This window comes from Dromiciops gliroides, chromosome 4, assembly GCF_019393635.1.
Source record: "Dromiciops gliroides isolate mDroGli1 chromosome 4, mDroGli1.pri, whole genome shotgun sequence".
Taxonomy (NCBI): Eukaryota; Metazoa; Chordata; class Mammalia; order Microbiotheria; family Microbiotheriidae; genus Dromiciops; species Dromiciops gliroides.
Genome location: NC_057864.1, coordinates 197,927,390 through 198,068,888, shown reverse-complemented (window position 1 = coordinate 198,068,888; position 141,499 = coordinate 197,927,390). Strand labels below are relative to the sequence as shown.

At 45.3% G+C, this 141,499-nt stretch overlaps 5 protein-coding genes across 7 annotated transcripts in view; 2 read left to right on the top strand and 3 right to left on the bottom strand.

Annotated features, from left to right (window-relative positions):
* ITGB4 (integrin subunit beta 4) overlaps positions 1-30,881 on the top strand; it is a 44,443-nt gene extending 13,562 nt beyond the window's left edge. The window contains exons 10-41 of one of the 3 annotated variants that reach the window (XM_044004257.1): positions 1-87; positions 754-918; positions 1,141-1,217; positions 1,440-1,642; positions 5,880-5,983; positions 6,262-6,360; positions 6,541-6,670; positions 7,128-7,250; positions 7,632-7,738; positions 10,859-10,892; positions 11,169-11,351; positions 11,677-11,780; positions 13,276-13,334; positions 13,634-13,657; positions 14,615-14,763; positions 15,718-15,897; positions 16,245-16,393; positions 19,832-20,027; positions 20,816-20,976; positions 21,421-21,601; positions 21,852-21,989; positions 23,119-23,301; positions 23,391-23,522; positions 25,264-25,464; positions 26,407-26,637; positions 26,839-26,994; positions 27,534-27,683; positions 28,828-29,016; positions 29,210-29,362; positions 29,688-29,852; positions 29,949-30,071; positions 30,237-30,881. The exon at positions 1-87 is cut by the window's left edge and continues 36 nt beyond it. In XM_044004257.1, the coding sequence (XP_043860192.1) occupies positions 1-87; positions 754-918; positions 1,141-1,217; positions 1,440-1,642; positions 5,880-5,983; positions 6,262-6,360; positions 6,541-6,670; positions 7,128-7,250; positions 7,632-7,738; positions 10,859-10,892; positions 11,169-11,351; positions 11,677-11,780; positions 13,276-13,334; positions 13,634-13,657; positions 14,615-14,763; positions 15,718-15,897; positions 16,245-16,393; positions 19,832-20,027; positions 20,816-20,976; positions 21,421-21,601; positions 21,852-21,989; positions 23,119-23,301; positions 23,391-23,522; positions 25,264-25,464; positions 26,407-26,637; positions 26,839-26,994; positions 27,534-27,683; positions 28,828-29,016; positions 29,210-29,362; positions 29,688-29,852; positions 29,949-30,071; positions 30,237-30,376 (4,476 nt within the window). In that variant the 3' untranslated portion in view covers positions 30,377-30,881. Of the gene's footprint in view, positions 88-753; positions 919-1,140; positions 1,218-1,439; positions 1,643-5,879; positions 5,984-6,261; positions 6,361-6,540; positions 6,671-7,127; positions 7,251-7,631; positions 7,739-10,858; positions 10,893-11,168; positions 11,352-11,676; positions 11,781-13,275; positions 13,335-13,633; positions 13,658-14,614; positions 14,764-15,717; positions 15,898-16,244; positions 16,394-19,831; positions 20,028-20,815; positions 20,977-21,420; positions 21,602-21,851; positions 21,990-23,118; positions 23,302-23,390; positions 23,523-25,263; positions 25,465-26,406; positions 26,638-26,838; positions 26,995-27,533; positions 27,684-28,827; positions 29,017-29,209; positions 29,366-29,687; positions 29,853-29,948; positions 30,072-30,236 lie in introns of all 3 variants that reach the window. The other 2 variants (XM_044004258.1, XM_044004259.1) reach the window with 2 other exon arrangements.
* Positions 30,882-31,025: 144 nt separating this feature from the next.
* On the bottom strand, positions 31,026-35,943 carry GALK1 (galactokinase 1). Its single transcript, XM_044004260.1, has 8 exons — positions 35,588-35,943; positions 33,344-33,533; positions 32,971-33,093; positions 32,571-32,706; positions 32,034-32,215; positions 31,592-31,742; positions 31,315-31,477; positions 31,026-31,228 (listed from the first exon to the last, which is right to left on the bottom strand). The coding sequence occupies exons 1-8, from the start codon at positions 35,753-35,755 to the stop codon at positions 31,157-31,159; spliced, it is 1,185 nt and encodes a 394-aa protein (XP_043860195.1). The 5' UTR covers positions 35,756-35,943; the 3' UTR covers positions 31,026-31,156.
* A 24,260-nt stretch (positions 35,944-60,203) lies between these two features.
* LOC122753038 (histone H3.3A) lies at positions 60,204-62,093 on the bottom strand. The gene is made up of 4 exons (XM_044000113.1): positions 61,935-62,093; positions 61,298-61,435; positions 60,947-61,100; positions 60,204-60,848 (listed from the first exon to the last, which is right to left on the bottom strand). Exons 2-4 carry the CDS (start codon positions 61,423-61,425, stop codon positions 60,720-60,722), a joined length of 411 nt encoding a protein of 136 aa, XP_043856048.1. The 5' UTR covers positions 61,426-61,435; positions 61,935-62,093; the 3' UTR covers positions 60,204-60,719.
* Positions 62,094-75,407: 13,314 nt separating this feature from the next.
* UNK (unk zinc finger) lies at positions 75,408-117,521 on the top strand. Its single transcript, XM_043963802.1, is given in 22 exon segments — positions 75,408-75,542; positions 98,282-98,400; positions 98,403-98,423; positions 98,426-98,468; positions 98,470-98,487; positions 99,314-99,324; positions 99,327-99,489; positions 99,724-99,854; positions 100,513-100,521; positions 100,524-100,621; positions 100,623-100,645; positions 102,314-102,434; positions 105,422-105,522; positions 106,165-106,306; positions 106,846-107,046; positions 108,939-109,004; positions 109,355-109,529; positions 110,471-110,572; positions 111,103-111,291; positions 112,791-112,972; positions 113,384-113,641; positions 115,355-117,521. Coding segments are annotated over 22 exon segments (2,439 nt in total). The 5' UTR covers positions 75,408-75,438; the 3' UTR covers positions 115,517-117,521.
* A 2,685-nt stretch (positions 117,522-120,206) lies between these two features.
* On the bottom strand, positions 120,207-140,879 carry UNC13D (unc-13 homolog D). The gene is given in 30 exon segments (XM_044003293.1): positions 120,207-121,466; positions 121,686-121,882; positions 122,597-122,720; positions 124,900-125,020; positions 125,514-125,597; positions 125,955-126,026; positions 126,132-126,237; positions 128,157-128,236; positions 129,027-129,095; positions 129,306-129,512; positions 129,724-129,822; positions 130,429-130,572; positions 131,167-131,287; positions 131,644-131,774; positions 132,111-132,162; positions 132,942-133,039; positions 133,142-133,216; positions 133,454-133,544; positions 133,848-133,972; positions 134,134-134,251; positions 134,474-134,577; positions 134,748-134,840; positions 135,021-135,125; positions 135,791-135,860; positions 136,104-136,172; positions 139,002-139,046; positions 140,088-140,254; positions 140,256-140,276; positions 140,661-140,720; positions 140,829-140,879. Coding segments are annotated over 30 exon segments (3,009 nt in total). The 3' UTR covers positions 120,207-121,356.
* Positions 140,880-141,499: the final 620 nt, after the last annotated feature.

Below are 141,499 nucleotides of genomic sequence, written 5' to 3'. Positions count from 1 at the left end.
GCCCCCCGGGGCCTGCGGACAGAAGTCACCTCCAAAAGATACATGAAGACAAAGGCCGGGTCTTTCCAAATCAAGCGTGGAGAAGTGGTATGTTTCCATTTGGGCTGACCTGTGAGAGACCTGCTGGCCACAGGGGTGGGGTGGGGATTTATTATAGGCTCAGGCCCTGATAAGGTTGGGGCATGGATTTATTATAGACTTAGGCCCTGATAAGGAATTGGCTGTCACGGGTTTCCTGAATAGAATCAAATTATCTTCCAAGACTGAGGATAGAACAAGTGGTCCTTCCCCCCAATCCCCAACTTCAGAGAACCATGAGCTATAGGGTTTAGACAAAATGGACTATCTCTATTTAGAAATTTTTTCCCCAAATTGCATGTAAAATACAAATGTCGACATCAATTTTTTAAAAACTTTGTGTTCCAAATTTTCTTCCTTCCTCCTTCCCAAGAATTTAAGCAGTTCAATAAAAGCTATACATGAGCAGTCATGCAAAACATTTCCACATTAGCCAGGTTGTAAAAGAAAACAGACAAAAAAAAAACTTCCTTTAAAGGAACTAACAAAAAAAATTATGCTTCAATCTGTATAAAATGGACTCTCTCTAACAGGCCAGGATAAGAATATCCTGGGGGCTCCCTTTTCTCTAGAAAAAGCTCAAACAGTCCATGAGTCCCCAGGGTTTCCAGAGTACCTGCCCCCATTGACCTCTGGGGGAAAGAGACCTTGGCTGATGGGACTCTGTTATTACAGGGAACTTACCAGGTACAGCTGCGGGCCTTGGAGCAACTGGATGGGCGACATGTGTGCGAGCTATCTGCTGACGATCAGGCAGGGGAAATCCATCTAAAGCCCTCTTTCTCTGATGGGCTCAAAATCAATGCTGGTATCATCTGTGACAAGTGCCTCTGTGAGCTGGTAGGTAGTGAGCACTGTCCAAACAGAATGATATTTGGAAAAATGACCCATGGAACTGAGGGCTGGCAGGGGACGGGATTCACTGACCACTCTTGACATGAGGTATGGGGATGTTGCCTGCTGCCATCCTGGCCCTGGGCTTGGTTCCTGCAAGAGAAATGTCATGCAGGGCAGGCAGGCGGCCAGGTTCCATGAAAGGTTGACACCTCAATCTTGTTACAGCAAAATGAGCCTCTGTCAGACAGATGTAACTTCAACGGGAACTTCACATGCGGGCACTGTATGTGCAAGGAGGGCTGGTGAGTATCAGGGGGTGGGGCAACTGGGGACCCAGGTTGCCAGAGTCACCCTTCCCTTGATGAAATAGAAGATAGGAAGGGCAAAGAGTCTGTGACTCCAAGAGGTCTTATTGCTGGAAGTCAACGTATTCAGACAAGGGAGGGAAGGAAGGGGGTGAGGGCTGGAAGAGAGCAGAAGGGGACTCCTCCTCCTAAAGTTGCCCTTTCCCTGGTCCCTCCCAGGAGTGGCAAGACTTGCAACTGCTCTACTGGCTCCCAGAGTGACACGAAGCCGTGCATACGGGACGGGGAGGACAAGGTTTGCTCAGGACGAGGAGAATGTCAGTGTGGGCGCTGTGTGTGCTATGGAGATGGCCGCTATGACGGACACTTCTGCGAGTATGACAATTTCCAGTGTCCTAGAACCTCAGGCTTCCTGTGCAATGGTAAGTGGGGCTCCAGGGTGAGACTGGGGAGCAGGACAAGAGAAAGGGATCTCTCTGGAGCCAGCACTACCTCATCTAGAATCTGAATCACTCATGCTTCTTCTTCCTTTCCCCTTCTTTCCTTTTCTCCTTCCCTCCATTCCTTCAATCACTATGTCAACAAGCATTATTAAACGCTCCTACTATGTGTCAGGCACTTTGCTAGGATTTGGGGCTGCAAAGATGAAAGTGAAACAGTCTCAGCCCTGAGGGAATTGTGAGTTTGGAGTTTGGATATAGTTAGCTGCTAATAAATAATACTATAATTTCTTCAGTCATCCTGATGATGAAATATTCCCATGTGTCTGGTGTAGAGGCAACACTTAGGTTCTCAAATATAATACTCTCCTGTGTACCACCAAAGTTTAATATTGACTCAAAATATTTATTTATTTATTTATTTTTGGGTGAGGCAATTGGGGTTAAGTGACTTGCCCAGGGTCACACAGCTAGTAAGTGTCAAGTGTCTGAGGCCAAATTTGAACTCAGGTACTCCTGAATCCAGGGCCGGTGCTCTATACACTGCGCCACCTAGCTGCCCCCAAAATATTTATTTTTAAAATCAAGGACAATTGGCGTCATGGGTTCACTTTTGTCCCTTCCCCCCTTGCTATTTCAGGGAGATATTTATACCCAAAATTCTTGGAATTCGGTCGTCTCAGAACTCCCAGATCAGATCAAAAAATCTTTACCTTCCATATCCACGGAGCAGAAGGTGGCTTCAGTGTTCTATAGTACATTTGGGTAAAAAAAAATCTCTAGCTACAGTGTTTCCCCTTATTATTCATTCCTCTATAACTAACACTGAGAATGCAACGTCAGCTTATCTTTATCTAGATAAATCCATTATAAAACTTTAAACTGAACATTTTTAAGAAAAATATAGAAAAGAGCTGAAAACCCCCAAAAGGGTAGGTAACTAATGCAATGCTGGTTTGTTAGACAGTAATAAGGCAGGGCAGGAAGGAGAAGAGGTGAAGAGTTTTACCAGGTCCCCAGTAGCACCAAAGAGCACAGTTTGGGCAAATACCAGGTTCTGTCCAGAGAGAGCATTCCTTAAGCCAATTCAGTGAGCCAGACAAAGTTCTAATTTCTCAGAACTATAGACAATTCTGTAGTTAATCTGCCCTTCACTTCCTTTTTCTTTTTCTTTTTCTTTCTTTCTTTTTTTCTTTTTTATTGAGGCAATTGGGGTTAAGTGACTTGCCCAGGGTCACACAGCTAGTAAGTGTTAAGTGTCTGAGGCCGGATTTGAACTCAGGTACTCCTGAATCCAAGGCCGGTGCTTTACCACTGCGCCATCTAGCTGCCCCTGCCCTTCACTTCCAATCAAATCCCCCTGCTGGCCTGTATCCACATCTCCATCCACCTCTCCACAATAACTCAAAGTTTCCCAGGCTCCCCTCTCCTGTATGATTCCCACATTTCTCTATTTTTCAGTCTACTTCCAGTTGGGAAAACTATACTTCCCAGCAGCCCCTGCTCATGACAGAGGGTTTATATTCATATACATATAACACATACATATATAGTTTTGACATATTACAGTATACAATTATAATAATTTTTGTTCCTTTTTTAACTTTACATTATTTCCTATGGACATTTCTCACAGCTGTATATTTTTCAGATTTGTCATTTTTCATGCATCAGTGTATCCCAGTATAGTATTCCCCAGCCACTGGACTTAACTTTTTTTCTGGTCATTTGTCATAAATATGATAACTATAAACATCTTTGTGCAAATAGATTTTTCCTTCCTTTGCCTTCTTTCTTTCACTGGTTCTTCCTCCAGTGCAGAGGTAACATCTAGCCTCTCAAAACTTATGCCAGCAGTATACTACTAGTTCTTACCAAGCAGAGAAGGTTTTGAGTATAGACCTGGTGAGAGATTTTGTGATTGCTGTCCAAGGACCAACCTAGTTAAGTCCAGAGATGTTCATTATTTGGAGTGCTTTCTTTTTTCATTCACAGAAATTCGTGAAGAACATTGGAATCTGCTATTTTAGGGCACACACATACACATATATGAAAATCAAGAATCTTTAAAGTGTTGAGATATAGACTTGTATCTGCCATTTAAGTTGCTAGGAAAGGGGCAGCTAGGTGGCACAATGGTTAGAGCACTGGCCCTGGAATCAGGAGGACCTGAGTTCAAATCTGGCCTCAGACACTTGACACTTACTAGCTGTGGGACCCTGGGCAAGTCACTTAACCCCAATTGCCTCACCCCAAAAAAATAAATAAATAAGTTGCTAGGAAAATTACACTTCCTAGAAGCTCACATGTCCACTACAGGGCTACAAAAATATAAAGTACTATTTCCACTACTACCACTTCCACCATCCCAGCTATAGGACCATGTGGTCAGATGCTGTGACTCTTTTGGTGGCTTTGTTGCAGAGTCAGATTGCTTTTGAGAAGGAATATGTCACTTTGCATGACCACCAACAGTATGTGCATGTGCCTGTTTCCTTATAGCCCTGTCAGCCTTAGGTTTTATATATTTGTGTGTGCATATGTGTACACTTTTTTCCCCAATTTTTGCCAATTTAATGGGTGTTGTTTTCATTTGCATCTCCATAACTAGCATTGATGCTGAACACTTTCTCAAGTGTGTATTTACTATTTGTACTTGCTTTTCTGTGAAGTGTTTGTTTATACCCTTTCTATGCAATTCAACAAAATATATTTATCAAATACTTACTATGTTCAAGGGGTCATCTAAGTACTACAATCTTAGTTGTACCAACTATGGCCTTTGACCACTGGTACAAATTCTAGACTTTCTTTTAGGAAGTTTTGCCTCAAGTGTACCAGACTGGGAATTAGGAGATCTGAGTTTACTCCTCGCTCTATCACTAACTACTGTATGACCTTGGGCAAGTCAGTTTCCTCTTCTATAAAAGTATTGGACCAGGGGTTATTAACCTGGGGTCTGTTAACTTGTTGGTTTTTTTTTTCTTTTGGGGGGGGACGGGCAGGCAATGGGGGTTAAGTGACTTGCCCAGGGTCACACAGCTAGTAAGCGTCAAGTGTCTGAGGTCGGATTTGAACTCAGGTACTCCTGACTCCAGGGCCGGTGCTCTATCCACTGCACCACCTAGCTGCCCTGGGTTTTTTTAAAAAATACATTTTTATAACTGTATTTCACTATTGGTTTCCTTTGTAATCCTATTTATTTTGTTTTAAGCATTTAAAAATTATTCTGAAAAGAGTTTCACCAGATTGTCAAAGGGGTCTATGACCAAAAAAATGTTAAGGACCCCTGGAATCAGTGGTTTTGAAGGACTCTTCCAGCTATAACATTCTGTGGTTCTTAGTCTCACCTCCTTTGTGGAGCCTCCTCTCATTACTCCAACCAATAACAATCTTTCCCTTCTCTGAATTCTTCTTGCACACATTTTAACATACAGGTCTTACTTTCCCTCCAATATTGAAAGCTCTTTAAGACAGACAACTCTGACAGCAATTAGAAATTTCATCTAGAGCAGGGCTTCTTAAACTTTTTCCACTCGACTTCTTTTTGCCCAAGAAAATTTTCCAGGGTACATAGGCATATAAAATAGGTATACATAACCTTTTACTGTGGCCATACTTTTTACAAGCCTCACATTCAGTTATACAACCCCATATGGGGTCATGACCCACAGCTGAAGAAGCTAACATCTAGAGCAAAAATCATTAAGGGGATTAGGTAGCAGCACAGAGGATAGACGTTCTGGTATTGGGAGGGAGGGATAGGGCATATCCGCAATACAGAGTACAATATAACCTCTCATGCTGTCCCAGGGGATAGAAAAGAAAGTTGCCCCCGAAGGGGGGGGGGGAATGTTGAGGCATTGGGATTCTGGGAATGGCGTAGAAAACCATGAAGTATGGGGAAGATTGTTTCCAGACTTCTATGAGGAAGAACTAACCACCTTGGAAGGAAGCATTCTTCCCCATCCTCCCAACTGGTGCCTTAGTCATCCTGTCCTATCTATGACTTTACGTAGGCATCCTCTGCATCTCTCCCATAGCCTTTAGCAGAGAACTGCCTGGACATGATAGATGAATAGATGAATTTATAGCCCTTCTTCTTGGCCCTTAACTGTCCCATAGCTAGCAAGGTTTGACTCCCCTTGCTTTCCTCATTGGGCAGGAGACCTAAACTAGAAATGTGAGTTCTACTTTCCTTTCTTCCTATTCCCTACAGACCGAGGCCGCTGCTCCATGGGCCAGTGTATATGTGAAAGGGGCTGGACAGGAAAGAGCTGTGAGTGTCCCCTTAGCAATGCCACCTGCATCGACAGCAATGGGGTAAGACTAGTAACTGGATGGGCACAGTCACTATGGCCATATTGATGGGATGAACAGAAGATATTTCTTGGGGATGGGATGGGGATTGTGAGTCTCCTAGAAGTTGGGGCAAAACACCAGAGGACTGTGCCAACTTTTGTCACCCTCTGGAGAGAGATTGGAAGGGCAAGGCATAGAGGTTTGTAAGGTCCTCTTACCAAAAGATGACTGGGTCTTGGCCAACTAGGGCCTCTCTGGTTGTTGTGTGAGTGTCAGGGTAATGGATCTTCTCTTTACAGGGCATATGTAATGGGCGAGGCCGCTGTGAGTGTGGACGCTGCCACTGTGACCAAGTCTCCCTCTATACTGATACCACCTGTGAGATCAGCTACTCTGCAGTGAGCACAGATTGGGACTGGGCAGAGGGAAGGAGTGGGTATGGGAAACAGAGAAACACAGGAGTAGGGTCGGAGGGTAGGAAGGAGGAGAGGATCAGAGGGCCTCTCCTAAAGGTGTTTCTGGGGTTCAAGGAGTCTTTTTACCCGACCAACACCAAATCTGACTGTTTCCCCATTCAGGCATTCCTAGGGGTATGTGAGGACCTGCGTTCCTGTGTCCAATGCCAAGCCTGGGGCACGGGTGTAAAGAAGGGGCAGAAGTGTGCTACCTGTAACTTCCAGGTGAAGATGGTGGAGGAGCTGAAGAAAGGTAATAGAGAAGCTGTGAACATTACCTAGGGAGGTTGGGAGAGGGAGGGATAGTGGCACAAAATATCCCAGGCAAAGGCAAGCTCTTCCCTACAGGGCAGGAAAATTCTTAGAATGGCCTTAGGCAAAGCTAGGTGCCCAGGTAAGTGCTGGAGGACCCAAAGGTCCTTCTTATTAGAGTGGAATGCCTTTCTTAGAGCATGCCCAGCACATCCCCACTGGGCAGTTTCTAGAGACTCAGTCCACTCTTGCCCTTCTCATCCACTCAGGAAAGCTTAACCAAGTCAGAACCCCCCTCTAGACCTACACCTTTGCCCCATTGCTCTCTGGGAGAGCACCTACCTCCTTACCTCATCCTTCTCCCGTCCCTGGAGAAGGAATTATGATGCAGGAGGCTGGGGGCAGTGTGTGTAGTTAGGAACTCTGCCTAATGGGGTACCATGTTGTGGTGAATACAGCGGAAGAGGTGTTGGAATACTGTTCCTTCCGTGATGAGGATGACGACTGCACATACAGCTATACTGTAGAAGGGAATGAAGCCATTGGGCCCAACAGCACCGTCCTTGTACATAAGAAGAAGGGTGAGTGCTATTCAGACCCGTGGAGAGAAATTACTTAGATCTGGGGCCAAGAGAGAAAAAGGAAGGGAGGGAACTCCTACCCCAAGTGGGAAGGGTAGCAGGATGGGAGAGAGTACCCTGCCCTAAGGAGCAAGGTCTATCCAGTTACCCAAAAAGAACTTGATTTCCTTTTGCTCTTCCCCAAGAACATACTCTTGCTCTCTTGATCAACCTGAGAAAATCACTTACTTTCCTCTTTGTGCCTCAGTTTCCTTATCTGTAAAATAAGAGAATTGGGCTAGATGGTTTCCAAGGTCTCTAATATTCCACAATTCTCCATTTCATGACTGTCCTTCCCAATCCTCTCCATCCAACAACTTTTTGTCTCTACCTCTGTCCTAGACTGTCCTCCTGGAAGCTTCTGGTGGCTCATCCCACTGCTCATCTTCCTCCTGTTGCTCTTGGCCCTGCTGTTTCTGCTCTGCTGGAAGTACTGCGCCTGCTGCAAGGTAAGCCCCCCCCCCCATCCCTAGCTCCCCTAACCTTCCTGACCCACTCTGTTGAGCCATACTCACTCAGGTCCAGCTTTACCATGTCTGTCCATGCAGTCCCAAAAAAATCACCAACTAACATTCATTGGGTGCCTTGTAGCTGCCTAGCATTGTGCCAGGTTGTATGGGGGTATGGAAAACATAGGCTCTGCCTTCTAAGAAATTAGAGTCAGACTGGTTACAGAAGATAGGCATACATGACACTATTTTTTTAAGTATTTAAGTTAATTTTTTTTAAGTGAGGCAATTGGGGTTAAGTGACTTGCCCAGGGTCACACAGCTAGTAAGTGTTAAGTGTCTGAGGCCAGATTTGAACTCAGGTACTCCCGACTCCAGGGCCGGTGCTCTATATACTGCGCCACCCAGCTGCCCCACATGACACTATTTTTTAAAATGGCAGGGGCAGCTAGGTGGTGCAGTGGATAGAACACCAGCCCTGGATTCAGGAAGACCTGAGTTCAAATCCAGATTCAGACACTTGACACTGACTAGCTGTGTGACCCTGGGCAAGTCACTTAACCCTCATTGTCCCGCAAAAAAAAAAAAATGGCAGGTGTAAAAGAGATATCTCTTTGATGTAACATGAAGAAAAGAGGTGGAACAGTTTGTGTAGTGGGAGAACAACCAATAGACAAGCCACATATTCCATTAGTACTCATGAAATGTCAAGAGAGGGAACAGCTAGGTGGCCCAGTGGATAAAGCACCAACCCTGGATTCAGGAGGACCTGAATTCTAATCTGGCCTCAGACACTTGACACTTACTAGCTGTATGACCTTAACCCTCATTGCCCCGCCAAAAAAAATAAAATAAAAGGTGATTGGCAACTTTGGAGAAAACCATTTCAGTTGAGTTATGAAATTAAAGAGACCAAATCTTTAAGCACTAAGAGAAAGTGGAGGCAGTGAGTGAAGACCATATTTTTCTTGGAGTTTGGTTGAGAAAGAGAGAAGCTATAGAATGGTAGCTTGAGGGGATAATGGGCAAGAGTTTTTCTGTCTGTTTTTGTCGTTGTTGTTAAAACTGAAGAGACTTGGGCATGTTTGCAAGCAGTGGGGAGGGAACCAGTAGATAGGGAAAGACTGAAGATTAGAGAATGAATGAGGATGACTGTGGGGGCATTCTGCTCAAGAAGATAAGAAAGGACTGAATCAAGCTTGTATGGGTTGGCCTGTTGAAGAGAAAGACCACTTCCATCGGACTGGAATCAAGGAGGACAGAATGTAGGGATGACGTCAAGAGGTTATGTGAGATGTAGGTGAGAAGAGAGAGCTCACAAGGAAGAGTTTGATTTTCTCATTAAAGTATGAGGCAAAGTCAGCTGACAAGGTAGAGAAAGGGGAAGTGGGGGAGGCTTGAGCAAAGAGGGGAAAGGTTTAAAACAGCAGCTGTGGGGAGTTAAAGAATCAGTTAGGGAGGGGTTAAAATATTTCCTTACCATAATGAGGACCCAGTTGAGATTAGATAAAATCAATTTGTAGCTGACCCCAGTCAGCTGGGTTGCATGACTTCCTCCAGCACTGTTCAGCTCAAGGAAGAAGAGATAAGGGGGAAGGGAGGATGGTGGGGAATGATCCAGGGTTGTCAAGGAAAGAGAGGTGATAAGAAAAGGAGCAAAAGGATTCGAGAATAAAATGTTCAGGACGCGATGGTTCGGATGGGTTGCAATCTGCTCCATTGAAAGCTGTGTCCACAGAGATCCATCCATCTGTCAATCAGGAAACATTTATTAGGTGCCTACTATGTGTCAGACACTAGGCACTAAGAATACAAGGATCTTGTATTCTTGTATCCAGGGAAGACAATAGGTACATATTGTGGATAGGACACTAGGCCTGGAATCATGAAGACTTGAATTTAAATCTGGCCTCAGACACTTAGGCCAGAAAACGTCAAGGGGAAGGAGAGAGGGTTCTTTCTCTCTCTCTCTCTCTCTCTCTCTCTCTCTCTCTCTTTTTTGAGGCAACTGGGGTTAAATGACTTGCCCAGGGTCACACAGCTAGTAAGTGTTAAGTGTCTGAGGCCAGATTTGAACTCGGGTCCTCCTGATTCCAGGGCCAGTGCTCTATCCACTGTGCCACCTAGCTGGAGGGTTCTCTTTTTAAAATGTTTTATTGATATTTTTTACATTGCTGTCATTTCCCAAGGACTACTCCCAACTCCCAGTAGAACCCTCTCTTGTAACAATGAGGTACAGTTAACAAAATAAACACATCAGCCACATCTGAAAATGTATGCCCCATTCCATACCTGTAATACACCACCTTTCTATCAGGAAGAGGCATGCTTTAGGGGGTAGCTAGGTGGTGCAATGGATAAAGCACTGACCTTGGATTCAGGAGGACCTGAGTTCAAATCCAGCCTCAGACACTTGACACTTACTAGCTGTGTGACCCTGGGCAAGTCACTTAACCCTCATTGCCCTACAAATAAAAAAGAAGAGGCATGCTTCACCCTCAGCCTCCTGAAAGCATGACTAGTGACTGTATTGATCATAGTTCTGAAGTCTTTCAGGATTGTTGCAGTAGTATAGGGCTGAACTCGTTAATTAAAGGGTGGAATCTTGGAAGGGAAGAAAGGGAAGCCAGAAAAGGAGTGATAACCTGGAAGGACTGGAGCTCACTATAATAGGATCGGCACCAGGCCAGGGCTAAAGTGAAGTGGAGAAGACCTTTATAGATATTTTTCTGTCCACCTCTGCCATTGTAATTTCCAATGCCTTACTCCCTTTGCCCTACCCCAGCTCTCAGCCCCTGCCACCATCTAGTGCTGCTGGGTGTCTCAGGAGAGGAGTAGCTGCTTTGCCCCTGAGACATGAACTGGGCCCTAAAAGAAGCAGGGAACCCAGGGGCAGTTAGGTGGCACAATGGATAGAGCGCCAGCCCTGGAGCCAGAAAGACCTGAGTTCAAATCTGGCCTCAGACACTTAACACTTACTAGCTGTGTGACCCTGGGAAAGTCACTTAACCCCAATTGCCTCACAAAAAAAAACAAACAAAAAGAAGCAGGGAACCCAGAGCTAGGAGCAGCTCAGGGGGCTAAGCCCCCTTCTCTTTCTGTCCTTTTTGTTTTTCACAGGCCTGCCTGGCCGGGCTCCCCTGCTGCAACAAAGGTATTGACTGGGCAGTGGTATGGGGAGGGAGGAACAGTGGGGCTCTGGCTGAACCCTTCTACTTCCCAGAGGGCAGTGGTAGAGGAGGGGTACAGTGAGCAGTGACTCCCAGATGGGATGATGAATTAATCTCAGGATGATAGAAGCTGACTAGTGGCTTCATGGGGTCTTTCCTGGCCGGGTATCCTTGGGTATAAGGAGGAGAGGATATTGGCACTGCACTCTGTGAGCATCATAAGGTGGCACTGGTACTAAATCCCCCTGCTCCTCCTGCAGGCCACATGGTGGGCTTTAAGGAAGATCACTATGTGCTGAGGGAGAACCTCATGGCCTCAGACCACCTGGATACACCGATGGTACGCAGTGGGAACCTGAAAGGGCGTGACATAGTCAGGTGGAAGATCAACAACGTACAATCCCCAGGCATCACTACTCACGCTGTCAATACCAAAGAGCTGGGTAAGATGCATGACTAGGGGTGCCACCCTGGGCAACAGTGCTGTGTATACTGCTTGCTTTGAATATGGGGGCCCAAGGGACACTTATCTTAGTTCCTTATCAGGGCATCTGACAGGGTTCCAAGAGCCAAGAACAACCAACTATGGGGCCAACTTCCATTTTCTTCTCACCATACCAGTACTTTTGGACACTCAAAATTCCATGCCCACAATATACCAGGCTTGCTATTCGACCAGGCTACCTATCCATGACAAAGGTCTGTGGGTTCTGAGTAGTGATAACTCTGTGAAACGGTGCCAACACAACCTGTCCTTTCTCCACACAGTCCCATATAAGCTATCCCTGCGTCTCGCCCGCCTCTGCACTGAAAACCTGCTGAAACCTGATACTCGGGAGTGCAACCAGCTGCGCCAGGAAGTAGAGGAGAATGTAAGGCTGAGGGCAGGGCCTGGTGGAGGGGAAAGAATGGAGAATCTCTGGGCTAGGGTGAATATGGTGGGAGATCAAAGGAGAATGAGAAGAGTATGTGGAAAGGAGTTAACTCAAGGGTAGGACTCTTCTGGAGAGCAGAAGAGCTAGCGCCTGTGAGGGAATCTACCATGTGCATTTTCCCCCAAAATAAAGCAGCAATGGTCTAAGTCCCTGGAAACTTTGCTCCATGGCCTGGGTATGTTTCCTTACCCCAGGGGGATTCTGATTAGGAAGTTCATTCTTGGTTCTGAATTAATTCATCATTTATTCAAGGCAGCTAGGTGATGCAGTGGATAGAGTACTGGCTCTAGCATCAGGAGCACCTGAGTTCAAATCTAATCTCAGATACTTACCAGCTATGTGACCCCGGGCAAGTCACTTAATTCCAATTGCCTCAAAAAAAAAAAAATCAGCATTTATAATTGCTGATTTTTTTTTTTTATCAGCACTAGGGATACAAAGAAAAAGCAAAAACTGTCCCTGCCTTCAAGAAGCTTACATTCTAAAAGGAGAGACAACATGAAGAGATGTACATGAATTTAAGTAGATACATAAAAAGCATTTGAAGGGCGGCTAGGTGGCACAGTGGATAGAGCACTGGCCCTGGATTCAGGAGGACCTGAGTTCAAATTCGGCCTCAGACATTTGACACTTACTGGCTGTGTGAACCTAGGCAAGTCACTTACCTCCAATTGCCTCACCCCTCCCTCAAAAAAAAAGTAGTTGAGGGGAATCAGGAAAGGCCTACTGTCAGGCATGATGGTGAACACTTGCAGTTCCTTCTGCCAGAGAGGCTGAGGCTGGTGGATTGCTTGAGTTCTAGACTTCTGAGCTAAATCGGGGCAAAAGGCAATTAGGTTTCTGCACTAAATTCAGCACCAGTAGCATGCGCCCCTGGGAGCAGAGGGGTTGCCTAAGGAGAGACTTACTGGGTCAGGTCAGAAATCAATGGAGCAGTTTAAAGTTTCCATACTGATCAGTATTAAAATGATACCTATACAGAGCAGCTAGATGTCGCAGTGGATAGAGTACTGGCCCTGGATTCAGGAGGACCTGAGTTCAAATCTTAACACTTAACACTTACTAGCTGTGTGACCCTGGGCAAGTCACTTAATCCCAATTGCCTCACCAAAAAATATATATATATATGATACCTATATGAGTGGCTGTTGCCCTTCCAGCCTGGATAAGATAGGGAGACCAAGTCTCAAAAGAAAAAAAGAAGGGAAGGAAAATGAGGGGAAGAGAAGAGAGGGAAGGGGCAAGGCCTCCTTCTGCTAAGAGTCAAAGGAAGCCATGGATCCTAAGAGGAAGAGGCAGAGTGAGGGCATTTTGGGCATGGGGAATAGTGACCACAAAGGCAGTTGTGGGAACAGAGTCCTAGGTGGTCTTTACCGTGCCAGCCTGTCCCAAGGAGACAACCTCACTCCCCCTCTCCTCTGCTCTCTTCCAGCTGAATGAAGTTTACAGACAGATCCCTGGGGTTCACAAGCTTCAGCAAACCAAGTTCCGGTGAGTACATGACATGTGAGCAACTTGGCATACCCTAGGGAGATAGTGCCTACTCTGAGCCCATTGGTTGCCCATAGCATCCTGGTCCAAGACTCCCTGGATGGCATTTCAATTGAGTAAAGTGGTTCGTCCCATTGGTCCTCAGGCATCCCTATACTAACTCTGAAACCTGGTAGCTGCTAGCACTGGAAGACACCAAGAGTCCTAAATAACCCTGCCCAACCCCTGCCCCCACCTCTAGCCCTTCCCAAGCATCTAACAACAGCACAGCTCACTCATTTCTTCTGTTTCTCCCACAGGCAACAGCCCAATGCTGGAAAAAAGTGAGTGGTGGCTCTGGGACTACCACACTAAGACATTTGTCCCTTTATCCTGCTTCTCTCTCTTTTTACCTGCCTTAACATTTTCTCTCCTTTGCGGGGAGAGGGGTTAAGGGAAGAAAAGAGTGATGCATCTATGTCCTTCAGTGGAGAACTTGCATTCCACTAATCCCATGCCAACTGAAGGGCCCTGTGCCTGGCACCATTATCCTCATGCCCTCCCCAAAAAGCATATGGCATCTGAGTTCCCATAAGTCTTCGTTTTCTGAGTCTCAGGCCCTGGGCACCCCTGTATGTCAGTATATTTCTGATTATGGGAAATGCCAAGGGTTCTACCAAGAAGGAATTTTATGATGACAGGGAGGGTGTCTCCTTGGCAGCCTTCTCAGGTGGGTGCTCAGCTACCCCAAAAAACCCAGGTTAGTACCCTTCCCTCCTACATTTTCTCCTTCCTTTTTTCTTTTCTTCCTTCTCTTTTTTCTTTTGTTTCTTTCATTTCCTTTCTCTTCCTTCCTTCCTTTCTTTTTTTCTTCCTTCCTTTCTGATAGGTTAGCAAGAAAAATAACCAATGTCCCACCCATGACCTCCCACTGTTTCCAGTTGGTGGCTTATATTCATGTTTGGTAGACAGCCAGAAAAGCAGAGGAGAGAAAGGGACAGAAAAGAAGACAGGATAGAATTGGGAGTTGGTGGTGGGGCCAGGAAGATAAAGAACTGCAGGAGGGAAGAAGGCACAAATGAAGACCAAAACAAAAGAAAGTAGGAGCCCTCAGGATCTGCCCTTGCATTCACAGTCATCCAACAACCCTTTATGAAGCCCCTTCTAGCTAAGATACACTGTGCTAGGACTGAGCGCTGATGGCAAAGAATAAGAAAGTCACCTGCCCTCTAGTAGATGGAGATAAGATGTGTACATGGAATCTGGACGTTGATGAGCCTCTTTTTTTCCCCTGGAGTTAGGCAGGACCACACAATTGTGGACACAGTGCTGATGGCCCCCCGCTCTGCCAAGATGTCTCTGCAGAAGCTGACAGAGAAGCAATTGTCACAGGGGGCATTCCATGAGCTCAAGGTGTCCCCTGGCTACTACACCCTCACCAGTGATCATGGTAGGTGGCATGGCCCATTGGAGCCTTGTACTGATCACACTCTATTCTCTGACTTGGGTGTAATGATAGGAGAACTGGATTGGCAGTCAAATGTCCCGAATTCAAATCCTGACTCTGACACTTGCTAGCTGTTGACTTGGGCAACTCTTGAGGATGGTTCCTTCATCTATAAAATCAGGGGGTTAGGGGCAGCTAGATGGCGCAGTGGATAGAGCACCGGCCCTGGAGTCAGGAGTACCTGAGTTCAGATCCGGCCTCAGACACTTAACACTTACTAGCTGTGTGACCCTGGGCAAGTCACTTAACCCCAATTGCCTCACTAAAAAGAAAACAAAAAAAAAAAAATCAGGGGGTTGGAATGAATGATCTCTAAGGCAATTAGATGAAGCAGTGCATAAGAGTATTAGACTTGGAGTCAGAGAGACCTGAGTTCAAATCCAACCTCACACACTTACTACCTCTGTGACCTTGAGCAAGACCTCTGTCTCCTTCAGTTTCCTCAACTGTAAAAATGGGGATGATAATAATAGGTATTGTTGTGAGAATATATAAGATAGGGGCAGCTAGGTGGCACAGTGGATAAAGCACCAGCCCTAGATTCAGGAGGACCTAAGTTCAAATCTAGCCTCAGACACTTGACACTTACTAGCTGTGTGACCTTTGGCAAGTCACTTAACCCTCATTGCTCTGTGGGGGAGAGGAAGAGGGAGAGAATATATAAGATAATTCAGGGTGTCCCAAAAGTCTTAGTAGACAGTGGGATCCAAGGAGGGGAAACTATATTTGTAAAAAAAAATTTGCAAATACTATATAAATGCTGGTTATTATTTTATCATCATCATTATCTAAGGTCTTGCCCCACTCTAAATCCTATAATATGATCTTTGCCTTTCTTTCTCCACTTTGCTCCTCTAATTCAATGTGTCTTCCTCCTTCCCAACTCTCTCCATCCAGATGCCCGGGGCATGGTGGAGTTTCAGGAAGGAGTAGAGCTGGTAGACGTTCGGGTCCCTCTTTTCATCCATCCCGATAATGACGATGATGAGCACCTGGTGGTAGAGGCCATTGATGTACCTGTGGGCACTGCCACCATTGGGCGTCGCCTGGTCAACATAACGATCATTAAGGAACAAGGTCAGAATTGACATTCAAACAATAAAAATGTTCTGCGTTGGGGCCGCTAGGTGGCGAAGTGGATAAAGCACCAGCCCTGGATTCAGGAGGACCTGAGTTCAAATATGAATTTGACACTTTCTAGCTGTGTGACCCTGAGGAAGTCACTTAACCCCCATTGCTTGCCATCTTAAAAAAAAAATGTTCTGTATTGTCTTGTTTTTGTCGATATGGTTTCAGGAATTGGGTTAGGAGATGCAAATAAGGGATTTGCTCCTATGACCCAAGAAAGGGAAAAAGAAGATTAAAACCTCCCCCTCCAACCCTTGCTGCCCCCTGCCCATACCATCTGCCATGGTTTCTTGCAGCCAGTGGGATCGTGTCATTTGATCAGCCAGAGTATTCCTTCAGCCATGTGGACCAGGTAGCCCGGATTCCTGTTACCAGACGCATCATGGACAGCGGCAAGTCTCAAGTCTCCTACCGTACGCAAGACAATACAGCCCGTGCCAACCGGGTAAGAGAAGACATTGTTCAGAAGACAGTGGGGCATGTACCCAGAGGAGGCAATATGATGCCCCTTTTCCTGAATGTGTGTGGAGGGGGGGGGGAAGGAGCAGTAGCTTGGGTCCTTGGGAATTTTCGTTAGTGATTTGGTCTCTTTTGAGGATATGCCCAAATGGCTTTGGATAGATAATCCTCACACCTCTACCCTCATCTCCCTGGCCTCCTTCTTGGTACCAAAGCCTCTCCAAGAAATATCAGAAATGACACACAGAGTAAGCTATATGCTCCATTCAGTGCTCTGTGGTATTGGCAACGAGGTATGTTTTGTGGAAGCTTTTCTCCATGACGGCATCTTCACAGATCGGATAGTGCAGTTGATAGATTGCTAGGCTGGGAGTCAGGAAGAGCTGAGTTCACTTACTAGTGCCTTAGACACTAGTTCTGTGACTTTGTACAAGTCACTTTAGCACTGTCTGCCTCATTTTTTGATTTGATAGGTTCTTTTTATTTTTTTTTGGTGAGGCAATTGGGGTTAAGCGACTTGCCCAGGGTCACACAGCTAATAAGTGTCATGTGTCTGAGGCTGGATTTGAACTCAGGTCCTCCTGACTCCAGGGTCGGTGCTCTATCCACTGTACCACCTAGCTGCCCCTTGCCTCAGTTTTCTCAAGCGTAAAACAGGGATGATAATAGCAACTGCCCCCCCCAGGGTTGTTATGAGGATCAAATGAGTTAATATTTGTAAAGTGCTTACCACAATGCCTAGCACACAGTAGTCACTGTATGAATGCTAGCTATTCTTATTATATCCTTTTTTAAATAATTGAATATATTTTTCTGATAAAAGTATTTTATTTTTTTCCAATTACATGTAAAGATAGTTCTCAACATTTGTTTAATCCAGTTTTCTAATTTCAGATTTTTCTCCCTTCCTCCCTCCCTCCCCCCTCCCCTAGACAGCAGGTAATCTGATTGATATAGGTTTATATATATATATATATATATATGTGTGTGTGTGTGTGTGTGTGTGTGTATACACACACATACATATATATGTATATATATATATATATATAACATTAAACATGTTTCTGCATTAGTCATGTTATAAGAGAAGAATCAGAGCAATGAGGAAAAACCTCAAAATAGAGAAACAACAGCACCAAAAACAAAAGAAATAGTATGGTTCATTCAGCATCTATACTCCACAGTTCTTTTTTTTTTTTCTGGATTTGGAGATCCTCTTCCATCACGAGTTCCCTGGAACTCTTCTGTACCATTGCATTGGTGAGAAGAATCTAGTCCATCACAGTTGATCAACACACAATGTTGATGATACTGTGTACAATGTTCTTCTGGTTCTTCTCATCTCACTCATCATCAGTTCATGCAAGTCCTTCCAGGTTTCTCTGAACTCCTCCTGCTCATTGTTTCTTACAGCACAATAGAATTCCATTACATTCATATACCACAACTTGTTCAGCCATTCCCCAATTGATGGGCAGCCCCTCAATTTCCAATTCCTTGCCACCACAAAAAGAGCAGCTATAAATATTTTTGTACATGTGGGTCCTTTTCCCTTTTTTATGATCTCTTTGGGAAAAAGACCCAAAAGTGGTATTGCTGGGTCAAAGGGTATGCACAGCTTTATAGCCCTTTGAGCATAGTTCTAGATTGCTCTCCAGAATGGTTGGATCAGTTCACAGCTCCACCAACAATGCATTAGTGTTCCAATTTTCCCACAGCTTCTCCAACATTTATTATTTTCCTTTTTTGTCATATTAGCCAATCTCATAGGTGTCAGGTGGCACCTCAGAGTTGTTTTAATTTGCATCTCTCTAATCAATAGTGATTTAGAGCATTTTTTCATATGGGAATAGATAGCTTTGATTTCTTCATCAGAAAACTGCCTGTCCATATCCTTTGACCATTTCTCAATTGGGGAATAACTTGGATTCTGTTATTATATCCTAAGCATTTCTAACTCTCCTTAAATATATTATGCAGTTCCCTCAATGGATGTAAATGCTTTAAGCAAGTATAAGTCCAGTTTGGGTTTTACAATCTCTTAGAATTCTTGATATTTACTCTGATGCCTTTTCCATCTTGGGGGAATGTTGGGCATAAGCTCATAGGCCCAACCTTATGGTCTAGGAATCCTTTAACTTAACCTAAAAAATATTTCTAGTGGTATAAGCAGCAGAGAACAGACTGACCAAGTATGACTTCTCATGTTTGTACCCTGGACAAAGCTCTGATGGCCCTGCCCTAGTTACAGCTCTGCCTCAGGCTTCAGGGCATGATAAACATTTCCCTGCCCCAGGAGAAGAGCAATGCCAAGTGTCTGACATCATTTGGACTTCTCTGGACAGGTCGATGATTGTTCTGCCCTACCCCACCCCTCACCGCAGGCTGAGGACCCCAGAAGGAAGGAGCAAGGACAAAACCTCTCAGTACTACACACATGCAACCACAACTCACCCAGCCACATTCCTGAAACAAACTAAGGAACAAGCAGCACACATGAGGAACTCATTACCACCAGAGATTCTTGTTGTTTAGTGGATTAGTTGGGGTTTTCTTGGCAGAGACACTGGAGTGGTTTGCCATTTCCTTCTCCCCCTTATTTTATAGAAGAGGAAACTGAGGCAAACAGGGTTGTGACTTGCCCAGGGTCACTCAGCTAGTAAGTGTCTGAGGTCACATTTGAACTCAGAGCCTTCTGACTCCAGGGCCAGCACTGTTCCACCAGAAGTAGTACGAACTGAAAATACAAGGGCCAAAAGGCAGAGAGAGGGAGTATGGGATTGGGTGTGCCAATACCAGAGTACTGAATGGAGCATATAGCTTACCATGTGTGTCATTTCTGGTATTTCTTGGAGAGGCTTTGGTACCAAGAAGGAGGCCAGGGAGATGAGAGTAGAGGTGAGGATTATGCCATATGTATATACATGTACATGCATATATATATACTCTATCTTTTGAACCAGACCTGTGATTTCATTGGTAGGGGGGAATACTGCATATGGAAACTCTACCAATGCAGAAGGCATTGAAAGGTTAAGTTACTTATGAAAAGTCACACAGACAGAGATTGGACTTGAACTTAGATCTTCCTGACTTCAAGCCCAGGTCTCTCTCTACTATACCACACTTCCAGTTATGTTTTCAAATACCTATGTAAGCTAATTCCCACTGCCAATGGGAATCTCACCTATAACCATCATTAAAGAACAAGGTTAGGATTGACATTTAGGGGGAAGTTGAGCACCTTGGCAAAATAAAAGAGGAGAGATGGGGGACTTTTTATAACTGTGACTGGAACTGTATCTTTGGACTCAGACATGTCTTGGTGTCTCGGTGTGATTTTGTGACTCCTCCTGCTCCCCACGTGCCCACATTCCTGATCCTAGCTTTTCTCTATATGTCTAACCCTGCTTTTCCCCAGGACTACATCCCTGAGGAAGGGGACCTACTCTTCCAACCAGGGGAGACAAGGAAGGAACTGCAAGTGAAGTTGCTGGATCTACAGGAAATGGACTCCCTGCTTTTGGGTCATCAATCCCGACGTTTCCACATCCACCTAACCAACCCCAAGTATGGCGCCCGGCTGGGCGATCCACACTCTGCCACAGTCCTCATCGGTAATTGATGTGATGGGAAGACAAAGGGGGAAGGTCTGGGGAAGCCCCTGCCTGGGTGTAGGAGTAATTTCAGGATTCTACCTCCCAAATTCCCATGAATAGCCTGTTGAAAATGCCTGAAATGGGGGCAGCTAGGTGGCGCAGTGGATAGAGCACCGGCCCTGGAGTCAGGAGGACCTGAGTTCAAATCCAGCCTCAGACACTTAACACTTACTAGCTGTGTGACTCTGGGCAAGTCACTTAACCCCAATTGCCTCACTAAAAAAAAAAAAAGAAAATGCCTGAAATGCCACCATTAGAGCTTTGGGCCTCTTTAAAAACTTCTAGAAGGAGCAACACATTAAGCCAATTTTCAATTCTGAATACCCTCATGCCCCATGACTAAGGGGGTTTCAGACCCTAAAGAAAGTTGAAGAAACATTAAGCATCCTGAGTGACAGGTGAGAAAGCCACCAGAGCTGGGGGGGGGGGGGAAGGAGCCAAAATATTTGCTTATTACCAAATTTGCCAAGGGCCATCTTGAAATCTTAGGTGCCCTGCAGGTGGGTAGGAATCTGGAGACCCTGTCTGACATGGTAATAACCCTAGAAACATTTCTCAGAACCTCCCCTTACTGAAGAGTGAGATCCCAAACCTCAGGCAGCCCCTTTGGACCTCAGAGAAATCAGTCCTAACTGGCTCATTAGGATCATCTGTTGAGTGTCAAGCTCCCACTAGTGGCACAAAAGTGACCAGCTTCTGTGTTTGTGCTTTGAGCTTAAACAAGGATGTCCCTTTCTTCCCATTAGGCACAGAGAGTTTGGATAAGGAGTTTGTTGGCCAGACTACTTCAGCATATTCCCTCCGGGCTGATCCAGGTGCCCCTCAGAACCCCAATGCCAAGGCCGTTGGTTCACGTAGGATCCATTTCAATTGGCTACCACCTCCTGGCAAGCCATCTGGGTACAGGGTAAGAGGGCAGACTCCACCACCTAGTGGCCCCTTGGGTAATTACTGGCTAACAATTCTGGCTTAAAATCTGTGGGCCTGTTTTCTTCAACTATAAAATAAAGAGGTTGGATTAGATGATCTCTAATCTGTGGTCCTGTGACTATCTTAATTTGCTTCCAACTGAGTTGTTGAAGGCATAGCATATCTGCCCACATTTTTAAAGCCCTGCCCTGTTGTCTTCTCAATCAGGATTGTGAATTCCTTGAGGGCATAGACCCTTTCTTTGTATGCCCATCACTTAGCCCAGGGGCTAGCACATAGTAGGTATTTAATAAATGTTTGACTGACTGATGGACTGTCCTTGGCTATGTTCTTAAATATGGCTTATCATACATAAGCCACTATGTATGATAACCCAAAGGGAAGGTCCTTTTCCTTCTGACATCTTTTCCTGTGGGTACAGGTAAAATACTGGATACAGGGTGACTCTGAATCAGAGGCTCGGTTCCTTAATTGCAAAGTACCCTCAGTGGAGCTCACCAACCTATACCCATACTGTGACTATGAGATGAAGGTCTGTGCATACGGGCCAATGGGTGAAGGGCCTTATAGCCCCATGGTATCCTGCCGTACCAATGAGGAAGGTAAGTCTTTCTCAGACCCTCTGCCCCAAGGTTGCTCCTTCTTCATCTCTCTTGTCCCAAAGCAAGATAAATCCCTCCTGCCCTCATCCCCATGGCTCCCAGAGGTAGCCTTCCTACCCCAGCCCTCAGAAATTCCTGCTCTCCTAACCTCATTCACCACATTCTCATGACTCCTGACCCCTAAGGACTCCCACCCCTCTTCCCACCACTGACTGTCTTTCTCTTGTCTCCCCACTCTGATCAACCACAGTCCCCAGTGAACCTGGACGCCTGGCTTTCAATGTTGTTTCCTCCACTGTCACCCAGCTGAGCTGGGCTGAGCCAGCTGAGACCAATGGGGAGATCACAGCCTATGAGGTCTGCTACGGACTGGTCAACGAGGACAACAGTAAGGGCTCTGTGACCCCCCTCCCACCCCACAAAACTTGTGGTGTCAGCTCCCACTACCCACAATCCTTTAGGAAGAATGGTGGTAATGGGCAACACATCTGGGCATTTGGAGGAGAGAGAAGCCAGGGGGGTAACGGCTGTACCTTCAACAGAATATAATAACAGCAGCATATCTAACTTTGAGCTTTTTAGTCCTGACCAACTGATAACCCAGAAATTATAGGGGTGAGAGGACGGAATACATTCCCTGATCTTTTTCTTATAAGTTTACAATACATTGGCTTTGCTTGGGCACACAGCTGACAGTCAGGTACTGTTAGACTGAACCACACTGAGGCAAAGAAGGGTGGGATTCACAGAGGGAGAGGAAAGGCTCTAAGGAAGCTAGTATATAATTTTATAGGTGCTATGAATAATGTATCAAGTAAAAATTGAGTATGATTATAATCAAGTGTACCATATATGTAAATATATTTTTGGATCTTTAATTCTATCCTCACATTCCTGGTAGATAAACGCAATAGATAAATTGATAGATAGATAGATAAATAGATAGACAGACAGACAGACAGACAGATAGCTAGATAGATAGATAGATAGATGATAGCTTGATCGTAGATAGATTGATAGATAAATAGATAGATGATAGATGATAGATAAAAGATGATAGATTGATAGATGGTAGATAGATAGATAGATAGATAGATAGATAGATAGATAGATAGATAGATAGATAGATAGATAGATAGATAGATAGATAGATGATAGCTTGATGATAGATAGGTAGATTAGATACATACATATACACAGACAGAACAAGCATTTATTAAATGTTTCCTATGTATCTGGCACTATGCTAAGCACTGGAGATACACATAGAAGCAAACAAGACAATCCCTGCCCTCAAGAAGCTTACATTTTGAGGAAAGGCAGCACACACAGGGAGGGGTGTGTGAAGGAAAGGGAAGAGGGTATTTTTGCAAAGTCCGGAATTATTTACCCCATTGTTGTATAAGGGGAAATGGAAACCCAAAGAACTGAAATTACTTTCTTGAGGTCACCCAGTGAGTCCATGCTAAGTTCACAACAAGATGTCATGAAGCATGACGTGCTCTCCCTTGCCCCAGAACCCATCGGGCCCATGAAGAAAGTGCTGGTGGATACACCCAAGAAGCGGACACTGTTGATTGAGAACCTTCGAGAGTCACAGCCCTACCGATACACAGTAAAGGCCCGCAATGGGGCAGGCTGGGGGCCAGAGAGAGAAGCCATTATCAATCTTGCCACCCAACCAAAACGGCCCATGTCCAGTGAGTATCTAGGCCAGATGGGGTGGCCAAGAGGAGGAAAGGAATAGCAGTATAAAGCCCAGCTCACTTCCTCCCCTTCCCATCTCTAGTCCCCATCATCCCAGACATCCCCATCGTAGATGCCCAGGGAGGGGAAGACTATGACAGCTTCCTCATGTACAGCGATGATGTCTTGCGCTCCCCGGCTAGCAGCCAGAGACCCAGCGTCTCTGATGACACAGGTACGTTGAGTTTGGAAGGCAAAGGTTGGGAGAAGTTCCTGGTTGGGGATGGCTCTTGGACAAAAGGAGGGCAGGATTGATGCCAGAGGGAGGGAGTTGAGAGGACAGCGCCCACTTTTTGTCACTCTTCCAACCCATCATAAATTGTCATGGGACCAAGTAAATGGATATTGGGCTATGCATATTTGAAAATATATGGGGAGGGGCAGCTAGGTGGCGCAGTGGATAAAGCACTGGCCTTGGATTCAGGAGTACCTGAGTTCAAATTCGGCCTCAGACACTTGATACTTACTAGCTGTGTGACCTTGGGCAAGTCACTTAACCCCCATTGACCCACCAAAAAAAAAGAAAAAGAAAAAGAAAATATATGGGGAATGGGGAAACACACAATGTAGCTGTTACCCTCAGAATCAGCAGTAACCATAGCAGGAGTGTCTGAGATAGGCAGAGCAAAAAAATCACTCTGACTTAGCTGGCAGGAAAACTGGTAGGCGTCCCAACTTGCCTCTCCTTCTAAATGACCAAGACACATCTCTCTAGACTATTAATTAGGCAGGAGGGGTCTGGGAGCCTCAGGGCTGGAGACAGTCATTCTCCTACAGCACTTGAGACAGCTCTCAATGAGCCCCTTCCCCCTTTCTCCCCTCCTTTCCTCCCATATACACCTCTTTCTCTTCTTTTTTATCTTTTCCTCATTTTTCTTGTCCCTTCTTTCCTCTGCCTGCCAAGTGTGTCAAAAACAGGGTCCACTCCTGGCACTACCACTAATTCCTAGTGTGACTTTTTTTTTGGGGGGGGGCAGGGCAATGAGGGTTAAGTGACTTGCCCAGAGTCACACAGCTAGTAGGTGTCAAGTGTCTGAGGCTGGATTTGAATTCAGGTCCTCCTGAATCCAGGGCCAGTGCTTTATCCACTGTACCACCTAGTTGCCCCCCTAGGGTGACTTCTTTTTTTTTTTTTTAATTTTTTTTTGGTTTTTTTTTGGTGGGGCAATGAGGGTTAAGTGACTTGCCCAGAGTCACACAGCTATTAAGTGTCAAGTGTCTGAGGCTGGATTTGAACTCAGGTACTCCTGAATTCAGGGCCGGTGCTTTATCCACTGCGCCATTTAGCTGCCCCCCTAGGGTGACTTCTAAATGGAATCGCTTCATCCCTCTAGGGAGGGATCCATTACCTGTGGCATCTCTCCTGCCCAACCTCATGGGTTGCTATGAAAATCATGGGAAATAATAGATTTGAAAGGATGGGGAGGGATTTGAGCCAAATAAGGCCGCTGACCTGTTTTAAGAGGCTGAAGTTCAATGGTGAAGAGCCCTAGTTTGGGATATGAATGTAAGTCCCTGCTCTAATAACTAGCTGTGTGACCCTGGCTATGTAATTTTCCCTCCCTAGACCTGTTTCTTTAATTTTACAATGACCACATTCCAGGATTCTGGTCCCAGACTAAGGGAAACACTCTCTCAATCCAACCTGCTTTTACAAACTCTTGTAAAGTTACTTTGTTGCTATTCTCCACTTTCTTCCTGTGACTTTCTCTCTTCTTATCAACAACTAGATGTAGAAACCCCTTGTCCTTTCCTCAGTGTCCAGGTTGTTCCAAATAATGGACAACCATTCAGTCACCACAGGCGGCTAGTTCTGGCCTAACCTTGTCAAGCAGTTACAGGTTGCCACTCCTATTTAGCCAAACCTACATCCACCCCAGGGGGCAGTGCCAACCTGCCCCTTTATTGTTCCCAAGGCTCCTGCTGGAAGTTCGAGCCACTGCCAGGAGAGAACCTGAATTTCCGGCAGATCACGTGGCAGCTGCCCCCAGAATTCATCCCCCGCCCGTCCAGCAGCAGTGGGCTCTCCTCTGAGGCTGAGGGGTTCATCCTGCCCCAAGATGATAGCAACCCAGGAGGCAGCCTCCCCCGAAGGGGGACACCCCAGCCCCGAGCAGGTGACAGAGGAAGCTCCTGCCCTGCTATCCAAGAGTCAGGCACACATGGCTTTTGCTCCTTAAACAACTTCCCTACCCCCTCGTCCCCTCACACTGTACCCTGATAGACAAGCTGGCATGGCCGGCGATGCCCCCACATACACACCAAAGATAGTGGCCACTCTATGTAGCCTGGCAGGAGAGTGGCAACAGTGTTGAAGGTGATGGAGCAGAGCTGGTGTTGGGTGAGGCCAAAAATGTTGACCTTGGAAGATCTCTGGATCAGCCTAATTCCTGGAGCTATCAAGGCAGAAGCTGCCATGTCTTCCCTGGAAGTTGCTGCTTTGAGAAGCAGGAAGTTCCCCCAACCCCTTTCTAGTCTGGAGAAGGAGCAGGAGGAGAATGAAACCCTTCCTTCCAGGGCTCCACCAAGTGGTTCAGAAGCCTACAGGAAGCAGGCACAATGGGGGTGGAATTTATCTAAGGCCTGATGCAAATTAGAGCCCTGTAGGCACAATGGAGAGTTCACATCCCGTTAAACAATTTGGCCAATTTGAAGGGCCTCACCTTCAGGGAAATTGGGTTTGAGCCAAAAACTCCTAGGAATCAGATCTCTCCTTTCCCTACTCTTCCCCTCACACCCAGATTGCAATAGTAATCAGATCTAAATCAAGCTTAGCATTGGGGTGAGGTCTTTAACCTGAAAGTTCACCAGAATGAAAGGTTGGGCTATGCCTGGGACATAAGCTGCCCTCTCCAATGGCAGCAGTGCGCAGTAGAAAGACTCCCTGACTTGGAGTCAGGCTCTCCTAGGTGGCTTTGGGAAAGACCTCTGGGTTTCAGTTTCCCGGTCAGTAAAATGAGGGGGTTGGACCAGATGACTTCTGATGTCTTGTCTATGTCCTGACCTTAGGAGCCTGGTTCTCTTATCTGTTCCTCCCCCCTCCCCCACTCCCCATGCAGAGCACTTACTGAATGGGAGGCTGGACTTCGTTTTCCCAGGCAGTGCTAACTCACTGCACAGGATGACCACCGCATCATCTGCCTATGGCACCCACCTGAGTCCCCACCCACAACACCGAGTACTAAGCACTTCCTCCACTCTCACCCAAGATTACCATTCCCTGACTCGCACAGAACATTCAGCGACCCTACCTAGGGACTACTCTACCCTCGCATCCATCTCTTCCTATGGTGAGCGACCAATGACTGACAGGGCTATGAGGGGATGGAGGGAGGGGGCTTTCTGCCGGCTAGATCCATTTTCAGGTGGTACTCATTCATGTGCCTCCCTGTTCTTCCATTAACCTTGTCTTTCTAGATTTCCACAGGGTTGTTCCAGCAGCCAGCTGATGCTGCCCCAACCTCTCACTCTCTCCATTTTATCCATCTTAGGCCTCCCTCCCATTCAGGAAGATGGGGGGAGCAGGTATACTGGGACTCGGGCTACTCTGCCCAAGGACCAAGTTCAGGGGAAGGGTTTCCACTCCTACAGTGCCTTCCAGGACTCTGTAATCCTGGCCAGACCAGCGACACACACCTGGGGCCCAGGTAGAGCCTGTGGCGATCTGCTCCATATTACAGTGGCTGTCCTGTCCTCATCTACACATCTTCCCATTCCAACAACCTCCACCTCATTATTTATCTTCCATTCCATTGGCAGATTCCACGCTGGGCCCACTAGAGCCGCTAACCATTCACCTCCCTGTTTGTGCTTCGAGTTTAATGACACTGATAGCTCTTTCCTGGGGAGGGAATGGGGGTGGGATACTTTGCTGCATAAGGGGGAGAGAAGAAAGGTGGTTGTTCAGTTATGGGAAAATAGATGAGGGGCAGCCTAGTTGATGGGGCTCTGGGCAAAGACAAGGACAAAATTCCTTTTGAGGGCATATTTCTGGGTGAAAGGGCCACCCTGGGCTAGTTACTAGTGTAAGATCTAGTTACTTGCTTTCAGGACCCTCACCCACCATGGCAGGAGGAAGGGAGACAGGCCCTCTACAGAAGTCAACTCCAAATTTAACTCTCTTCTTCAATCATGCTGCAGCCCTCTGCCCCCTCTCCTTTCTACCCTCCATCCTTCCTTCCTACAGATTCCCGCCTGCCCTCTGGGGTACCTGACACCCCTACCCGTCTGGTATTCTCGGCCCTGGGACCCACATCTCTGAAAGTGAGCTGGCAGGAGCCACAATGTGATAGAGCCCTACAAAGCTACAGCATGGAGTACCAACTGTTGAGTGGAGGTAAGGAGCACCCCCATGGGACCTTATCAGGCCAGGTTGTGAGGCTGATCTGTATGATGGTGCCTAGGGAGGAGAAGGGGTTAAACGTAATAGCTCCTACTTCAGATCAAAGGGCTGGCTAGCTGGGCCATAGGTTGTCAGGCTATGACCTTCTGGAGTGTTCCTACTCAAGTTCAAAAAGGGACTGGGCTCAGGTACAGAAATATTCAAGACACTATTCCTTGGTAGTAAAATTACCACCAGAAGGTGGAAGTATACTAGTTCTCAGAGGATGACACCAGCTCAGGAATGCCACAGAATTCTTGAGTTGATAACTATTGAGATTCTCTAATTCTAAGAATCTTACAGTATAGCCCTGAAGCATGTGTGCCAAAAGATAGAGCTATCTGCACATTATTTCTCAATCCCGGTCTCATGACATTTTAATGTAGTCAACCCACAAAGAGACACAAATGGTCAGGTGAGAGTGGACAGTCTTACTTTTTTTTTTCACCACCAAATGCCAGAGTGAAGCATATACATTTATTGGAAGAATGAAATGAATTCTCCATTTGCAGATTTCAGGAAAAGGTCTCTAAATAGCATCCTTCCTTCTTCTTACCTCTACCAGTTCCTGGTCTTCCTTCCTCCCTTCCCCTTTTCTGGTTCTATTCTTTTCCTTTTCTTCTCATTTTGCATTTCGAAAGCCTTCCCAGGGTCTAATCCCACCCCAATCATTTTAACCCACCAGCTCACAAATAGAAATCTGGGGAGCAGCTAGATGGCACAGTGGATAAAGCACTGGCCCTGAATGGATTCAGGAGGACCTGAGTTCAAATCTGGCCTCAGACTCTTGACACTTACTAGCTGTGTGACCCTGGGGAAGTCACTTAACCCTCATTGCCCTGCAAAAAAAAAAAAAAAGAATATAGTATATAGGATGCAGAATAGGAGAGATTTCTCACTGGGAGTTCTGAATACAACCTGTATGGGTAAAAAAAGAATCTTTACAAATAGAAATCTGGTCCAGGGAGGACCTTGGGTTCCATCTTTGAAACAGTATGTCACAAAGTGAACAGGACTGGGAGAAAAAGCATTCCACCGCTTGGTCTTGTGCCCCGAGGTATAGTGGTGACTGACTCCCTTTTGTTCATCCCTCCCCAAGGTGAGCTTCACAGACTCCACATTCCTGACCCTCACCAGACCTCTGTAGTGGTTGAAGACCTCCTGCCTAACCACTCTTATGTCTTCCGTGTGCGGGCACAGAGCCAGGAGGGCTGGGGTCCAGAGCGTGAGGGTATCATCACCATTGAGTCCCAAGTGCACCCCCAAAGCCCACTCTGTCCTCTGCCAGGTAAGGCCCACCTTCCTGTCCCCTCCACTCAGTTTTTGCTTGGGAAGCTAAATTGGCATTGACTGAGCATTATGTGAGAAGGGCTCCTCTCATTTCCATACTCTTCTCCCCACTTTCTTAAACAGCATAGTACCTGGCACAAAGCAGACATTTAATGTTTGTTGATTGAATCTCCCCCCCCCCATTTCCTCAGGTTCAGCCTTCACCCTGAGCACTCCCAGTGCTCCAGGCCCCTTGGTATTCACAGCCCTAAGTCCGGACTCGCTGCAGATGAGCTGGGAACGACCACGCCGGCCCAATGGGGACATTCTGGGGTACCTGGTGACCTGTGAGATGGCCCAAGGAGGTAGTTGCTCATGGCTCCGAAAGCCAAGCACCTCAAATTATCTAGACATATAGTCTCTACAAGAAAAAAGGGAGGGGGGCCAGCTAGGTAGCACAGTGGATAAAGCACCAGCCCTAGATTCAGGAGGACCTGAGTTCAAATCTGACCTCAAATACTTGACACTTACTAGCTGTGTGACCCTGGGCAAGTCACTTGAGGGTTCTCATTGCCCTGAAAAAAAAAGAGGGCCCCTAGCAAGTGGCAATAGGAGAGGGGAGGGCAGGGAGGGGCCATCTGGGAAGTGAAGGCACTCCCAACTTTATTCTTGATTCACATCTCCCTTCAGGTCCATCCACTACCTTCCAGGTGGATGGTGACAGCCTGGAGAACAGACTGACAGTGCCAGGTCTGAGTGAGAATGTGCCTTACAAATTCAAAGTCCAGGCAAAGACAACCCAAGGTTTTGGGCCAGAGCGTGAGGGCATCATCACCATTGAATCTCAAGACGGAGGTAAGTCAAGGCTTCCACAGCCTGGCCCCTGTTCTTTTAAGCCCCTGACCAACCTCCTAACACTTCCATGTCCTTCCCTGGCTCTCCCCGGTCCAGGTCCCTTTCCACAGCTGGGAGGTCACGTTGGGATTCAGCAAGAGATATCCCAGTTTCCCAGAGAGTACAGCAGCAGCATCACCACTGCGACCCACTCCAGTATCACAAAGCCCTTCTTAGCAGGTGAGACTTGGGATTTGTGGGAGGGGGCTGGGGCTGGTCCTATCCAGAAGGGAGCAAGCAGCATGACTCAATAATTACACTTTATGGAGATGAAGTGAGCTACAAGTGAGAGGCTCCTCTGACAGGTCTAGAGCTCTTTCCTTCAATTCTGCTTGTCCCCTGCAGATGGCCTAGCCCTGGGGGCCCAGCAGCTAGAAGCTGGCAGCTCCCTCACTCGCCATGTGACTCAAGAATTTGTGAGCCGAACATTGACATCTAGTGGGACCTTAACCAAGCAAGTGGAACGCCAATTCTTCCAGACCTGAGTCTCGGACATCAGCACACCTTCCCCCCACAACCTTCTTTCTTTCTCCTAATTCAGCCTATGTTGCTTCCTAGAAGCAGAGGGATGGGGGGGGGGGGGGGGAATCGTTACTCTTTGCCAACCCAACCCTGATTATCCCCAAAAGGCCATAGTGGGGGGCAGCTAGGTGGCACAGTGGATAAAGCACTGGCCTTGGATTCAGGAGGACCTGAGTTCAAATCTAGCCTCAGACACTTGACACTTAACTAGCTGTGTGACCCTGGGCATGTCACTTAACCTCATTGCCCTACAAAAAACCAAAACAAAAAAAAGGCCATGGTGGGGGACAGCCTCCCTTGGGGGGACGTGGGGGGACAAGAGTGCAGCTGGTGGTAATGCTATCCCAGAGGCCTGTCCTGTCCTCTTAGCTCCAAACCCAATTTGTAACCAAAGAGCTGAGGCAGGTCAGAGTATGGAGCGGGGGAGGGGGCCTCTAATCTTCATCTTGCCACTTAATAATAAATGTTTTTGCTACCAATTGGTTCTTCCATCTTCATGCCTCCAGGACCCCACATTATGCCAGCCCCCTGAGCAGAGGGGGCCTCTATCATCTTTGATAGCATGCTCTCTCCTGTCCTGGAATTGATTTCTCAGCATGCAACACTCAAAGCTGCTGAAATCTATTTGTGATTTAATGGCTCATAACACAGACAGCTTCCCCCATCATCATCCACTGCCCACCCAGGGGAAGGCCCTCTCGGGTATGAGATGTCTAGCTTGTACTTCTCTCGACAATGACTCTTCACAAAGGTTGCACCTTGGCCCCATCTGCTGCTTTCGAGAGGTAGAAGGTGGCAGTCCCTTTGTATTGTTCCTGTGAAAGAAAAAGGGCCTGAATATGAGAGCTCAGGACCCCCATATCTCTATCCCCCCACACACACACCCCCTTTGGCTACCTACCTGGATATGCTGCATGGCTCTTGTCGCTGCCCCTGCCTCCAGGAGAGTGACTGTACAGCCGCCAAAGCCGCCTCCAGTCATGCGACTGCCGTACACTCCGGGTACCTCAAGGGCCAGCGTCACCAACTGATTCAGCTCAGGACAGCTCACTTCGAAGTCATCCCTGGACAAGTCACAAGGCTATATAAGGTTGGGGGAAGGAGCCAGGAAGAGCCCAGTCTCAGAGGACATCTGGTGTGCTAGGTACACTGGATCTGGGGAGGCACCCCGAGCCTACCTCAGGGAGTTGTGGCTTTCCACCATAAGTTGGCCAAAAACTTTGTAGTTATTTGTGCTCAGAGCAGCTGCGGCCTCCGATGTGCGCTGAATTTCACTAACAACGTGCCGTGCCCGCCGGTATTCCTCCTTGGTCAGCAGCTCCTTCCCAGCTAAGAGGAAAAAGGTCTCAGCAATATCTGACATGCTAGGGTGGGAGTGGGGTCCCCTGAGGAAGAAGAGTTTCCAAAGGGTAGAAGATAACCAGCCCTGCTCCTCCCCCCCACCCCCATATCTCAGTGGAGATGATAGCAAGGATTTCTGGGTAGGTCTCAGGATTACTATGTTTGGTGATAAGTGAAGGTCAAAAGGGCAGCTCACGCTAAGGATGCCTGGATGGTGTCACACATACACAAAGCCCATCACCATGCTCATCTCCTGGACAGTATCACCAGCCCCCTTACCCTCTAGGTCTTTCATGTCTACTTCTCTCAAACTCTTCTTGCCCAGTGCCTTGGCAGCTGATTGACACTGATGTCGACGTATAGGGTATTCAGAGGAACCGAGTGAGTGACGAACATTGGAGTTGGTAATGAGCAAGGCTACCCCTGGGTCTGACAAGGGCACCGGGTGTGTTTCTAGGGACCTGGGGAGAGAAAAAAGACCAAGAGTCCACATCTCATGTCATCTAATGGGTACCAACCACCCCTAGAGGCACAGGAAAAGGACACCCTTGTGCCCTCTCTGGGCTGGGTGAGAACACCAGGATGAGAGAAGCAGCAAGGAAGCCAGGAATACAGAGTGTAAAAGAGGAACAAAGAGGGGGGCGGCTAGGTGGCAGAGTGGATAAAGCACCGGCCCTGGATTCAGGAGTACCTGAGTTCAAATCCAGCCTCAGACACTTGACACTTACTAGCTGTGTGACCCTAGGCAAGTCACTTAACCCCCATTGCCCCACCAAAACAAAACAAAACAAAAAAAAGAGGAACAAAGTTCCTGACCTGCAGTCAATGAGCAGTGCGTGGCCCTTCTGCCCGAACAGTGAGATGAGCTGGTCCATGATGCCACAGGGCACCCCCGCGAAACTGTGTTCTGCCCGCTGACACACGTGGGCAGGCATGGCTGCTGCCCCAGAGGCTATGGCACATAGGTGGAGTATAGTGGGGGAACTAGGGCTAAGTAGGATACAAGGGAGCAGGGAAGGAGGTTTGCCCTCGGGAACCCTTGGTCCAGGGTGAAAGGGTAGTAATAAGGGTTTAAGGGAAAGAGTTAGCCCCAAGGTGGGGCACCCAGGCAAGATTCCCACCTCCCTCCCTTAAGCCAAGGTGAGAATAAAGTTTCTCCAGTAATTAGGGGTTTCTATCGGGAAAGGGCAAGGAAGTAGGGGCCTGGGCAAGTTACCTGGGCAAAGCTGCTGCAAGAAGGTATAAGTTGCCACTTCCAGGGATGCAGAACTGGACAGTCCACCCCCTAGAGGCACTGAGCTGGCCACCACTGCATTGAAACCAGGGAGGGGACCAGATGCTAGGGAAAAAATTAGGGAGAAAGAATTAGGGGGCTGTGAGATGAGATCACCTGGGTCAAAGAGGTCGGACCTAATTAGGTAGAAGTAGTAGCTGGCATGTAAAAGAACTACAGTGACCTACATCTCTAGAGGGTTACCCTGCCTAGATGTCAACTCCTCTATTATGAGCTGTGTATCTTCCAGCAGTTCCCAGAGAATATAGTAATTGTCCAGAAGGACTCCTCTCTCTCCTTCCTCACAGTCACATACCTGGGTAATACTGTATCACCCCCTTCACATAGTTGGCCCAATGAGGCAACCCAGGTTCCAGAGGCTGCTCTGCAGTGGGTACTGGGAACTCTACCAGCTTTGGCTCATCAGCATGCTCTGAAGTTGTCACAAGAGAGATGAGGCCATCCAACCGTGGAATTCCTACCATCACTGTCACCAGCTCCAGAGCCTGGCAAGGGAGGAAGAATAGAGAGGCTTAGCCTATGGTATCTATTAGGACCTTCATGAATGTTTAAAAATTGGGCGAGTGCCAAGGACAGACAATCCTGGGAGTCCAGGCCTTGGACTCCCCCCTCCCAACAAACTGTTCTTCATTCCCTGGACTCTGTGAGAAATAATTATTAATAATCAATATCTTGGGGGACCCAGCGATCTCCCCTTTTTTCTTAAGGAAAGCTCTCCTCCCATCAAATCTGAACCCCAAGCTTACAAAGAAATTGGATGAAGAGTTACTGATAAAATTCAACCACACCTAGGTGGCAAAGTATTTGGGGGGAGGGACAGGTCTTACATTCTTTCTCTGATGTCATCCCTGGATTTAAAATGAACCCACTTCCAATCATGTCAACCAATCAGATTTGAATTAACTAATTGATTTGATTGCTGTGTGTTGGACCTCCTACAGCTGTAAGGGCACCCCAAGGGTGAGGAGGGGGTCTTTGGTCTGAGATGCCAATAGATCTTTTATTAATATCCTGCCAGCCATATTAATAAAATGGCTAAATTATCCAGAAACTTTGTCTGTTAAATGTTTAATCAAGACAACTCTGAAATGGGAAGGGGGGGGGGGGAAGGGGGGGGCAGCTAGGTGGCAAAGTGGATAAAGCATCCAGCTTCTAGCTGTGTGACCCTAGGCAAGTTACTTAACCCTCATTGCCCCACCAAAAAAAAAAAAAAAAGAGTACGACTATGTTAAACAACTCTGAAATGGGAACTGGTGGGGGGAAGAAGGGGCTGGTCCCCAGAAAAACTGTTAGCACTGAACTGGCAGTGGGGGCTCTAACCTCCCCACCCCCCATCCCTCCTGGGTCTTCGGGGATAAGGCCAACTGCTACAATAAACACAGGTCTGGACTCTGCCCCAGGAATCAGGGGCTCCCAGTACAATATGGTAAAAGGGAAGAGGTCAGAGGAAGAGCAGCAGCAAAGAGGCCCAGATCGCTTGAATGGGGAGGGTAACCTTGGACCTAAACTAATCTGCCTTTTAAAACAGCAGTGTGGGATAGCAAAAAGGGCTTTGGATTGGGAAGACTTCCCAGGTTGGGCCATAGCTACTTATGTGACCTCTGGGCCTCAGATAAAAGAAAGGATTAGTATGAGAAGCTCTCTGGAGACCCTTTCAGCTTCCAAATCTGATATATTTGACTTTTTTCAGGTAAAAGAAAGGCCTCAAACTAGAATCTCTCTCAAATCCTTTTCAGCTTTAAATTTGTGTGGTTTATCTTATTGTAGAGTCAGGGACCTCAGGGTGTCTGCAGAGGAGTTAGGAATTCCACCCTACCCCCTCCAAAATGAGCCCGATTTTTGGAAATGCCACCTGCCCTGGGCAGGTAAATCCAATGGAATTGACTGAAAGCGCCAAGGAGGTGCGGCAGCGCCAGTGGCCACAGCGGCAGCAGCAGCCAGGGTACGTTCTCCCAGCAAACTTTTATTTCCCCAGAGAATCCCTCTTCTTCCTTCCCAGTGACACGGGGAAAAGCCACAATCCTAAACCAGCTGGGTTACTCACCCAGCTGGCCTTTACCCCCAAAACCCCAGGAGTCCCCAAAGGCACCAGAACTGGATGCAAGGGGAATCCTCTCCCGCCATGCACAAGGAGCTGCTGTTTCCTTGCACATGGGGCGCATTCCCTTGCACAAGGAGCGAGTGTTTCCTTGCACACGGGGCGCATTCCCTTGCACAAGGAGCGAGTGTTTCCTTGCACAAGGAGCACATTCCCTTGCGACAGGGGCTGGGTGCGGCAGTTTCCCTTAAGAAACTTTAACTGGGGGCGGCTAGGTGGCTCAGTGGATAAAGCACCGGCCTTGGATTCAGGAGTACCTGAGTTCAAATCCGGCCTCAGACACTTGACTTACTAGCTGTGTGACCCTGGGCAAGTCACTTAACCCCCATTGCCCAGCAAAAAAAAAAAAAAAGAAACTTTAACTGGAGGAGAAGGGGGTCAGGGTCGTAGAGGTCTGTGAGATCCACCCAAGCACCCACCCCCGAGCCACGGGACCCTCACCATGGGCAGCACCAGGCCATCATTGTAGTCCGTATGCTCCCCGATCAGGTTGACCCGCCCAGGGGCAGACACGGCCAGGGTGGGTTCACAGCCAAACTCCTTCTGGAAGACCTTCCGCGCCTCTTCCAACAGCGCACAGACCTCAGGTTCCCGGGAAGTAGCGGCCATGGTACTCTCTCTAGCGCACCGAGCTCCAAAGTGAAGGTGTAGCCAAAGCCACCTCAATCACGCCAGCATGCTCGGGGGGGCGGAGCCTCGAGCGGGAAGCTCCCACTCGGGGCGCATCAGCCCCTCCCAGGACGTTCCTGTGTCCGAACCTTTCGAAGCTCCGGTATTCTACCCCGCAGGCGCCTCAAGCTCCTCCCCTAATCGAATTCCGCCTCGAAGCTCTCCTGGGGGGCAGGGGACGGACGTGCAGGCGGGCGCGTGCGTGCAAGACTTCGGCGAGGCTGTCAGGCTCGGGGTGTGCTTCTGCAACCTCGGCCATGGGCCCGTAACTTAGATTCTGAACTAGAAAGGACCTCGGAAACCATTTAAGTCCAATTTCCTGATTTCTCGGAGGAGGAAGCCGAGGCCCAGGAGGCTAAAGCCCCGACCTTGACCCGTTTTTGCCCTGAAAATCGCTCCTCCCCTAGTCTTGCCTTTTGCAAACATAGCCCGGCGGTGGTGGCGGGTAGGTCTAGTCTAGTTTCCTTTGCGGAGAGAAGTGGTTGACAGTTACCGAAGAAAAGCAACTCAGTTAAAGATGAGGACAATTGTCCATGGAGATGAGTCATCTCTAATAGTATATCTTTGATATACAGGGTGTACTAAAAGCCATCCTATATAACAATACAAGATGTGTTGTCTGGGCAGCTTGGTGGCGCAGTGGATAGAGCACCGGCCCTGGAGTCAGGAGTACCTGAGTTCAAATCCGACCTCAGACACTTAACATTTACTAGCTGTGTGACCCTGGGCAAGTCACTTAACCCCAATTGCCTCGCCAAAAAAGAAAAAAAAAAGATGTGTTGTATATCCTATCCCCAAGTCATCCTATATACTAACACAAGAATAAAAGATAGATGATTGTATATTGTTATGGGGGAAATGGTGGTGGGTGAGTGTACCTAGGAATTCCTCTTTAAAGAATTACACCCTCTAGCACGCATCTAATTAGAATAAAACATTTTATTTGGGCTCTAGAGAAAGGAAACCAAGAGAGAAATTCTTGGACTTCCAATGGGGAGATAACAAGGCACAGAGACGAGATTCTCTGAGATACTTATCTCCTGAGCAAGAGACAGGCAAATACTTTTATTTGGGACAGATGGTGGAGGGACTGATGGGGTGATCATCTGACCGTGGAAAGTTCCTTTTGGAGTGGAGGAAGGGTGGTGGTCCTGGAGTTAACTAAATCCCCATAGGGTGTGGCTTATCTCCTTAGGTATGTCAGTCCTTTGGTTTAGCTTCTCAAAGAGAAGGTTCTCTGAGTTGCTCCAGAAAACTCCTGAAGTATCCCAGGCCCATAACATATATCCCTGAGTCTTACTGCGATTTGAAGCTTAAAGCTGCGCTAAGACTATTGGTACTATATAGATATAAATAGATGATAGATGATAGAGATAACTACAAATTTACGGAGAACTGACTGATCCCCACCCCACTCCCCCCTTCCCAGACAAATGAATTGCCTGGGGCTAACCAATTTTTATCAATTCCAGACTCTTGATGGATTTATGGACCTCCTCCACCTCTCCCCAAGCAAACTATCCCCTCCCAATGGTTCCCAGCCTTACTCCCTGGACTTTATGTTATTATGTAAAAAGAGTCCACCGGGGCGGCTAGGTGGCACAGTGGATAGAGCACTGGGGCATGTGTGTGTACATACACATATATGCACATGAATATATACATATATACATATAGTTCCTATATGTATATGTAGGAAGTATATTTATAGATCTATACAGGAATGTACAGGACATAAAGGAATTTAATATAGAGATAAATCCATAGTAATATACATTCCTATATGTATATATAGGAAATATAGCTGTATGTAGGAAATATATATGAATACAAGAATGATAATGATATGGTGGGAAAATGGGTACGGGTTGGGGTTCTTAGGAATTCCTCTTTAAACTTAGTTAGAACAAGGTGATAGTTTATTTAGGAGCAAGGGAAGGGAAGGGTGGGGGGAGGGAAACCATGAAAGAAATCCTTAGACTTTTCATGGGGAGATTTGGCATAAAGCACATGGCTCAGAGGTACCAAATCTCCCCGAACAGGAGACCGGAAGGTACTTTTATAGATGACTGATGGGGGTGGACCATCTGCCCGTGAAAAGTTCCTTTAGTGAGAAAGGACCATCCCCACTGGTGGTAGCTGGGGGAATTGGGTGAGCAGTGGAGGACCATCCCCCACTGGTAGTGACTAAAGGAATTGGGTGAGGGGTGGCTATGGATCCCTCTTCAGGACACAAAGGCCGAAGCCACACCCAAACTTATCTCCCCAGGATAAGGGAGACCGGAATGAAGGGTAGGAATCCCAAACTAGCTCAGTCGGATTTGGTTCCTCTAGGCGTTATCTGTCTTCTGGTTTAGTTTCTCAAGGAGAAGATTCCTCGGTGTGCCCCAGAGAAATTCTGGGGTGCTCTGCGCCCCATGACAATAATATATATAAAAATGTTGGTTTTATTATTGTTGTTGTTGTTAAATATTGACTTCAGGTAGGATTTCTCTGCTTCCCTGCAATGGGTCTCTCTCTCTCTCTCTCTCTCTCTCTCTCTCTCTCTCTCTCTCTCTCTCTCTCTCTCTCTCTCTCTCTCTCTCTCCCTCTCCCCCTGGATAATAGGTCAGGGCTTGCTCAGGCTCTCAGGGGGTTCACTACTGGAAATCCATCTTTAGCTTTGAAGCCTCATTCCAAAGGAATAATGGTGAAGCATGCCACCCATTTCTTGACAGAGAGGGAAAGGATTCAAGATTCAAGCAGCTAGGTGGTTCAGTGGATAAAGCACTAGCCCTGGATTCCGAAGGACCCAGTTCAAATCTGGCCTCAGGCACTTGACATTTACTAGCTGTGTGACCCTGGGCAAATCACTTAACCCCCATTGCCCTGCAAAAAAAAAAAAACAAAAACAAACAAACAACAAAAAAGAGTCCACCTACATTAAGTAGTTTCTATTTAGAGTTCATAGGGGCTATACTTAATTCTGGAGCAGTTTTATAGTGTCTTTTGTCAAAGGTTCATTTACATTAAGTAGTTATATGTGACTCTGAGCCAGTCTTTTGGTTCCCTTTTGTTCTATTACCCCATAAAAACCCTGTCCTCAGTTCCCATCTTTGGGTATTCCTAGCTTCTAGCTAAAGTTCCTCTGCCCCAATTAAAGACCTTATTTCTCCTATATTGGTAGTTTCCTTAATTTACAGGTTATATATGTGTGTGTATGTGTGTGTGTGTATGTACACACATATATACATATATACATACACATACACACACATACACATAAAAACACAAATTATAGGCACACATTTATATACAGTACAAATGTGTGTGTATAGCTATAGTTCCTATATGCACATACAGGATCCATATAGATGGATATATATATATATATATAGGAGATATAGGAACTTCATATAGATACATAATGTGAGAAAATGGGTAAGTTGTCTCCTCTCAATGGGGATATAACAAGTCAATCATACTCCTCCTGACCTGTTTTTAGGTCAAAGGTCTCAGATCCTCTCCTCCCCCTCTGGCTAACAAAATCATATGGTTCAAGGAGCCCTGGTCTCAATAAAGTCTGCTCTGGAGTTGTGTCTATATAAGGAAGAATAAGGTCCACTCCTGAGTTATGCCCATATAAGGAAGAACTGAATAGGGATAGGCATTCTGATTAGCTAGTTTTTGGTGTAGATTGTAACCCTTGAGTAATCTGACCAATGATGAAAAAGGGGAGGGTCCATTCGCATTAGGGACTAGGGTTTAAAACAGGGCCTATGAGCCCCCTTTCTTTGCACCCAATAGCTGCACACTAGGGTGCCTCCTTCTCACAAGAAGGAAATAAAAGAGCCTTTGTCACATTGTCACATCCCTGCTGAGTTCTAAGAATTATTGAGAAGAGGATTGTTTTCCCTCACACATAACTACAGGAATCTGCATTCCTATGTGTATATACAAGACATATATGCAAATACAAAACTTATTATTTATGTGTGTATTAGCTATTATTATTATTAAATACAAAAACAAAGAGGGACCCTGCCCTTAAGAAGCTTTCTAATGGGAGAGACCATACATACAAAGAGAGTGGTGGCCAGAGAGGGGACCTTAGTCAAAAAGTTAAAGTTATACTAAGCAGAGCAAAAGAGGAGTAGATTGGGTCACCCCATCCAGGAACAATGACAGAGTGGTGGGTTGTTGGGGTTTTTTTAATTTAATTTTTATTTTCAGTTTCAAGTTTTCTCTCCTACCCCTCCCCCACTCATTGAGAAGATTAAAAAGATACAATACCCATTGTACATATGAAATCATGCAAAACATATTTCCACATTAGAATGGCAGAGTTGTTTTTATCATTGGCTCCAAAGCTGAGGTTAAAAAGGAACAAGCATTTTTGTTTCTTTCATTCTTTTTTTGTTACATTTTTAATTCCAAGGAACAAGCATTTATTAAGTTCCTACTGTATGCCAGACACTGTACTAAGTGCTTTACAAATATTGTCTCTATTATTATCCTCACTCTACTGTCAGGAAAGTGAGGCCAATTTTGTTTTGTTTTTTTTCATTTTTTTTTTTTTTTAGTGAGGCAATTGGGGTTAACTGACTTGCCCAAGGTCACACAGGTAGTGTCTGAGGCCAAATTTGAACTCAGGTACTCCTGACTCCAGGGCCAGTGCTCTATCCACTGCACCACTTAGCTGCCCCTGAGGCCAGTTTTGACAGTCTTCACACTATACACTGCACCACCTAGGGGCCTGCCTCGCAACCTTAGCCCTGCCCTTTCCAGTCTTCTTTCTTAGACCTTGCCTTCCCATGTACTCTGTGATACAGTAACACTGGCCTCCACTGATGTTTCTCACACAAGACACTCCATTCTCTGACTCCGATGTTTTTCCTTGGCTGACTCCCATGCATGGAAAGCTCTCTCTCCTCATCTCTGCCTCCTGGTTTCCCTGACTTCCTTCATGTTCCAGCTCAAATCGTACCTTCTCCAGGAAGCCTTTCCAAATCCCCTTTAATGCTAGTGCTAGGCCATGACCCTTATAAGGAATCAAGAATTCTGGCCAGGAGCAGGGCTAGCTAGGACTGATATCTCCTTCCTTCCCTGAAGGGACTGAAGTCCTACCAAGTTTCGTGCACAAAAGATCTGCCCCTCCCTATGCTCTATCCTTGCTATAGGGCTGCTCTGTAGTGACTACCCTCCAAACCTCTACCCCAGACAGAACCTGTGAGACTCAGGTCAGAAAGGCATGAGGAGGGACAGCTAGATGGTGCAGCGGATAGAGCACCAGCTCTGGAGTCAGGAGGTCCTGAGTTCAAATCTGACCTCAGACATTTAACACTTACTAGCTGTGGGGTTTGGTTTGATTTTTAGGCAATTGGGGTTAAGTGACTTGCCCAGGGTCACACAGCTAGGCCTGGGCAAGTCACTTTACCCCAATTGCCTCACCAAAAAAAAAAAGAAAAGAAAAAGAAAGGCATGAGGAGACCGCTCCTTTACAGCTATATCCCAGGAGTCTAGCAAATATTGACACAAGCTGTGCCATGAGTCACCCACTCCTATTTCTTTGTTTAAAAATGCATTTATTTGTATTCTGAACTTAACAATCATCAAGTAAAATGAGTCTTTCCTTATACATAATAGAACAGAAAAAGAAGATCAGGCATGAAACTGTGAGCCTTTATTGTCTGTGCTCCTTTCTGGCCTTCCTGCTTTAAAATAAATATATTTCTTCCATTATAAAGCATTTATTTCCACCACGCACACCCATTTAAAAAAATAATAATAGGGGCAGCTAGGTGGTGCAGTGGATAGAGCACTGGCCCTGGAGTCAGGAGGACCTGAGTTCAAATCTGGCCTCAGACACTTAACACTTACTAGCTGTGTGACCCTGGGCAAGTCACTTAACCCCAATTGCCTCACTAAAAAAAACCAAAAAGCAAAAAAAAAATAATAATAATAACAGGGGCAGCTAGGTGGTGTAGTGGATAAAGCACCACCCCTGGATTCAGAAGGATCTGAGTTCAAATCCAGCCTCAGTCACTTGACACCTACTAGCTGTGTGACCCTGGGCAAGTCACTTAACCTTCATTGTCCCGCCCCCCAATAATAATAATAAAAACAAATTCCTGGGGCAGCTAGGTGGCACAGTGGATAGAGCACCAGCCCTGGAGTCAGGAATACCTGAGTTCAAATCCAGCCTCAAACACTTAACACTTACTAGCTGTATGACTCTGGGCAAGTCACTTAACCCCAATTGCCTCACTAGAAAAAAAAAAGAAGAAGAAAAAAATAAAAACAAATTCCTGTATGGGCCACATCCAAAAGAATGGGCATCTCATTCTGTATATTTAGTCCCAGGAGTTGGCTGGAATTTTTCATCATCTGTACTCAAGAATCATGGTTGATCATCATTGATCAGGGTTCAAAATTGTTCCTTTTTAAAATTGTTCTTCTGGGGGCAGCTAGATGGCGCAGTGGATAAAGCACTGGCCTTGGATTCAGGAGTACCCGGGTTCAAATCTGGCCTCAAACACTTGACACTTACTAGCTGTGTGACCCTAGGCAAGTCACTTAACCCCCATTGCCATGCAAAAAAAAAAAATTGTTCTTCTGGTTCTGCTCACATCATTCTGCTTCAGTTCATACAAGTATTCCCAGGTTTCTTTGAAACTGTCCCTTCATTTCTTACACCACATTAGTATTCCATGATACATTCATATACCACAATTTGCTCAGCCATTCTTCAATTAATAAGTACCCCTTCCATTTCTGGTTCTTTGCCAATACAAAAAAATTGCTACAAGTATTTTTGTATATTTCTCTTCATTTTTTAAAAGGTGCCTCAATGAGTCTTTTCTTTCTTTTCCTTTATTTTTTTCTTCCCTAGCTCGTCTCCCCACCCTCACTGAGGAGGAAAAAAAGAAAGAAAAACAAAGTGCTTCTAACAAATATGCATAATCAAGTAAAACAAATATCTACTCTGGTTGTATCTGAAAATGTTTTATGACTTATTCTCTATCTTTTGGGGGGGAGGGCAATGAGGGTTAAGTGACTTGCCCAGGGTCACACAGCTAGTAAATGTCAAGTGCCTGAGGCCAGATTTGAATTGGGTCCTTCGGAATCCAGGGCTAGTGCTTTATCCACTGAACCACCTAGCTGCTTGAATCTTGAATCCATTCCCTCTCTGTCAAGAAATGGGTGGCATGCTTCACCATTATTCCTTTGGAATGAGGCTTCAAAGCTAAAGACAGATTTCCAGTAGTGAACCTCCTGAGAGCCTGAGCAAGCCCTGACCTATTAGCCAGGGGGAGAGGGAGAGAGAGAGAGAGACCCATTGCAGGGAAGCAGAGAAATCCTACCTGAAGTCAATATTTAACAACAACAACAATAATAAAACCAACATTTTTATATATATTATCATTCTTGTACTCATATATATTTCCTACATACAGCTATATTTCCTATATATACATATAGGAATGTATATTACTATGGATTTATCTCTATATTAAATTCCTTTATGTCCTGTACATTCCTGTATAGATCTATAAATACACTTCCTACATATACATATAGGAACTATATGTACATATATTCATGTGCATATATGTGTATGTACACACACATATACATGATGTCACAAAAATCTTAGTGCAGCTTTAAGCTTAAAATTATACTAAGACTTTTGGGATACACACTATATCAGGGGTATACAATATCCCTTTGTATCATTGGCTCTATAGTCACCCAACATTGTTAGCCACCCATAGTGGGGAGAGATTTTCTCCAAAGCTTGTTGGGGAAATGTCCGAGGACCTGAAGCAAGGTCTACTTCAACCTAATAGTTTCCTTAATAACATAAGAAAGTCTTCTGCTAGAGAAGGAATTGGAGAAAGGGAAGGAACCTAGTTAACATTTGTTATCTTTCTACTTGCTGGTCATATCCTTCCCTGGGACCCAGCTGTCTTGATTAACGACTCTCTCTCCCAGACTATTATTTTTTTCTTTTTTCTTTTTTTTCCGCTGGGCAATGAGGGTTAAGTGACTTGCCCAGGCTCACACAGCTAGTTATTGTCAAGTGTCTGAGGCTGGATTTGAACTCAGGTCCTCCTGAATCCAGGGCTGGTGCTTTAACCGCTGCTCCACCTAGCTTCCCCACCCCCCAGACTATTATTATTATTTTTTTTTTTTAGTGAGGCAATTGGGGTTAAGTGACTTGCCCAGGGTCACACAGCTAGTAAGTGTTAAGTGTCTGAGGCCGGATTTGAACTCAGGTACTCCTGACTCCAGGGCCAGTGCTCTATCCACTGCTCCACCTAGCCACCCCCCCAGACTATTATTTCTGAAAAGCTCCAGCTATGCCACACTTCACTGCTTACTTTCTGTTCAGGCCACCTTCCTCCTCTCTAACCCCTTGACTGCAACAGCTAAGCAGTACATTGAGTAAAGGGCTGAGTCTAGAATCAGGGAGGTGTGAGTTCAAATCCAGCCTCAGACACTTACTAGCTGGGTGACCCTTGGCACTTCACCCTGTTTGCCTCAGTTTCCTTATCTGTAAAATGAGCCAGAGAAGGAAATGGCAAACCATTCCAGTACCTATGCCAAGAAAACCTTAAATGGGTTCACAAAGAGTCAGACACTACTGAAATGACTGAACAACAACGAGCTTGTGAAGGGCTTTGAATGAGAATTGTATAATATATGTGATTCAGGAGGTAGTGGGGAACCATTGGATTTTATTGAATAGGGGAGAGATATGGTTAGCTACTAGCTTTAGGAAAGTAACCATGGTCCCGTTGGTGTAGGACTCACCCCTTATTGGTAGAGATCAAATGCCCTACACCTGTACAAGAAACATGGTGGAACTGGTGAGGAGCTGAGTTTGGCGGGAATAGAACATCAGTCTCTTGAAAATCTCCAGGAGACTTTTCTCTGGTCTCTTCAATTCTGCCCTTTCCCTAGGACATTGATCTCCACCAATAAGCAGTAAGTCCCATACTAATGGGCTTTGAGCCTGGAGTAAATGGAATATGGATAATCATCAGTCAGAACACATTTCTTAAGTGCCTTCTAGGTGCTAGGTCATCCTCTGCAATGCAGGTCACTGCTAGTTGTCTTGACTTTTGTCACTGGACCTTGATGATTCTGAAAGAGAGTGAGGCTTACCACTTTGTGCAACTCTGCCTTACTTAAATCCAGTTCATGTGCAGGTCAAGACATCACCCTGTGGGGGAAGCTGGGTGTCACAGTGGATGGAGCACGGGTCCTGGAGTCAGGAGTACCTGAGTTCAGGTCTGGCCTCAGACACTTGATACTTACTGGCTGTGTGGCCCTGGGCAAGTCACTTAACCCCAATTGCCTCACTAAAAAAAAAAAAAAAAAAGTAAGACATCACTCTGTGATGTCACTGGTACTCTTCAAAACCGCATCTCCCAGTAAAATCTACTTCAGATTGTTTACTGAGTGTGTAGTTGTAGCTTTCGCCACCAGATGGTGCTCCAGCTACCCCTGAAAAATCTACCTGCTGTTTCCCAATTTGGGTGTGGCTACTATAGTCGGCCCCCCAGCTGCAACAGAGGTTCTCTAGTTGGAGAATCTGAGTTTACTTCATGGATCCGCTACTTGGGCCTAAGTATGTGACATTGCAAAAATCACTTCCCCTCTCCTGCCTTTGATTTCCTCATCTGTAAAATGAGGTTAAGAACGATTCCCCATTCATGTCCCTCCCTTCTTTGCAGAGGTAGGGGACTATGGAACTGTGGAACTCTGCATAAAATGCTGTTTGGTTAGTTTTGATGAACTTTTCTTTTGTGTCACAGAACCACCACCAACTCAAAAAAACAAAACAAAAACAAAAAAACAACCCAAACCCAGAGAGCTCACACAGGTTATATGCAATGGTTTGGGTTTTGGGGGGTTTTTGCAGGGCAATGAGGGTTAAGTGACTTGCCCAAGGTCACACAGCTAGTAAGTGGAAAACTTCTGAGACCAGATTTCAACTCACATTCTCCCGAATTCAGGGCTGGTCCTATTTTGCCACCTAGCTGTCCCATCACACAGATTATCACAACCACATTTAACTGGAAGAAATAAAATAAGAAGAAAGAGCTAAGAGTGGTTATAAGCAAAAGGCATCTTTATTCCATCAGAGGAAGGAAATTAGACACATGGGCCAGGGCCTTCACTGATACAAAGAGACTGGCTTTAGTGTCGGCAAATATTAATATAAATACCAATGGTTACGCAGTGATCTGTAACCCTGACAATGAGGGGGTAACAACAACATTGAGACAAATTTGATTCATAGTAGGGCTTCATGACTGGAAAGTAGGTTTCTGCATGTATTTGTCCAACCTCAGGGACCACCTAGTGCTTATGTGAAACAATTCTGAGATTTTGCTGTGGCCGAGTTCATCCAGAGGCTGAACACAAAGGATTGTTGTTACACCAAGCTCAGAACACAGCTTACTTGCTGACTCTTAGTTCCAGGAAACAGGGTGTTTCCTAAAGAGAGGGGTGGTCTTGGTATGGAGATCCTGACACTTTTTAATTCTTTCTTTCTTTCTTTCTTTTATGAGGCAATTGGGGTTAAGTGACTTGCCCAGGGTCACACAACTAGTAAGTGTTAAGTGTCTGAGGCTGGATTTGAACTCAGGTACTCCTGACTCCAGGGCTGGTGCTCTATCCACTGCGCCATCTAGCTGCCCCCTTTAATTCTTTTTTTTTTTTTTTTTTTTTTTTTGCGGGGCAATTGGGGTTAAGTGACTTGCCCAGGGTCACACAGCTAGTAAGTGTTAAGTGTCTGAGGTCGGATTTGAACTCAGATCCTCCTGAATCCAGGGCCGGTGCTCTATCCTTAATTCTTTATTTAAAAGGATGGCCCTCTGAAGGAGAGAAGAGGGTTATATTGGGAAATATAGGCCAATCCCCAATAGATAGTCACATGATATGTACAATTTTCCAGAATAATTGAAAATTATAAATGTCCACATGAAAACAGATTCCAAATCACTACAAATTAAAACAACACTGATGGGGCAGCTAGGTGGCGCAGTGGATAAAGCACTGGCCCTGGATTCAGGAGGACCTGAGTTCAAATTCGGCCTCAGACACTTGACACTAGCTGTGAGACCCTGGGCAAGTCACTTAACTTCCGTTGCCCCCCCCAAAAAAAAAACAAACAAACAAAAACAAAACAACACTGAGATTTCACCTGACTCTGGGCAATCTGGCAAAGATGAAAGATGATGGGGTAGAGGAAGCAAATGGCAGCAGTAATTCAGGGTTGGGATTTGACAAGATATAAGGCTATAGAGGTAGTCAGGAAGTGACTTTTTTTTTTTTATTTTAGTGAGGCAATTGGGGTTAAGTGACTTGCCCAGGGTCACACAGCTAGTAAGTGTTAAGTGTCTGAGGCCGGATTTGAACCCAGATACTCCAGGGCCAGTGCTCTATCCACTGCACCATCTAGCTACCCCCAGGAAGTGACTTCTAAAACCCATCTGCCAAATAAACCACCACTTCCTCTGGCCACTGCTGGGTGGCCTGGCGAAACCACTCTCCAACTTTCCTTTTTCTATCCTTCCGAACAGACTCATCTTAAATGTTGGATTTTTCTTTTCATTCTGATGAGAATATTGCAGCACATACCCAGCCCCACCCAAAACCCATTTCTTTATCTTTGGTATCCAGTTCCTGTATCCCAGAGTTTGACCCTAAAGGGAGCTTGTCTTTCTCTTGTCTGTTTCTCTTTCTTGTTTCTAGTCACACATTGATCCTTGTACTTTGATTTTACTTGGACAGAATTGTTTTGTTTTGTTTTGTTTTTTGTTTTTTTTTAGTGAGGCAATTGGGGTTAAGTGACTTGCCCAGGGTCACACAGCTAGTAAGTGTTAAGTGTCTGAGGCCAGATTTGAACCCACATACTCCTGACTCCAGGGCCGGTGCTCTATCCACTGCATCACCTAGCTGCCCCTTGGACAGAATGTTTTAAATAGTTTTTGATGCTACTCCTATTGGCCTCATTCTTAAGTAACTCGGGCAGGGGGAGGAGTCTTATTTTAATCTTTGAACTTCCTTCTAATTTCTTGAACAGCTAGATTAAGGGCTTTTTGTGGAAGTTTCTGTTTTCTTAGGTTCACTGGCCCCAGTGCACACTATTGCAGTGCTGTGAAAAGTGGTCTGAATTTAGGAGTCTTGGAATATCATTTTTTATCTTGGCTCTGTTGTGTGAGACTTCGGACAAGTGACCTTTCTTCCCTTGGCTCCAATTTCCTGTTCTATAAAATGAAGATGGGGTTAGAATAGATGATCACTAAGGATCCTAGTATTGCCACTCACTACCTGATCTTTACCATTCTGGACCTCAGTTTCCCCATCTGTAAAAATAAAGGACTTGGACTAACTAGCCTGTGAGGTACCTTATAAGCCTAGACCTATGTTTCTGTGATCTTAGGACTTTTTCAGCTGTAATATTTTGTGATTCCTGCTTTCCTTCAAAGTTCTATGGATTCTTTTCTAAGTGAGGAGGGAGTATGGTAGCTGATTCCAGAGTTTATCAACTGAATCTGTTGTTTAGTTATTTTCAGTCATGTCTGACTCTTTGTGACTTCTTTTGTTTTGAGAGGGGCGGTTCTTGGCAAAGATATCGGAGTGGTTTGCCATTTCTTCTTCCAGCTCATTTACAGATGAGGAACTAAGGCAAACAGGGCTAAGTGACTTGCCCAGGCTCACATAGCTAGTAGGTGTCTGAGGCCAGATTTGAGCTCGGTTACTCCTGACTCCAGGCCCTGCACTCTATCCATTGCCCCACGTAGCTGTCCCACTAAACCTGATCCCTTTTTAGAAGGCACATTTTCCGGGGGCAGCTAGGTGGCACAGTGGATAAAACACTGGCCCTGGAGTCAGGAGGACCTGAGTTCAAAACCAACCTCAGACACTTAACACTTACTAGCTGTGTGACCCTAGGCAAGTCACTTAACCCCAATTGCCTCACCAAAAAAAAAAAAGAAGGCACATTTTCTGGAGTCTTAGACCATTGACATGGCATCATAAATTGATTTTTTAGACAGACCCTTCCTCCAGTCCCTTGCTAGGAACAAATTTCATATTTGGGATCATAGATTTAGAGATGAAAGAAGGGATCTGAAAAATAGTTTAGTCCACTACTCTCCCCATATTACAGATTAGGAAAGTGAGATCAGAGAAACCAAATGACTTGTCCAACTGCTGTGGGCCAGGTGGCTATTGCAGCTGGAGCAGATCAAGTTAATTCCCACACTTCCACACCAACTAGTACACAACTTCAGTACTGTCTTTTACTTCTCACTAACGTTCATCCCATATATCCAACCTGTTATCAAGTCATTTCTACCTTTACATTTCTTATATACATCCACTTCTCTCTATTCAAATAGCTGCCACCCTTATTACCTCATTATTCTTATATTATAATTATATATATATAATATATTATTATTGCAGACCCTTATCACCACATCCTTTAGAATTGCACACAGTAGCACAAGTAGAATTGGCACAGTAGCTTGCTGGTTGATCCTCCTGCCCCAAGCCTCTTTCTTTCTTTCTTTTTTTTGGTGGGGCAACGAGGCTTAAGTGACTTGCCCAGGGTCACACAGCTAGTGTCAAGTGTCTGAGGTCACATTTGAACTCAGGTTCTCCTGAATCCAGGGTTGGTGCTTTATCCACTGTGCCACCTAGCTACCCCATCAAGTCTCTTTCTAATCCAATCCATCTGCCAGGCAGCTGTCAAAATGATCTTCCTAAAGCACCAGATTACTCATCAATGGTTCCCTCTTACCCCCGGGATCTAATATAAAATCATCAGTTTGGCTTATAAAGCCCTTCAAAGAGCTCGGAGTCAAGATGGCTTTATGACCTTCTCATATAAACAAGTCACTTAACCTCAGGGAGTGGATTCAATGACGTCTAAGGTCCCTTTCCTACCTTAACACGTAATTTATTCTGTGATTGGTTGATTGGTTGATTAATAGGTAGGGAGGAGTCTCCAGATAAGATTGTAATCTCTTTAAAAGCAAAACATCTTTGGGTGTTTCCACCCCCCCCCACCCCCCCCCCCCCACCCCCCCCCCCGTTGCCCAGAACCAGTAACTACTGATTAAGTGGTTCCCTGGAACTGAATTTGTCACAGTGCAAAATGAGGGTTGTAAATGATCTTTCCCTTCTTTCTTTCTTTTTTTTTCAGGGTAATGAGGGTTAAGTGACTTGCCCAGGGCCACACAGCTAGTGTCAAGTGTCTGAGGCTGGCTTTGAACTCAGGTCCTCCTGAATCCAAGGCCAATGCTTTATCCACTGCGCCACCTAGCTGTCCCTGTAAATGATCTTTGATAGGTTCAGAAGCAGCCACGAGTGAATTCTGGAGGGTGAGTGTCAGAAAGCCTTTTTGTCACTCTGCAATGTATTTGCAGACAACTAACTAACATAGCCAGAATATGTCTAAAGCCAGCATAGCCCTTCCTGCCTCACCATACCCCTACCTCTTTACCGAAGGACCATGAGATCCCTACCGAGTAAGGAGTGATTCTGGTGAGGCAGCTACATGGCCCAATGGATAAAACACAGGCCCTGGATTCAGGAGGACCTGAGTTCAAATCTGGCCTCAGACACTTGACACTTACTAGCTGTGTGACCCTGGGCAAGTCACTTAACCCCCACTGTCTCACCAGAAAAGAAGAAGAAGTGATTCTGGTGATAGTTGAATGAATAAATAAATGAATTGGAGTTTGGGGGCAGTAGCCTACAAAGGTCGGGGAGGGGGCTGGGTTATGAAGGACTTTGGATGCCAAAGAAAGGATTTTGTATTTATCCTGAAGGGGACAGGGAGCCACTGGACTTTATTGAGTTGGGGGATGAGATGATCAGACAGACCCGTGTGCTAAGAAAACCACCAACAGCAGAATGGACGTTGAATTGGAATGGGGAGAGATTTGAGGCAGGCAGACCCACCAGTAGTTATTGCAGTGTTCAAGCATAAAGTGATGAAGGTCTGCACCAGGGTGGTAGCAGTATCAAAGGAAAAGATCACATATTTCAGAGATGTTGCAAAGGTGATATCAACAAGTCTTAGAAATAGGTTGGATATTGGAGGGAGAGGCAGTGAGGAATCAGGGATCACACTGAGGTTGGAAAGTTGGGGAACTGGAAGGGGAAATTAATTCTGCAGTGAAGTCATTTCGCCAATGGGCCAACCAATGGGCCAATAACTACAAGTTTGGGGGCACCTTGAAAAGGTACTTGTGCTATTGAGAAGAAAAGAAAGGTAATCCCAGAGGGAGTGTCACACTCCAACCTCTTCCCTTCCCCTAAAAAATCAAAAGCCTTTGATCATGTTACTGGAGAAACTGGACAAATAATTAGAGGCAATGCATCCAGAGGAAAAATCAAGGACAAAAATAGATATCCACAGACCTAGACAGGACACAGAAAGATAGCCACTTGGGGGAAGAAGCCGCTTTAGCAAGTGATTCATCCTCATCACTAACATTTATATAATGCTTTAAGGTTTGCAATGTAAGTGCAAAGCACTCCATAAATAATATCCTTACAACAACCCTTGGGAGGTAAGTACTATTATCCCTATCTTACAGACGAGGAAACTGAGGCAGAGGTTTAAGTATTCTCTCCAGGGTCACACAGCTAGTAAATATCTGAGGATGGATTTGAACTCAAGGTTCAGTGCTCTGTACATTGTGCTGCCTAGCTGTGTGGCATATGTGGCAAAGAAAATGCTGGCGTCAGTCTCTAGAAAAGCGTCAGATTCTTAGAACCTAGCAGAAAGCTACAGCTAAGAAGAATTTTATTAGGCTTCCACAAAGGGAGAACATGTCTTCCAGTGACAGGACTTGCAAAGTATCCCTTTGTCACATGTGAACCTTTTGCATGTGCCTCAGGACCTTTGTGTACTTTTAAGTCTGAGTCATCTCTCCCAGGGACCTTGCATAAGCAAGAGAAAAATAAATGCACGCCTGATTAGGGGTGAATGGTTTTGCACCAACTGTCATTTGTACTTCGTTCTTTTTCTTTTATTTTTTTGCGGGGCAACAGGGGTTAAGTGACTTACCCAGGGTCACACAGCTAGTAAGTGTCAAATGTCTGAGGTCGCATTTGAACTCAGGTCTTCCTGAATCCAGGGCCAGTGCTTTATCCACTGTGCCACCTAGCTGCCCCCTTGTCCTTCATTCTTTGAAGAGGACCATGACATCCGGGTGATGTCATGAGCTGCAGTGAATTGGATTTAAGTGAGGAAGGGCTGTGCAAGGTCACCAACCTCTCCAGAGTCATCTAGGTCCAGTGGCAAGATATAAATCAGGATGACTAGAACAGTTATACCATCTTAGTAAATACTCTTTCTAAAATCTAATTGATGGGGCAGCTAGATGGCGCAGTGGATAGAGCACCGGACCTGGAGTCAGGAGTACCTGAGTTCAAATCCGACCTCAGACACTTAACACTTACTAGCTGTGTGACCCTAGGCAAGTCACTTAACCCCAATTGCCTCACTAAAAAAAAAAAAATCTAATTGATGTCTACTGACTAGCTAAAGTTAACAGGAAGCACACAGTTAGGGGCAATTTAGCCCCTTGAGGGTTCCTCTTAGAATCCTGAGAGTAGTAGTACTGTAGTAGCACTGAGAAATCAGCCTACCAACATGAGTGGGAGTTGGGGAAGTGACTTCAGAAGGAGTATTACGTAAGTATAAACAAAATAAAACCAAGGCAGTTTTGGTTTTGGGAAAGCACTAGCAGCTGAGTCAGACAGTTTCATGTAGGTGGCACCTGAGCTGAGCCTTGGAGAAAATTAAGCATTCTAAGATATGGAGGTGAGAAAAGGAACAGTCGGTGCAAAGGTATAATGGAGTTGTATGTAAGAAAAAGCAAGAAAGCTAGTTTGGCCAGATTACAGAGTGGGCAAAGGGGAGCAATGTGCAATAATGCTGGAAAGGTGGGTTGGGAATAGCTTTAAATGCCAAACAGACTTGGAAGTACCTTGAGGTGGAAGGTTATTGTTTGTCCTTCATTCTTGAACAGAACCATGACATAGGGGTGATGTCATAACTTTCAGTAAATTGGATTTAAGTGAAGGAGGTGGGGTGCAAGGTCACCAACCTCACTCTCTCCTCCAGAGCCATCTGGGTACAGTGGCGAGATATGTCAGGATCATTGGCAATGGCCCCAGATGTTTAAGGCCAGTTGGGGCTAAGTGACTTGCCTAGGGTCACACAGCCAGTAAATGACTGAGGTGAGATTTGAACTTAGATCCTCCCAACTTCAGAACCACTTCTGTATCCACTTTACCACCTAGCTGCCCCAAGTCTGGGGAAGGTAATCCCAGAGGGAATATTATACTCCATTCTCCACTCCTACTGCCCTCTAAAAACATTCATCAAGTTTTTGGAGAGACTGAACCAATAGCAAGCAATGCTTCCAATAAACATCAAAAATGTTTATATTTTATCTTGAACATAATAGGGAGCCCTTGGAGTTTATTGAGTAAGGGTGTGACCTGGTCAGTAATGGTCAGGCCTGTGCTGCAGGAAAATCATTATGACAGCTGAGTAGTTAACTGGAGTGGGGAGAGACTTGAGCCAAGGAGACCAATTGGAAGGTTATTTCAATATTCCAGGAAAGAGGTGAAGAGGGCCTAAACTCACTGAAGTGAGCAGAGTAGGAGCTTTGATTATCCCATTTTATAGTTTAGGAAACTAGCGCTTAAAGAGACAGGGGACTTACTCACTTATCATTACAGAGGAAGTATCAGAGCCAGGATCCTGACTCCAAGTACAATAATGTTTTCACTATACCAACCTGTCATTGACTTTATTTACACATTGGCCTCAGCTTATGGGGATATCTCCACCTCCCCTTTGGTAGTGCCTTACAAGGCGTGGCTCTCAAACTGGAGGTAGGGGTGGGGGTGGGGGTGGGGTTGAGGAACAACCCTTTCCTCTTCTGGAAAGGTCCAAGGTTTGTGCTGAAGCTGCTGGACGGGAGTCAAGCTCAGATGGATAAGGTGGGGCTGGCTGGTGATATCATTGATGAAATCAGTATCATCTCCCTGGAAAAAGTCTATAGTGGAGTCAGTAGGGACTGGAGGGAAGGACCTGGCCAATGGTGTAACATTAGGACTAAGGATGAGGAATAAAATTTTATTTTATTTTATTCAGGTTCTTTAAATTTATTTTATTTTATTTTTGTGAGGCAATTAGGGTTAAATGACTTGCCCAGAGTCACACAGCTAGTAAGTGTTAAGTGTCTGAGGCCAGATTTGAACTCAGGTCCTCCTGAATCCAGGGCTGGTGCTCTATCCACTACGCCACCTAGCTGCCCCAGGTTCTTTAAATTTAATAAATAAAAGGTGTGTGTTTGTTTTTTAATAGTTATGAGGTGCTGGGAGTAGAATGTCTATATGCTTAGGAATGACCAGGCATGGACCTATTTGTACAATGTACCCATCAAGCCATGTTCATCCCAAGTGAGAGAACAACAAGAGTACAAAGAAGGAGGCAACTGGTGGTGCTGCAGATAGAGAGTTGGGCCTGGAATCAGGAAGGCCTGGGTTCAAATCCTGCCTCAGATACCTACTAGCTGTGTGACACGGGCAAGTCACGTGACCATTGTCTGTTTCTGTTTCTCCATCTATATGATGAGAATAATAACAGCCTGTAACTCATAGAGTTGTTGTGAGGATAAAATGAGGTTATAGTTGTAAAGTGCTTTGGAAACCTTAAAACACTTTATGTTGTTGTTCATTTGTTTTCAATCATGTCTGATTCTTCACGACCCGTTTGAGGTTTGCTTAGTAAAGATACTGGAGTGGTTTGACATTTCCTTTTCCAGCTTCTTTTCCAGATGAGAAAACTGAGGCAAGCAGGGTTAAGTGACCTGCCCAAGGCCACACAGCTAATACATATCCGAGGCCAGATTTAAACTCTGGAAGATGTTTCTAATTCCAAGCCCAGTATTCACTCTATCCACTTCACCACCTAGCTTTCCACCCCACCCCATCCTCCAAAAGAGCACTTTATAAATGCTAGCTATATTAAGGTTGTAATCTTTTAGACTGTGATTTTCCTTCCCTGGCAATAGATTTGTTATCCTGAAAAATCACCACAGACTGTTGATACCTGTTGATAGGCCCTAGATAGGAAGGTGTTCCATCCTCTGCCACCCTATCTGAACATGCCAAAAAGAAAGTGCTCCCTTTGAACTTCATCATAGACACCAACTCACAGAGGTCAAAGATTGATGTTTGCAGAGGACCCTTACTAGATATAGAACTGGAGATATTTGAATGAAATTCACTAATGCATCATGAGGTATGATGTGATTCTAAATGTGAGGCCTTGCTAGGATGAATGACAAAGGCCATCAGTTTGGTGCCCTGAGACTCAACTGGAACACGGGATGAGAAGCAGAACGGCTTCCCGGCTCTTGAGGCTTTTCCTAGTCTTGGGTTTTCTTTCTTCATCTTCCAGGTTTCTGTTTCCTGAAGGATCTAGGCCAAATCAATGTGGGGTAGCTAAAAGTGGTTTCGGACTGACAACATCCAAGGGTTTTGATAGTGCCCTTCTTCTCTGGCATACAGTATGGAAGTAAAGATATTCTGAACTACATTATCTATTATCTCACTTGTCTTTCAGAAACATTGTCTGCCCAGAGAAGGCAACAAACTAATTTCTTTCTCCTCTTCTTTCTCTCTCCTTCTTCCTCCTGTTCTTTCCTATCTTCCTTCCCTCCTCCCATTCTTCTCTCTTTTTTTTCCCCCATTTCTCTTCCTCCATTTTCTCCCCCATCCCTCTTTTTGCAACTTTCTTTCCAACCTCTTATACTTCATCTTTACATGGCTCTAGGAACTAGGATTAGGGAAAACTGGGGTACAGTAGAGATTTACCTGAGAAAGTATGACTATATTACTGGGAATAGTACCTGAGAACAAGTGCCTCTCTGAGACAGCCTAGACTCATTTATTATAGAACTCTATATGCCATCTATCGGCTATAATCACCTTCCTAGCACCAGAGGCCACAATTGTCCCCATTGGCTCTGCAGCCTGTACCAAATGACACTGCCAGAAAGGGCAAACATGGTGTATGCACAAGAAGCAGACATCTGGTATAAACATCACCTGCAATGCCATAGAGACGGACTAGTGCATCCCGAGTTTACCTCTCACTGCCTGTTAACACCTCTCAGAAGGAAAGCATTCCACTGGAAGAATTCAATTCAGATGGTCCAAGCAGAAAATAGCAAAGCCCTGGGGCAGATGTGAAATTTTTTTCATTCTATTTATTGGAAGGAGTTTCTTTATGCTGACCTAAATGCTTATAAGTTGGCCAATGTTGACAAACCAGTTGTTCTGCCAAATTCATTCCCAGACTGAGGGGATCCAGGACTGGCTTTTGTTGCATCTCTGCAGGAGCCCCAACTGCTAAAGGTTCATGCTTTTTGCCTAGCAGGACCTGACCATCCCACATAGCATTCGAAGAAAATCAAGACTCTAGCAGCACCCTGAGAGAAGGGCTACTAGGTTTCACTGTAGTATGTAGCTATGTCACTAGAAATATACGCTTCAGGGGAAGCAGTGGTTATTGGGGAATACTGGTGCAGGGAATCCCGTTTGGTGAGTGTAAATCAGTACTGACCAGTTATAGGACCACAGGTGTGAAGTCGGATGAGAAAACGGACCAGTAGGACAATGTATCCTGTGAACTCCAACCACTGTGAAATAGGATAATGCAGGAATCCTTCCTGATCAAAACTGGGATGTTAGCTAATAGTCTCAAACACATATTTGGTGTGACGTTTCCCAAACCGTTTTGAATGTTGTGACAACAGGGGTGCTATGGGAAAAAATTGATGAGATATTAAATGCTATGGTAATAAGGGCTTCTGGCAGGTCCGGGGGTGTGTGTGTGGGGAATGTGTGTGTGTGTGTGTGTGTTTCCCAATGCTAAGTTCATATCCCTGATGCCAAGAACTTACAGGTTCTATTGGATGCAACTGTTCCATTGAACAAATTATTCTGTGAACCACAGGCCTAGTGGAAAGACTTTTGCCAGACAGCCTGAATACTCAGGTTCACTTCTTCGCTGTTCAGCTCCCTGAATGTGGGTTTGGGAGCCTTTCATTGGGAGGTCCTCCAAGTACTGCATCTCAGGTGACTTAAGTGACATAACACCCATTCTAAAGAAATATGTGCACCAAATGATTACCAAGTTGATTATTTAGAATCAGCTCCTCTGAAGAAAACCATTGACAAAGCAACTCTCTAAATTGGGAAGCTGCGTCCTATTTAAAGCACTGGGAGGGGGATGAATTGAGAATGCCATACTAAAAGACAAAATACAGCATTTTCTAAATGAAACCATCCCAACATAGTTAATACTCTGGTAAAGATATTTCCTAAGTCCCATATTGCACTTCTACTTGCTCTGGGTTATAGTTTATTCAGTAAAATATCATATAAGAAAAAGCTAATAAAAAGGTAAAATTATCACTACTTTTGTGGCCTTTTTACAACCCAGTATTCTCCAATGGTTTTGTCTTCAGATGCATAGTGAATTTTCTTCAAGATTATTTTTGATTCCTTTGCTTGTGTCTCACCTTAACCCAGAGAATGGTTTAAAATTACCTTGTCCTTGCACATTTCTTGATTTCCCAATAGGTCTTTTCATTATTCTTCAGGCAGTTAGATGGCATAGTGATAGAATGCTGGGCCTAAGACCCAAGTTCAAAACCAGACATGTATAAGCTGTATGACCCTGGACAGATCACTTAACTCATTTGCCCCAGTTTCAACTATAAAATGATAATTTTAATAGCATCTACCTTCCTAGTTGTTTTTTTTTTTTTTTTAACTGAGGCAATTGGGGTTAAGTGACTTGCCCAGGGTCACACAGCTAGTAAGTGTTAAGTGTCTGAGGCCGGATTTGAACTCAGGTACTCCTGACTCCAGGGCCGGTGCTCTATCCACTGTGCCACCTAGCTGCCCCTTCTAGTTGTTTTAAGGATTAAATGAAATGTGCTTCTAGCCTTGTCTCGAAATTAATGCTGGCTGACTCCTGCATAACAGTATTTTTGCATTCTATAGCCTCACCTTAACCAAACCAATGTCATACCATCCTTTGGAAATAAAGTGTAAAATTGGATTACACAATTCATAGAACTCAAGAAGCTTGGAGGTGTGACACAGAGTAGGTATGGAATTTGAACCCAACTCCAAATGTTGCAAGTGTTAAAGTAACTGCTAGTAATAAAAATGGGTTTGAGAATATTTTAGGACAAGAATTAAGAAAAGCTAAAATAGAGCACTCCAGTATAAGGAGCTGCATTCTACTCTAATTCATGCATTATCCTTTGTTACTAATTAGCTTTAGATTTAGTGTATTAATTTGTTTACTCAGAGACAGATGAAAAACTTCGAATCATTGCATAATCCAGTGTGGTACACATTCATCTAAGGGAAATAGTATGTTTTAAAAAAAAATAGATTAAGCCATCATTAGTGATAAAGTTCCATTCTGTGAATCTCATTTTATAGAATTAAGCATCTAACAAAATCATGCATTACTCATCGAAACTTAAATTTTCTTATCTTAGTATATAGTTGTTAAAAATAAAACTTGAATTTGACTTCATGACCATAAACACCCTATGACAACCCAGTGCAGATGGAAAATTTAAGGGTGAAATGAATTTACCTTTTGGGGGGGGGGAGTAGGTTGGAAACCTTGACAAAATTGCGTTTTTAATAGGACTGGCTTCAAAATTAGTTGAGGTCTGATTAAGATAGAACATCCCTAGCTGTCATTTCAACTTTAAGACTGGTGCCCAGCAGCTAGTCTTTCATGTCAAAAAGCCATTCCATTGTCCCTGGACTACAATTTTGTCCTGGATTTCAAACTTTTGTGAAGAGACCCCAAAATTCTTCAAACCATAAACGATGCCAGGGAATAGACTAAAAAACCAAAAACTTATTTTACTTATTGACTGTCATTCCCCCCCCCATTCTAGAATTTGATGAATTTGCCTTATCTCCCAAGTAGTAATGTCTAAATTGACCAAGAAATCAAAGTATTAGTTTAAAATCAACTGTGTTAACTTCTAAATAGGCTCAAAAATCTTTAATCCTTCTATTGGTAGCTAGCCTCTAGTATAATACAGGAAAAACATTGAGCATAAACAGAAAATTAATGTTCAGCTATGGCAATGGAACAGATCAATTTAGTAAGACACCTCTTAACCACCAATTTCTTTCATGCAATATTAATTACTAAACATTTCCAGATTTGTCTATCTATAAATACAAGAGTTCTCAATTTACCTCCACAGACCCTTTTAATGCAACCCATTTAACTTGATCTATGTAGTACACTAAAAATTAAAGACTAAACCAAATCAAACAGATTTGCAAAATATAGTTTGATCAATACAGGGAATTCTGCTAAGGAAATTCTCTTTTACTAAATGTGGATGAGCAACTATAATAATTTTGTCTTGAAAATTGGAATACTCAGCCAAATGACTTGCCCAGGGTCTCTCCTCCCTGTCAGGTGTTACTTAACCCAGGAGGGAGGAGACTCGGTCTGCTCTCTATCAACCCTACTGGGCTGGAATTAAAGTTTTCATACAACATCAAATTTAGGTTTTTGACACGAGTTGGGATAAACAAGTTTATTTGTAAATTATTTTAGTCAACATACATAATTGACCTAAAAACTTCAATAGAAGGATAAAGTTTAAAACCACTTTGAAGTTCCTAAGTGATTTTTTTCTGGATGGTCATACCAGATGGACCCTAACCCCACAACCATCGCAATATTTTCATGAAAAAGTTTGAAAATGTATTGCCCTCCCCCATCCCCAGGCAAGTTACTCTAAGGGTTATAATACATACTTCACCCGGCAGATAATTTCTATCTCCTCTATCCCTTGTATCCAATCTAGTAACTTAAACGATTCAGCTTCCCTTTGGTTAAAAGGGAAAAACCAAACCTATAAGACCAACCATATATCACTATTAAGAACTGCTCTAGATAATTTGCAAGTATCAGGGAGAGGATGCTGGTGGAAAAGTTTGTAGTTTAAAAGAGCCCTTATAAATAAAATCCTAGGTTATTATTTGCACTATCAGCTAGAAGGTTGCTTAACATGTGGTAGAATGAGGACTTATGCAAGGTACAATGCTGAGTAGAACAGTACTACTCTGATGTAGAACAAGTGAAGTTTAGCTAGGAGAAAGCCAACTGGACTTTTAATTACATCTCAATGACAAGACTCCCCACAGGTGAATGTAAAACATTTAATTTAAAAACGTTGACACTACAATATATAAAATAGCTATTATAAATGCACATAGTGTATTCTATAGCTGCCAGGTTTATGGTTTTTTTTTTCTTTTTTTTTTTAGGAAACTGTAAGTTACACTGTGGTTAAGACTTGTATATTATCACCCTCTGAAAAGCCCACATTCTATCACAGTGATGTATGGTCAGACTTAACAGCCCCAATTGTTAAACACTTGGATCAAGTCATAACCAGTTTTATTGCAAAAGGACCCTGTACACATTTATATCAATTCTAGTACCTTACGATTTTAGCTACCCAACAAGTCATTAACATACAGAAACATGCATCATGAGAAGCAAGAAATATCACCCATCCCTTCTGCATATTAGCAACTTGTCACTCCTGAGCAACAATGCTCACTCACATCACTGAGGTCTGTGAACAGTCACTTTTCGCATTCATCCTGAGTGAAAGATGGAATGACGTAAGTACAAATGCAACATATTATAAACAATTTCTTACAAAAAAGGTCACAAATTAAAACCAAAGTATTTTACAGAATTTACTACAAAACACCATAAAACTGCCTTCACTTAAGCTCTTTCTCCCCGTATCCTGCGAGCCAACTGGATATCTTTGGGCATGATAGTGACTCTCTTGGCATGGATGGCACACAGGTTAGTATCTTCAAAGAGACCCACCAAATATGCTTCACTAGCCTCCTGTTAAAAAAAAAATAAAAATCACACTATTAGACTCCTTTCAAATCAAGTGTCAAACCTTCCTACCCCCCCCATATGAAAAATTGTTTGATTTTTACCTGAAGGGCACCAATAGCTGCACTCTGGAACCTCAAGTCTGTTTTGAAGTCCTGAGCGATCTCCCTCACCAACCGCTGGAAAGGAAGTTTCCTGATCAAAAGCTCTGTTGACTTCTGGTAACGGCGAATCTCACGTAGGGCCACAGTACCAGGCCTGGGTGGGGGAAAAAGCCAAAAACAATCCCAAATTCAAATTCATTCCAACAACTCTAGCAACTCTCCGCTATGGTCGATGAAATCGGAAATAAAGTCATAACCACCCAGTTACTCCCCTCACTGCCCCCCCCCCCAATTCTGGAATAGCGCCTGAAATTTCAAAGAAAACAAAACAGAAACAAAAACCACCCGTACCGGTAACGGTGAGGCTTCTTGACCCCGCCAGTAGAGGGGGCGCTTTTCCTGGCAGCCTTTGTAGCCAGCTGTTTGCGGGGAGCTTTCCCACCAGTGGACTTACGAGCAGTCTGCTTTGTACGGGCCATCTTGTCTTACCTAAAGAGAAACAAAGTCTCGACTAAGATCTCGAGACGAGCTAACCTCTCTTTTTCCCTCCCTACCCTGGAAGGGGCCCGCCGCGTCCCCTTGCCGCCCGCCTAGATGATCTCCCGACATCTCTGCCGTATGGCAGCAGATGGCCGGGCGGGCGCGTCGCCTCCTCCCCCCACCCCCCTCCTCCCATGACTCAGGCTGCCAGCAGAGGCGGCCTCCCCTGGAGGGCGGGGAGGAGTCACTTCCCCTCCTCGACAGGCGGAGGCCCGGCTGCCCGCGACAACTCGATGCTGGGGGCTTCTGAAACACCGGCCGGGAGAATAAACTGAAGCGCGACGCTGAGGCGGAAAAAGCCGGGAGGTTTAAGCTGCCTATTCCGCGCTGCTCCACGACAACCGCCGAAACAATCTGCCCGGCGCCGGCCACTGGCGGTAACTGCGGCAGCCAGAGGGGCAAAAAGGCCTCGATCGATGTTTAAACCCAGTAAGAAGCGTACACCCACCGGACGAACAGTCGATGTTTCCTCCGCTGGATTCGCTGGGGATACCGCCGCTTCAGCCCGCTCTGCGATGCCGTTGACTCCGCCTCGCTCCGAGTAACTAAAGTCCGGGAACACTCCCGCTCCGATCAACGACCAAACCGCTCTGCGCTCGACACCTCCCCTCGACACCGCGTTTTTTATACTCACGCCTCACGCTGCGTCGCTGCGTCATAGGCATCTTATTTGCATACATCAACGACTCCTTCCATTGGCCAGCGCGTTCGCCGACGCGCTGACATCCCCCGACACAAAGGCCGTGCTCCAGCCCTGCTTCCTGATTGGTGAAAACACAGGCCATTGATTGGCTGTTAAAGTAGCGTGGTGATTGGATACTTGGGAAGAAGAAAGGACGAATCAGGATTTCCCCTTAGTTGGCCACTCTGATTGGACGAAATAGAGCTATGTTTGGATCCTTCCCTTTGTTGCAAAGCTCTACAATAGAAAGTCAATGCAAATGAATTGTATTTGTCAGGCTCAGGCAACTGAAAGAGTCTTCTCGGTGAGAGCCTTAAGCGTATTTACCTTGAGGTGATGTACTGCAGTGTTCGCAGTGCATCTGTAGAAGAGACTAAAAGCAACTGCTACTTTGAAATATCGACACACAAATATGGTCCAATGTAAAATTAAATTTGTAAATGTGGCAGGTCACAATATTTCATACATTTAAAAGCTTGATTTCATCTGGTGGAAAATCATAGTTACAGAGCAGGACAAATCATGTTACTGGATATTCTATACACAGTCTTTTATTAACAAAGCATAATGTGGGAAGAGGGGTACAAAAAAGAAACAGTGGCAATTGATGACACTTGTAAATGTGTTACTTTGTATATCGTGGGTTTAGACCAATGTCTCTCAAAATACCTCGAGCCATGATTTTAGTAAAAAGATTAAACAAGACTTTATGAGCTAATATATTTCCTCAATTATGTAATAGTTGAGGACGTTCAGAGATGAAGAAATCATAATGTAGTAGCTGAGTGTACATGTGAAGTTAATGAGATAGCCAAGCTCAATGTGTACTCTGGTGTTTGTTTAATGCTACACCCTGACGATGACTACCTCTGAAGAGACCTGGCAACAAACCTCACCCAGCCGAAGTTGTCTAAGTTTGTCTCTCATTTCTAGTAGCCTGACCTTCAGAGATGGGGGACTTCAAGATTCCCTCCCAGGACATGAACCAGAGGCACCAAACCACTCATGTTAAGAAGTGGTGCCTCAAGCACCAAGTTCTCTTTTCAAACTCCTGTGAGTTCAATTATCGTCTGTAACGATTGGAACGTCTCTATGCAGATGATTCCCAGCACTTAATAAATGTTTGTTGAATGATTCCCAGGTCTGTATATCCAGTCCTAGCCTCTCTCCTGAGCTCTAGTCCTGCCTTTTGGACATTTCAAATTCCATATATCTGAAACAGAGCTTATTATCTTTTGCCCCAAATCTGTCAAGACTTCCCAATTACAATCAGAGATACCATCGTTCTCCCTGTCATGCAGGCTAGCTAATCTGTTGCCAAATCTAGACATTTCTGTCTTCATAACATCTCTCATATTGGCCTCCTTTCCACTCACCTAGTTACCACCCTAGTACAACTCTCCCCCTCCCCCATCACCTTTTGCCTAGACCACTATTGTTGTTCAGTTGTGTCCAACTCTACTCCAAACTCTCTTGGCAAAGATACTGGAGTGGTTTGCCATTCCTTTTCCAGTATGTACCCATTTTACAGATGAGGAACTGAGGCAAACAGGGGTTAAGTGACATGCCCAGAGTCATGCAGGTAGTGTCTGAGGCCATATTTGAACTCAGTTCTTCCTTACTACAACTTAGCTGCCCCTGAAACTTCTAATTGGCCTCCTTGCCTCGTTTCTCCCCACTTCAATCCATCCTCCAAATAAATGCAGATTCTGACCATATTGCTTCCTTTCCCAATAAACTCCAGTGGCTCCCTATTATTTCCAAGATCAAATATAAAGCCCTCTGTTCGTTATTTAAAACTATTCACAAGATTTAGTAACTGATCAATACAAATGCTCAATCACAACTCCAAAACTGAGTTTTGATATAAAAGTCGATCTTACTCCAGGTAGAGATGGACTCAGAGTGCAGATTGAAGCATATTTTTTCCTTTATTTTTCTTGCTTTTTGTTTTCAGAATACAGCTAATGCAGAAGTATGTTTTGGATTATATATATGTATCATATTTCTTGTTTTCTCAATAGGAGGAGTAGAAAGAGGGAGAGAATGTGGAACTGAAAGTTAAAATTAAATTATAATAATAAAAAAAAAGCTATTTACAACCAGGCCCCTTCCTACCTTTGTTTCTTATACTTTACTCCCCCAACCCCCATACCTCCAGTATGCCATAGTGGCATGTTCCTTTAACCAAACATTCCATCTCCTGTCTCTTTGTCTTTGAACTGGGGTCACTCCATGCCTTGATGGTAGGGATGGTTTTTGCTTTTCATACTTAGTACAGTATTTAGCACATAGTAAGCACTCAATAAATGTTTGTTGAATGACTAATGGATTTACACCCAGCCTGGCAAGATTCAAACAATAAGGCTCTAATCCACTGGCATGGCCACCAATGATAGTCTCAATCTCTCTTTTTCCCTAGTACTGTACTTAAAATTTTCCTAATACTTGAGAAATAACAAAACCTTTACAATTCACTCTTGGGGGCAGGAGCCCTAGTCAAATGATATCATATCCCCAACCTATGGCTAGCAATTTCTTCCTCTCCTAATCCCAGTGACACTAAATCTCTTTTGTTGTTGTTGTTCAGTCATGTCTAACTTAGTGACCCCATTTGGGGTTTTCTTGGCAGAGATAATGGAGTGGTTTGGCGTTTCCTTCTCCAGCTCATTTTACAGAGGAGGAAACTAAGGCAAACAGTTAAGTGACTTCCCCAAGGTCACACAGCTAATAAGTATCTGAGGCTGGTTTTGAACTCAGGAAGATGAGTCTGACTCCAGGCCTAGTCCTCTATCCACTGGACCATGTAGTTGCTAAATCTCTGGGTACTAAGTGAAAACTACTCCTTTCCCCTGTCACCACTTCCCATTTTCTCATCCCTAATTCACCTCAGCCCTACTGCTCTTATGTTTCAATCCAACACTTCCTGCCCCTTTCATATGTCATATTTCATACACTTACCTTAGACCTCTTCCTCTCATATTCCTTTCATCTTCTGACATGTACTGAAACTTGGCTCCTCCCTTCCACCTTAAAAAAGAAGAAGAAGAAGAAGAAAATACCACATTCCTGGCCTTTTTCTGTACACAGACACTGTACTTCATGACCATGGAACATTAGTCCAGGAGAAATACTAATCATAAAATCATTCATTTAGAGGTAGAAGGAATCTCAGAGGTCATCATACCCATCCCCCTCATTTTATAGACAAGGAAACTGAGATTTAAAGAAGTTAAATGACTTGTCCATGGTCACATAGTTAGAAGGCATGAGAAATGGGATTTGAACCCAGGTCTTCCCGACTCCCTACTACAGCATTTTTTTTCTATGCCACACTGCCTCTCATGCCCTATTCTTCTGTGGTACCTCTCTGGGCTACCAACAAGCACCTGCAATTTGGGGGTTCCTGCAGAATGACTGCCCTAGATAGAATACACAGGAACCCTTCCACCCCCTTACTCCTCTTGACTTGGCTCATTATCAGAGTGGAGGTGACTTCCTTGCCACCCCCCCCCAAGTCCAAGAAAAGTAAAACCATATATCAGTCATGTTAAAAAATGTGTCTCGGGGCAGCTAGATGGCGCAGTGGATAGAGCACCGGCCCTGGAGTCAGGAGGACCTGAGTTCAAATCCGGCCTCAGACACTTAACACTTACTAGCTGTGTGACCCTGGGCAAGTCACTTAACCCCAATTGCCTCACTAAAAAAAAAAAAAAAAAATGTGTCTCATTCTATATAGTTGGTCTATCACTTCTCTGTCATGGGCTTGGTGGTATTCTTCATCATTGGTACCAAGGAATCATAGCTGATAATTGGGTTGATCGAAGTTCTTAAGTTTTTCATAATTGTTTATTTTTATAATGTTATCAGAGTATAAATTGTTCCTGTTCTGCTCACTTTCAGTCAACACCAGTTTGTACTTAGGTTTCCCTTAAACCATTCTCTTCATTGCTTCTTATAGCATAATAGTGTTCCTATTACATTCATATACCATAATTTGTTTAGCTATTCTCCAATTGATGGGTACCCCATTAGTTTCCAGTTCTTTTTCCCACTACAAAAAGAGCTGCTATTTGGGGGGGGGGCAGGGCAAAGAGAGTTAAGTGACTTGTCCAGGATCACACAGGTAGTAAGTGTTAAGTGTCTGAGGTCAAATTTAAACTCAGGTCCTCCTGAATCCAAGGCCGGTGCTTTATCCACTGCACCACCTAACTGCTCCTGAGCTGCTACTTTTTGTATATCTAAGACCTTTTCCCTCTTTCTTTGATCTCTTTGTGTCAGCTTACTTTTTAATATAGTCCCAAGCATCAGTGGCTGATGCTTTTAGCTAATCACTAGAAGTTCCTTGGTGTCAAACACATTCATGGTTATGCCCATCAGGTTGACTGAAGAACTTCTACCTTGTAATCAGGTTGTAAGAAAACTCCTTAATACTTTCTTTACCCTCCCCAATAACACTTAATACTGTCTCTTTGCTGTAGTCTCTTAGCAACCATTCCTATTTTGATGAGTGAGCTCTATATAGATGTTACCCTATCCAGATCCTTGAGAATAGGTTATTGTCTCTTCTTTCTCAAGGAGTTCAGGTAGTTCAGCCTCCCTCTCCTAGCCAATTCTTTTTTTGGGGCGGGGGAGGGTGAGGCAATTGGGGTTAAGTGACTTGCCCAAGGTCACACAGCTAGTAAGTGTCAAGTGTCTGAGGCCACATTTGAACTGAGGTCTTCCTGAATCCAGGGCCAGTGCTCTATCCACTGCGCCACCTAGCAGCCCCCACCTAGCCAATTCTGACAGCAATACTACAGGATATTAACATGACCTTTATTCTCAAACATCCAGTTCATTAATTTCTTTTAGTCCCCTTTACACCTTTAAGACTCCACTTGAGTAAGACACAGGAATGGTGACATCCTTGTTCTCATCATCACCCACAAGTGTTCATTCATTTTCAAGAATTCTGAAATCTCTCTATGTAATCATCACTTCGTGTTGTTATCTTTTCCAATGTCTCACTCCTCCTAAACCTGTTCAAACCCGAACCTCAGTGTTCTTCCAAGCTATCACACTGGCTCTGGATTCACTTTCCTCCTTTCCCAATCTTACGCTGTAGTTAAGCAGTTAAACTTTATGCTGCTACCTTCTCTTGACATTCATGCCTTGTCACACCCTAACTCTGGATTACCCATCAACCCCTTCTGCTGCTTCTCCAGTACACAGACACTTCCATGAACATGTATTCTGGCTAGGGGACTTCCCATTGAGGATTGAGGCTGCCTTCTGGCCATTTTTCTTGGGGAGAGGGACAATATGCTTTAGCCTTCTAATTGAGAGAATGTTTCTGGTTGACCTCCAGAGGCAGCCTGCAAGGGACACCCACTCAGTAGACTTCAAAAGGAGACAACTTCTCTCATTCTTTTCTTTCTTTCTTTCTTTTTTTTTTAAAGTGAGGCAATTGGGGTTAAGTGGGTCACACAGCTAGTAAGTGTTAAGTGTCTGAGGCCGGATTTAAACTCAGGTACTCCTGACTCCAGGGCTGGTGCTCTATCCACTGTGCCACCTAGCTACCCCTCATGCTTTTCTGAATGTGTGGTTTGAGACTCCTCTGGGCTTTTCATGTTGGGGGTGGAGAAGATTTCTTCACTTCCTCCCCCTAGTATCTATGTGGCACCAAGAGCATGTGTTTTTGGCAAGTTGAAGACCAGCTTTCACAGTCTCCACAGTTTCTTCTGCTTTGTATCTTTCCTTGAACACAGGTGACTATGACCTTAAAAGATGGATTTTTATAGACTGATGGCTACTTCAGGAATCTGGGAGGGAATGAGTTAGGAGAAATGCTAACTGTAGTAACTACTCTTCATAGAAGAAAGGATGACTGTTAGCAGGATGATGAGCCCAATTAAGCCCTAGACAGTACCTGAGACAAATAAGAAAAAGCTTGACTCTTCTCCTTTAGTGTTCTTCAGACTCCCCCTAGGACTGAACTTTATCCATATCCTTTAGTAAAAGAGGATACTCTAATCCTCTGGGTCAGTAGATCTGTTCTAGTTACATGCTGTTTTCCACAGTAGAATGTAAGATCTTTCATGAAAGTATTTTCTTTTTAATCTTTGTATCTCCAATGCCTACCATAATTCTTAGCACATTATACAGTATGTTCTTAAATGCTTATTGATTGACAAAAGGAAAAAAGTTAGTTACTGGTACTTCCCTTTGCCTAAATAAACATCTTGGAGGAATTGTGATCTTCAATCCTCCTTAAGAAAAAGGCTTATGAAATTAACTCTGAGGTATCACCCCACACCTATCAAAGTGGCAAATATAACAAAAACAGAAAATATTGGATGTTAGAGAGGATGTGGGAAAGCTGGGATGCTAATCCAGTGTTGGTAGAGTTCTGAAAAGATCCAACCATTCTGGAACTATGCCCAAAGGGCTATAGAAATGTACATACCCTTTGATCCAGAAATACCACTGCTAGGTTTATATCCCAAAGATATCCCCCAAAAGAGAAAAAGACCTATTTGTACAAAAATATTTATAGCAGCTCTTTTTGTGGTGGCTAAGAACTGGAAATCAAAGGAATGCCCATCAATTGGGGGAATGGTTAAACAAGCTGTGGTCTGTGGTATATGATGGTGATAGAATATTATTGTGCTATAAGAAATGACAAGCAGGATGATTTCAGAAAGGCTTGGAAAGACTTGTATCAACTGATGTATAGTGAAGTAAGAGAACATTGTGCACAGAGACAGCAATATTGTTTGATGAAGAACTGTGAATGACAACCATTCTCAACAATACAATGATCCAAGACAATCCCAAAGGACTATTAAGATATACTATCCACCTCCAAAGAAAGAACTGATATTGATGGAACACAGACTGAAGCATGTTATTTTTAACTTTCTTTCATTTTTTCCTTCTATTCAAGTTTTCTTGTATAAAATTACTAATATGGTAATGTTTTACATAATCGTACATGTATAACCCTTATCTGATAGCTTACTGCCTCAAGGAGGGTGGAGGGAAGGGAGGGAAGGAGGGATAAAAATTGGAACTCAAAACTGTAATTAAAAATGTATATTACTTTAAAAAATAAAGGATGAACAGAAAAAAATAAAATAAAAAGAATAAAGCTTATGACTGGGAAAAGTGGAAAATAATATAGCAGAAACTAGGCATAGACCAACATCTTATACCATATATCAAAGTACAGTCAAAATGGGTACATGATATAGACATAAAGTGTGATAAGACAGGCAAAATTAAAAAAAGGAAGGAATAACTCTTGGTGGAGGCTAAGAATTGAGAATCAAGGGAATGTCCATCAATTGAGGAATGATGGAAAAAGCTGTGCTATATGATTGTAGTAAAATGGTCTTGTGCTACAGGAAATGACAAACAGGATGATCCCCCCAAAACCTGGAAAGACTAATGAACATCAATGTATAGTGAAGTGAGCAGAGCTGGGAGGACATTGTGCGTAGTGACAGCAATATTGTTCAATGAGCAGTTGTGAATGACTTAACTACTCTCAGCAGTGCAATGATCCAAGACAATCCCAAGGAACTAATGAGGAAGCTTACTATGCACCCCTATAGAAAGAACTGATAAAAAGAACACTTGTGGATTGTACATATATAACCTGATTGCGATCTTGTGGAGGGGGGAGGAAAGGGAGGGAGGGAGAAAAAATTTGGAACTCTAAATCTTATGAAAATGAATGTCGAAATAAAAAAAGGAAGGAATAGTTTACGTGTCAGATCTATGGAGAGGGGAAGAATTTATGGCCAAAGATGAGATAGAGAACATTATGAAATGCAAAATGGATTATTTTGATTACATTAAATTAAAAAGGTTTTGCACAAACAAAACCAATGCAACCAAGATTTGAAGGAAAGCAGAAAGCTGGGAGGCAATTTTTACAGTCAGAGTTTCTGATAAAAGCCTAATTTCTAAAATATAGAGAGAACTGAATCAAATTTTTAAGAATACAAGTCATTTACCAATTGAGAAATGGTCAAAGGATATGAATAGTCAGTTTTCAGATGAAGAAATTAAAGCTATCTACAGCCATATGAAGAAATGTTCTCAATCACTACTGATTAGAGAAATACAAATTAATACTCTGAGGTACCACCTCACACATATCCAATTGGCTAATATGAAAAAAAAATGGAAAATGATAAATGTTGGAGAAGATGTAGGAAAATTGGAATACTAATGTACTGTTTGTTAGTGGAAATGTAAACTAATTACAACCATTCTGGAGAGCAATTTGGAACCATGCCCAAAAGGCATGGTATATACTGTATATATCCTTTGACCCAGCAAAACCACTACAAGGTCTATATCCCAAAAAGTTCATAAAGAAGGGGAAAGGACCCACATGTACAAAAATGTTTATAGCTCCTCTTTTTGTAGCAGGAAAGAATTGGAAATTGAGGGGATGCCCATCAATTTGGGAATGGCTGAACAAGTTGTGGTATGAGTGTAATGAAATACTATTGTGCTGTAAGAATCGATGAGCAGGCAGATTACAGAAAAACCTGGACTTACATGAACTGATACTGAGTGAAATAAGCAGAACCAAGAGAACATTGTACATAGTAAAAACATTATGTGACAATCAACTGTGATAGACTTAGCTCCTCTCAGCAATACAATGATCCAAAACAATGCCAAAAGACTCATGATGAAAAATGCTCTCCATATCCAGAAAAAGAACTATGAAGTCTGAATGCAGATTGAAGCATGCTATTTTCATTTTTGTTGTTTTTTGTTTGTTTCTTCTTGTGTTTTTTTTCCTTTTGTTCTGATTCTTCTCTCACAACATGACTAATGTGGAAATGTTTAACATAACTGTAATGTATCACCTCTATCAGATTGCTTGCTTCAGGAGGGGAGAGGGAGCAAGTGAGAGGAAAAATTTGGAACTCAAAATCTTACAAAAATGAATGTTGAAAACTATCTTTACATGTGTTTGGAAAAAAATAAAATAAAATACTATTTTTAAAAAGAGTAAGGCTTATGGTACAAAATGCCAAAATGTGATTAATAGTTATTCTTCTAAAGTCATCTGGGAAGCCAGGAAAGGAAACTGAAACACAGAACCACTGAATGTTCTAATGTTCAGGGTTTCCCACTGCTGCCCAATAAAAATATGTAAATAAATGGGATAGGGGCAGCTAGGTGATGCAGTGGATAGAGCACAAACCCTGAAGTAAAATCCAGCCCCAGACACTTACTAGCTGTGTGATCCTGGGCAAGTCATTTAACCCCAATTACCTTCAAAAATACATAATAAATGGGATAATAAGTAAAATCAAATGTGAACTGATATTAAAGGAGAATTATAGTACATTCACAGAATTACTTTAGGCTTTGACACACAAAACATCCCATAATTATATGATGTATTGCTGCCATTATCAATATCTCCTAAGCTCCTCTCTCCTTTTTTAAAGTCCATTCTTCTCTGCTTATTTACATACTTATCACACAATAAATGTTTCATTACCAAAGACCTTTAAACAATATACCTAGATAGGGACCAAACCTGGGATTTCATTAGTGAGGAGAACTACAAAATGAGGAACACTCCTCGGCCATCTCTGGTCAAAACCTCTTCTTCAACTTACATGGTCTTAAAGAATCTGCCCAGAATACTTAGAGATGAAGTGATTTGGCAAGGGTCACAATGCCAGTATGTGACAGACTTAGAACTTGGATTCAGGTATTCCTAGCTTCAAAGCCAGTTCTCTATCTACTATACCTCACTGCCTCCCATAACATAATAAAAATTAATGTTGCCATGAGCAAAGCTTCAGTTTAGAAACAAATGACATGTTGACATTTCTCCTTCATTCACAATCAGGCCCATAGAGGAGGAAAAGCATATTTGCTTAGTTTTAGTGTCCATATAAGACAAGGTTGATCTGGTCAGTTGTTTGTGATTTTTTCGCCTCAACAGTTAAAACACTTTGGGATGTAATTGGAGAAATACCTTGGCAATCCCTTTGTGTGAGGATAAGAAGCTGGAGTTGGACTGGGCCTCTTGAATTAAAGGTCTCCTTGTGTCCAAAGCTTTTTCTAGACGATCTAATCATGACATTATTCTCATACCTTTAATGGTAGGAATGCTCTGGCCGGTTTTTTTCTTCCAGTTTTGCTAGATACTAGGAAGGAATTGATGAATCATGAGACCAATTTAAAAATAATTATCACAAGGTATCACATATATAAGCAATGATTTGAGGCAGATTATTTAGCAATAATTCAGTGTTTCTTTAAACAAATATTCTTAAAAGGAGAAAAACAGGTGTTAACGTAACATAGGAAATGAGGAAGGTAATTGATGAACAAATAAGCTTCCTACCTCTGGGTAGAAAGGATCAGAATGAGACACCTTTTCAGACATGGTCAACGTGTGAATTTGTTTTGTTTGACCACATTATCTTGTTACAAGGGAGAGCTTCTATTTGGAGGAGAGGAGAGGATAGGAGACTGATGGAGAATTGGTGGATAGAAAGAAAGATGCAAAAAAGGGAAAAGAGGGTTGATAAAATTAACAAAATACATAGAGGAGCGCATAAGGAAATTAAGAATGGAACACAAACTGGACAGTTTTGTTATTATAGTGTTAAATTTAATATGCACTTTAAAAAACCAAATATATTTAACCAAGTATGTTTTTTTGTTTTATTTTGTTTTTTGCGGGGCAATGGGGGTTAAGTGACTTGCCCAGGGTCACACAGCTAGTAAGTGTCAAGTGTCTGAGGCTGGATTTGAACTGAGGTCCTCCTGAATCCAGGGCCAGTGCTTTATCAGCTGTGCTACCTAGCTGCCCCCCAACTATGTTTTTAATACACACTTTAAGAAAAATTATATCATGGAATTTCACAATTTCGTACATAATCCTCTTTTTCTGTTCTTTGAACACTGAGATATTCAAGTTTGTTTAATGTTTACTAAGTTCATAGGAAAAATGATTTTTTTTTTCAAATGGGAGATGGTCTGGAAAACCTCAGCACCAATAGATCTATCTAAATAGCTTTGGGGGGTGGCTAGATGGTGCAGTGGTAAAGCACTGGCCTTGGATTCAGGAGTACCTGAGTTCAAATCCGGCCTCAGACACTTGACACTTACTAGCTGTGTGACCCTGGGCAAGTCACTTAACCCTCATTGCCTTGCAAAAAAAACTAACTAACTAAATAAAAAGCTTTGGAACACTGCTTTGGAAGTTTATTGTATGCAATTAAGATATTTCAAGTTGAATGGAGTGGTCTCAAATTATTTCTTCTGCCAACTTTAGGTCACTATATAGTTAAACCAAATTTATATCTGGAAGGGTTCTTTAAGATCACCTAGTGCAATCTCTCATTTTTTATAGGTAAGGGAACTAACAAACACTGTGAATTTAAAAATAACGGAGAAGCATCATGCTAAGTCTTGTTCTTTTTGAACATTCCATCCTCATATGCTCTAGTTAGTAGATAAAGTTAATTATGGACTTCATACAAGGTACTAAAATTTTTCAACTGTGTAGGCAACTGGTTGGGTTCTGATCTGTTTTTGGTTCCTCAGTAATAAGTAGAAACTCCTGTGGGTTTACATTGGGTTCTGAAGAAGATGCATGCATCATTTAAGACACCAATTTTGTGTTTCCTTAAAGTTAAGAATGTTTGTACTCTTAATGACAATCATTATATATTTAATGTAAAAAAAGAGAAATGTAACACATCTAATAAACACACAACAAAAATAAGACTTTCAGTGATTAGATATGTAAAACCTTCAAGATGGAAATTAAGTTAAATGTCATAAAAAACTGTCAGTAATACTTTATTAAGATCATAAATGAGTTTAATCTGGGTATGAACCATAAGGAAATTAAGAACTTCAAGTGTTCTCTATAGTAAATATACTTTATTAATTTTTTTAAATTTCAGTTCCAAATTCTCTTTATTTTAAAAAATGTTTGTGTGTGTTTTTTTGTTTTTGTTTTGTGTGTGTGTGTGTGTGTTGTGTTTGGTGTTTTTTTCGGGACAATGAGGGTTAAGTGACTTGCCCAAGGTCACACAAGTCAAGTGTCTGAGGTCGAATTTGAACTCAGGTCTTCCTGAGTTCCAGTGAGCCACCTAGCTGCCCACAGTAAATATACTTTAATAGTCAGCAAGACGGTATTCCTCTCCCTTTCACAGACATTGGGCGCCTGAAAAGGAAGCTGATGGTTTAGCACAGTAAGTAGGATATGTAGACCAGAAGCCTAAGGCTCTAACCCAACTTTAGCGCCCGTTTCTTGCCACTATAACTTGGTATTCACTGCTGCGCCTCCCTAGAGGAAGAATACATTTCTGGCTCTACTGGAGCCACCTGAAAGGAGAAATCCTGACTTCAGAAGACTGATGGTGAAACCCGCCTCCTGCTTTTCAGTGGAGAGATGATGAACCCGAGAAAAAGGCATAGACATTTTCAGATATCATCGATTATTTGTAACAACAGAGAAGGCTCTATGAGAGAATTTGTGGAAATCAACAAAGCTGTTTTTTGTTTGTTGTTTTTTAAAGAGCATCATTTAAAAAATTAAGGGGGGGGAATAAGCTGGAATGAAGCAGCTATTCGGAGACCACCTCAATCAAGAAGAGAACTCTTCTTCCCAGTTCTCTTTGTGGTTGGGGTGACCAAGATGGGCCTTTCCAGATGACTAAAATTTTCAGGACAATGGTCCAGGATAGAAAGAAAAAAATTACTTAATAATGTGAAATATTAAATACCACAGTGATTCATCTTTTCAATGAAGTGAGCATTGGCGCCCTGTTCACTCCATCTCACGTAGAGTGCTCAGGGATATAGGGAACCTATTACAAGTCTAATTCACAAGTGTCCTCAGGTATGATCCCGCTCCTGGCCTCTCCTCCAGCTTCTGGGGTCTCTGGTTCCAAAGGAAACGTTCCCTCCAGAGCTTCAGATGTACAAGCAAGAAATCGAGACTGGTCAGGACTACAATCCCCAGAAGCCACCCTGGGCACCTAAACATCCGGGGCAGTCGCCGCACAGAATGCCTGGGAGTTGTGGTCCTTTCCTTCCTTGGAAATCCCCATCCACGCAAGGATTAGGCAGGCGTAACCGACCACAACTCCCAGCAGTCTGTCCGGCTTCACGGGGGTGCTTCACGTTCTCATGGCGCGACGCAGGCGCACTAGGTCCTCGGCGCGGACCGCGCAGACTGAATAATAAAAGGGGAGCGGCGAAGAGGGAGGAAGACAGGACCATGTCGAAGGGCCCCGGGCCTGGCGGCTCCGCGGCTTCCTCGGCGCCCCCGGCCGCCACCGCCCAGGTGCTGCAGGCGCAGCCCGAGAAACCGCAGCACTACACGTACGTAGAGCCCCCCCGCCGCGCGCGCACGCTTGACGTCAGCGGCTAGCGTGAGTCACGCGCGCAGGGAGAGCGCGAGGCGGCCTCTACCCAACCCTCCTCTTCTCCTTCTTTCCCCTCCCCCCTTTTTTCTGGCCGGGCCTAGACCGGTTCCAACCTGATGGGGCCAGTCCCAACCGCCTCCAACTGCCACCAACCGCCAGCCGGGCTAGAGGGCGGGAAAATTGGGTGCAGTCCCCGCGGGGTTGGCCCGGGCCCGGGCGCGGGATGCGGTGACACCCACTGCTCGAGCCTGGCCTGGCTCTCGAAGCCTAACTGTACCCCCAGCCCTTCAGTCCCCCCTCTTTCACCCCCTCCCCATCCAGTCCTGGGTCTCGACTTATGTGCAACACGACGCCCGGAGATGCTCCGAGGGGGCCGGGCCCCCGGAAGTCATTAGCAGCCTGTGTGCCCCTCGGTTACAGTCAGCAGGGTCTAGGTCTAACCGCTTGCAGGTCAGGCCGCGCCCTCGGCCCGCCAGCAACCAGTATTCGCATAAGCAAACAAACCCTCGTGGACCATCTGCCCTCGCCCCTCCCCCCCAAGTCAGTGACACACGGTGGGGCCCTCAGGCGGACCCACACCCATGTGAAGCACACGCACAGCTCGATCCGGCATGAGACCCCAAACACTGCCCACTAGTGTAGACCCAAGGAGCCCTGCCCTCCATGCAGAAGCCGCCCTGCCCGTAGCCGCGTGGGAGGTGGGAAGCCTCAGATGATGTTTGGTTTCAAGGGAAGGACCCCCTTCTCCCCCGCCCCCGAGCCTGTGGCGCTGGTCCCCAAGCCCTGCATCCCCGTGGCCCTGTGAGCTTTGCCTATTTAAGGGGAGCGTCCCAAGGCGGACCGTGGGCTTGCTGCCAATTCTGGTGCCTTGGGACCTGAGCCTCGGGCAGCTGCACGGCAGGGGCGCACTGCGGAGTAAGGGCAGGAAGCGAGCACCTTGTGGGACCTGGGACCGTGGGCAGGAGGGACCCGTGGCTCTCTCCTGAGGTCCGGGCATATGAGGCCTGTTGGGAGGAAATCTGTTTCAGGGACCGAGGGAAGCTGTTGGTCAGGCGCTCTGTTGGTTTCTTTGTTGGGAAATTCTGTGCTTGGGTCTGAAGCGATTGATGCTGCTTTGATTACAGGGCCAGACTTGGGTTAAATTGGAGCCATGGTGAATGTGAGCCCTGCCACCTTTGTTCACCCTCTCATTCTCACTGGAGGCCTGTTTTTATCATGTTTGGTTCTCTCCAGGAGGAATGGTAGTGGCTTTAAGGAATTCCAGAAAAGAGTCCTCAAATGAGTGATAACCAGCAGTCTCAAGAGTCTTTTGCTTTGGAAACGTGCAAAATGCAGACAATTAGAACTTTTGAAAATGAGCTTTGGTCGCTTGGATTTAGTTTTGCGATGGAACACATAGAACCCCAGAAAGTACGCTGGGTAGTCTGAGGGATCACAGGCTGTGTTTCTGTTATATTATTAGCAAGACTATTAAAATCCTTAGGGAAGAGAGCTGCTTTTGGGATTATCTACTGAAACAGAAATAATCAACTATTATAAATCACTGTAAATGTAAATACGTGAGTGTGCTGAATTGCTGCTGATGACTAATTGGATCAGTTTGTCTTTTTGCTGCTTCTTTTAAAAGCCTGTGTGTCCAAATCAGTAATTGAAAGCAGATGATCAATTGTCTTTGAAAACAGAGCATCCTGTGCTTTGGTGGTATGTCCTTAAATCAACCCGAGAAGATAGGACAGACCAGCTTTGGTTAGTATTTGGAAGACATGGATGTATTTATCCGGGTGGCCCCCTTCAAAAGTCTACCTTCAGAAATCAGAGGTGTGAGCTCAGAGGGGGTGATATTTTTCAAGAGCAGATTTAGACTTCCAACCCTTAACTTTTCTGTTCTATGAAACTGGGCATGGTAGAACATCATTTGTGGGTGTCTGTGTAATTTGTGAGGGGGAAGAGAAAACTAAGAATGTCTTGGTTTTGATGTACACAGCATTTACATTTCAAACTGGAGACTGCTTTTACTTCATTCCTCACATCACGGATTTCAGATTTGTTTACAATATGAAAAGATCCTTGTCTTTTTCTGCTGATTGTTTGGATTTTCTTTGAGAATTTGTATTAGTCCTGCTCTCAAGACTTGCCCATTCCCATTTTCAGTTGTGGACCAAACTTTTAAATTTTCTAGTTCATTTAAGAAAAAAATTCTGTTTGCAGTGATGTGGTCCTCTCTCTGTCTAGGGAAGGAAGAGCTTGCTATAAAATTAGCTTTCATTCTTCCTAAGTGTAGCTTACCTCAGGGAACACCAGCGACACATCCCCTTTGTATCCACAGAAGCAAAGTTGCCTAGAGTTGACTTTTTTTTTGGTGGCTTGCTTGCTGCTGGGGTTTGTCCATTCTTGTGCTAAGGTATAAGCTTTCATCATAAACCTAGCAAGAGGTTCAATTATAACAAAATAGTTTGGAAGATGTTGGTTTTCTCTGTTTTTAATAAGCATTCATTCCTCTTTTAGAGGAATTTTTAAATGTAGCATATGTTCTAAACATACCCTATTAAAGTTTGGGCATATAGCTTATGAGAGATTGAGCATTTAGAGTTATCTCTTGAATCTTTTCAGTGTACAACTTTAAGTACTTTTCTCAGTGCTCAGCAAATTATCAAGAACACCAGTAATGATAATGCTCTTTCATAACCAGGAACTGTTCCTCCACCACCTAATTTGCTAGATTGACTATAAAGTTGGTCTTTTATTGGGCAAGTGCAGACAGGTCTGTAAAACTGTTTCAGCTCATTCAAAACAAATCCATCTTGTGGTGGTGCCATATATTAGAGGATTGGAGTAAGAGTAAGATGAAAATGTGAAGTAATTGAAATGTTTTTTGGAATTGTAGCATCTACCATAAGTTTATTTTTATCTCCCTCATGAAGGAGGCTGCTATTTAAATTGTATGGTTAAAAGTTTGTTGTTGTTGTTGTTGTTTTTAATTTGGAAGGCCATAAAAGGTAGCTCTTTGAAAAACAATTTAAATTTCTGGCCTTATTATATATCATCTTGGCATTCAAAAGTGATAAAAACTATACTTCATGATGGGTTCTTTCATGTAATTTTAATGCAGAGAACATTTCATTTTTGTTAAATCTAGCCCAGGTTAGACTGATTGTGCTCTTGAACTGCAAAGGAAAATGGAATCTAGCTCAATGTGATTTTTGGTCATTTGAAGTATTTTCATATTGGACCCAGAAAATAAATGTTGTCGACAGTCTCATCTAGTCAGACTCCATTTTCATTTAAGAATGTCACTCGGGCACTTTTAAATGAGGATAGTGTAGCAGTAATTCCGTAAATGGATGCTTTGAATCAGATTTGCTAGCATGTGCATATTATATTAATGTCATGAACTCTGCTTAATTGCATCTGATCATGTTTCAGAAAATCCAGTTTTCTTGGGAAATATCTTTAAAATGTTATTGCAAACTACAGTAGTATTCTAAGTTTGTCCTCTGGTGAACAGCTTGCTGCATACTGAATAACCTGTCATCTTAGAACCAGTATTTAATCACCTCAGTGATGATGAGTCAAGTTGCTAATAAAGAATTATGGAGGTCAATCACTGGTTTGAAAGCAACTTCCTTACATGATATAAATTAAGAATTCAGTTTGATCTCTAGTCAGGTACCCACAGTGCCTATTAATAGAAGTTAAATGCCCATATTAAGGAAAAATAGGCTCTTAAAAATAGTACTTATCTGCTATAATCTAAATTAATGATTAAAGTCAAGATTTGCTTAATGGTTAAGTTTTTTTGTTTTAATCCAGCTATGTTAGATACTAAAGAAGGCTTCCCCACAATCCATATGCATCTGCTTTGACTGATGGTTTCTATCAACCTTCAAAAGACTGACTTATTGGTGAGGGCAGCTGGACAACTCTCAGAACAACTTAGAGAAATCCACCATGGGCACACTCTATAAAGGAGCTCCTTCTCTGGAAAGTAGCGCCCCAGATAAGTGCACAAAAGCAAGACACCCTCGTGGACCTACTTCCTCCCGCTTTCAACACCCTGATGCCTGAAGGTGAGGTCTCCTTCCTGTGTGTCTTAGAAGCCATGAGCACACTTTGAGAATTAAAGCCATAGGGAGAGCCTGGGTGAACCACAGTTGCAGTCTTTCCACCTAGGGTCTTAGGTAAAGGTTGGTTTTTTGGTCAGGAAAGAATCTAGATCTGAAGACAGTTAATGTAAGGATGCATTTGAAGAGACATAATTCTGAGCTATGGACTAGTCCCAAGATAAGTTATTTTCCTAAACAGGTTATTTGTATTTTGAAATCATAGCCTTAGACAGGGCCAATCCTTTCAAAATTTTTCCTTTTCTTTTTAAGATCCTGGCTTAATTTTGTGCCTATAGTAACCATTAGGTAAAGACTGATCTCTGCACAAATGTCACGGGTTCAGTCCCCATGTGGGCCACTTAGCTTTGCCACTACTATACATATAATACCCCTAACCCCTAGCCAGGCATTTTTTTTTTAAGTATCTTCTCTTCGGAGAGACATGGAAAGTTTTAATATTTTCCTGGTCAGTAAGTAGGATTAACTTTATATCGGGGAGGACAATAAATACTATTTCGTTTGTGCCCTTTCTCCTTCTTTACCCCTTTCATCAACAGTACCCCCTACTTTTCTAGAAAATGCTTCTTGTGCTAAATTTGTATGATGTTATTTGGTTATAAAATGCCAGTTACAAGACTGAGAACAGCAGACATGTATTTGAAATCTAAATTGTCTCTGGTCCTTTCTGTTAAAAAGAGAAATTTAGTCTTTTCTCTATACTTTTCTGAAAATGAATCATACTAATTTCCTGGGGTTGGAGGGGGGAGTTTGCATTCCTACTCAATACTCAGCAGACTCCATTTTTCAATTGTTTTTTAAAGGCACATTTGGGCACTTCATTAAGGACAGTCCATGTGTACTATTTGTTTAAGATGAAATCAGTGGCTATAGTATTGTAAGTTAAAAAAAACCACAACTAATCAGAACCATCGAATAACTGTCTGTAAAATCCCTCAACTTTCACCCCTTTTTTCTTTGCCAGTTTATAGAGTTTGACAGCAGTGTCAAGAGCTGAGGAGGAGGAGGAGGAGGAGGAGGAGGAGAAGATGGAAAGGAGTCTAGCATCTTAAAAAGCTCATAGTGTTCTCTGTAATGTGACCCTTTTCCAGTTGGTGTCTCCATTTATTTAAGAGATAAAGAAGATACTGAGGCCTGTGAGACCTATCATCAAGTCAGATTTGAGCTTATTGAAATATTGCTCCCCTTCCCCCTATTCTTCTCCCTATTCTTCACTTTAGTTTGGAATATTTTAAGAAAATGAAAACCAGTTATTTTCTATTAGTAGTTTAAATGACATATGATCAGCATAAATTGTTAAAAATGACTCCTCAAGAATGGGAGCTAGAGGGAAAAGGACCATGTTTGTATCTTGCTATTGGCTTGTATCAGCAAGCTCAAGTTGATGGTTAGGGAGGATGAGTTTGATAGACTCTCCTTTGGTGTAATTTGATTGATTTGAGGGTTTTGTAAAGCTTTTCTAAATCTAGCTAAAAACACACATTTGCTTTCATTGCTGCCAGGTGCTAGCAAGTGCCAGGTGTGTGGTAGCTATGACTTAACAACTTTCAGTATTTCAGGATTGGTGTGAACCAGGTGCACAGAAATATGTAAACGAGACTAAATATTTACACTTTGTAAACAAAAGTAAATTATTTGTAAGCCAATAATGCTTAGTAATTAGTGTGTGAAATGAATATTAAATACTCAATCAAGCATATTATGCAAAATAATACTTAAAATGTTTCTACTCTCATCCACAAGAGATACTTTAAAGAGGTCTTTTAGTGTATAGGTATATGTAATTTTGGCCTGTCCTAACTTTAATTACAGAGAGCTTCCAAAAGGTCACTGATATTCATTACTACTCTTTTCCTTTCAAAGCTGTGTTATAGCTGAGAGTTTATTAACTTAACTAGGGTAATTTTGCCTTTTTTACCTATAATCAGACTGTAGCCCAGAACCGTCCACACTCTAATTTTACTGAATACTTTTATACCTTACTCCCTTGAAACTTTTGAGTAGTTTCTGTCAGAATGTTGAAACTCAACACCAAAACAATTTCCTAGGCTAATGCTCCATTAAGTGAATTCCTTTAGTAATGCAGTCCCTCAAAAATGGGCATATTCGAGTCAGAATTGTATTCCCTCTGCTTATATGGACACTTCTCTTACAGGTCTTGTCAGAACTGCTCTGTCTCTGCAGCCTCTCTCATAATTCCCTTTCTCCTCATAGTGTCTATCAACTTTTCTGACTATACTTGAGAAGCTGGAAGTGGATTTTAAATGTATATACCTCACTGGGCCAAACACATCTTTTCCTTCAGCAGAAAGTGTGAAATATATGTAACAATGTATCTATTGAACCAAATCAAATAAAATAGACACAAAGTTGGAATTTTGTCACACCTTGCATGGGTCCCTTTAGTGATTTCAGGAAAAAACAACTCAGGAGGGGCAGCTAGGTGTCCCAGTGAATAGAGCACCGACCCTGGAGTCAGGAGGACCTGAGTTCAAATTTGGCCTCAGACACTTGACAATTTACTAGCTGTGTGACCCTGGGCAAGTCACTTAACCCTAATTGCCTCACCAAAAACAAACAAACAAACAAAACTCAGGAGTTTGAATCCAATTGCTAATGATGTGTGTGAGGGCAAATAGATAATTGATTTTCACACTCTTGATATGCTCTCCATTGTCATGGATGTAGTAACAGCCTATTGGAAATGAGGGGTTAATAAAAGTGGACTTAGTTTTAGAAACTGCCAAAGAATGTGTACCTTTCACTATTGCTTCTGTCTTGGGGCCAGAGCAGCCCATAGGGGTCATTTGGCTATGGTAACATGAAATTTACTGAGCACCCAAGAAAGGAGACAATAATCTGCCTGTGTTTCTCTCCCGGGGGCAGTTTGCTTGCCTATAGTGGCAGAACAGCTATGCTGTAAGTTCCCAAGACAGTTTTGAGTTTCTAAGAAAGCTCTCTTCAGTCCTAAGCTCTCATTATACTCCCTCTTCAATTTACTGATATGTTCATTAGATACTCATTGGACTGAGAGTAACCTTGAGTCCATCTTAGCTTCCTGATCATCCCAATAGACCTCTAGGCTCCAGTCTGGGCTTTGCCACTAATTAACTGTTCAGACTTGGGACAAGAGGTGAACTCTTGGGGTTTAAGTCAGACTAGATGATTCCTAAGGTCCTTTCCAGTTCCAATGTTATATTTATTGTTCCAAATCTCTGCAACTTATTAGGCATCAAATTGGGATGGTTTACCTAAATAATATGTCTCTCCTCTTAACTCAGAAATCCTTTCATTGGAATACTTAACAATTACTACCGTTTAGAATTCTAAATTGAGGGACAGCTAGGTGGCGCAGTGGATAGAGCACTGGCCCTGGATTCAGGAGGACCTGGGTTCAAATCCGGCCTCAGACACTTAACACGCTTTACTAGCTGTGTGACCCTGGGCAAGTCACTTAACCCCAATTGCCGCACCAAAAAAAATTTAAAAAATATAGAATTCTAAATTGAATTAGTAAGTTAAGAATTGGTTCTTGGCTCGTTTTTAGTGGATCATAAGTTATTTCTATTCTATATTTGTATATATGTACCTATATATGTAAGTATGTATATGAACTTTTAAAGTGTATATGTGGAATTGGTTGTGAATATAGTACTGATAGCTGGGGGAAATTAGGAAAAAGTCTTTTCTCAACCAACTACTCAAAAGTGAAGAATGATTTTCAGCAATGTTCTGAAACAAAAGTTGATTTAGACAATTAAAGCAAAAACATCTAGTAAGAAACAGTGAGTTATTCTGATTTTGGGGTCACCATTTTGTATTTTTCAAGGTATTTTCAGAAATAAACATTGCATGGTTCCTGGGTATTAAGGGGTTTATCAACATGCTTTTAGTTTTACCATTCTGCGATTCCCTCCCCTGAAATGTGCAATAAGGTCTTCTCCTAAATTTCTTTTCAGGAGCGGATTTTGATGTGGAAAGAAGGATCATTGAATAAAATGAATATTCAATAGTAAATATTCAGGACTATAAACAATGCCAATACACTCTCTTTAGTTGCTGATAATTATCTACTTGCATTCCTTCCTTTGATACTAATTACAGGATCATGTCTTCACACATTCAATAAGAAATTTTTGAGAATAGGGCCATCTCTTTATCTTTTAAGATTCCAGTTTCATCATAGAGTATATATACCTTAATAAAAAAAAAAAACACAAATTGAGCTTTTACAAGAATAGTAGTAATAGGGGCAGCTAGGTGGTGCAGTGGATAGAGCACCGGCCCTGGATTCAGGAGTACCTGAGTTCAAATCTGACCTCAGACACTTAACACTTACTAGCTGTGCGACCCTGGGCAAGTCACTTAACCCCTATTGCCCCACAAAAAAAAAAAAAAAAAAGAACAGTAGTAATAAAGCTAAATGACAGTTGTTTTATCTTCACATACCAGATATTTATGCTTTCCGTTTGGAGTTTTGCTTCTTTAAAAGCATTTATGCAAGACTATGAGCCAGCTGTGACAAAAGCACCTTGTCAGTCTTTAGCTACTCTGGAAAATAAGAATGTGCTTTTTCATTTCTACTTGGTTGTTCTGAGTAGAAGGTCTCATTTACTGTCTATGTTCTAGTTACAAATTCTTTAGTTATTAGTAGATTCCATAAAATGTTAGACTTAAATGCACATCTCTCCTAGTCCTCCCATTACATTTGGGCTTCATATATTACTTTTTTGCTTCATCAGGAATAGAGCCAAACTGGCTTCCCAGTAGTCCTTCCTGTGGTATACCATCGCTCCAAAGACCAAATACTTCTCCCTGCTAGTTGGCTCTTAAAGAATAAATTTCACCACCATTATAATAATAAAACGTTTAAGACCTTTTCAATAAAGGTGTGCCAGCTTTAGACATGATCAATAACAATTTTACAGTTATTTCAAGTACTGCAAAAGAATTTCCCAGTGTATTTAAGAATTATACTTAATGTAATTTTTCATATCTGTAAGGTGAAGTATATCTCCTTGTCTTTAAAGGAACCCTTCATTCTTTAGCAGCACATCTAGGGTAGGTTCTCTATTAAGTTTTCAGGTTATTTTTGGAATGGGCCCAAGCAAAGGAAAAGATGTCATGCACCTAACAGTCTTCCATATAGCTCCAGGAGTAATTACTTGGGAGAAGCAGAACCAGAGAAAAATGGTACTTTTTGTTGGCTTCCCATTGTGTGTACCAAGCCTGAAGTAGTAGGACCTCAGTCTTAGAACATATAAAGGTTGGGAATAGATAATGACATACAACTACAAGAGTTGCTTTAATCACTGGGAAGGAAGCACTTTAAAAGAAAAATTTCAGTTAAACATTTTTTACTAAAGGAGAAACCAAAAAAGTTTGGACATGTAAAACTTTTATTCCTTTTTTCTGCTAGGTCAGTGACTCTAGCATCACTGATTATGAAGGACTTTAGACTTTGGGAAAGAAATTGAACTTAAAAAACCCTTAGGTATCTACTATATGTTTGAGCTCTCTACCCCCAAACAAAAATTAATTCAACAAATATCAGGTCCCTCTTCTGAGAGTAGTACTCTGTTAAATGCTGTAGATAAAAAATTTAGATAAGAAATACTCCTTACCTTCATGGAGTTTATAATCAGCAACAGTTACTTTCAAATACAATTTTACATAATTAGGGAGATACAAAGTGTTATCTAGGTCGTTATTGACCTGTGGGATTGGTGAAGGATATAGGAGTTAGCTTTTTGGGTTGAATTTGAAGGATGGATTTAATAGGTATGGTGAAAGAAAACATCCCCAGATATGAAACAACAGGTATGAGTAAAGACAGGCAGGAAAGTACAGTGTGTGAGTTAGACTAGCATAGTCCTGTTTGGCTGAGGTATACTCTAAAGGTCTCCAAAGTAGGAGTGTGCAAGATGAGCTGTTTGGGGGGTGGGGGGGAGGGTATAAAGAAAATCGATTTGGAGAGAGATGCTGTGTGCCACCTGCTGTTGCTATACTGCTTTGGGCTCTGCTAGAATGGCAGTCACATAACTCCTTCTTAGTCCTAGACCCTTCCCCCTGCTTGCTATGCTGGACTATATTGAAGAGTCCTTACCAGAAGATAGGCTGACAGTCTTTCTTTACCCACCATCTCCCTGCCTCTGCTTGCTGAAGAGTTCAACCAGAAAGATTTTGTTTTGTTTTTTCTCAGAAAGATGTTTTATCAGTATCACTGCATAGGGCAGTTGACTTAACACTGGTATAAGTTGTATAATTTTAAGTACAGTTGTACTGTATGTACTCAAGCATAATTGCATTAAATCAAGAAGTTTTGTGTTTCTAAGAAACTCCCCAGGCAATCATTCCTCACTTCCATCTTGCCTTGTCCAAGGCCCCCCACCCCAGGAGAAAAAGGGAGGCTTGAGCTATCTGGGGAAAGCTGCAGCATAGAGAGTCCAGAGGAGTAGGCACAACAGCTATTGAGAGTCAGCAAATATTGCTGCCAGTGAGCCTTGGGACTCAAGTAGCTAAGCACAAAATGCTCTCAGATCTGCAGCCCTAACTCCCTATCCCTCCCCATCCCCACCCCCCTCCACCCATTGGACCAAACAGAAACAAATGAAGAGAGCCATCTATCACATGAAACAGGACCTACTTGGGCATCTTGGCATCTGCCTTACCGCTACTCCTTTCTCCCCCTCTACAAATGTTTTCTGGACCTGGGATCTGACCTCCAAAGACTATCCCTTCCCCAACCCCTCCTAATATATAGAAGAGGGAAATTTATTAGCCAAATTTAAACAAAAACCTTTGTATAATTGGTGGATGGGACTGAAAAATGAGTATCATGATTTAGTAAGTGTACCCTCTCCCATTTAGATCTCCATATCTCTATAAGGTAGTTTTTTCAGCTACAACAACCATTAATAAAACCAAGTATCAGAAAAACAAATTCAGTTTAGAACCAAGACCCTTAAATTGCTGTATCACAAAAGCTTAAAACAAGATTTTCCAGAATAACGAAGTATATTGAGTCACATTGCTCTCGCTTTTAAAAAAGTATATTTTTAGTGAGAGCAAAAAGATTTTGTGCCATTAATAAGATGAATTTTTTAAAAATATATTGTTTATTCAATTTTTATCTCATTTCTGATTTTCTCTATTTTGCAGTATACAAAAGAGTAGTATATAATTTATAAATAAATAACTATACATATATTGGTGGTTTGTGCTCAAAGGAATGTTATCTTTTTACTGATAGGATATGTAATCCATAAAAGTTTGGAGACCAGTGTTCTAGAGTGCATATAGGAGAAAAACATGAGAGAAACCTGGAAAGGTAGAGGCACCAGATTGGGGAGGACTTTAAATGTCAGAAATTAGACTTTATTCAAGAGCAGTCCGTAGGTATTGAAGGTTTTTTAGCAGAAGAATCATAACTAGATCTGTGCACAAGGAACATCTAGTAGTGAAGGATGGAGGAGACAGAGGAATGGGTGAGGGTACACTTACATCCACCCTACAACTATCAGCCGTATCTGAAACCCTTTTTAATTATCATTGTTCAAACTTTTTTTATTCCTCTGCTTTCAGCAAATACCCCTCTTCCCTATCCCCTACCCCCCAATCCAACCACACAAGATACTGCAAAACCTAGTAAGAGATTCAAGAATCCCTTTCATCCCTAAAACCGATTCTGCAATTTAAAGGCTAATTGACAGTACAAGTACAACCCAATCAACATAGTTAATTAACACTGTATATTAATGAATTAGGAAATTCCCTTGATTTAACTTGCACTTGAGGGTAGTACAAGTCACTTCACTGATGATATTAGAAAGGAAAACCTAGCACTAAATAGGTAATTGAGACCTATTTAGGATGATTGCTATTAACTTGGAAACAGAAATCTGACTTTCAAGTTGAAGCTAGATTTAGGGGAGTCCAGAATGGACATTATTGTAGCCTGCTAAAATAAAAGTTTATCAATGTGAAGAAAATGGATAATAAGTAAATAATTTTGTGCTAAAAAGGGGGGAACTGCTTTGTTTTGGCATGAAAATTAGCTGTCAGCAGAAAAGTACCATTTCTCTTCCCACTGTAACTTTCTCATTAGCTATAACTAGGATCTAGACCTTGCTCCCTCTGCCTTGTCTATCTTTTCCCACCTCTTTTGGGTGGAAGTCTTTCCCACGTTGGCCATTAGCCATATCTTACCCTAACCTTGTTAAGTCAGTGAGGACTTGTCAGCATAACACTATTATGGGTCTCAGTGGCCTTTGGTGTGGAGCACCAATATTCCCAAGAAATAATAATGTGTGGAGAATTAGGGAGAGGGAGAAGAAAGACTGCCTTCAAGAGATGGTTTTTAGGGCCTATAGGCCTATTTTTTGGAGCTGTTGTTTGAATTGGTAAATGGATATCATCTGTGGCTTGTCAGGCCCAGGGGTTTAGGGCCTTTGGAACAGGAAAAAATATTGAATGGTTAATGTCTCTTGTTGAAACCCAGCCTGGGGTTTTTGTTGCAGTTCCTGAAAAGCTCTTTTTCTAAAGTGGATTTCAGCATTTCCAATAGAAAATTTTCTGTTGACATCTTAAGATAAACAGTCCAATTCTGGTCCTGTAGAGGAATTGATTATCCAGACCAAAGGTCTGGTCCTTTGCTTCTCCTCCAGCCCTGCTTTTTTTTTTAGGGGGGGGGAGAATGTTACTTTTATTAACCCCTCTTCCCCCATACACATGCCCAAGATCAGCAGGGAGAGGAGAGAAAGAAGCCCGGCCCAATTTAATTCTTAGTTATAGTCTTTAGGGAAGGTTTATTTGTAGTTTTAAGTGAAAGCTTAGCATTTTCTCTCCTGACTAGAGATAGGAAAGATTGGGTAATCTTATATTTCTTGGTCTGGGAAGACATCATGGATCCTCTCTGAGTATCCAATTCAATTTGACAATTCACTTAACCATGTTATGTGCAAGATATTCTGCTAGACTCTAGGGATACAAAGACGAAGCGGTTCTTGCCCTTGGGGTTATAGGAGTTTATGTAATAAGAATAATACCAGGTGATTTGAGGAAGGAGAAAAACACAGAATAAATGGGGAGGGGATCAAGGAAGGAGTCACAATGGAGGTAGCTGAGTTGAACGGGGAAGACAAAATTCTGAGGGGCAGAGGTGAGGAGGGAGTATATTATAGCCCTGGAAGACATCCTATCCTAATGTCTGGAAAGAGGATAAGGAGTGTTGAATTCAGGGATCATTAGTCTAGTTGGCTGGCATTCTCAAAGGGTAATAGTATGAAGTAAGATTAGAACAGTATGTAAGAGCCAGAATTGTGGAGAGCCTAAAGTTCCTGAGCTAAAGTTGTAATTTATCTTAGAGGCAATGATGAACCAAAGGTCTTTGACCAGGGAGCAACATGGTTAGGACCTCTGCCATGATAATTATTTAGGCAGCTCTATGGAAGATGGATTAGAAAGGAGAGAGCCTGGAAAGCAGGCAGTCTTAGTTTGAAGGTTGTTGTAATAGTCTAGAGCAGTAAATGATGGAGGTCTGAAGGTATACAGTGGTAAGTCCCATGAATGGAAAGAAGGGACAGATACAAGGAGATGTCAGAGAGTTAGATTAGACAAGATTTGGTAACTGATTAAGCTTGGAAGAATGAAGGAGAGGGGAGGTTGTGAATTGGGATGACCAGAAAGATAGTATCATGCTTAAGAGAAACAGAGTTTGGTGGAAAGAAGACTTAGAAAATGATCAGTCTATTTTACAGTTTTTTAATATGAGATGCCAACAGTCAATGAGATGATGTCCAGTAGAGATAATTAATGTGTAATGCAGAATTGGAGTTCAGGAGAAAGATTAAGGCTGGTTGTATAGAATTGGGTGGCTGAGGAGTGGTCAGATAGATGGGAGGAGAACCCTGAAAAGAACAGGGTCAAGAAAGTGAAGATAGGAGAGAGGATTCAGGAGAATGGATATCAACAGTGCTGAAAGCTGCAAAAGGGTAGGGAAACCAAAGATTGTGAAAAAAAGCCATTGGATGCAATAGTTAAGAGATTGAATTAATTTCTGTTACCCTAGCATTTGTAGATACTGTTTTAGGAACTCAAATACAAAGATAAACCAAGAAATAGTCCCTACCCTCAAGAAGCTTACATTTTACTGGGCTATGTCCACTACTTGGTATATTATAGAGGGTATTCCTATTCAGATCAAGGTTGGACTACTATGTAATGTGTGAAGGAAGGGTTTTTTCCAGTTTAATTTCAAAGGTAGAATAGAAACACTAGCCTTAGCGTCCTCAAACTTGAGGTTTAAATCACGTAATAGCTATATGAATTTAGGCAAGTTTCATAATGTCTTTAAGCCTCATCTGTAAAATAGGGCTAGTAATTGCATTATTTATCTCAGAGGTTTGTTATTAGGATTAAATGAAAATATATTGAAATATTCTCTAAAACTAAGCTATTAAAGTATGAAGTACTATAAATGATATGAGTAATATTTAAACTGCCCTCTGAAAAATTCCAGTTGTTTGTACAATGCTGTTTTATGGGGAATTCAGTAAAACATTTGTTAAAGTGAGAGGAATTAGAAATGAAAAGGATCTTACAGGTAATCCAGGGCAACCCCCTCATTTTATGGATAAGAAAACTGGCCTAGATAAAGGAAGTAAATTGCCTAAGCACACAAGTAATAAGTAACAGTACTGTCAGTTGAACCCAGATCTTTTGTCTCTAAATCTCGTGCTATTTCTACTTCAAACACTACCTCTCAAGAGTTACTGAAAATTTATCACTCTACAGCTTTGGATATGAGGCATAACCAGAACCACACTGAAAGACTTTCCGACAAGAGAGGCCCTGTCAGAATTTGTCTTCTACTGGAATGGCCTTTGAGGGTCACCCCCATGACATAATAAGATATTGGAGGAGGAACAATTTCGGCAAACCGTTTTTTCCTTTTAAAAAAACATTTACTTTTTTTTCAACTGTCAAAAATCTATTCTCTTTCTCTCCTGCCTTCTCTTCCACTCCCACTGTGGGCATGGGGGAGAGAAGCAAAACCCTTGTAACAGATATGCATATTCAGACAAAACAAATTTCTGCATTGGCCATGTCCAAAAAATATATTTCTTAATCTGTACCCTGAGTCTGTCACCTCTGTAGGCAGCATGTTTCATCCTGGGTTCTCTGGAATCATGGTTGGTCATTGTGTTGAACATAGTTCTTAAGGTCTTTCAAAATTGTTGGTCTTTACAGTCTTCTTGTCATTGTAGAAATTGTTCTTGTTTTCTTCTTACTTTACCCTGCATCAGTTCATGTAAAAAACTCTCAAAAAACCCTCAGGTTTTCTCCAAAACTATCCCATCCATCATTTCTTTTTTTTTTTTTTCTTTTTTGGTGAGGCAGTTGGGGTTAAGTGACTTGCCCTGGGTCACAAAGCTAGTAAGTCCATTCATCATTTCTTATAGTACAATAATATGAATCTGACATATTCTTATACCATGATTTGTTCAGCCATTCCTCAATAGATGGGCGCCCATCAATTTCCAGTTCTTTGCTTCCACAAAGAGCTTCTATAAACAAATGTACACAGGTCATTTTCCTCTTTTTTTTTTTTTTAATCCTTTTGGGGCATAGACCTGATAGAGGTATTATTGGATCAGTGGGTGTGCACAGTTCAGCAGTCTTTTCTGATTTAAATCCAGATTTCAAAGTTGGAAAAGAAAGAAGAAGTCATCACGAAGAAGTGGAAGCAATCAGCAGAGATGACCATTTTCTAGGAGTATGGCAGTGAAAGGGAGGAGGAATATTCAGTTCAGTTGAACAGCATTTATTGAATGCCTCCTGTATGCCAGGACACTGGGAATAAAAAGACAAAAATGAATACTCCCTGCCCTCAAGGAGTTTAATTTTGGGAGAAAAGCACATACACATAGATATATAAGAGTAAATTCAAATTAACTCCGGGGGTAAATAAAAAATAATTTCGGGCAGCTAGATGGCACAGTGGATAAAGCACTGGCCCTGGATTCAGGAAGACCTGAATTCAAATCTGGCCTCAGACGACTTGACACTTACTAGCCGTGTGACCCTGGGCAAGTCACTTAACCCCCATTGCCCCACCAAAATAATAATAATAATAATAATTTTAGGGGTAAGGATGGGGACAACATTTGGAAAATCAGGAAAGGTGGTAGCACCTAACCTGTACTTTGAAAAGAAGGAAGCTGAGAGAAGGAAGTAGTTCATTCCGGCATTGGGCGACAGTTTATGTGAAAGCATAGGAAATGGAATGGTATATGAAGAGAATGGCAAAGTAGGCCATTTAGCCCAAATGAGGAGGTTTATAAAGGTTAGTAACATAAGGTCAGTTTGGAATGATAGGTTAGAGTCAGGTTTGTGAAGGGCTTCCAGTGCCAAAAAGAAGAGTTTGTATTCTATCCTTTAGGTAAGAAGGGCCCATCGAAGCTTCTTGAGTAGGGTGAGCATATGGTCACAACTGCACTTAAGGAATATCAATTTTGCAGCATCCTATATATCATAGCTTCTTAAACTGTGGGTTGTGATCCCATATGGGATCACGTAACTGAATGTGGGGGTTGCAAAAAATTTGGCAACAGTTAAAGGTTATGTATACTTGTTTTTATGTACCTATATGCCTGGGGTGACATAAAAATTTTTCAGGCAAACTGGTTGCAGTGGAAAAAGTTTAAGAAGCTCTGGTAGAGACAATGGTTTGGAGAAGGCAAGACTGAAGTTGGGGAGATCAACCTTGGGGACTATTATAGGAGACCTAGAGGGCCTAGGTGGTGGCAACTGTTTGAGTGGAGAAGAGGAAATGGATGCAAGAGCTTCATGGAGCTAGAATAAGTCGAATTTGGCAACTGATTATGTGGGGGATAAGGGGAAAAGTCGGCATCAAGATGACTTCTTGGGGCAGCTAGGTGGCGTAGTGGATAGAGCACCAGCCTGGATTCAGGAGGACCTGAGTTCAAATCTGGACTCAGACCTTGACACTTACTAGCTGTGTGACCCTGGGCAATATCTAGCAGAAGCTGTTGGTGAAGTGGGATTACAGCACAGAAGAGAGTTTGGTGAGAGAAGGATAGGGAAGAGACAGAGGAAGGGAGGGAGAGGCACTGGACAGGCTCAGAACACCTTTGCAAAGGGAGTGGTACATGGATTATGATCCAGCCAAGGAGACTGAGGAGGAGTAGCCAGCTAGGTAGTAATGAGAAATGTGTTTAGGGATAAGGAGTGGTCCACACTATCAAATCCTGCTGAGTGTTGTTGTATTTAGCAATTCAGGTTACTGATAATCCTTGATAGTAGTTTTTGTAGAATAGTGAGTGCGGTTGTAAACCAAATTGTTAGGGATTGAAAAGTGACCTATGGTGGTAGGATGCTGCTTAAGAGGGGAGGAAGGGATGAATGCAAGAGGTACTGCCCAGGTAACATTAAAAGTACTTGGCAGCTGGGCGGCACAGTGGATAAAGCACCAGCCCTGGATTCAGGAGGACCTGAATTAAAATCTAGCCTCAGACACTTGACATTTACTAGCTGTGTGACCCTGGGCAAGTCATTTAACCCTCACTGCCCCTCCAAAAAAAAAAAAGTACTTGGCAGCTGATTGGATGGGAGGGGTGAGGAAGAGAGAAGAATAAAAGAGGACTCTGAGGTTTTGAAGCTCGATGGCTGAGCTGAGAGGAAGAGGATGTTATTAACAGCATTAAGGAGGTTGGGAGACAACAGGTTTTAGAAGGAAGATTTGAGTTTTGGACATAATGAATTTGAGATTCAAATGGCACATCCAATTTGCTGAATGAGGATGGGTTGAAGGATGCCTAGTGTAGAGAAAAGAAAGCAGTTAAGAATCCAAGACTGGAGTTCTAGTCAAAATATATACATTTGGGAATCATCTGCAGATAGATGAGAGTTGAAGCCTTGGGAGCAGATGAGATTTTCAATGGAGAGAATGTAGAAAAAGGAGAAGAGCCTTGGAGAACATTCAAATTTGGTACCAGAAGCATAGATGAAGAAAGGACGAGAGGTCAATCAGGAGAAATGGGAGACAGTAGCATCCTAAAAAAGAAGGGAGAAGAGAGTGAAAATGGAGCATGTGTGTCAAATGCTACGGGGGGAGGAAAGGTCTGAGAAAAGGCCTTTGAATTTATCAATGAAGATTTTGGGAAGAGTAGTTCAGTAGATTGGTAAGGGAACCACATTGCAAAGGAGAAATGGAGCCATTAAGCATAGAGGACTGGAAATTTATCAGTATCGAGAAGAGAATTAGAATGATAGCTAAAGGGAATAACAGGGTCAGGAAGAAGCTTTTTTAAGGACAGGTAGGTCTGAGCATTTTTATAAGTATAGGGGAAGAAGTCAAAGAGGGAAAGACAAGGTGGGGGAGGTAGGGCAGGGAATTATTGATGGAATAACATCCCAGAGGATGAGAGAGAGGATGGATCCTGGGCACAGGTGGAGGGCTTAGTCTCAACAAGAAGGTGGACTACCTCATGCTCAAGATTAGAGGAAAGGATAAGAAGATCTGGGAGAACAGAGAAGTTTTGAGGTCTGGATGAGGGGAGATCGACATTAGTTTAGGATGGATAACCTCGGGCCTTGAAGTAAATTAGGATATCGGATTATCCTCTAGGTGAAGGCAAGAGGAATTTGGGAACTACTTTTGTATAACAAGGAGTCACAACCAAAAACTAATATATATGAATTGTTGTCCCAAGCCGGAACTAAGGAAACAGAGTGACCCAGGGCTGGAGACAGAGGAGGGTGGGACTTGTAGATGGACTAGCAAGCATGTGATGTGAGGTGGGAGTACAGTGCCTTCTTGAAAAGGGATCAACGATGTTGGAGGAGGGAAGTAAAACTAGGACAGGGCTGATGAACTGCAGAAGAGAGGGAGATGAAGGGCAAAGAAAGAGATTCAGGCAGACGAAGGTGATGAGAGAGAGAGAAGGACTAGGCATTGGGGTGCAAGGGAATAACTTCAGAGTGTAGGAGCCTGGCAGTAGAATAGTTTTGCCAGTGGTTTCACTGCTTTACTAGTACAAGAATTACTGACTGCAGTAGCATATTCAACTCAGAAGGGATGATTCATCTGAGTCTAGAGAACACCCAGTGTATAAACTCTTTCCACTGATGCAGATCAGCAACTGGTCTTTAAGAGTTGCTAACAGGGGGGCAGCTAGGTGGCACAGTGGATAAAGCACTGGCCTTGGATTCAGGAGGACCTGAGTTCAAATCCAGCCTCAAACACTTGACACTTACTAGCTGTGTGACCCTAGGCAAGTCACTTAACCTTCATTGCCCTGCCAAAAAAAAAAAAAGAGTTGCTAACAGGGTGATATGACTCGTGCTCAAGTGCTTTGGCCAGTACTCTTTCAACTACACTGAGCTGCTTCCCACCTTATGCGTAGTAGGCTCTTAATAAATGTGTCTTTAAGTTGAATTTTATCCTATTTCTGATACGTATTTCCAACTGTACTGCATCAGGGCCTGATCCCTACATGCAGAGCCCTGCCCTAAGGAAGTATTTTTTAATGGAGCACACAGCATAGGAACGAACATGCCCAGAAACACCCCAGACAAGTCATTTCTCCTCTCTGCCTCAGTTTCCTCAATTGTAAAATGAGGAGATTGAACTCTGGGCTTTTATATTCCTTATGACAAAAACAAACGCAAGAGTATATAGGAAAAATGTTTGATTCTAGAAAGTATTTCAGACTCACATGGAGTTTCTTTACATAATCAGGCCATTTGAGGCCAGCTATAGATATTCCTGAAACTAGTATTCATAGCCTCCAACCTTGGCATTTAATCCCTCATTCACAAAATTTGGCCCATACCTTCCTCTTGGTACTTCCAGGGTAAGGAATTTTTTAAATGCTTTACAGTAAGTAATCATGAAACACGTTTAGCAGGACATTATCAAGCTAGAGTTCATGCAAAGAGAGGCAGCCAGGTTGATCAGGTTCCTTGAAGTGTCCTGAGTGAGTATTAGTGGGAGAAGTTGAGGACTTTTTGTCTAGAGAAGACTTGTGTGGAAGAAACTTGAAATATTGGAAAGTTGGCACCTAGAAGATGGATTAGATTTGCTCTTTTTGCCTTCAGAGAGCTGGACTAAGAGAAGCATATTTAAGCTGGATATAAAGAACTTGCTAATAATTAGGCCAAAGGTGAAATGGCTTTTCCAGGAGATGGGTTCCCTGTCCTTGAAGGTGTTCAAGCAGAGGCTGGATGACCATTTGTTGGCAGTGTTGTAGATGGGGATTCATGCTTCAGATTCTGACTGGACTGGATGACCTCTGGTTTTCCTTCCAATTTTGATATTTTGTTGTGGTTTTATGAAAGTCCCATGCCCCAAAGCTGGTGTGGTCTTGCCACCTGGGCCATGTCCTCAGCTGCTTCCAGAGTCTCCATCAGGTACTAATTTCCAGCTTCTTCTTGAGCCCCCTGTGATAATCAAAACAGAAGTCATAGTTGCTTTGTTCCACATCATCTTCTGAAGCCGACTTTCATTTTTCCTGACGGTCTTTTCCCCCACAAAACTTCTGAGAGTCGGTAGTGTGTAGAGTGTAGTGGAAGGAACTATGAAGAAGGAGTCATCAGGGCTGGATCTAGTCCTAGCTCTTCCCTTAACCAGCTGTAGGGTCTCTGGCAAGTGGGCCTCAGTTTCCTTCTCCATAAAGTAAGGGGGTTAGGCTGGATGACTTCCAAGCCCTCCAGCACAATAAGACTCGATGTTCTGTCAAACCTTTCTCCCCATGGAGCGTTCAGGGAGTCTAGTGCTCTCTAAATGTTGGCAAGGAGAAGGGAAACAGTTCTTTCCCGTATAGGACTATTATGCTGCATGTGGCGCTGTGCTTAGAGCATTCCATAGCCCACTAGGAGGTGGTTCCCTTGAGGAGCTTACAACCTAAGAGAGGCTCTGATGTGGACACACATTTGCTGGATATACTGTCAGCAGAATAAAAACACAAAACAGACTAGAAGGTGTTCACCTTCTCCATGGGGGTAAGTGTGCTTGAGGGAGATTGGGAAGGGATGACATCAAAAAGAGTGAGTGCGTCACTAGGGTGAGGAGTTGATACAGGAGCAAGCCACCATCCTTCCTAATTTAGCTGGGGCAGCAGGAAGTGTGGCAGGTGTCCAGATGAAATGTGGGAGGAAGCAAGAAAAAAAAAGGTGGTGAGTGTCAGGAATATCCAAGTACCTGTATAGATATACATGAGATGGATGCCAGCAGGGAGAGCCCCCTCCCTGTCCAAGAGGGAAGTTAAGCAAGGCAGTCAGATGTGAAACTTTCCTCCTACAGGCCACTTACCTGGATAATTGCCTGTCTTTTATATCTCTTCAGGGAGTCCTGCCAGGCAAGCCTGTAATTAACAGAAGTTAGCAGTCCAAAGGAAGAGCACATGCTCTGTGGTCACAGCTCCTCATAGTCTTTCTGGAGATCAAAAATTGTTTCCCTTTCAGAAGCCCTTGACTATGCTTTCCTTTGTCTGGAAAAGTCAAGAGCAGATCTAAGCATCCTTTCTTCCAGTCATGGGGTCCCTAGGACTGATGCTAGGACTGAAAGTGGGGCAGGGGTTGGGAGAAGCCTTTGGAACAGGCAGAGTCTGGGAGGGGTTAAGCATCCCAGGGAGATTGGGAAATGACTGGATTCAGGCATTGCCATAGCATGCTCATAAATTGTACTTTGATATACTAATGAGGCCAAGTGGCTCACCCTGATCCTCCATTCATGTACAGGGAAATCAGGTAAGAGTCTATCTCCTTCACTCCATGGAATTACTTGGATGCCAGGCTTAGAATCCCAGGTTCCTGGGCTCAGCCTGGGCTCCTGCCTCCCAGGCTCTTCTGTGATCTTAACATCCTTCAGGACCCTAGGATCAATTTCTTTAGGTGGGATACAAGCAGCTTTAAGTCACCCCTTCCCTATTTCATGGCAAGGAAGATTGATAATCAGGATCTTGGGTCTAGTGAAAAGTCAGTTTGGCAGGCCTGCATCTGCTGCTAGGAATATTAGCCCTTGGCTGCTGGGACAGCCAGTGGAGAAAGCCCTGGCAGAAAGACCTGAGTTCCAGTGTTGCCTCAAACACTTACTAGCTGTATGACCCTGAGCAAGTCATTTAACTTCTCTCTCAGCCTATTTCAGCATGTGTAAAATGGGGAGAATACATCTACCTCAAAGGGTTGTTGTGAGTATTAAATGAGACATTATGTGTAAAGCACTTTGCAGAATCTTTAATCACTATATCATCATTATTATTGCCATTACTATTATTTCCCTTTGACCCAAGGAGAGGATATATTGTACGTCCCTCCAGTCTCAGGGCCTTGGAAGTCTGGCAAGAAGTCTGGGCCAAGGGTCTGGACGTGGATCTCTGGCTCTTTCTTGTGTCCCAGCAGGGCTGAAGCCAGAGGTTGAAAACTTGCAGGAGTTTGATATTTGACTCCTAAATGTAAAGTAAAGCTTAATTTGGGGACAGAAAGAGTATAAGAGGTCCCCATCCCCCAAACTCTCTCCCCTTCCCCTACCTCTTGTGTGCCATCTCTCCAGGTACCTAAAGGAGTTTCGCACAGAACAGTGCCCGCTCTTTGTGCAGCACAAATGTACCCAGCACCGGCCCTACACCTGCTTCCACTGGCACTTTGTTAACCAGCGTCGCCGTAGGTCCATCCGCGCCGAGATGGCACCTTCAACTTAGCCCTGACATCTACTGCACCAAGTATGATGAGACACAGGCCTCTGCCAGAGGGAGATGAGTAAGGTGTCCTGTGCAACTTTGGGAGAGGCTCACAGAGGAACCAGATTGTAACTAGGACTTGTGTTCAGATATTCTGAAAGCCATCCAGGTAGATCCTTGGAATAGCAGGCACGAATCAGAGTTTCTAAGGTCATGGACTATTGTTACTCCTCCCTAGTGGGAAGAAGACCAACAGTGCAGATTACCTCACAGGGGCCCTGGGGACATGTCCTTATTGCTTTGGCTCCCAGCCCCCAATATTATTTTGAATGCCCCCACATACCAAACGCACCCCCTAGCCAAAGGTAGTTGGCCTGCTGGACCAGGTAAACTCGGGGGCTTGCTGAGCAGGGCTGAAAAGGCACTAAGTCATTCAAAAAATGGTTTTCATCATCAGTCATCCCAAAGTATTTATTGTACTTTTGATGGTACAATGGCAAGAGGCTGGGGGCCAGCAAGAGACACATATGGTCCCTGCTCTCAGGAAACTTGCTTCTGACACTAATTCAGACCAGTCATGTAAAGAACAAATATATGGCCAAAAAGAGACCATGAAACCACCATAAAACTAGGCAGGACTTGCTGGGCTCTCTTTTTATCCTTTGCAGCATTAACCAAACCAACAGCAAGGGAGTAGAAAAGTAACTGGTTGATTTGTGAGAAGAGCTGTGGGCTGAGGAAGGTACTAAGTATCAGTCTAATTTTTACATATTCTATTGTGGAATCATAGAGGAAAAAGACAGTCTCTCAGGGGTCAGTGGGCCGCCTTGCCATTTAAGAAAAAGAATCTGACAGAGTAGGGCAGAATCTGGTAAAGCAGGTGATGTGTTCTCTTTGGTTTTCAGGTGCCCATTCCTGACAGAACCACAGGGGACCCCGAGCGACGGTACCACCTACGCTACTACAAAACTGGAATCTGCATCCATGAGACTGATTCTAAAGAAAATTGCACCAAAATGGCCTGCATTGGCGCCTTTGCCCATGGGCCCCATGATCTCCGCTCTCCTGTCTATGACATCAGGTGGGCCAGGCACAGGACTGACCTGAATTGGGCAAGCAGCGAAGGGAGGGAGGCTCTGCAGAAGCTGCTGGTGCCCTTCTGCAGTGGAGGGCATGTGGAGAAGAGTTAGAAGGAGGAGGGTGGACTTTGTCACTCATCTAGTGTCCCTCTGAGATGACCACGTACTCATCTGTCTTTGCAACATCTAATACTCAACATACCTCCCATTCTGTCTCCTCTGTGTTCTCTTCCAAGGGAGCTCCAGGCCATGGAGGCCTTACAAAATGGTCAGACCGCATCTGAGGGGAGTATTGAGGGTCAGTCAGCTGTGGCCGCAAGCCACGCCATGATAGAGAAAATCCTTAGTGAGGAGCCACGGTGGCAAGGTAAGAGCCAGAGGAGCGAGGCGTGGCTGTGCTCTCCGTGGCCCTCCCTCCTAGCTGTGAACTTCTCCCCAAGTGCATGACCTTGTCCATGGCCACATCTGTATCTTCACACAGGCCATCTCCCCAGTCAGAATGTTTCCCATCTCCTCCCTCTCTGTGCCAGGGCACACCCCTTCCCATTGTTAAAAACACGGGAGCACCACCTCCAGGGACCCTGGCTGGTCTCATTCATTCTGATGACTTCCCTGGATTGCCCAGTGTGTGAATGGGCATTCAAGACAAACACACATCTGGCTCCGTCCAGCTTCCACAAGTTACAGTCTTTTATATGTTTCTCTACATGTTTCCTTGTGTCTTGTCTCCTTCTTTAAGCTCTAAACTCCTCAAAAGCAGGCGACTGTGTTCCTCACCAGGGTGGCCTGACTTCAGAGGACAGTGGAGACATTTGGTCCAGTGCCTGCACTTCTCACATTAATCCCAGGGAGTAGGAACTGCAGTGCCTTGAGCCCTTGAATACTGCTCAGTAGGCCTGTCTCCCAGGATCTGCTAGGCCACCTCTGGGGAAGCTGTCCCACCCTTTTCCACTGCAGCTACTAGTGTGAGACTCTATGACCCAGTCCCAATGGTTGACTGAGCCCGCCCTCTGTTCACTTTGCAGACACAACCTATGTCTAGGGAATTACAAGAGCTGAGCAGTGCAGAAGCCTCCTCGGCTCTGTCGCCAGGGATACGCCTGCCCGTACTACCATAACAGCAAAGACAGACGGGCGGAGCCCCAGGAAACATAAGTACCAGGTCTCACCATCTAGGGAGAAACCCAGCAGGAGTTGGCTAAGCCGAGCTGCGCGGCTGCAGCTGTCTCCTCTGTGGGAGGGGTGGGGGCCTTGGGGAGCACCAAGCCAAGGGCAGACCATCAGGGACCTGGTGTAGGAGGAAACGAGAATGGGGGAAAGGCTACCAATAACAGGGAGGCCTTGTTGGGGAGGAACTTTAAGTGGCCAGAGCTAGGCAGACCACATTGCTAGCTCTCCCATGAGCTCAGGGTTGGGGTTGAATGCAGAAGGCAGGATGTTACTGGGTAAAGTGGTGGTAAGGCAGCGGCCTTTCCTATAGAATACAGACTGCTCGAGGAAAGTGGCCAACTACAGGAGGCAGAAGTGGAAGGATCATCCTATCTGTACTGTGTGGGGACTGCTGAGCCCCAGCATCTCCATCATTCCCCTTTACTGTCTCTTCTAAGTTGCTCTGTTTTCCTAGGCCCAGGGGGCAGTCAGTCTAGAGAACATTTCCTATCTCTTTGCATTTAACACTCTTTCTTACTGATATTGTTACCATGCACACCCACATGAATGGTTCTGTTTTTTATTTTCAAAAGTTTATTTTCTTGTTGTCTGATTTTTATAAGAGGAAACCCCAGGTAGAAAGGAATCAGAAGTAGCAACTTTCTCCAGTCTCCTATCTGGAACTTTCACCTTTATATCAACTCTAGCCTGCTTTCTTTCTGATCTCCCCACAGTTATCCTAATCTAAGTGTTGACAAACTCTCTTTTTCCCATTAACCAAGCCAACGGTGGGGTTTTTGAAAGGAACTGGGTAACACAGCAAATGCAGTGTGGTCACAGATTGTATTGGCTGGCAGAGTTTCAGAGTACCTCAATCCTGTTCCTATTCCTCCCATCCTCCTGAACTGAGGAACCCTGATTCAGGAAGCTATTTCTCTATTTGACCCCAGAGATTCCATCCCAGAACAAGAAGTCACCATCTGTCCTGGAAGTCATATCTCACGTCTAGCCTGTCTGGGCCAGTTCATCCTGCAGCTGTTTATTCACTGGCCAGCTGTAATAACCTGGGATGAAGCTCAGCATCTTGCCCTAGCTTCCCTCATAGCAGAATGACCTCCTTAGGAGGCACCATCATTCCTGGAGCCTGTTACCATACTTGTTTCAATGCTTATGCCCTCATGGGCCACCCTCCTCCTTCCAGTTCCTCTAATTCCTTGATCCTTTGTACAACTGGACACTCCCACACCCTGAGTCCCATTGTTGGACCTATCTCTCCCCCACATAGGTGACTAACGGCTTCTTTCCCCAGCTTTTTCTCAGGTTAACTAATTCACTAGCTCCCAGGGGAGTGGTTTTCCAAAAGGCCCTTTTATAATTTTTCATTATGTGAAATTTCTTAAGGCATATGATAAGAATACAGACATTTTCCACAACAATAAGAGCCAAACAGGTAGTTCTCACAGTCACACATGGTTATTTTCTGTGGGTCAATGGGTAAAGGGGGCCATATTGTGGGTGTTTCCCTAGGCATCCCACCTTTTCCTCTCTGTTACCGTTGTTTATATGACCACATGTGTGCGCTTGTACACACACACACATACACATACACACAGAGGCACACGCATCCCTCCCCAAAAAGAGAGGCTCATTGTCCCCTCTGTCTCCTTCTCGTTGGCCCAGGTCCTCCCCTTGCCCAAGTGTGAAACACGGGGATGAGTGGGGCGACCCTGGCAAATGTGAAAATGGAGATGCCTGCCAGTACTGTCATACTCGAACGGAGCAACAGTTCCACCCGGAGGTATGAGGGCAGCATATCTCCCTCCCTTTCTCCTTCCTAGGACCTTCCTCGCTGGTTTAAGGGGGGTTCTGTGGGATCTCAAGGCTAGGATACTCTGGCGGGTAGGAATATGCTGGTTTGGGATATCATAAAATGTCCCTCTTGGGCTATATTTTTCTCCCAAAGTAAAAGACACCAAACTCCTCCTGGTTTTCATCATCATCATTATTAGTAGCCTAAAAACTTTATTGTGCTTTTGATGGCGCACAGCATGTGGCTGGGCACCATACAAAGAGACAAATACTGCCCCTGCCCTCAAGGAGCTTACATTCTGAGACTGACACACTGACTCAAGTAGGCAGATGACAAAAAGACCTTTAGAAAGTGGAATATAAATTATGAACCATCATCAGGTTAGGCAGTGAAAGATCATGCTTCTTAAAGGGAAGGGTATTCTGGCATAAAAGGAAGTACATTATTAGGGTTAAAGACTGGGGAGAAATTTCCATGATTTTATCTCAGGCTTGAATTACACAGAAGGATTATCTATACTGAGCAAATGACTGGCTAAATTCATTTCAACCATTCTCTTGACCTTTGTGAACAGAGTGGTTCTCCTGTACAAGATGAATAGAAGTGGGCTACATGGCCTCCACTCAGATGGCTAGAGAATTCATTGAGCCCCAGGCCCCAGCAAGCTGTGTTGAATGGATGGGATGGGTAACTTCCTAGGAAGAGATATGGAAGGCCATGCTGCTCCTTCCTGGGCTCCATTCTGTTCAGTATTCTTACCATGGTCTTGCCAAAGGCCTAGATATGAAGTTTGCCTTTTGACAGAGTTGAGAAGGGCAGTAGTTAATGCTTTGGGGGACAGAATTGGGATTTTAGGAATAATATGACTTGCTGAAATCATAGATGATGCAATTTAATAGGGATAATGTAAATAAAGCCCTACACTGGAGCTCAAATATGGGGAAGGCCTGGCTAGACAAAAGTTCATGTGAAAAAGGCCTTCAGGATTCAGTGTCTCACAAACTTGATGTGAGCACCAACATGGTAACCAGAAAAGTGATTGCAGTCTTAGGTTTCATGTGTGAAAGGGTCATATCCAGCTCAGAGTTATGGTCCCTATAGTCTGACATATCTAGAATGTTTTCACTCTTGAGGTATCACCTCATACCTATCAGATTGGCTAATAGGAGAGAAAAGGAAAATGAGAAATGTTGGAGGAGATGTGGGAAAATTGGGACGATATGGGGGCAGCTAGGTGGTGCAGTAGAAGAGCACCGGCCCTGGATTCAGGAGGACCTGAGTTCAAATCCGGCCTCAGACCCTTGACACTTACTAGCTGTGTGACCCTGGGCAAGTCACTTAACCCCCATTGCCTCACCAAAAAAGAAAATTGGGACGTTAATCCACTGTTGGTGGAGTTGTGAACTGATCCATCCATTCTGGGGTGTTTTTTTTTGGGGGGGGGGGGGTATAGGGCAATGAGGGTCAAGTGATTTGCCCAGGGTCACACAGCTAGCAAGTGTCAAGGGTCTGAGGCCGGATTTGAACTCAGGTCCTCCTGAATCCAAGGCCAGTGCTTTATCCACTGTGCCACCTAGCTGCCCCCTGATCCATCCATTCTGGACAGCAATTTGGAACAATGCCCAAATGGCTATAGAACTGTGCATACCCTTTGACCTAGCTATACCACTGTATTTCAAAGAGATCCAAGAAAAGGGGAGGGGGGAAATGTATTATTGTTTTCAGTGTCAGGTATCATGTTTTAGGAAGGACATTGACAAGTTGTCCAGAGAAAGTGATCAGATTGGTGAAGATATTTAGAAACCACCAGTATAGGATCTTGTAATGGGATTTAAAAATTTTTTTTTTTTTGGTGAGGCAATTGGGGTTAAGTGACTTGCCCAGGGTCACACAGCCAGTAAGTGTTATGTGTCTGAGGCTGGGTTTGAACTCAGGTCCTCCTGACTGTAGGGCTGGTGCTCTATCCACTGGGCCACCTAGCTGCCCCGTAATGGGATTTTTTTAATGGGGGTAAGGGGAATTTAGCCTGGAAAGAAGGAGGGGAGCATGGTAACTACTCTTATATATTTAGAGGGACAGAGAATAGACTTATTTTGCTTGAATCCGAGGGGCAGAACTAGTGAAGATAGATGGAAGTTTCAGTAGGACAGACTGAGGCCTGTTAGAAGGAAGTGTCCCAGTAATCAGAGCTGTCTCAAGAGTGCAGTGGCCTGCTCTGCAGGCTGGAGAGTGAGTCCTCATCATGAGTGCTACAGGTTCTAGTTGGACCCCCATTTCTTCTTCTTCTTTTTTTTTTTTTTTGCGGGCAATGGGGGTTAAGTGACTTGCCCAGGGTCACACAGCTAGTAAGTGTCAAGTGTCTGAGGCCAAATATGAACTCAGATACTCCTGAATCCAGGGCCGGTGCTTTATCCACTGCGCCATCTAGCCGCCCCAAGATCCCGTTACTTCTGAGGTGCTTTCTAACTATGAAATTTGGTGATTTTGCCTCCCACCATAGACAGAATGACTGAGCCAGGGCCAGCCTTTGGAATAGCCAAGTTAGCAGCTTTGTGACCAAATCCAGGAGAGGAGGCCAGGAGTAAGTCTTTTGGACTGACTCTTCTGCAGAGACCTCCCCAACAGGCAGCAAGGAAAACATACAGGCTGCTCCCTGGTTCCAAAGCTGTGTTTCTAAGAAGTGGGGTAGATGTGGTAGAAGAGGCCTTTAGGAGGCACAGAAGAGATGGAGGGGATGAGGATGGGAAAAGAGAAAGATGGAAGTGCCAACAACTAGTAAGACAAGGAAGGCTTGCACAGAGGGAAGAGCCCTGGCCTGATTCCTTTTTCTGAGAGACCAGAGTGTAGTAAGGCCCATCTCCTCCCTCCCCTGCCCCCACCCAGCCTTCTCTGTCTCTCTCTTGTCTCTCTGTCTCTCTCTCTTTCTCTCTCCTGCCTCAGAGTCCTAACCCTGTTTCCGTTTCACCTTTCTCTAGATCTACAAGTCCACCAAGTGTAACGACATGCAGCAGTCGGGCAGCTGTCCCCGAGGTCCTTTCTGCGCCTTTGCCCATGTTGAACGTATGCTATGCCAACTGTTTCTTGAGACTTGCCCCTGCCCCCCATTCCCATCTGCTATAACTAAACACTGCATACAGGGGAGAACAGTCCCAGCAGTGGTTTGGTTTGACTTAGGGTCCTTGGAAGCTCCTGGGCTACTCCTGGCCTGGCTCCACTTTAGCTTAACCTAGTCTGGAGAGCAGTCACGTAAACCAGCAGGACAAAGAGCCAGACCTGGTCTTCCCTCACCTATTAGCCATTGGTTAGGGCGGTATCTCCTCCCCAAAGGTTTTACATCTTGACAATGCAAACCACTGGGTGATATATCCTGGGGCTTGGGCTGCTGCTTCCACCCCCGCTGGAGAAGTTTAAACAATTGGAGGCTTCTCCCAGGATCCAGACTGCCTTCCCTGGTAGAGCCAAGAGCATGGCACAGGGTACCTCTATAAGAGGAAGGGGAAAATTTCACAACACACAGACACTAACCCTTCCCCACCCTCCAGCTCTAGGTGTTAGGACTGGCTAGAAATGTAGCCTCCTGGTCACAGATTGAGATAGATGAATCAAGGGTTGGGATGGAGATTCTGTCATCCTTGGGGAGTTTCCACCCCATTGTACAGAGCCTCTGGGTGGGTAGGGAGGTCCGGTTAACACTTGTATCCCTCTATATCTTACAGAGCCCCCCTCTTGGTGAGGACTTTCAGTCTTCTTCAGCTGTTCCCAGTCCTACACAGGCTGGCACCGTGATGTACATGCCATCAGCAGCAGGGGACTCGGTGCCCGTGAGCCCCTCCAGCCCGCATGCCCCAGACCTTAGTAATGTATGTGCCATGACCCTGAACAGGCTGAGGAGTTGCGGGGAATGGGGTCAGGGAGAGTGGAAGGGATGCTGGTGCCGTATAGGAATTGGAAAAATGAAGCTAGAATTTCATCTTCCCTAGAGGGGCCTGAGGGGAGGGAGAAGGAAAGATGGAAGAGGCTTTAATATGCACTTCAACAGATGCTCTCTGCAGCCCCCCCAACCCCAAGCCAGTGTGTTCATTTCGCTTCACCTAAGTCTTCACACAAAGCCTTTTTGGTAAAGCCAATGAGTTCCTCATCAAGAGCCTCCCTTCCCATTCACCCCTTAATAAACAGAGCCAGAGCCTTCAGGATAGGGGCAGGTGGAAGGTCTGTGATGTGGAAACTTGGAGTGGGGGCAGGCTATGCTCAATAAGTGGGCAAGAGCTCTGAGCAGACGAAGAACCTCCCCATCCTTCCAGCCTAGAAGACCCATTTGGCTCCTTCTACCCCTTTGCTCTAGAGTTACGGTCATGTCCATGTGACCTGTTCCCTTACCCTTCTCATCTTTTCCCCATAGATACTTTGTAGGAACAGCAGTCTGGGTAGCCCATCTAACCTCTGTGGCTCTCCCCCGGGCACCATCCGGAAGCCACAGAACATAGAAGGCATCAGCTTTCCCGGGGAGGCGAGCCCGGCACCTGGGAGCTACAAGAAGGCACCTGGCTTTGAGAGGGAGGACCAAGCTGGAACTGAATATCTGAAAAGCTTCAAATGCCAGGTAAGGATTGGTAGGACAGAAAGACAGCAGGAGAGTGCCTGATAACTACTGAGAGAAACTGCTGTCTCTTGTGCAGAGGAAGGTGATGGAGAACCTGAGCTGTTGTTTAAAACCAAGTAGGTGGAGGGGCAGCTAGATGGCGCAGTGGATAGAGCACCGGCCCTGGATTCAGGAGTACCTGAGTTCAAATCCGGCCTCAGACACTTAACACTTACTAGCTGTGTGACCCTGGGCAAGTCACTTAACCCCAATTGCCCCTCAAAAAAAAACAAAACCAAGTAGGTGGGGCAGCTTGGTGGCACAGTGGATAAAACATTGGCCTTGGATTCAGGAGGACCTGAGTTCAAATTTAGCCTCAGACACTTGACACGTATCAGCTGTGTGACCTTGGGCAAGTCACTTAACCCTCATTGCCCCACAAAACAAACAAACAAAAAGCCCAAATAAGTGTTCTCCAGGTTTGTCTAAATCCAACATATAATCCATGAGCATTTAAGCACCTGCTGTATACCACGTCCTATGCTGGACACAGGAAGAAACATGTAAATGACATTAGGCTCTCTTCCCCCAAGGAGTTCGGGGTCTAGTAGGGGAAGACAAGAGGCACATAGATAAATTCATAAATAGAGTCAGGCCTATGTGAGATCAAATGAGGGGGAAACCAATTCCAGCTGGAGGAAGTAGGGAAAGTTGCAAGAAAGAGGTGGCACTTATGTTGGGTCTTGAAGAATGGGTAGGATGATAGCAGGCATATGTGTTTGAGAGTAGAGGGCGGGATTAGGGAGAGGAGGGATAGGGTGTCTTTCAAACACAGGAAACATAATGAGCAAAGAGGCAAAGTGTAGACTGGAAAGTTTGGGAGGAAATTGGGGTCTGTCAATAATCCAGTTTGGCAGGAGTCTAGATGAAGGTAGTCATAGCAGCCAAGGCTGGTAAGATAGACTGGAGCCAGATTTTGAAGATCCTTCAGTGTTAGGATATGGCATTTGGTGCTTATTTGATGGGCAAGGAGGAGAAATTGAAGGTTTTTGAAAAGTGACAGGACACAGTGAAAACCTATGAGCCAGGAATATGAATCTGACGCTGTTAGGTCATAGAAGAGACTGAGAGCAAGCAGGCCTGCCAGGAAACCATGGGAACCGATAGAACTGAGCTAACCCGGCAGCTTCAGTCCTGGAACAAGGACCTTACCCTTTAACCTTATTAGGGTCTTCCTGGGCATGCCCTCTATATACTAATAGAGATGATAAGGGTATACCCTTCTGTGTTAGACAGGGACAGATGAGTTTGGGCAATACAAAGTCCTTGCCCTGTGGCCCTTCCATTTTATTAATAACATATGATAATGTTCATACAAGTACAATGGACCTGAATAATAGCTAAATTGAAGGAGAATCCCTCTCTCGAGGATGGCTGAAGCTTGAGAGGAGAGGGAAATGCTGGTAAGAAGGTCCTTGACCTTTGGCCATTTGGTACATTTGTATTGTTCACAAAACACTTTCATAGCCGTGATCTCATTTGATTCTCACAAGCTGTGAGGTCAGTAAGGCAGATATTATGATCATTTAATTTTTTAAAATAAGTTTATTGTTAACTTTGAACAATAGAAAAAATCCATTAAATTTACATTTATAATTAACAGCAAACAAAAGACGACCTTCCACATATAGATAACATAATGTCAGTTATCCCTCCTGTGTCCTCTTTCATTGTATTATCCTCATTTTAGACTAAGAGGACCTGAGACTCCTGGAGGTAAGTGGTTTCCCCAAGATCACTGGGCTAATAACTGATAGGTCAGTAGAACGCTGTGTGTGTCAGGGCTCAGGGAACAAGCACTTGTCTGTTGACTTGGCTCATTGTTCTTACCACTGCTTTTCTCCTCCCAATAGGCCAAAATAAAGCCCCACTCTCTGGAACATAGGAGTCAGGAGCAGTCTCTGATGCAGCCCAAACAGGTAACAGCTGTCTGACAGTAGAGAATGAAAAATGAGGAAGCAGGATCAAGGGCAGATGTAAGCTTCTGTCAGGTGACCCAAATTTAGATGAAAGAACAGGAAGGAGAGGTCACACCCCTCATCCTCATACTTTGCTCTTACCCCATTGGTAACTGGGATTATCTAAGGGGCCAAAGTGTTTGCAGCCTCCAAACTGATGCTCAATAAATCTTGACGGGGCAGGAGCCTGTCTAGGGCCTGGGGAGTGGCTGGAGGACAATGGAATTCCCTTTCTCCTAGCTCCTGATTGTAGAGCTGTGGGTACCTCCTACCTTCAGGCTTCTCTTCAATTTCTCACTCTCTCCTTGCAGGACATACTGGGCATCCTCCCAGTGGGCAGCCCCCTGACCTCCAGCATCTCTTCTAGTATCACTTCCAGCTTGGCGGCCACCCCTCCCAGCCCCGCAGGCCCCAGCAGTGTCCCTGGCATGAATGCAAATGCCTTGCCCTTCTACCCTACTAGCGACACAGTGGAATCGGTCATAGGTAATGCTTTCTTTTCTAGGACTATGGTTGGGGTGGGGGGGGGGGCGGATTAGATGGCTTCTAGGCTTCTGGGAAGAGATGCGTGCACAGCTTAGTTCTTAACTCCTTAACCTCAAACAAGGCAGACACTTATCCATGGCCTTGGCCCAGACAGACCAGCTGCCTGTCCTATAATGTTGTTATTGTTATCATTATTATTGTGAGTCCAGATCTGGAATTTCATCACTATGGGAACCTCCCAGTATGGAAGCTCTCATCATTGATAGAGATCAACAAGGGGCAGCTAGGTGGTGTAGTGGATAGAGCACCAGCCCTGGAGTCAGGAGGACCTGAGTTCAAACCCAGCCTCAGGCACTTAACACTTACTAGCTGTGTGACCGTGGACAAGTCACTTAACCCCAATTGCCTCACTTAAAAAAAAAAATAGAGATCAACAGCTCATCTGTAATTTATGGTCTTGGAGAGATTAAGTGACTTGCCCATGGTCATGTTGTGGGCAGGGCCAGAGTGGGCACTCGAATCCAAGTCTTCCTGACCTCAAGGCTGGCCTTCTTCCCTCTGTCACAGGCTGCCTCCAAAAACTATTATTGAAATAACAATGCTATTGTTATTTTGCAGTTCAATAGGCCCTCTAAAGGTTACATAGCCCTTTCCTCACAGTGACTTGATCCCAATGCAGTAGGCAGTACAATGGTCACCCCCAATTTGTAGGCTGCTACTCCTAGGAGACCCCCAAGACTGAGCTCTTTTTGCTTCCCTGGCTCAGCCCTCCAAGAGCTAAAAGGGAAGCACGATAGAGGGTAGAGATCAGGCAGCAAAGAACCCGTAGCATCCTAGCTCAGAGGTTGGCATCCAGGACCAGAGGTGGCAGGGCAGAGGATGGCTGACCCCCAAAAGATGGCAGGAGGACAACAAGCAATCTGAGTCACTCTGTCCAACAGAGTCTGCCCTTGATGACTTGGACCTGAATGAGTTTGGAGTAGCTGCCCTGGAAAAGTCATTCGACAACAGCACAGTGCCTCACCCAGGTGGCATCATGATTGGTACTTGGGGAATAAATATCTCTACAAGGGGCAAGGGGAGTGCTGGCACCAGGCCACTGAGCATGTGCTGACCACCAGAGAGCAGGGATGAGCTTTGGGGCAGTGGAATACATGCCTAGGAGGACACTCGTAGCGTGTGCCCTTCTCAGTCAGGCACAGAGTAGCAGTGACCTGAGCCTGGCATTCTTCCTGAATGTCCCATCTCCAGGAATGTGCCCAAGCCTGCTCTAGGGAGGTTTGTCCCATCTCACCTTAAGCTGCCTCCTAGCCCTTAAGTTCACTTTGGAGCGAACTCTTCCGGGCCCTGATCTTTCCTCTCAGAACAGGGGGAGGGAGGATGGCATCTCTCCACAGGCCCTCCTTCTATGGCTCTCTGCTAGGAGTGCTTCACACTGAGACCTCCCTGAGGGTGGGTGTCATGCCTCCTCCTGGAAGCTCCCCAGCTTCTGGCAGGCCCAGGGTGGGATGAGGTGATGCCTCGCCTTTCCTCAATGTGCCCCCCCCTCCCCTTTCCTTGGCCTCTCTTACAGGTGGCAGTTTGTTACAGAGCTCTGCCCCTGTGAACATCCCTGGCTCCCTGGGCAGCTCGGCTTCCTTCCATTCTGCCTCTCCCTCCCCTCCTGTCAGCCTTTCCTCACACTTCCTCCAGCAGTCCCAGGGCCACCTGAGCCAATCAGAAAACACTTTCCTGGGGACCTCAGCATCACATGGATCATTAGGTAAGAGGGCACAAGGAGCAGCTCTGAGATGTGTCCTGCCCATAATCAATGCTAGAATTCTCTGCCCAGTACCATACAGAATAGGTCCTACTAGCTTGGGCCCTGTGCTCTGCAGGTTTTTAGTTTAAGACAAGCCCTGTGGTGAATAACACTGCAAGAGCACAGAATGAAAAGGAAGTAAAACAGGCTATTTGCACTGTTTTCTGGCCCACTGAAAGGCCATGTCTTAGCCGGCCACCAGTCCACCTAAGGGTAGAAAGTCTTATCGCCTGGTTGGCCCAGTCATGGCAATTCTGGAAGACCATCTGATAGATTATAGAAGGGTTCATTGGTGGGAGGAAACTGAAATCCGTGACTAAGTTCTGGCCTAGACATCCAGTCCATATGCAAATGGGCATGCCTAACTATCCTTCCTCTCAAACGGGGAAACACTCAGGCTCATTCACAAGCAGCAAACAGGCCTCATACTCTGAGCTGTGCAAGAGCCCAGCACAGACAAAGAGCTCACTGTGGCCAGAGGCACCAGAGATATAAAGAGTAGGTCTGTCCTCAGGGTGCTTGAGGTCCAGCAGGAAAGACACTGCAAGAATAACTGGTGACACTAGGCAGCCTCTGCCCAGAGCCCTGAAGGGAGACCACATTGGCACAGTAATTCTCATGGTCTGGCCCTGCCCTACATGGTTTTGTGTATTTGGGCAGAACCTGCTGGCTCATCTGCAGTCAGTTCTGTACAAGTACAAAGGGTGTTAAAGGGTTAGGAAATAAAGGCAAATCACTAGGATTCAGGGTTTGAACAGAGCAGGGCTGGGGAGGAAAGTTGGTGATACTGAAAATGTGCTAAATTCCTTACCGCTCGAGCAATAGTGCAGTTGTTAAATTCTCCCTTAAGGGAAAACAAAGACAAAACACAAAATCCAGTCCTTGTAGCCTATGAGACGCCTTCTGCCCAATAACAGCCCCTGTGGTGCTGGAGCACAGCCATTCAGGGTGCTATGGGGAGGGGCTGACTTCTTACATGGTGGGGGGGTTGGTGGCCCCCATGAAACTGGCAGCTCCCTGGGGCTGGGGACTGAGTATTCCTAAAGGGTGAGAATCAGCTCTCCCGTGTCCAACTGGGAACTAACCGTTCAAGGAATCTTGTCCCCTCCCTGTTCCTGTATGGGAAGTACCTGCAAGGCCAGGACTCATTCCCTCATGCAAGGGTGATTTAGATCCTCCCAAGAGTAGGAGCCCCTATTGCTGTTCCAATTTCTCCTGTGAGAGTGGATCAGACCCCACCCATAAGTCTGAGAAGCCCTTGAGGGCAGGGACCCTGGGGTTCTTCCTTCTGATTCTTCCCCCCCCCCCCCCCCCCGCCTGAAGGGGTTATTCCCTCAGTGCTCTTAACTGATGGATGGATGGTCAGACCTGCAGATTAAGGACCCCGTACCAGGAAGCTCAGTAGTGCCCCCTGGTGGGAGAGCTGCCCTCAAGACCCCCTCTCCCCGTTTATAAAGCAGGTTTAAATGGCATGAACAGCAGTATCTGGGAGCACTTTGCCTCTGGGAACTTCTCCCCAGGCACGTCGCCAGCATTTCTGTCGGGCCCAGGGGCTGCTGAGCTAGCCAGGCTCCGACAAGAGCTGGATGAGGCCAACGGAACCATCAAGCAGTGGGAGGAGTCATGGAAGCAGGCCAAGCAGGTATGGGGATGCGGCCCAGGAGATCCAGGGCCACCCCCTCCCACTTCTATCCCAGGGGTCTCTGGGTCGTGAACCTTAAACCTCTTTCCCGTTCTCCATTTTTAAAGCCCCTTCTACGTCTGATTATGGCTCTGAACCCTCTCTCTGTAAACACTGGGGTCTCTCTGAGGCTTGGACTCTGTCCACATGCCACCCACAAGGTGAGGGGCCTGTTGGATAGGAGTCAAGTTTGTGTCTGAATCGCCTGGGTGTCGTCAGCAGCTTCCTCTTCTCAGTCAGACAGTGGTGGGAAGTCCAGCCTGCAGCTACATAATTTACTACCTGAGTGTGCACTGGGGCGAGGCAAGAGGGAGGGCTGGTCGTTCTGGTTGTGGGGGTGCCCGGTGATGAGAACTCTGCTGAATCCCACAGGCTTGCGATGCCTGGAAGAAGGAGGCCGAGGAGGCCAGTGAGCGGGCTAGTGCTGCTGGCATGGAGTGTGAGCTGGCCCGGGAACAGCGGGATGCCCTGGAGGTCCAGGTGAAGAAACTTCAGGAAGAGCTGGAGCGACTGCACTCTGGGCAGGACCCCCAGACCCTGTGTTCCTTCTCCGACCTAGAGGCCCTCTCCCTCTCCACCTTGTATTCCCTCCAGAAGCAGCTCAGAGCCAACCTGGAGAGAGTGGAAAAGGTAGGGAAGACCCTGGGGCAGGACATGGGTATGGGGGCAGGAGGAGCTGGGCTTGGCCTAAGACAGGGGATGGGGGAGGAGGGGAGGTGGCAGGGTTTCCTTGGGACCTCAGGGGAACTTTCATGGCTAACACCCCTCTGGGGCTGAAGTCATGGGCCTTGGAAACCCTGCCCGGCAGCTTGGCCATAATGCACCTGTCTGGCTTGGGCAGGGTGTCTCTCGCTTTATCAGATGGCCTCTGTCTGCCCAGCAGGCTGCCAAGGGCTTGCAATACTACACCACTGGGTGGGGCATCAAGTCCAGTAGAGTTTTGGTGATTGTTGCGGGCATAGTCAGGGAAGGGCAGAGCAGGACAGAATAATAAACAACTCATATTTACATAAGACTTTAAGATTACAGAGTACTCTTCTCACAATAACCTTGTGTAAGCATTATCATCCTCATTTTACAGATGAGGAAACTGAGGCAAAAAGTGGTTATTCCATGTCTTAGGCCACACAGCTTGTAAATGTCATAGCCAGGATTTAAGCTCCTGTCTCTTGACTCTGGGCCTAGTGTTAGTTCACACTGCCTTTCTAATAAGAGCTGGCATTTAGATAGCCCTTCTAGGATTGTCAAAGCCAAGCTATGTTATGTGTCTTGTCACAGCTATTTGATTCATAGTGACTGACTGCCTCTGTACCCCTTTATTCTGGTGTCTTCCACCCCAGAAAAGTGAACTTTATAAGCTTAGAATGAAGTGTCACTTCTGGGAGAAAGCCCTGCCTCACCTCATCCCTGGCATTCCCTACCCAAAAAAGGGAACAGATTCTATCAGTCTTCAAGAGCTTTTGGACTCACCTGACTCAGACACTGCCAAGCATCCTCCCCGGGGCTCAGCGTCCCTAGGGGACCCCATAACTTGGGGCACAGGCTTACTCTCCACTACTCATGCTAGTTTTAAGTCTGGGCTGGGCTGTTGGCCAGCCTCCTCAGGTCAGCCCCCCTCCGTGTGAGCAGAGAAGTTCAGCATTCTTGGAGTATCCTGGTAAAAAAAGGCCAGGGGGTAAGGGCCAGTCATCCAAAGCCAAGACCAAATGGTTGTAAGGCCCATCTTGCCTGTACCTCTGAAAATGCCCTTGAAAGTCAGAGTATTGGGCAGAATGCACAGGGATTCAGGCCACTCCCCGACAGTGAGGGGCAGAGGTGGGCGCGCCTTTCCTCCTCCTCATTCATTCACTCTCTCCGCACACATTCATTGGTGTACATTCAGCACTGTGATAGACCTGGGACTGCAGAGACAAAAAGGGAATTAGCCTGCCCTCAAGGAGCTTGCCTCCCGTGGGAGGAAGAGAAAGCATAAGCACTTTGTTCCCATCCGGAACAGAATGCCTTCATCGAAGTTGTGGCTCCCAGCCCTCGGTTTTTTTCTTGGAGGGAGGCCTAGCGTCTTCATGGTTTAGTGGATAGAGTGCTAGGCCTCAAGTTGGCAGAGTGCTGGGATTGAATCCTGCTCTAATACTTAACAGCCATGTGACCATGGGCACCTATAGGACCCCCCCTCAGAGGATGGTCTTGAGAGTAAAATGAGAAATGTCAGTAGAGTGCTTTGTAAATCATAAAGCACTCTATAATCAAAGCCAGTTATTAATATTGGTACTTTTTGGGGAACAGTGAGGAGCAGGCCACCTTTTGCTTGGTCTTTTGTGAACTCTGGCTCTTCTTCACCCTCAGGTGGTATTCCAGATGCAGTCACCTGCAAAATGTCTCAAGTGTCAAGAGCAGCATCGGGTGGTGCTACAGTGCCAACACACCGTGCTGTGTGAGCTGTGTGCAGAGGACAGCGAGTGCCCAGTCTGCCACCCGAGCTGTGTCCGCCCGCCCCTCCAGTCATGACCCACCAGGCAGGATCACAGCACATAGAACTTTTTAAAGTACATATATATGTGTGTGTGTGTCTGTGTGTGTGTATGTACACATACACACACACAGGCGCACACACAGACACACACACACACATATATATATGTGTGTCTGTGCGTGTGTGAGGACAGATGTATGAAGGGTGTCTGTGTGTATATCTGTATATAGATATAGACACACACTTAAAACAGAGCTGAGTTACCAAGCACTTTTAACAAAATATTTTGCAGCCCTATCCCTGCCCACTCCCCTCCCTTTCCTGCTTTAGAAACAAATTTGTCCCCCACCCCAAGCCCCTGCGGCAGAGTCTCTTTATGTCTCTTTTTTAAATTTAGGAAATAAGTTTTAAAAAAATCTTTATTGGGACAAAAAACAATTGAGGGGGACCTCTTCCTTGGAGGTCTAGGCTCCTGGGGAAGCAGAAACCCAGAAAAGGTGGGCCTATCCCAAGGTCCCCCCCCCCCCTGCCCCTAACCTGAGGGACCATAGACACTAGTCTTGGTACCATCACCTTTTTAAAGTAGGAAACTCTTGGAATCCTGAGGTGATTCTGAGTTGTTGGAGGTGATGAGGGTGATGGTGGCTGAGAAACTTCCACTAAAGTGTGTTGTATTTTTTAAAATAAGATTTGCATTCTAATCAGCTGAAGAGCTGGCTGGCCCTGAGCAGTGGAGAGCCCACCCATTGGAACCCTAGAGGGGTCGCCCAACAGTTCTCTGCCTTCCAAAACTTAGAGGTGTCTCAGTGTTCCCTTGTGGCGGCAGAAGGTTAAGAAACTCTTTCAAAATGTTAGAAATTAAGAGGGTGTCGGGGGAGAGAAAGCCTGCTGCCCTGAACGGTTCCTGAATGGAGGGCTTGGGGTGGAGAGCATAGCAGAAGTAGGGTCAGTGGTGCTGTCTTTTGTAATCTCCCCTTCTCTCTAGCACTTTTCCCGGGGCCCTTGCCAGTCCAGGGCCCTCCATTCTCACAAGTTGTTCTAATCTATGAATGATGGAGGCCGCCCGAGGCCACTAGTAATGCAGTAACCAGGACATGGGGACCCCTGTACCAACACAGTGTCCCAAAACTCTGGGCTCCCTTCCAGAAACCCCCATTGACAAGTGTCCAGTGGGCACGTGTAGGAGTGCATGGTGAGTGCCTGTACTCACACTCACGTGTAAAATCTGTGGGCCGTGTGTATGTGGCATGGGCAGGGTTTTCACAAACCTTGGCTAGGTATTTGGGCTCCAGCTCTGTATTTTTTTGCATTCTGGTGGCATGGGGTAGACTGGGGATTGGCCCAGGAAACTTGTCCCTAAGATTGCTGGTACTAATCTTTCTGTGCCCCCCTGGCTTTGCCCTCTGTTGCCCCTTCATATGCTCCACCCTTCTCCCAGGCTTCAGGCAGCTACTTGGGGGAAACCCCAAACTGGAGGAGGGTGAGCTGGCCTTCTGTGGCATGAGCTGAGGACCAAGGGCAGACGGAGCAGGCAGCCACAGGGCCCTGCTTTCCCCGCCAGGGAGGGGGGTAAAGATGCATTCCCAGGTGCTTTCCAAGTGCAGCTGTTTTTCAGTCACTGTTTTCAGTGAGGACGTGTGTGTGTGTGTGTGTGTGTGTGTGTGTGTGCGTGCGTGTGCATGTGTGTGCGTGTGCGTGTCTAATGTATATGATTGTCTTAGCTTCCATTTTAAAAATTCTTTTGTACAGAGAGATCCTGGGCTTGGGGGGGTGGGGATGGTTGGAGATGGTGGTGATCCCTGGCACAGTGGCTGGGTGTCTGTACCATGTGGTGGGGGTGGGGGAGGAAGCCTGGACCATGGTCTCTACTCTTCCTCTTCAAGCCCCCATGGGCTCAACAAGAAAAGGGCTTTTGATGAAATAGGTGAAATTTTTCTCTTTTTTAAAAAGATACTGAAACAAACAAAAAAAACCCCCCACACACACACACCCTCCCAGCCATTGGAAATAAAGTATGAAATTGAAGTTATTGTGAATTCAGCAATGGGAAATGGGTCTTCCATGGGGCTTCATACCATGCTGGAGTGGTGGTGGGTGGGACAGTTATCTGGGCATCAGTACCACCTCCATAAGACCTGGTCAAGGGCCAACCAGCGCCTCCCTCCCCAGACATGCCAGGGCACTTGGTAGGCCTTTGCTCCTTGTCATAGGAAGAGCTCTTCCTAAACTTCCTAGGTCCAGGCCTAAGATCGGAGACCTTTAGCACCAATCCTGGGTCCATCAGGAGTTCTGGTACAGCCTCCTGTTCTATAAACCAGTCTAGGAGTTCCAAAGAGACAGCCTCCTTAGGCTACCTCCCAGGTGCCCTTTTTCCAAGTGTTGTTTCAAAGGAGGCAGGGCCCTTTTAACACTGAACATTTCTTCCTGGGCACAATTACCCTCACAATTCACCAGTACCTCTAAGACAGCCCTTTTTAGGGTTCCCTATCTAAGGACTGCTGTTGGTGGAATCCATTGACTTTGTAGAAGAGGATGATTGCAGAATAATTTTTCCCTGGAGGACCAAGAGTGTGGGAAAAATCTAAAAAGGTGTGTGTGGGTGAAGACCGTGAGGGATTGCTCTCTCTTAAGACCTGTGGCAGGCCATACAAGAAAGTAGACCTCAGCCTAGTGTTGCCCACAGGCTGACTATATGACAATAGTACAACCTAAACCCAGAGAATTCGGGTTGCATGCCTTGCAGCAGTCTCAATCAGGGAAAGAGAAGCCTTAGGGGGAAAAGCCCAAGCTAGGAGGTAGGGGGCACATTATGACCTTAAGGGCAGCCTGAATTGAGGCTCCTCCCTTCCTTCAATCCTAGAATGCCCCTGATGTTCCTTTTCCAAATACTCAGATTCTCCCCCCAGCTCCTACACCCACCACTTTATGTTGACAACACAAATAACTGAACAATTGCCGGGCCCTGTGGATTGGGGCACTTGTTCTTTCCTTTTCTGTTTAGATACCCCTCTCAACTCTGGACCCATGCATGAGGATCCATGTATTAGTCTTGAGGGAGCCTGGCTTCTAAAAAAAAGGGTTAGGTTCTTTCTCATACTCTCTGGTGCTTTATTCTCTCAACTCAGAAAATTACTTAAAGTTTAGGTTTGGTTCATATCCTCCCAGAAGGGGAGAGTAGGACAGAACTTGGTGTACAGAGTGAAGCAGGTATGGGAAAGCTAGTTATTTCTCCACACAAAGGGTAGACTTAACACAAGAGATTCACAAGTGCTCATTAACAAAGACTTAAGCAGCAGTAATAACTATCTACTGTTGAACTCTCCTTGGAGGTTGATACCCAAAGCATGAAGCATTCATGTGACTGCTGAAATGGCTTTGCTTCTTCACAACTCTGGGTTGCCCAAATGAATCCCTCTAGATCTCTGCCTTCTGGCAAGTCAGGCCCTAGGCTAGGCTATTGAAGTAACAACCATTCTCCAAAAAAGTCCTAGAACATTTGCTAGGGAATTCTACCAACATGCAGCTGCCAACAGCTGCGGACCCAAGAGCTCCCAAATTCTCAAAACACATATTTGCCTTCAAGGATGGGAATGTTCAACTCAACATTGCTGCTTAATTATCTATTCAGCAAAGAAATGAAGCTAAAGGGGCAGCTAGGTGGCACAGTGGATAGAGCACTGGCCCTGGAGTCAGGAGGACCTGGGTTCAAATATGACTTCAGACACTTGACATGTACTAGCTGTGTGACCCTAGGCAAGTCACTTAACCCCAATTGCCTCACCAAAAAAAAAAAAAAAGCTAAAGAGGCATCCCAAGACCAAGCTTCAGACTCACCCAGAGAAGACAAGTGTTCTCTGCAATCTGCTTTCAGCCACCATATTGCTGGGGTAAAGAAAAAATGGACATGCTGCCTCTAACCCCAAGAAGCTTAAAGAGTCTTCACCAAATTGGCAAATAGGAAGAGTCTCAGAGAGTGAAGTCGCTTCCTTTAAGGTCTACCAAGTGGGTTATTTCTGGCTTAGTGGCCAATCCCTGGCACAACCAACAACACTTCAGCTTTGAGCCACTTATGTTCAGCAGTATCCTGGACACAGGTTCAGCACTCCACGGGGTGGGCTCCAGCTAATTCAGAGCAAGGGACATGCTTTTCCCTCTCCTACCAACTATACACACACACACACACACACACACACACACACACCTTTCAGACCAATAACCCAATCTAGGCTAAGAGGACTCTTCTAGATCTGATATGGGCTCCCTTCTTGTGGCAAAGGCCCTAACCTTGGATTATCTGAGGTGCAGCTCTGCTGAGAGACACCTGGGTGGGTATTGGGGCACTGCTCTGCTTATCTTGAACACATAGCTTCAAACCCAATGATTACAAATTCAAGCCCATGCTTACAAACTCAGATATCCCTAAGCACATCTAGAGATCCTAGAGCAGTAAGAGACAGATATTTCTATGAAATAACCTGGTAAAGATGCTTTTCCCCCTCAAAGCAAATGATCACAGTTCCAGAAACAAGGACAATAAGACTACAGAACTCCTCTCTTCTCCACCCCCATCGCCACTTCACACCACAGCAGTGGGGAGAGAATAGCTTTGCAGTTGGGTAGGTGGGGGCCAGCCCAGGCTCTTTAGCATGTGACCTGAGCCCAACTGTAGCCACGGGGTCCCCCTGCAGAGAGCACAGTGGATTTTCTAGGAGAACAACGTATTTTTATTGTTTCGGCTAAGAAAGAAAAATCAATGCAGGGGCAGGGAAGGCGGAGCTTTTGACTCCTTAAGTTGATGACCTGTCAATCAGATCCCAAGTTCCTTTCACTCTTCTGACTCTCGATCTAGGCTCCAGGAACTTTGAGAACAGGAGTCCCCAGTAGCTCATCACAACCAGAGTCTTGTCTATTCCCCGAGCCCAGAAGATAGGGCTCAGCTCCCAGCCATCTTTTCCCTGGTCTGCTGCCGAGGGTTAGACCCAGGTGTGTCACCAAAGCAGCATCCTACTCCCTCCAACTGTCAACCCCCGTTCCAGAGCCACGAGGCACAAGGGAGCAAAGAGCCAGGGAACCTGATGAGGGCTCTGTCTCCTGTACTCCGGGGGCTAAGCAGGTAGGAGGAGGCTCACCCACTGGGCGCGGAGTTGAATTATTATTGCTCTGCCTCTGCCGTTTACTATGGGCAAGTCACCCCTTTTGTGGGCCTCAGTTTTCTTCTCAATAAGGGCTTGGGGGGCAGCTAGGTGGCGCAGTGGATAAAGCACTGGCCTTGGATTCAGGAGTACCCGGGTTCAAATCCGGCCTCAGATGCTTGACACTTACTAGCTGTGTGACCCTGGGCAGGTCACTTAACCCCCATTGCCCTGAAAAAACAAAAAAAAACAAGGGCTTGGATTTGATGGTCCCTGAAGTCCCCCGACTCTGACCATGACTGTTGGAACAAAGTTCAACCAGAACATTTTTTTTCCTGTGAGAAAGGATAAGCATCTAGTATAGACTCTTGTCTCTCCCTTCCCCGTTTCTACCTCGGAGTGTTTTCCCGGTTTTGAAGAATGTCTCTGAACTGGAGAGGAGGACAGTTGTTGCCCATTCCTCTTAAGGACCTAAGTGGAAAAAACCAGGAGGAGGTGGAGGCATAATGGTTTGGCGGGATCCCCAGGGGGTTCATTCTACACATACATACCCCTTCTAGTCATTACGACAGTGGACTTCTACTGTGACATTCTGAACCCTTCAAGGGTCAGTGTCAACCCCTAATCACTCAGGAGCTTAGGGGTGCTGGGCTGGGCAGGTGAGGAGTATCTACTCTGGTAAGAGATGAAGGGAAGATCCTAGGCCTAACTCAGCTCCTGGGCCCATGCAGGACCTGGCCAGTTTACTGCCCCAAACGCTCAGCCTGTTTGGCACGCTGCCTCCGGAGTTTAACAAAAGCTTGAGCTTCCCGATCACTCTTCCTTATGTCCAGCAGCTGCAGGATGAGGTCCCCTGGGGAAGAAGATAGAAAAATGGGAGGAGTTAGAGACCTGGGAGAATCAACGCTTCCTGTTCTTATTTCCCTGCCAGGGCCTCACCGCCCCATGCCGAGGTACTGACCATCCTGCAGGACAAATAGCCTCCCACTTCCTCATGACCTGCCTCCTATCCCTCTTTCCCAGACTTCCACAACCCAGGAAACCCAGGCCTTTCCCCCAGCAGATAGCGTACCATTAGAGGCAGGGTAGGTGAGAGCCAAACGTGTCTGAGGCACCTGGCTAGGATTATTGTCCTCAGAGAGCCCCAGGACGGTGTTGAGAGGGAGGAAGGCCTCTCCCTCTAGGTCATCGGTCCCTAGCCTGTCATGATCCAGCACAGTGAGCAGGAGGCAATTGCCTTCCTTCCGGCACGACTCTGGAGACACCAAGCTGAGGGGCGCAAATATGTGAATGACCCCCGAAACCTTCCCTTCCCTCATACAGACCAGAGTGTTGGGGCTTCAGCTCTTCCATACAAATGAAACGTAGAGCCCGAAAAGGAACCGTGTGTGTACACACACATTCGTGTATGCGTGTATGTGTGCATGTGTGTTGGGGGCCTAGCAGAAGTCTTAGCCTTTTTATGTCCAAGACTTTGCAAGCCAGAGCTTCCCATTCTCTTTATTCAATAGACTGCCACAGTGAATTCAAGGTTTTTTCTCATTCAGCAATGGACTGGACCCCCCAGGACTACAGACTTCACTCCTGCACCCCTTTCAGCCCCCCCAGGCCCCTCCTTACCAGCCATCTGGGAGAAGGAGCTCTGAGCTTGTTTCCCGGGGGAGGGGCCAATGGTAGAGGGATCTCAAAGCAGCTTGGGGGTCTGGGTTCAGGGAAGGACAAGAAGGCTAGAGAGCTGATCTAGGCCTGGGGAGGGAGCTCCCGAGGTGGCTTGCAAAGTGCTAAAGAGGGGCAGCTAGATGGTGCAGTGGATAAAGCACTGGCCCTGGATTCAGGAGGACCTGAGTTCAAATCCGGCCTCAGCCACTTAACACTTACTAGCTGTGTGACCCTGGGCAAATCACTTCACCCCAATTGCCTCACTAAAAAGCAAAAAAATAAAAACAAAAAAAAACAAAGTGCTAAGGAACAGCCAGGACTCACAACTCAAAGGCTTCATCAAAGAGGGGGTGCAGCTCCTTTTTGAACTTCTGTGTCTCCCGAGGGGCCACCTCTGCAAACTCATGTCGTGGCTCCAGGGTCAGCTGGACAAAGGGGTCACTGGTGCCTGGGAGAGGAAGCAGGGGATGGGGAAAGGATCACCTCTGCCCTCTTCCTCAACCTGTGACAACCCCCCCTACGCTCCCCCACCCCCAGCACGCTCCCCCCCACCCTCACCTTCTTCCCAGTCAGCTGGAGCAGTGCTGACTTCCCTCATTGTCCAAAGCTGGGCACCTGGAACTTACTGTGCCTCCTCGGCTTCCACAAAGAGCAGAAACCCTGGGCCCTCCAGGGAGGAGAAACCCCTCCCCGGCCAAAAATAAAACAACCCCCACTTCTGTTTCCCGTGTTCCCTATGCCTGTATTGTCTGTGCTCCCTCCCCACCTTCACCTCAGATTCCCCCTCTACTTTCCCCTCGGAGCTGTAAGGACTTGTATCCTAAGGCTTCACTTAACACTTTGCTTTGTTCTCTAATACAAAGGTAGGATATTGTGTATTAGGATTTACTGTTGGTTTCTCCTACAAAGCCTGTGGCTGTGCTAATGATGGCCCCAGGGGTCCTGACTCAGCCAGTGGAGGCCAAGCTCAGGAGTGGCCCTACACCCAGAAACAAAGGCTTCAGGGCAAGGCCCAGCAATGCACTGTGTCCAAGGGCCATTTTAGCTAAATTCAGAAAGATTAATCACCAGGCTGGCTGCAGGGGGTGCTTTGGTCTGTGCGTTTGTTTTTGCCCACAACAATTCTAGAAGAGTGTTAGAAAGGCTGGAATCCACATTAGGGGAAGAGGTCACAGAATCACAGAATTTTATAGTTGGGAGAGACCCATCTAGTCTGACTGGTCTCCAGACGCCCTCCGGCTTATTAATGTTCTTAAACTGTGGTATCTAGAACCAAACACAGTATATCAGCCATGGGCTAACCAGGACAGTGTTGTTCAGTCATTTTTCAGTCGTGTCCCACTCTCTGTGACCCCATTTGGGGTTTTCTTGGCAAAGATACTGGAGTGGTTTTCCATTTCCTTCTCCAGCTCATTTTACAGATGAGGAAACTGAGGAAACAGGGTTAAGTGACTTGCTCAGGATCACACAGCTACTAAAGTGTCTGAAATTGGATTTGAACTTAAGTTCTCCTGACTCCAGGCCTGCCAACTCTATGCACTGCACCACCTAGCGGCCCAGAAAGATAACACCTCCTTATTCTCTAAGAATAAGCTTCTAAAGCTATTCTTTATTGGTCCGCTAGATAGTGCAGTGGATAGAGGGACAGTCCTAGAGTCAGGAGGATGTCAGTTCCAGTTTGACCTCAGACACTTAGTAGCTGTGTGACCCTGGGCAAGTTGCTTAACTCTGTTGGCCTCAGTTTATTCGCCTGTAAAATGAGCTGGAGAAGGAAGTGATAAACCACTCCAGTATCTTTGCCATGAAAACCTCAAATAGGGTCACAAAGAGTCAGTCACCACTGAAACAACAAAACGACTTCTTTACCCTAGCCTGAGATTACCTCAAATTTTTTGGCTGACACATCATGCTATTGACTCTGAGCTCAGAGTCCACTAAAACTCTCATATTTAAATTTTTTCTTTTTTTTTGGTGAGGCAATTGGGGTTAAGTGACTTGCTCAGGGTCACACAGCTAGTAAGTGTCAAGTGTCTGAGGCTGGATTTGAACTCAGGTCCTCCTGAATCCAGGGCCAGTGGCTTATCCACTGAGTCACCTAGCTGCCCCATATCTTTTTTCGACAAGTTGCTATCTCATCAAGGACCTGAGTTCAAATCTTGCCTGTGCTACATACCACTTATGTGACCTTGAGCATGTAGCATAATCTCTGTGGGTGGCAGTTTCCTCATTTGTAAAATGAAGAAGTTAGATTTTAGGGAGGGCAACCATTCCTAATGTCCTTACTACCCCACCCAGGTCCTTTCCAACTCTGAATCTATGGATCACATGATCTATTCTGTCCTAATGAAATTGATTTTTTTTCAATGTGAAGTATAAGACTTTGCATTTACCCTTACTGAATTTCTTTTTTTTGCTGGGCTCTCCATACTGATGAAGGCATGGGACCTTGACATAATGACACATATCTTTATCTTATTTTCCTACTGGAGTGAAGACTATGTTGTATCTTCTCCAGGCACTATAAGATTTCTCTGAATATAGGAAGTGCTTACTGAATCTTTGTCACTTTGTCTTTGCCCATGGGAACCCGCTGCCCTCCCTGTGCCTGGCTTTGCCTCCCAGCTCACCGTTGGAGTCCAGGGGTAGCAGGTTGGAGGCACTGAGCACCTCGATCCGCAGCTTCTGTTCTGAGAGTCGATAGGAGGCCTTGATGGTGATGGCCCCAAACTCCTCTGAAGTGGTATCCACCTTTGGGAGGGAGGGGGTATGAACAGCAGCAGGTGAGAGGACAGGACAGGTGGTAAAGAAGATGGGGCACTCCAGGGGTTCATGTGAATACATGTACAGAATGGTGGGGGTGGCTGAGAGGAAGCTAGAGAAACCTGCTCCCTTGGGAGAGGGATGAAGGAGGTGCCAGGAGCTTGGGGGGGGGGGGGAAGAAGGTATTTCAGGTAAACTAGAACACATGTGCTCCCTAAGACCATGTGTTCATGACAGATTTGAAAACCCTTCATCCTGACCAGCCATTACTGCTCCTGGATAGACCATGCAAGGTTGAAGCAGGCAAAAAGAATCAGCCTTAGTGGGGCAGCCAGGTGGCACAGTGGATAAAGCACTGGCCTTGGATTCAGGAAGACCTGAGTTAAAATCTGGTCTCAGACACTTGACACTTACTAGCTGTGTGACCCTGGGCAAGTCACTTAACCCCCATTGCCCTGCAAAAAAAAAGAATCAGCCTCACCTGTTGCTGAATGCGATTGCTGAAATATCTTTGAATGAGTTGCTGACTGGAGGATGCCTGCAGTTCCAGCTTCCTCTGAAGATCCTGGAGGTCATAATAGACCATAAAATGAAGAGAGTTTAAAGGTCATCTAACGCCTCATCTCATAGGCACAAAAACCAATGGAGGCAAAAGGGCCCGAGGACAAAGAAACAGTCAGAGGGCCATAGTCAGAGAGAAGGGAGATGGAGATAACAGCAGAGCAGAGTCAGGGGGCACACAGTCAGGAGGCACAATCACACAGGAGGCTGGGACCCTCAGAGGGTGATGCAGATGGGGGTCAGAGTAGTAAAGGGCACATAAATAGGGGTAAAATCAGATGCAGGGCACAGGCAGAGACAGAGTCATAGACACAGATACCTGCTCCCCCACTAATCTCTCCACCCCTCCACGGGTCCTTACCTGCAAGGAAGGTGTGTGAAGGGCTTCAGGGGACAGGCCACAGCCCTCAGCATAAAAACAGAGCTCTAGGTTCTAGGCATTGAGACAACAATGATCACTCCCTGGAAATCTCCTTCCTCCCTCCCTTCCCCCCAGTTCCCTCCCATTGATGATAATATTGTTTACCCCCCCTCATACCTCCAGGGCAGTCTTCAGCTTTTGAGAGGTAAGGGGTGAACCCCTCTGGGCTGCAGCTGTTTGGGTGAGCACGCTGAGGGTATGAGTCCAGAGCAGCAATAGGAGACTGGCCACCCAGAGAAGGTCAAGAGACAGAGACACAGATGTCCAAAACAACTCATTTTTAAAAACCTATTTCCTCAGGGGCAGCTAGGTGGCGCAGTGAGTTGAGCACCAGCCCTGGATTCAGGAGGACCTGAGTTCAAATCCAGCCTCAGACACTTAACAATTACTAGCTCTGTGACCCTGGGCAAGTCACTTAACCCCAATTGCCTCACCAAAAAACAAACAAAAATACATTTCCTCTTCCAAATTTCCCTATTTCTGTTGAGGGCATTACCATCTTTCCAGTCATCCAGGTTCTTAACCTCAGAGTAATTTTCAACTCTATCTTCATCTCTCACATCCAGTCAGTTTCCAAGGACCACGATCAATCAGTCTCTCTCTCTCTCTCTCTCTCTCTGTGTGGCAATCAAGGTTAAGTGACCTGCCCAGGGTCACACAGCTAGTAACTGCCTGAGGTTGGATTTGAACTCCTTACTTACTTTAGGGCTAGTGCTCTATCCACTGAATCACCTAGCTGCTCCCCTCCCCCCCCCCCCTTATCTCCTCTCCAGTCACACGGCTACCACCCTAGTTCCGGTCTATACATATTGCCTCTTGCCTAGACTATTGCAATAGCTTCCTAATTGGTCTTCCAGCCTCCATCCCCTCTCCAATCCATCCTCTGCATAGAGATACATGATTGATATTCCCTAAAGCACAGGTCTTGATGTGTAACTCCCCCATTCAGGAAACCCCAGTGGCTTCCTCTTGCCTAGGAGATAAAATACAAACTCAAACTATTTAAAGCCCCTCACAGTTTGGCTCCTATCTTTCCAGGCTTGCTGCACATTACTCTCCTTCACAGGTTCTACCTCATTTCAGTCAAATTAGCCTACTTGCTACTCTCTGTACATAACAGTGCCTTTGAACAGGGCTTTACTTGGAATACTCAGTGCCTTCCTCCCCTTAGAAGCCCTTGCTTCCCTCAAAATTCAAGAGCTATTTCCTAGAGCTGATTCCCAGAGCTGCTAGTGCCCTCCCCACCCTTGCTATATTACTTTGTATCAATTTTGTGTTTTGTGTGTCTGTTTCACTCGGTAGACTATAAGCTCCTTGAGGACAGGGTTGCTTAATTTTTGTCATTGCATGCTTAGAGCACTTAGCAGTGCTTGGCACATAGTAAATATTGCCTTTTCAATGAATGAATTCCAACCTCATTTCTTTTTTCCACTCTATTCACTTTAACCATTACCTACTTTAAGTGTGAGGCTGAGAATGGGGTCCCTCTTAGGAAATAGTTTATTATTGGGGATGGGTGGGAAGGGAAGCAAGGCGCTGGCTTTGCTCAATATTTTTATCAGTGCTTTGGATGAAGTTAATCATACTGCAGATGACAGAGTTGGGAGGGACAGCTGATACAAGGAACCAAACTAATGAGGGGAAATTTGATGGGGGTGAATGGAAAGTCCCCAAATTCAGTTGAATAAATATGGGATGGAGATTCCTGACTTGGCAGAAATACATGTGAAAACATACACACTGACCAAAAGCTTGATACAAGCCCAAAGAGTAAGTTGGAAGTGAAACAAAACAAAACAAAAAACCTAATGCCATCTTAAGCTGCATTAATAGAGACAGAGCATCCAGACTCAGGGACATTGATTGGATGCCATGGTTTTCTGTCTGGGTCAGCTGGGGGCACAGGGGGACACATTTCAGGAAGAATATTGACAAACTGGTGCCCGTGGAAGGCAGCCAGGGTGGAGAGGGATCCAAAGACCCCATCCTAGGAGGATGAGCTGAGGGGACTGGCAAAGTTTAATCTGGAGAGGATAAGACTTGGGAGAAGATACATCTTCAGGTATCTAAAGGGCTGTCATGTCTGAGAGGAATGAGGCTCATTCTGTGTTGCTGTGGTTTTGGTGGGGCATGGATCCAAACCTGTTAAAGTTTTCCTGCACCAAATTCCTGTTCATGTAATGAAGCTCTGACTCTAAGAACTTCATCAGAGGTAGGATGGCCTAGGGGGGAAAAAAAGAAGACAGTTGTCTCCCTGCTGACATTTACCCCCTGGCCTGACCCACCAGCCCAGCCTGGCCCTTACTCTCAACCACAGAAATATCAGCTAAACAAGACCTCAGAGGTCATTAAGGCCAACTCTCTCATTTGATAGAAGGAAAGACTGAGACCTAGGGAGGGAAAGTGATTTACCCTTGCCCCAACAACCTATGTAAGATTATTGAGCAGGGGCAGCTAGATGGCGCAGTGGATAGAGCACTGGCCCTGGAGTCAGGAGTACCTGAGTTCAAATCCGGCCTCAGACACTTAACACTTACTGTGTGACCCTGGGCAAGTCACTTAACCCCTATTGCCTCACTAAAAAAAAAAAAAATTATTGCGCATACTAGCTTTGGAGTAAAAAAAAAAAACTACCAAAACCTGAGTTTTAGTCTGGTCTCAGCTATTAGATGATCTTGGGCAAGTTTGGTTGTTTTTTTGGTTTGGTTTTGTTTATTGAGGCAATGGGGTTAAGTGACTTACCCAGGGTCACACAGCTAGTGTCTAAAACCAGATTTTAACTCTGACCCCCCTGATTCCAGGGCTAGGCCACCTAGCTGTCCCATGGCAAGTTATTTAAATCTCTCTGGACCTCAGTTTCCATTCTTGTACAATGAAGATGGGGTGGAGTAGATCTCTAAGGTCCTCTAGTTTTCAATTCTATGATTCTTTGAAACTCTCATAGCTGTAAAGACTCTAGTCAATGCCCCCCACACTCCCCTAAAGGCCCCCTAACCCAAGGGGCTCACTCACATCTTCAGGCAAAGTGGTTTCTCTGGTGCCCACAATTTTCTGGATGTGTCTAGAAATGCCAGCCTCCAACTGCCAACCACAGAGAGATCAGGAAGTCGGTGAGGGGACAGGGCATAGGTGGGACAGAGTTGTTGGCTGAGATCCAGACAGGGCAAGGACATGTTAGGAGTCATAAAGGATGAGGTAACTAAATCAGGTTGAGGATCATGGTCCAAATGAGATCAAGAGCAAGGGAAAGTTCAAAGGGGCCATGTCAGGGTGAATGGATGCGGTAGGTACCTGCTCAGCCAGGGTTCGAACACCACTTCGGATCTCATGGTCCAGCCCAGCCAGGGCACCCTGTAGCTGGGCATGTAGTGTATGCTGCAGCTGTTCGGGCTCTAAGATGGTCCTTGCCCACTGTTCTAGGTCCTTCCATGCCAGTTGGGTCGGGAGCTTCAGTACCACCACCCGAAGCTGTTCCATGTTATTTACCACTACGCACAGCTAGGGCAAGGCTTTGACTCAGTTTATTCCAAGGCACTGCCCATCACCCCCTGCCCTGCCCCTGCCCCTGCTCCATGACATTGCCCCAAAACAAACTCATCATGCAAGTCAGGTATTCCTCCACTTGCCTCCTCCCCTAGACACCCCAAGCCACCCTTCCTTAGCTACCATATATTTCACCACCAGCACCCCATCAATAAAAGGTTCTCACCATATTAGCCGCCTGTCCTTGGTCCTTCTGGTTGACAGAGAGTTCCTTGGCTCGAGCTTTGATTAGGCTACAGTACACCAGAGCCAGCCTACAGGTATCCTGGGAATGGATCACAGTCATCGGGGAAGGAAAAGGGAATAAAGAAACATGGTACATCCCTATGAGGAGGGATTCCAAGGGGCACAAGAGGATGTTGAAGACTTGAGACTTTGTGACAGAGTGAGGATGTTTGGGAGGAAGAGCAGTGATGAAATGTTATGAGGGGTAGAATAATCCCTGAGGATTTGTTTCCTGAGTGAAGGTATTGAAGAGAATACTCACAGGGAAATGTGGAAGAGAAGGGAGAGTCAGGAATACTTGGGTATCAGGGCAGCTAGGTGGTACAGTGGATAAAGCACTTGTCCTGGATTCAGGAGGACCTGAGTTCAAATCTGACCTCAGACACTTACTATCTGTGTGACTCTGGGCAAGTCACTTAACCCTCATTACCCCTCAAAATAAAGAAAAAATGAGAAAGGAGAAATTTCAGATGATGAGGAATGCCCAGAGGCAGGAGATGGAGACTGAAGAGCAAAGAGGCCAGTGTCACTGGGTTGTAGATTACATGATGGGGTATAAGTTGTAGGAACACTGGAAAGGTAGAGAGGAATACTTGGGTATCAGGGGCAATGAGAAAATGGCATGAGGCCCTCCCCCACAACATACCTCAACAAACTTGACTGTGATCATGAAGGAGACCTCGGGGTCAGGCCAATCTAGCTGTCGGGCAGTGTGGCTAATCTGGGCAAAGCATGTGGACAGATCAACGGCAGACGTGCTGTGCTTGATCAACTCACCCAGAGGGACCAGCTTGAGGAGGAAGAAGGGGAAAAAGGGAGATAGCATGAAATATTGGACCCAGAGTTGGGGAGGCCTGGGTTCAAATTCCTCTCCAGATAATTAGATGTGGGTTCCTTAGTCAGACCTCTCCAAATCTCAGTTTCCCTATCTGTCAAATGGGCATAGTAGCGCCTACCTCAAAGGGTTGTTGCGAAGATTAAAATAAATAATCTATTTAAAGCATCTTGTAAACTTTACTGTATAGATGAGTCAGTATTATGATTATGATTATTATTCATTTCAATATGCATTTTAATAAGACTTTGAGTTCCAAATTTTTCTCCCTCCCTCCCATTTCCTCTCCCCAAGACGGCAAGCAATCTGATATAGGTTATATGTGTGCAATCATGTTTGTCGGCATTATTATTAATAGAGTCTAAGGAGAGATGCCTCAGTTGACAACAGATTTCCCATGGGTATGACATTTGGCAGAGAAATGGGAATCATGTCTGTGAGTTCTCCATTGGCAACAGGGGATAAGCATTTAGGTCTCATTTAGACCTTTCCCCATTGGAGGAAAGTCAGCGAGTGTCTCTGTGACCTCTGCTCACTCTCAGGCCTTACCTGGTCCATCTGCACTGCCCGCTGTAGCCGAGCCAATGCCACGCTATAGGTCTTCAGCAGCCAGGCAGGGATGGCTGGGATGAACCATTTGTGGAAGCCATCCAGATCCAGGGCACTATCCCTAGGGAAAGTGACAAGTGGATGCATGTCCTCATGAGAAGGGGCTACCCTGGGCAGCTGAGCACCTTAGAGCCCCTCATGCCTGCCTGCCTGCTTCCCTTTGACTCTCCCCAGACAGCTGCTCTCCCAGGGTAACCTCTTCTAAATACATTCCTCCCTACATCCATTCTTTTTTTTTTTTTTTTTTTTGGCAGGGCAATGGGGGTTAAGTGACTTGCCCAGGGTCACACAGCCAGTAAGTGTCAAGTGTCTGAGCCCGGATTTGAACTCAGGATCTCCTGAATCCAGGGCCGGTGCTTTATCCACTGCACCACTTAGCCGCCCCCCACATCCATTCTTGCCACTCAACACAGGTACCTCTCAGAAGGAGGGGGGACCAGCTGATAGAGCTCCTTGAGGCTAATATAGAGCTGGAATAAGCTCTCCCCCATCTCTGGGGACACGATGCTACCCACCATCTCCATGTGTTCCTTTACCCGCTGGGCCACCTGCAGAAAAAAAGAACTGTGGGTCAGGAATGCCCATGGACACTACCCTGGTACAGAGTTAGGCCAGGCAGCAATAGCATCCCAGGGTGGTGGTACTCTCTGGGAAATGCAGTGGATGGAGCACTGGACCCAGAGTCAGGAAAACCTGAGTTCCAATCTGACCTCAGACTCTCTAGCTGTGTGACCGTGGGCAAGTCACCTAACCTCTGTTTGCCTCAGTTTCCTCAACCATAAAATGGGGATGAAAATAGCAACTACCTCCCAGGATCCAATGAGATGTTTATAAAATGCTTAGCATAGGGAAGGGAAAAGGGAGAAAGGAAGAAGGGGGCTCACAAGCTTCTGCAGCTCCAAGAAAGCCATGGAGAAAAGATCTATCTTCAGTGTGCTAGAGAGAAGGAATTAGAGGAGGAGAAAGTTAGAATGGGTGCACTTACCTAATGCTCTTCCCCCTGCCCCAAGGCTGGGTTCTAAGATCAGTCCTTCCTACTTCCCTCACACTTGGGCTCCTCACAGGACCATAACTAGCAATTTTAGGTACATGGGTAACCTTTGCAAAATATGGGAGAGTAGGGAAAGGGAAGGAGGGAGAGCAGCATGAAATTCACACTCAAATCGATTTTTAAAGACAAATTCATGGCAGGCTGGAGGGAAGGGTGGAGTTGGATTCCAAGGCACTGCCCTAGGTGGGGTGAGAGGAAAAGATAGAAATACTGGTTTTCATGAGGAGACTGGGAGTCTGCCAGGAACTTTCTGGGAAGCAGTGGCTGTAGGGTCGAGGTGGCATGTGGAGGGGAGGAACAGAATTGGGCCAGCATAATACCAACTCAATTGGACTGTGGCTGCTGGGGAAATGTCATAGGCTCTCTAAGTTTTGGGGCCCTAAGTCAAATCCCTGCACACCCTAACAATGGTGCTGTCTCCTATATCCCTATCCTCGGATCCACACTGGACCTCCAGGTTTTGAGCTTCTACGTCTCAGTTCACAGTCCAGACTCCCATCTTCTAGCTCCAATTCTTCTAGCCCAGGCCCCCAGCTCCCAATCTCTTCAGCCCAGGTACCCCTTTCTCTCCCTCTGTCTCCCTCAGCTCAAGTCCCCTGAAGCTAGGCCCCCAACCCTGCTCTCTCAGCCCAGTCCCCAAGGTCCCTCTCTGGCTGTCTCTCACTTGTTGAAGATTTTGTTCCAGGTTCTCTGACACTGATGCAGATCCCCACTGACATCTAGAACCAAGCTCAATATGGCCTTACACATTTCTTGCATGTCCTAGAAGGGAATATGGGTTGAGAGAAGAAAAATAAGTAAATCAAGAATGGGGAAAAGACCCAAAAGCTCTTGATTCCAATCTATCCTTCCCAAACTTCTCACCCCATCCCTGCCTTTCACCTGGACCATGGGTTGATGGTGCTGCTGCTTCAGATGAAACCACTCGAGGGTGCCTTTCTGTGGGAGGGTAGATCCATCAGTATCTGACTCAGGAGCCTGGGAAACCAAGCCCTGGAGCCCACCAGAGAAAGAAGCAAAGTGCTAAGGGCAGTCTGGGAAAGCTGGCAGTTGGAAGGAGGGCCCTAATACCTCTTGGGTCAAAGGGATCAGCCCACCCAAGTAGGAGCATGGCCAGTGGCCAGTGACTGGATAGCCACGAGCATCCCACCCTCACCATCAGGGTAAGAGACATACCCGTAGCACCTCAGTCACCAGAGAAGACAAGGGTGCCCCATTAGGGCACAGCTCCCCAAATGCCTTCATCTTACACATTTGTATCAGGACCCTGGGGGTGGGAAAGAAAAGGACCTATGTCCAAAATGCCCATCCACCCCTATGCCCAAATGGTTCATCCTACTACCTGGCCCTTAATCCAGATCTTTATGCACAATACTGGTGTTTCAAGCCCTTACCTCTCTCCCCAACTTAGAAGACCCCCCCAATCTAACTCATTCTCCTTTTCCATCCACCACCTCTGTCATCACCCCAAGAAGAGAATCCCCTTGCCCACTCCAAATCTGGGGAAACAGATAGGGCTTTAGGCCCCGGAGACCAGGATGGAAAGAAGAAAGATGGGGAGGCATCTTACCTGAGGAGGGACTGCAAACGAGCTGGAGAGCCAGAGGCTGAGAGGGGGAATATAGATCGGAACCTCCGGATCAAGGAGAGTCCATAGGTCAGTAGGGAATTGAAAGAGGCAGCCAATTCTTCCCGCTGTAGAGGGTGGGGTGGCAAGATAGTTAATCCAAGGGAGTGAGGGAGACCAGCATATGACATAATTCTGGGGAGCCCAAGTACCTCCTCTTTCATGTGACTATAAAGGGATCCTTGTCTTCTCAATATTCCTTCCTTCCCTCCCACCTCGTGAGTCCTACCTGCTCTGGTTTCAGCCTTCCCTGTATCCACTGATACTCGATGGCGGTGATGGGGTGCAGCAGGCAGCTCCCTGGGAACTCCAGGCTCTGGTAGAGTCGGCTATAAGCCAGCCACTGCCTGCATCGGGTATGGACAGCATCAGCCTTGCAGAAGGCTGGGCACTGGTCCTTAGATTTGCTGGTCTCCACTGATGTCCCCTGCCCTCTTGCCCAAATCTCCAGCCTAGCCCCAAAAGCTACAGGCACAGAGGGCACAAAGGGGCAATGCCTTCCTTTAGGTTCTAGGCACTGGTGCCTGGGATTCTACAGCACTGGAGAACAGCCCTCTTGGGATACTCACGCCATAGACTGGTGGAATTCAGATAGGTCTTTCTGTGTGGCATGGAGGAAGAGAATGGTAGAGGCCTGGGGGCTCAGCTCGCCATCCCAGGAAGTGCTACCAGCCTGTAAAGTAAGACGGAGGAGGGTGCTTCATATTTAGGGACGTGTGAGCTACCCTGTTCTGAGGCTGCTCAGGGAATGTTTGGTAGAAGACAAAGATGTTCTGGGATTGCCCCAGCTTCCCGGTTCCCTCCCCTGCCCCTCACAACCTCCCTCTTCCCTTACATGGGTACCTGGTGTTGAGTGACCTCATGAGAGACCAACTGCTGAAGGAGGTGGCGATGCACAGTATAGCTGGGATGGGTACGGCTGGCAGTGGTGGCGCGCTACAATAGAGAGCGGGCCATGGACATCTGAGGGGAGGATTGCCCCACGGGCCTGGGCACTTCCCCCAAGCTCTTATCCCCCACTGGGTCATTGTAGGTGAGTCACCAGAGAGAGAAAGGAAGAGAGATGTTGTGTCCAGTTCCAACAAACTCTGACCTCTGACCTTCTGTCCCACTTACCCGCTTATGAATGAGCAGAAATTGCAGGTGGCACTGCCCTCGATCTGGATAAGTCTCTGTCCGTGGTTCCAGAGGGTACCACTGATCCTCCCGGCAGCGCAGGTCCTGTACAAGGGCACACAGATGAACAGGAAAAAAAACATAAATGGTTAAATGGCTAACAGAATTCTAGTGTCCAAGGTAAATTCAGTTGGGGTCAGGGGAAGTGAGGGACAGTAGTAGGCAGGGAACATGGCAATGGGGGTAGATGGGCCCCAGGAAAGGAGTGGCTCTGGGATAACTGGCTAGAGAATTGACTTAGGGAAGAAGATTATATCTGTGGATATCAATGCCCCTAGGACAAAACCCCAGTTGTCCCACTCTACTTATGACTCTACAGGTTGGACACAGGAATATATGGACCAGTGTAAATACTGACAACTACACAGTACACAGGCATAGGAATGCTAAGAACATGAAGCACGCGTCCTATCCCTTAGCACTAAGGAATGCCCTGGCATGGATACCTGGTGCAGGTGACCCAAAGATAGACATGTGGAGAAAGGGGGCATGGATGTAAGTACGGGTGAATAGGACAGATAGGTGACCGAGTCTCTGAGCCTCTCAAGGAAGTGGAGTCACTGAGGGAATCTCCCCTGGTGCCCACTAGCTACCCACACCCATCCTCAAGTATCAGCATCTTCTCCACCCTTCAGGCTAGAGCCGGGGCTACTCTGACCCAGAAGTCCCTTCTTCCCTGTCTCCCCATCCATCTCCCTTTTCTGCCTCACCTGCAGCCTCAGGACACATTCCCCAAGAAGTCATCCTGACCCTTGTCCCTTCCGTGCTTCCTTGAAGATCCTAAGTCAGAGAGGGGGCCCAGTGAGGGAGGAGCTGGGTAGGCCAGGCCAGGAAGGCCCAGATGGGAGTGAGGTGGCATTCAGTCTGGGTTCTGATACCCCAAGCATGGCCACTTCAAAGGTCCTTAGCTGAGCCCAGTGCCAGGATAAGAGTGGGCAGTCCCCCCTGGAAAGGCCTCTGCTCCTATTCCCCAAGCCCATGCACCTTGGCTTTTCTCCCTCTCACATATCATGGGGTCCTCACCTCCGGAGGCCATGCAAATCTGTCAGCTCCCCCAACTTCTGCCTCACAGACTCCACCTGGTCTGCATCCCTTATGGAGAGAGGGAGATCATGTAATCAATGGAGTTAGAGGTGGGAAGGACCTTGGCTATGTTGAGATGAGGGGTGTGGGGACAGAGAGAGGCCTCTCCTAAAAAGCCCATCTTTAGGGGCAGCTAGGTGGCGCAGTGGATAGAGCACTGGCCCTGGAGTCAGGAGGACCTGAGTTCAAATCTGGCCTCAAACACCTAACACTTACTAGCTATGTGACCCTGGGCAAGTCACTTAACCCCAACTGCCTAAAAAAAAAAAAGCACATCTTTATTTGCAGATGCCATAAAACTGCGAGGGGTAGGCCCAACATTCAATGAGAGGGTCAGGATTCAGAAAGACCCCAATGGATCCAAATAGTAGTCTGCATCTGCAAAGATTAAAGTTTAGAAGTAGAGATGAAGTCCTACATTTGAGTTTGAAAACAACCTCATGAGTCCTAAATGGGGAAGGCTGGCTAAACAATTCCTTGTGAAAAAAAGACCTGGGAACTTTAGTGACTCAGTAGGAATTAACACATGGCCGCCTCCAAAGCTAAGGAGACCTCAGGCTGCACTGAGAGAGGCAGTGTCCATGACTAGAGATGATAGTTATCTGCCCTGCTCCAACCATATCTCAAGTACTGGGTTCAAATCTGTACATAGCAGAAGTTGGAGACCATCTAGAAAAGGGCAAGGGAGAATTAAGGTCATTGATCTAGAATTGAAAGGAAGCTTGGAGGGCACTGAGGCCAACCCCTCTATTTTCCAGATGAAAAAATTGAGGCCCAGAGAGGATAAGTGATTTGACTGAGGTCACACAGCTAGTAAGTGTCCTGAGGCAGGATTTGAACCTGGGCCGTCCTGCATTCTAAGCTAAGACCACTATCCACAAAGCCAGGCTGCCTCTCACATGATTCCTATCTTCAATTACCAGACAGTCATTCCTGGAGAAGAGGAATTGGTCTTGTCCTGGTGATGTCCAAAGCAGAATTAGGACAAAAGCTGCAGAGGAAGATTTTTGTCTTGATTTGAGGAAAGTCTTCCCGACAATCAGAGTTTTCTTTTTTTTTTTTTTTAGTGAGGCAATTGGGGTTAAGTGACTTGCCCAGGGTCACACATCTAGTAAATGTTAGTGTCTGAGGCCGGATTTGAACTCAGGTACTCCTGAATCCAGGGGCCGGTGCTTTATCCACTGCGCCACCTAGCCACCCCAATCAGAGTTTTCTAAAGTGGAATGGACTACCTTCTGGGGGAGGGGGTTTCCCTTCATAGAATCTTCAACTGGTTGATAAGCATTTATTAAGCACCTATTATATTCCAGGCACTGTACTAAGAGAGAAAGGTTAAAAGACAATTTTAGCTCTTAAGGCACTCACAGTCTAATGGGAGACAACATGCAAACAAGTGCAGTTATCCCTTCCTCATCACAACTTTCCACATTGTTGGTTTCGATGGGTCAGCACAAGAAATAAAATGGGAATTTGGAGGGAGTTTTGCAGAAGCTGCTGATGGAAGGCCACACAGAAAAAGTTTAGAAACTCAGAAATGAATAAATATATGTATAATATTATATAATATTAATCAATATATTTTATCTTTTAGTGCCATAATAATTCAGACTTTTTTTTTCTGGTACGAGGGGAGGGCCAAAAACTTTTATGCAGATTTTTCAGATTTGAGGGGGGGGGCATGCATCCCTAACACCCTTGATGCAGAAGGGATAACTGTATGTACAACCAGGATATATGCAGGATAAATTGGAAATAATCAACAAAGGGAAGATCCTAGAGGGGCAGTTAGGTGGCACAGTGGATAAAGCACTGGCCTTGGAGTCAGGAAGATCCGAATTCAAATCCAGCCTCAGACACTTAACTAGCTGTGTGACCCTGGACAAGTCACTTAACCCTGATTGCCTCAAAAAGAAAATGCCTAAAAAAAAATAAAAGGAAGGCCCTAGAATTAAGGGGAAATCAGGGAAGGCTTCTCATAGAAGCTGAGATTTTAGCTGGGACTTGCAGGAAACCAGGGAAGCCTGGAAGCAGAGATGAAGAGGGAGAAAGTTGCAGGCATGGGGGACAGCCAGGGGAAATGCCCAGAGTAGGGAAATGGATTGTCTTGGTGGGGAGGAAACAAGCAAGCAGTGTACCTGGACTGAAGACTATGTGAAGGGGTGTAAGGTTTGTAACAATCCTGGAAGGAGTGAGGCGGAGTTTAGGAAAGTCCTTGAACAGAAAACAGGATTTTTTTTTTTTTTGGTGAGGCAATTGGGGTTAAGTGACTTGCCCAGGGTCACACAGCTAGTAAGTATTAAGTGTCTGAGGCCGGATTTGAACTCAGGTCCTCCTGAATCCAGGGCTGGTGCTCTATCCACTGTGCCCACCTAGCTGCCCCGGAAACAGGATTTTTTTAAAAATGGCTAGATTGCCAATTTGGGGCAGTTAGGTGGCAAAGGTATAGAGCGAGGGGCCTAGAGTCAGAAGATTTCTTTCCTGAGTTCTAATCTGGCCTCAGACACTAGCTGGGTGACCTTGGGCAAGTCACTTAACCCTGTTTGCCTCAGTTCCCTCATCTGTAAAATGAGCTGGAGAAGGAAATAGCAAACCACTCTAGTCTCTTTGCCAAGAAAACCCCAAATGGGGTCACCAAGTGTCCAACACAACTGAAAAACGACTGAACTAAACAACAACGAAGACGCCAATTTGTCAGTCATGTCATGGAAGGAATTCTTGGCCAACTATGGGTTGAATTAGATGACCTCTGAGTTCCCTTCCAAATCAGTATCTGGTAGCAGATTGATCCTCCGTTTGCAAGCACGGGAACATGGTGGCTCTCAGTCCTCACATACGTACCACATGTCCAAATGGAAACAGGCAGTGGTGATATCCTCAAATTCCCTGTGAGACAGAGAGGGTGGTGTTGTGGCTGAAGGGGAGGTGGGCTGATAGCCCCCATTCTGCCTGTCTGCTCTGCTCTCTATCTCTCCTCTAGTTCATACCTTTTTTTTTTCTGAGAAAACAAAATAAAACAAACCAAACTATCTTCTCGCCCATTCCAAAACCCTCTTCTCTTTCTCCCACTGCTGAGTCTTTGCCTAAGCTGTAACTCCTTCCCTTCTTCTAAAACTGAGGCTCAAGCCTATCTCCTATGGGAAGCCTTCCTGGATTCACCCAACCCATCCTCTAACTTGGCGACCCAGAATCGTAGGCTTTCAGCCTAAAGGGATCTCAGAGGTCATCTGTCCAGTGGGCAGCACCCAAGACTCCTCTCTGCATCATCCCCAACAATGCAGACTTTGCTTGAAGGGCTCCAATAAGGATTGACCCACTACCTCCTGAGATCTCCTACTTCACATCAGGAAGTTTTTCCTTATGTAGAACCTATCTCTACTTCTACAACTTTCACACATGGCACCTCGATAAGAGCCACACCCCTACCCTCATTAAGGTACTTGGCATCCATGTTGCGGTGTCTGAATATTTATTGTGCATGTAAGACTTTAAGCTTCCTGAGGGCAGGATAAATTAGGTTCTCCCTGTACTCTGAACATTCAGTACAATACTAATCCCCAGGGCAGCTAGGTGGTGCAGTGGATAGAGCACTGGCCCTGGATTCAGGAGGACCTGAGTTCAAATCCAGCCTCAGACACTTGACACTTACTAGCTGTGTGACCCTGGGCAAGTCACTTAACCCCAACTGCCTCAGCAAAAAAAAAAAAAAAGATTAAAAAACAATACTAATCCCCTTGGAGGACTATGCATAATTGCTGTCAGACTAGCTTGGTAGAGTACATACAGCTACCTCTGAAGTATAGCTCCCTGCTGCTTTCATCCCACCCAATAAATAATAAGGTGAGGGGAGAAATGGGGCCCCCAGCTAGGGGTATGCCAGGATGGGGGCAAACATGGAAATTTGGGAAGGAGGGGAGAGGTACTTACAGGAAAAAAGTCTCATCCCACACAGGACTGAGGGTCTGGCTGAGGACCTGAGTCCGGTGTGTCTGGTCTTCAGGGATTGTGTTCTTCACTACGGCCTTCTGCCGTCGCCGATTTGGCCCTGAGCTGCCCTCTGGCACGCTCACCTCCTGCTCAATAATGCCCAGCAGGACAGTAGGGATCACTGTACCCCTGATACCAGGTAAGGAGGAATGAGGGAGGAGGAAGGAAAGGAGAGAAACTCAACCTTTAAGCTCAGTACTTCACCCCCTAATTTAAAGTCACAGAGATCTAGTCAGGGAGGGGACATCTGGTCTTTCTGCCCCTCTCTGGGGTGGGCAGTAGGGGTGGACATCAGGGAACCCAAGAGGGCCAAAAAGAAGCAAGAGATAGAAACTAAGAGTATAGAGGCCTGGCAACTGGGAAGGAGAAGCAGAGGTAACTTTCTTGGTTTGAGATTGCAGACCCTTTTGGGAGAAGGGCTTGGACAGAATCCCCCTCCATCCCATTTGGAGATGACCCTAGATGCCACAGAAGTGAATGGGAAAACGCCCTGCTTCTCGACTCACCACTGACATCCTTTCCAAGAATGCCTTTGGCCTGCTTTACTGTCACCTTCAGGCAAAACAAGGGCTTCTGGAAGAAGGGAACACAAGGGGGAGGTGCTGAGACCAGGAAATGACTGGAGCCACCCAACTTTCACCCCCAGGCTCCCCAGAAGCTTCACCTCTCCCACCCCCTTACCTCAAGATCCTGAACTTTTTGGAGTAGCTGTTGATGTACCTCAGGCTGCATGTGAAAGGCCTAGGGAGTCAGGGGAAGGTGGTGTTTGACCCAACAGACAGTCCAGGGGAGAGGAAGAGAGGGAGAGGAGGAGGAGGAGAAGGAGGATGGGGGCAGAGGATTAGCCACTGGGGAATTAGGAGACTAGGAGGAAGAAGGGCCTTGAGTCTGTATCACTTGATGATACTATGACATGATGTACAAGTTCCAAGGCTGGGGCTGGGGTGGGGGTGGGGGGGGTTGGGAATGGGGGCAGGGGCAAAGTTGGAGGGAGAAGCCAGGAAAGAAGGAAGGAACGACAATGGGTCTTATGTCTCACCTCCTGGAGATAGCTCAGCAGCTCAGCAGCATCAGCTACATGATTGGGCTCCGGTTGGCCAAGTCGGTGCAGGACGGTATATAGAGCTTCCTCATAAAGCAGAGCCTGCTATAAGTGCCCAAGTAACTCTAGTTCAGATACTCCTGGCATGGCTCGGTCTCTGGGTCCCCCCCATATGATTCCTGGGGTTCCCAATCCAACTAGTCCAGAACATTACTTTCTTTCTTTTTTTTCCCCAGAACATTACTTTCAACTTAGCCCCTCCGACCCATCCTTGATGCCATTGCCCAGAGCAGGCACTGGGCACCCCTTA

Excerpts from the sequence above, each read along its gene's own strand:
- LOC122753038 (XM_044000113.1), bottom strand. The coding sequence starts at position 61,425 with ATGGCCCGTACAAAGCAGACTGCTCGTAAGTCCACTGGTGGGAAAGCT. Across the intron at positions 61,101-61,297 it reads AAGAAGCCTCACCGTTACCG|GCCTGGTACTGTGGCCCTAC; the intron begins GTACGGGTGGTT and ends TCCCCCACCCAG. Across the intron at positions 60,849-60,946 it reads CAGCTATTGGTGCCCTTCAG|GAGGCTAGTGAAGCATATTT; the intron begins GTAAAAATCAAA and ends TTTTTTTAACAG.
- GALK1 (XM_044004260.1), bottom strand. The coding sequence starts at position 35,755 with ATGGCCGCTACTTCCCGGGAACCTGAGGTCTGTGCGCTGTTGGAAGAG. Across the intron at positions 32,216-32,570 it reads GCACTGCTCATTGACTGCAG|GTCCCTAGAAACACACCCGG; the intron begins GTCAGGAACTTT and ends TTCTCTCCCCAG. Across the intron at positions 31,229-31,314 it reads GAGCCATGCAGCATATCCAG|GAACAATACAAAGGGACTGC; the intron begins GTAGGTAGCCAA and ends TTTCTTTCACAG.